Raw genomic sequence first — 143,518 nt, forward strand, 5'->3', positions numbered from 1 at the left:
AGGAGCCGTGAGGAGCCGTGAGGACGCCACGGGGGCCGTACGTGGCGGGGCCGGACTACGGCACGGCGGGAGCCGAGGGGCTGCGGAGGCGAGGCGAGGCGGGAGCGGGAACTTGGGGCACCGACCCGCCCCGTTAGCGGCTCCCAGCTGGCACCGCCACGGCCGAGGAAAGTAACGGAAACTCTGTCGGGCGGAGCGCGCACGCGCCGTCTCGCCGGCTGCGCCCCGCTGTCGGGGGGCGCGCCGGGGGCTGTAGTTCGCCTCCTCGCGCCGCCCCGAGCCGCGGCGGGGTCGCGGGACTACAGCTCCCGGCAGCCCCCGCGCCGCAGCCCGGCCCGGGCTGCTCTGGTGCGTGCGGGGAGCCGCGGGGCTGCGCGGCGGGGGAGATGTGCGCGGGGCGGCTGCGGCCCTCGGGCGGGCGGCGTGCGGCGGAGCGGCAGGTGAGGGCGGGGGGCGCCGGGCGCCGGGGCCGGGAGCGACGGGCGGGCGGGCCGGGAGCTGGGCCGCCGGGCCGGGGAAGGGCGGAGGCGGACTCGGAAAGTTCCTGTCGCCGCGGGAGCGGCGCCGCCGCCGGCACGGCCCTGCCCGGGGGCTGCGGGCGGCCACAGCTGGGACGGCGCTGCGCGGCGTGCGGGACCGAGGCCGCGTCGTCTCCGAGCGGCGGATCGTGCGGCACCTTATCGATGCGGCGCGAAGTACGGCTGCGTTCGCGGCCCGGAGCCGCTCCGTGCTTCGCGTTTACCGAGCGGGCAGCGCCTGTGGGTTTCCTTCCTTAGACGGGTCCATCCCGTCCTGTGCGGTAGCGGAATGAGCTCCGTGGCAGGCTTACGTGCGAGCGTGTGCAGCGTGGAAAGGCTTTCTGCATGCAGATGCATTGCGCCTGTAGTGAATATAGGTAGCGTTCCAGTGAGGCAGGCGTAGCTGAGGTTTGGCTGCACGTTTGCACTAATTTACCGGAGCAGACCCTCTCACATCACGCAGCTTTCCCATCTCCTATGGTATTGGTTAGGTATTGCTCATTTTCGGTTCAACCCTTAAGGCTTGGTGTTTGCTGTCTTCGGTATCCGTGAACGCAAATGAAGTCATCTTCAAGCAAAACTAAAGGCTTTGTTGAGAAAAGTACCTCAGTGTTACAGCTGCTGCCCTTACTCTCTTCCTGTTTATGTCTTCCACGGGTACCCTAGTTAGCGTGCTCCTTAGGGCAGATGTGGCCTTTTGAAGTGTCTTTGCCAACAGCCTGGCAGCTCCCGGGTGTTTGCAGAAATTACTGTGTAGATACCTGTGCTGAAAATCCCAAAGGTATCAGTTTGTTCTCTTTTCTGGAGCCCTGTTAGGAATTTTCATCGTCTTTTCCTTCCAGTGCTGCAGTTGATGTGGCCTCGTTCCTTTATGAACCTTTTAGAACACAGTGGCAGTGAGCTGTGGAGTGGTTCTGTTGCTGGAGAATAGGAGGAGTGCGTAATCTGTTGAATGGAGTCCTTTACCAGTTAGCAGCCACAGCTCTAGTGAGAGTAGAATCACAGAACAGTTTTGAGTAGGAAGGAGCCTCACAGCCCACCCAGCCCCAACCCCAGCTGTGGGCTTCCCCCCCCACCAGCTCAGGCTGCCCAGGGCCCATCCTGTCCAACCCTGAACACCCCCAGGGATGGGGCACCCACAGCTTCTCTGCACAGCTGTGCCAGCAGTGCCTCACTGCCTTCTGAGTCAACAATTTCCCTCTGACATCTAACTACTAAATCTCCCCTCCATCTCGTCCTGTCTCTATCACCCTGTGTAAGAAGTTGGTTTTCCTCCTGTGATAGTTTATATTGCATGTGATAAACTGGCACTCCTCTTCAGAAATTCCATGTAATTCTAGCAATGTCTCGGATTTATTTATTTTTGTTAATTATTTTTTGTACTTCAGGGAATGAAGAATATCTAATAGTTTTTGAGTCCTGTATGGTTCTGTGCTTCTTTAAAACCTGAGTGCTGCATGATGTCTGTGTATGTGGACCATATACAGATAATTCTTTCCCTTAAAGACATTGGATGGGCGATCTGAATCTGTTTATTTTCAAGCATCGTGGTCACATTTGGCTGGAATCAAGTTAATAAGCGTGATTCACAGTCCTGGTTAATTAACCTGTTTTGATTCAACTTGGCCAAAATAAGTGAGAACAGAGAGAGTAGTTAGAAACATATGACATGACCTTGCACTAAAGGGTGAATATGATGGAGTTCTCTGGTGTTTGAACTGTTGATCCTACAGCTAAAAATCAATGCACCGCCAAATGTATTAAAGTGCAAACGTGACTCACTTCATCCTGTAATACAGGAGATCTGCTTGGGTCCAGATACAGTTGCATGCAGATGTTGGAGTGTTTGACTTGCCAGTGCTCGAAGTGCTGAATCAGATGGCACAGCACAGCATCTTGTAGCAAGCAGTTGGTCGTGAGCAATCACAGAAATCCAGGATTCAGTCATAAAGTGATTTACTTTAAAAGGTTGTGGCAGAATTCCATTGTAATCAGACATGTAAGCATTAAGTGTTATTTTTCAGACAAACTGATCTATTGCATGCTATGCAAATTCTCCTGTAGTTAGGGTTTGTGCTGGATGTTTTCAGGTTGTTTTGAATAGAAGTATTAGAATGTATCCTGAGTACATTCTACATACAGGTTTTCCTAGCCTTGGCATTATGTTTTTTGGATGGTTCTGAGCATTTAACAAATTTGCTTCCCTACCCACCAGTAGCACTACATATGCCTACAGAGCAGAGCTGTGGTTTACTCTAATTTAATTTAATTCTTTTCTGCTCTGCTAAATTCCAGTACCTGAAGGGGGCCTACAGAAAAGCTGGGGAGGGACTTTTTATAAGGGCATGTAGTGGTAGAATTAGGGGAAATGGCTTTAAACTGGATGAGGGTAGATTTAGATTGGATATTAGGAAGAAATCCTTTACTGTGAGAGTGATGAGGCACTGGAACAGGCTGCCCAGAGAGGTTGTGGATGCCCCCTCCCTGGAAGCATTCAGAGCCAGGCTGGATGGGACTCTGAGCAATCTGGTTTGGTGGGAGGTGTCCCTGCCTGTAGGTTTGGAACTAGGTGATTTTAAAGGTCCCTTCTAACCCAGACCATTCTATGATTCTAAATTGCTGTTAGTTAAAGATGCGGTAATGTATTGGGCAGCAAGAAATCTGATGTGTTTTGCATATCACACGGTATAAAAAGACTGATTTCAAGTTTTAAGTAGAAAATGTTACTAATTTGAGCAAATGGAACTGGTGATTCTTCTGCTTCAAAGCAGAGTTGAGTTAATGGCAGTGGAACTTGCTGCATTTCATGTGAAATAACTGTATCTTTTTCCCTACAGGCAGAGTACAACGCTTCAAAATGCTGGAGGTTATTTGGGTGAATCTAGACGTGGCATTTAATGTGTTTGCGTCTTCAGGAATTCCGCATTTCATGAGCTAAAATATTTGATGAAGATGAAGTTGGATACCTTTGCTGATCTCCGAGTTAACCACGTCCTGTGAGTTCAGACGTCTTCCAAAGAAGGAGGAGATTCATCAGACACGTGGACTCTTGTTTCCTAGGGATACCCTTCTCTCTCTTTTTTTCTCCCTTTCATTCTCAAAGACTATCTGCATGAAGATGGATTTGCATTTCGCATACAGTCTGTGGAGTTAGATGAGAGAGGACACTGTTCATGAATGACCAACACTTATTTCCATCTGCGTTTCCAGCTTTTTTTTTCTATTTTTTATTTTTAACACAAAAATGAAGGACAAATATAAAACAACAGAGCTGGTGTATTTCTCTGAGGCCTTTATGTAAGCCCCTGTTGTCTGGACCTGGTGCTAAAGGAAGAGCAGTCTGCTTCTGATCAGCTGATTGTGGCTGTGCAAAGAGAGCCTTTAAACTGAAACAACTTCCAGCTTCTGGCTTGCACATAATGAAAGGGAAGATGAATACATTTTACTGGTCAGGGGTGTTTTACTGAACGAAGAAAGGGAAAGTTGGATTATCCTTGTTTTAATTTCAAACCAAGAACTGATCACATTTTTCTTAGACTTTGACTACTAGGGAGATCTCGACAGTTTAAATCAAGTCAGATGTCAGCAAACGACTCTTCTCCCCCATCCTTACAGAAGTTTTCCCCACCCACATGTCATGCTGCTGCACCACAAACACCAAGTTTGTCTTCGAGTCCCCTGTCGGGGCTCTCCAGCCGCCTCTCCAATGGCAGTTTCAGCACACAGAGCCTCACCAACTCCCGGGGCTCTATGCACGGGGTCTCATTTCTTCTGCAGATTGGTCTCACGCGGGAGACTGTCACCATTGAAGCTCAGGACCTGTCCCTATCTGCTGTTAAAGACCTCGTGTGCTCTATAGTTTACCAGAAGGTATGATATAACAGCACCACATTCTGCTGATGGCAATACTTGTTTTGTAATGAACTGCTAGGAGTATCTGTGTGAAATGCACGGCGAGTCTGATACAAAGATTCCTGGTAGATGTTTGCAGTTGCGCACAAAGAGATTTAGCTGACTCCCAAGATAGAAGCTTTCAATTTAAATGGAGTAAACCTTCCTGTTGCATTCTTGCTTGTGAAATCCAATAAAACAAGCATAGTAGTCAACTCCTTTTGAGGATTGCTTTCCACAGTGCAGTGAAGGTGTTTTTTGCATTCAGTGACTGTCATCAGAGTATTGGGTTTTTACTTAAATTTGTCTTTTCTCCTGCTGCTCTGAGGCATTCTTGGTGCAGCATAGCCAGCTGTAATCAGAGGACCAATTGTGGCTACAGAAGTGCGCTGTGAGCCTGCAGACTTACATGATGCTAGCTTTTGTTGTTGTTGTTTTGTCCTTGCTTATGGTAGGTAGCTTAGATACTACTAACCAACCTGAGAAACGCTTAGCATTGTTTCATGCAGTTAATTATGAAATAATTGCTTTTGTCCCTAAAGGAAGTTGCGTGCTTAATTTGTAGGGAATTGCTTTCTCCATGTCTTTTATTGTAGTGGTTGGCATCTTTTGTTGATTAGTCTTATTAGGTGGTTGTTTTTCCATTAATAGTTGGAGAGAAACTGAATGCAAATATTATATGAACTCTTGTTTGCATATGCTTGCATATCTTTTTCCCCATCTCACAACCTATTGCATCTTCCAAATGTTTACAAATTAGTTGGCAGGCAAGTTGATTTCATAATAATTTTATGGCTTACCACAATGTACTTCATCATGTTAGTGCCTTTCTAAACAGACAAGTTATGTGGGTCAACCTATTTTTCTTCTTCTTTTCCTCCCCCATCCTGTACTATATGCATTAGGTGCAATTTTTGCAGCCATTTTAGGGCCTTTTTCTTTCTTTGTGACTTCTTGTGTGTGCGTATATCCTGTCTCCTCTCTTGAAGAAAGATGAAAAGAAATATATTCACACTTACTTTTCCTTTCCGTTCTCTAGCTCAATTTCTTGTTATGGCTTAAGGAGCTTATTACATGCTGAGCCTAATCTACCGCAAAACTGGTAAAGATTTTGGGATCAGAGTTTGCCTTTTCCCATCTGGCTTTGTTTCAGTGCATGCTCTACAGCTGATGCTACCAGTACTCAATGAGTGCATATGTTGGATTCATCTTTCATGAGTAGTTCTGCAACTGGTGCACAAGTGGCAATATTTTCCCTCCACCCTCTCTCTGACAGTAATACGTCCTGCCCGTGTCTTATTCATAGATCTAGTGGCTGTTGCAAGCATACAGAATGTGTTAGTGCTAATATATAAATCTCTGATTTGTGTAAAAAGCTGTAAACAGTGTTCTTCTGCTGTGCATATGGCTGTCTGTTTTTTCCAGTGGCGGACATGAAGCTATTGGGCATGCCTTTGATGTTCAGTGGTGTTTAAGCTTCCCTTTGCTCTGGCATTCTGCAGCTAGCTCAGACTCTTTCAAACTCTTTTCTTGACCAATTCCTGGTTATCAGCTTTAGGATATTGTAGTTGGTTCTTGTGATAATTGTGCAGTTAGCCTGCTATTTACTGCTGCGCTTCTTTAATGGAAAAGGAGAAATATCTTTTATATTTGGAGTTGTTCATAGCTTGTCTTCTTATTTGAATGGTATCTTACTCTACTAGGACTAAATAAAAGTCTCCTTACTCATTTAAATCATATCTCAGACTTGTATTTCTCTGCCTATCTTGATCAAAACTTATTTGAGGGAGCAGTTTGGTTGGAAACTGAGCACTGTGTTTCCCTAATGCATTTTCACAGTGTTTTCTGTCTTGACAGACTCTCTGTGTTGGTGATAATCAGCTGTGCTTCCTGTTTCAGATGCTGCTGTTCTGTGCAGCTTGTTCAGTGTTTGCAAAAGGGTGCTTAAAAGTAGCATCAGCAGAACTGAAACTAAAGAAGCAGCAGACATGTATTTGCAGAAGAGGGTGATGAGCAGTGCGAAGATTTGAGGTGCCTCACAGCTCTGTCAAAAATGTCCTGTACGTCAAGAGAGGAGCAAAACTGCTTTTTCGAGTTGAATTTGAGGATTGCTATGTTAATGGTGTTGCATATTGGAATGGTTCAAAGAAGTCCTCAGCATAGCCTGGGTTTAAACACGATAGGGATGCTTGAGAAGATTATCGATCCTAGTCTTGATCCATCTTTTCTGTTCATTCCTTATGTAGATTGTTGTATATTGAAGTACCAGATGTACAGTTGTCAGGGAGAGTCTGAAGAACCAAAGCAAGAACAAATAGGAATAAGAGGTGTGTTTAAAAGCAGAGAGACGACTGTAAAAGTTGTAGATGGGCAGAATGTGACTTTGCACTGTGATAAAGTATTACAGAGACAAGTTCTTAATCTTGCCTTTAAACACTGTTTGTTCTGGATATGAAGAAGCAGAACATGCTGTTTGCTAGTCTAGAACTAGAAGCTTGCATGTGGTGATGCACCACTGTCTGCAAGCTGAGAATTATGTAAGATGGCATATGGTGTTATGAGTGCTTTATTCCAGTTTACTTATTTCTCCTAGTTAAAGTAAAAGCTGTCATTGAAAAACATTTTATTGTTCTTTTATTACTTGAATAACTTGAGTATTTACAAGACAAGTTTTTCTTAAATGTTTTTACTTTTGTGACTTTGAAACTTATCTACCCTTTTTGTCGATTAACCTGTACTTCATCCTTTTCACTTTCAGTCTCATGCTCCTCTTTTACATACCTTTCTTCCAATGGCCTTGCTATGTTTTGCTCTGAAATAGGCCATTCACTCTTCTATCTCAGGCTGTTTGCGCAAAATTGTCATCACTCTTTTTACCATTGCCTTCTCTTTGACTCGAGTGCTGATACGCTGCCAGCCTCTACAATCTGTTTCTAATCTTCCAATCTAGTTTTTCTTTTTTCCATTTCACTGCACCCACTTACAGTCAAGGGAGGGGGGGGGCACTTCTTCTGTCCTACTGATTAATAAGCCTCCCTCTGTATTTTCATAACATCTTGTGGCGATACTTCCTAATTCAAAAGGAAAAAACAAAACCAAAGCCAACCCAAATTTTCTTTGTCACTCTTTTCCTTATCTTTCCCTGCCTTTATATTTCTAGTTTTCCATTCATCCTTGCTACCCTTGTGTCTTGTCTTTTGTCTTTTTCCTACTGACACTCCACTAACAATATTTGCAGTTCTGCTGTCACCAAATCATCTCTTCTGTATGTTGTTTTTTCACTTACATCTTTGTAGTGGCCTTGAAATTCTCCCCTTTGCTAACGTATAAGTTTGAAATGCGTATTTTGCATCTGTTGCTTTCATCTCGATTCCTGTTACTTCTATGTTTGCTGTCTTTGAGTTGCTGGGAATAACATTTTTGTTGTCCTCATTTTTGGTCATCAAACTTGATCACTCTTTCAGTTGCGTTAGTAATTGTCTATTTCATAGCATTGGATTTTTTTCATAATCTTATGACTACCTAGATTCCTATCTTTCTTTGCACTTCTTTCTACTTTAATCTTTTTCACTATTCTTTTCATGGATTTTTTGGTCATCTTTCTTACTCTATACGTTCTTAAGGTGTCACTGCTTACTTCACATTTCTTCTTATCAATGCTATCTTATTAATGTTAATTCTCTGATTATTTTGTGCTGCAATATGTCATTTTCCCTTGCCTAAATTCAGGCTTTGGATTGTTAATAGCAACTTACCCAGTGCTTAACGTCTACTCTCTTATTCAGTGCTCTGAATTGTATAAGGTGTTGAAAACAGTCACAGCAGGTTTAGTTGCATTCAAAAGGAGTTAAATTCTGCATCTTACATCTGTTTGTGAGTCTTTCTACTTCTGTGGTTTCGTAGTTCAATTGCACTTGTGTCGTGGTCCTGGTACATAGTATTTCTTGGTTGCAAATTTGAAATAACCGAGTTGCATGTGATCCTGTTGGTATGTACGTGCTTCCTTGGTTGTTCTGCCTCTCATTTTAATTAATCTGGGTAAGATTTCATTTTTGATAATTGAGTTATGACTGAAGTCTGTGGATTCTTTGGAAAACCAGTCAGTTTTCTTTGAAGATGAGCTACACTTGGGGGAAGGGGACAAAAGCTGTGGAGATGTATCACAGAATCACAATATCCAAACATTTTGCTTTGAAAATTAGAGAAAAAAAAAACCTGACATGTAAAACACACAGTAATGCTGTAATCATTTCTAGCCAAGTGACAATTAACTTTATGCTTGTATTATTTGTATACCAAAGAACTTCAGTTTTGATGGAACTGAACTACAATGGTTTAGTTAGATAGTGACGTGTGGAATCAGACTCTTTAATGTCTGCTGAAGAGGGTAAAAAATGGTGTGAAAAGACCAAAACATGTGGAATGACTATGAGATGTCTTCTGAAGGTTTGGACACTGTCGTAATAATGGGAAACTATCTAACCCGTTTGTGGTGGAGGTGTTGACTTGAAGCTTAAAATGATTTCTAAACTGTTAACAGATGTTTTACTAATAAAATACCGAGAAGTAAAAAAAATCCTATTGCAAGGATCGTATTACAATTGGTCTACCTTACTCTGAGAGTTACAGAGATCCATTTGTAGTAATTTGGTGTACTAAAAAGGTAGTGATACTGTAACCACCTTTCTTTCCCCCAACCTGCCAAATTAACGTTGTAATGGTTCACAGTGCTTATTTTTGAATGGCTCTAAAATTAATCCAAACCATGCTTTGTACTCATGAGCTGTATTTGAATGTTTTTCCCTGTTGGTCTGCCTTCTTGACTTGCCATCTGCTTTCTTGCATGAGCTAAATAAGGCAGCAGAGTAAGAGAGCTGGGGCACAAGAAGCAAACAGGCCTTCAATAAAATGTGGGGTTAGGGGGCAGAGAGAAGAAGTATATGCGGGGCAGTGGAGCATCTGCAGTGTGTTAATAGGTTTCTGTGCTGGAAAACCTAGCCAAGCAGTAGTCCAAGTATGTCTGTCCTGAGGCATCCGGAGGGGGAAGTATCTCATGCACCATGCCTGAAGCCTCGTTCTCTGTGTGATAATGTGATTTGGCACACGATTTTAGAGAGTGGGAGTGGATAGCTGCAAAAGCATGCAGGAGAATGGATGGGAGTGATTTCAGTGAACCAAGAGACTTTCCAAGGTAATGGGTGTTTTGCACCATTAGACTTGGGGATTAACTTCCAGTGATTTGAAGCATTTGTTTTGAGTTATGATGGGTCATGAGATACTGGATCTTGAAACAATATCCGCCTACGCTTTTCCCCAGTGTGAATTTTTGGCAACTGGTCCAGAACTTCGTAAAGTAAGTCCTGGAACTTGAACTAGGAGGATTTTTCAGTTACTGCCAAGATAGAAAGAAAACCCAGTTGTGTTTTGCTCCAGCAATACTGGCGGTTGTATGTTGCATTCGTCTGGGGAAAAGGAACGGTGTAATGCGCTATCGATTTAAAACTAGACATGTTGTAACACTTACTTTAAGTATTCGAGTGATGCCAGTCATTTTTCCCAGCGTAACCCTAATAATGCACTGGTGATAACAGTGTTAGTTCATCCCCAGTACAAAGGACCACATGTATTCTTCATGCATGTTAATATCGGTGTACCAGAGATGAACTTGGCACAGTCAGTCGCATACGTAGACTTCCCGCGAGTGATTTCCTGTAGTTAGATGCTCTTTTGGAACTGCTAGCACTGGGAACGGTCTCCCTTTTGCTTTTAGGAAACACAGTGATAACTGGGATTAGCAGTTTGTCTTCTGAGTGACTGTGCAGATGGTTTGGGCTTTTAGGCAGGAAAGTAATAGCTACATAATCCTGTAAAATAAAACAGGCTTTAAAAAGATTCTGCTTTGAGTTTTGTCTTCAAGTTTACATTATGAGCTCTTAACGCATCAAAGGAGCTCCATAGTGTTCTTCCTTAACAGCTTCATGTAATTCAGCATAAGGACAGCTATAAAACTGTACTGTGCTGTGCTACAAGAGAGCAAAATCTGGTAGTGTGCAACTTGAGTATAGTTCAAGTTAGTATAAACATTCTGTTAAGAGATGTTACTTGAGGGGGGGAGAAAACACCTCAACAAAAAAATCCCTGTGTTAATCAGTGAGGTTATTCTTGGCCAGCAGTCCACACGCATCCTGGTTTAGGTGCCAGCAAGGAATGCTGTATTCCTGGTGGCGCTGGGGAGCGGAGCAGAGCAGAGTGCTTCAGGGCTGCCAGGAGCCCCAGAGCTTAGCCAGGCATGTTAGATTTGGGCTGTGGTGGGCCACCTGTGCTGCTCAGGGCCGGCTGTGCAGAGGGCAGCCAGTTCGGGGTGCTCAGGCCTGTGTGCGGTCTGACAAGTGTGGTCCGAGCTCAGGCGTAAGGAAGGGAATGCTCAGGGGCTCTGTGCAGTAGGATCTGTTCTTTTCTAACAGGGGAATGCAAGGGAAGAGCAGGACTTGTTTATCAGATGTGAAAGGTGTGGTTAGGGAGGGCTGAGTCTGTCAGCCTGCAGGCAGCTGCAGGCTCAGGCAGCAGTGAGGCCGTGTGCTCCTGGTGGGCACAGGCACAGGGGTGCCACAAACACAGCTGTGTTCCTGCACTGAGCACTTGTGTGTGCACAAGCAGTACTAACAGCCTCATCCTGCTCCCACTGGCAGTTCAGAGTGTAGCTCTGGCAGTGGTATCGTATGCATGTAAATATGCTGGGCTCAGGTGCACAGTCCAGCAGTGGCTTCTGGATCCCAGTTTCCCCAGTTGCTGGCACCTGAATACACAAGCTGCTGAGGCTGCAGACCCACTCTAGTTGTTGAAGCTTGGTTTCACTCACTCTGTTTTTTCTACTCGTATGCAGACATCTTGCAATACCTCTTAGCACAGAATTCTGTTTGTCTTGTTCAGTTTTGGATTGTAATTCTGCTGTTTATCAGTATGGTGTTTGTAAATCGAGGTATTACCTTCTATGGGCTTTGCTGTTATGGTTGTGAAAACAGACAAGTCATTTCATCCACGTGTAGGTGTATTCTTTTTTGAGAGATGAGGGCAGTAAAACATGTAACCGCAGCATCATCTGCACTCCCAACAAACTGCTTAAAAGGTCAATTTAATTAATGTGGGGCTGTTTGAGGATGTTGGTGCCAACTGTGCTAGCAGTCTTTAATGGATGATTTTGCTTTTTCTTTTACAATGCTTTTATTCCATAGAAATAATTTGAGTCTAAGTGTGCAATTTACATGAAACCCAGACCTTAATTACAGGCGTTACAGTGTTGCTTACAAAATTTGGAGTTAATGCTGATGGTCCTTTCTAAGGAATGCAAGAGTAAATTGTGTTTTTAATGACTACACTTGCTGTCACAAAGAGGATTTGAGTATCCATCTGTAGCTTATACAAGACATGCTTTTTTGTATGTGATTGCTGTGTCTAGTTACTGGAGTGGAATACCCTACACCCAGCGTGCAGGGATGCTCTGTCAGCTGCATGATTGATTTATGGACTTGAGGAATGAGAAAAAGAGATGTATCTCTATCAGAAGGAAGAGTCTTAAATCTGTGAAATATCATAGATGGTCCATAGAGTGTGTGGTTTGTAGGTGAGTTTGTGAACTGAGAACAAAGAGGCAATAGTTCAGACCATCTCTGAATCATCAGCTGTCCCTCCTGACAGCTGAAGTTAACTACCAGTGTCAGTAAGAAGTATCAGGTTGATCTGCAGGCAGATAGCTTCTTTTTGTGCTTTCTCTCCCTTTTGTTAGAGTTGTTAGTCAGCAACGTGATGCTGTTGATATGCTATAATTAGAAGCTGTCTTGAGGAGTAAAATTGAATGCAGCATGGACGTGGTAACTTTCTGCTATTGATGCTAATATTAAATGTGATACATGGCTAAACAGTATGCATGAGATCAAGTTGTAATACCTCATAGCATATATTCAAATCCTGTAAATATAACACATTTCCTTAGTAGTTGAGCACAGAAGGCTTTGTAGCTTTACAGAAGGGCCAGATTTACAAATACATATTTCTGCTAGTGGGACTGGAGGAAAATCTGCTGTGATTTGGTAAAAGGGGCCATCACAGTCCAGGCTGTGGACAGCGAGCAACCCCTTTACCTTCTTGTAAGGAACGTAAAATAGCCCCTCAAGGCCTCTGCATCCCACAGAAACCTATTGTGAAAGTCTAAACGTACAGGACGCGCACACCAAAACAGAGAGGGCCACTTTAATATTTTGGATGAAACTGCTGCCGGAAAGAGGAAATTATTTTCTCTCTGAGTGGGAAGGGAGTGTGAAAACAATGGGCAGGACGGATACCTTCATTATGTGTTTGATTTGGTAGAAACAAGTCTTTGGCTACTTTAGCTAAGGACAATTGATATACCACAGGCTTCATGCAGTTTAGACCCTGTTACTGACTATGCAAGTTCTAAATTACCAAACTGTAGTCCGTTTCCTACCTAATCAACTGAAAGTTTGTCGCATGCTGTTCTGTGCTTTCTTTTCATGCTTCCTGTCATCTGTCAAGCACTCGCATGTGTTTCTTCATACCTTGAGTTTGATTGTGTTCTGCATTAAATAAATATTAAATAAATTAAATAAATTTTAGGGAGTGGAGCAAATACAGAATAAGAAGACTATTTTCAGTGCAATGTCATGAAAATGTAGCGTGCTGTGTACTGTATAGAGTCATAGAATGGTTGGGGTTGGAAGAGACCTTTAAGGTTGTCTAGTTTTAACCCTCCTGCTGTAGGTAAGGACATCTCCTGCTAGATCAGGTTGCTCAGAGCCTCATCCAGCCTGGCCTTGAACACCTCCAGAGTGTGACCATCTGTATCTGTTTTCTGTATGCACTTGGAGTATTACTCTCTGTCACTGGGATGAATTGAGTTCTTGCGTCTGCAAATCTGAACTGTTGTGGAATGGCAGCGTGGAGCCTTTTTTGCTTGTCTCTCTAAGAAAATGTGGCAGGTGCTCCTGGGGTGTCTGGAGCAGACTGCTTGGCTGCTCGGAATGTCTGCAAAGTGAGGCTTGCAGATGGTGATAAGCGGAGTTAAAGATCTGTGTTGGTTTTCAGATTGGCCAGACTGATTACGCATGTCAGAGATTAAAAACCCAAAGAAAAACCCCAAATGCTCCATTTCCTCAAAAAACAAGTCAAGAAGATCAGGGGTTTTTTTGTTTTGTTTTTTTGTTGTTTTTTTTTTCTTCCCCCCTGTAGGACACTTAAAACGCAGAAGTTCTATAGCTATTATTAAAAAAGAAAAAAGTTCAGTTTGTGAATAGGATTAGCAAAAACTGTGTGTTAATTTGGAGTTGACTTTCTGTTACAGTTCCCAGAGTGTGGTTTCTTTGGCATGTATGACAAAATTCTCCTCTTCCGGCATGACCTGAACTCTGATAATATTTTGCAACGGATTACGTCAGCAGAAGAAATACATGAGGGTGATCTTGTGGAGGTGGTTCTCTCTGGTAGGTATCATTCTAACAGTGAAACAGCACTTCATTCAATTCCTTAAAAGAACATGGGCCCTTATGGGTTATTAGTATCATGCTTGCCTTGAACTCTTTTGATTAGGTAGTTTCCCACAGGGTCAGTGTTTTTGGGGTAGAGATTTCCAAGAAAATCTGAGTGGTACTGATGCATCAGTACAAAGTTTTGTTGTTGTTTCATTGTCGTGTTTTAATCTTCTTTGAGTTCATTAATTACTGAAGATGAAATGCAGGTAGTATTCAGGATTTGCTTTTCCAGCAGCATTGCTTGGTTTTCTTTTTCTTAGATCTGACAGTTTTTTTCAGTCTATAGCTTTTGCGCTGATGGTTTGTATTGCTAAAAGTTTCATATAAATGCAGTTGCTGAATGATACCCATAACAACACAGTCGTAAGAGTTATTGCAGTGTTTGAAAACGGTTTCTTTGAAATAATGAAGTCTGTAGCCGCGGTGGTGTTGCCATGTGGTACTCTTCAGTAACATCAAAACATACTCTGACTAACCTGGACTGTTTGTGTTTCAGAAATATTCTGTTGAAGTCAGCTAAGAAGTCAGCTGCTACTTGCTAGTTAAATTGCAAATATAAGCTGGATCAGTATTAAGCAGTTCTTCAGGGCTTTGAGGAGTGAGTGCCAGACTGAGGCTGCATTCTAGAAAGACAGAAGTCTTGGCTGTCTTGGGATTAGATTTATTACTCGGGTCAATAAAGTATGATTTTCAGAGTCATAAGGCTGAGTTTCTTGGCTGCAATTCAGGACCCGCTGTTCTAGGCAAGTTTAGGATATTCAGTAATTGATCATCTTGGTTTGAGCTTTTCATTGCTTCTGGTTAATGGCACATTGGGGAAACTTTTGTGTGTCTCTTCATGACAATCTCTGACAGTTTCCTTATAAAGAGAGACAGACCACGAGAAACTGAGGCATTTTGAAGACAAATCTCTTTCAATAGGATTTTTAAAACCGAGACATGGGAATCTGAGTATTAAGTGTTGTTATATGTTGTAATCAAAGAATAATAGCCATTAGGGAACATAATGTTGCCATAAATTCTTTTTTTTTTTTACATTCCAGAGAAAGAGGAAAAAAACTCATTTTAAATGTATTAGTGCTTGTTTAAGAAACAGAAGGAGGTCTAAGTGAAGTTTCCAGTGTTCCATGGAAACTCTATCCATAGTTCTGTTTGGACAAGTTCAATCTAAGAACTTTTTACTGAGAAAGTCCTGTAGAAGATAAAAGTCTAACCTGTCCTTGGTTTGAATATGTTGTAAATTACTGAACAGGTTGAAAATGAAGTTTTTAACAGTTATTTACCTCTAAGCTGGTTTTAGTAAAGCTTGTGTGCATGTATATGTGTGTATATATATATATATATATATATATATATATATACATATACATGCACAAAGCACACAAGCTTTACTATATATATATATATACATACACACACACACACATATATATACACATACAAACAAGCTTTATTATATGTATACATACATACATACATACATATACATATATATATATATATATATATATATAATTCCTTCTTAACTTAATTAGGGAAGTTTCCCTTTCAACATGAAATGGAAAAAAAAACAACAACCCCAACCAACCCTGAAAATTGCGTATTTTATCCCAGCTCAGACTGTTGATTAGTTTTGGCTGTCAGCCTACAAAGCCCGATGGAATTTTTTCCTTAATAAACAAGCTTTCTGAAAATAGTTTTCCACACAACATGTGTATTTAAATGTTATACGGCATAATACCGATATGTAAACAGCTCATTAGCGTTCTTTGAATCTCCCATTTTATAACAAGGGTATGTGGAAATGACGTATTGTTGGTTGTATGACAAGAACCATAACTTTCTGCAATTTCTTAAAAGCTTTGGCTACAGTTGAAGATTTCCAGATTCGTCCTCATGCACTTTATGTGCATTCCTACAAGGCTCCTACTTTTTGTGACTACTGCGGAGAGATGCTGTGGGGTTTGGTACGACAAGGGCTGAAATGTGAAGGTAAGTCTGGGATTTTTTTGTTGTCGTACTTTTGTTGTGGGTATTTGTATCAGATATGGAAGAGGAAAATGCATCTTGTTCAGTATGGAAACACGTAGTATTTAGTAGTGTTGGAAGTCTGCATCTGGAAACCCGAATACTGATCCTGACTTTAATGCAAATTGAGTGTGACCTTGGGCAAACAGTTTAATAATTGTACTTGTTTCTCACTTTGAATAAATATCTAGCTGACAAACGCGTTCCTTGCACAAGGAGCACATTCTTTGGAGAGACTCCTGAAGGGAAATCCCATTGCTTATGGCTTTCATCCAGCTGGCTGCAGAACATTCTGTAGCCTGCTGACAGGTACCAACCCTGCTCCTTGGCTCCTGTTCTCCAGAGCAAAAGAGTGATGAAAGCCTCCCGGTGAGAGGAGAAGAGAGAAGGGAGATCATCTGCTTCAGAGTCTTATACCTTGATTCTAAAGTTGCACTTACTGGAAATCAATAAATAAAGCCAGCAGTGCAAAAAAATAATAATTAAAGAAAGCTGTTTCCATGAATCACATCAAGAACACTAAGATAAGAGAGTTTAACAGAACAGTCTGTTTCTTTACCATTCGATTGGATCCTGTTTTTCAACTACTTCATCAAAATACAGATACTATTTTTGTTATTTTATTTATTTATTTATTTGGTCTGAAAAATCATTTATTTCAGGTTGTGGATTAAACTACCACAAGCGGTGTGCCTTCAAGATTCCAAATAACTGTAGTGGAGTGAGGAAAAGGCGTCTGTCCAATGTGTCTTTACCAGGAGCAGGGCTTTCAGTTCCAAGACCAGCACAAGCTGAATACACATCCTCTGCTTCTGAAGAGGTATGTAATGTGAAAGGGGAAACAATTCCTGGTTTTAAAACCTAATCTTTGGGGAAGTAGCTGGTGTTATATGTGGTTAAAAGTGAGTATGAGAGAGCTGAACCTAACCACTGTGATTGGTTTTAGTTCAATTTTAAATCTCTGTTGAGACCTAGACTGAGACATTTACAGATAACTATTATTATTGTGAGAAATGGAACAAAATGATAAGCCGTGTGTTACTTTGTTTTTATTCTGTTACTAGTGGCTATGTGAGCTATGACAACCTTGAATTTGGGAATGATAAAATACCTTGCTGCCTTTGTAATGCACATTCATTCTGCAATTACTGTATCAGTATAGAATAGTTGTTTGGCTAAATCAGAACAAACTGTTAAGCTTTTATCTGGGGAGAAGCGAGAATGTTCCTGGTATGCTGTTAAAGTTTCTGCAGAAAAAAATCTTAAGAAACCAAGGAGAGTGCAGGGGATGAAGAGTAGATAGTAAAACCATCACCCATACTTGTTATTTGTTATGATGGGCATTACGATTGCTGAGAGTTAATTGGATATGCTCATGAGATAGGGCAGATTGTTGTTAGATGCACTTGTTTCATTGCCAATTTCACTAAAGGGTAAGAGGAGTCTTTCCCACTTACCTAACTTGCATCATGGTGATCAGATGGAGTCCTTGGTGACTGAAGAAAAGGCAGTATAGCACCCATTTTAAAGAAGAGTAAAAAAAGATGACCCAGGGAACTACTAACCTATTAGCCCCCATCTCAGTGCTGGGGAAGGTCATGGAGCAGATTCTCCTGGAAGCTATGCGTGGAAGGTGATAGGGATGCTTGGTTTCCAAGGGCAGGCCCTGTCTGTGCAACCTTGTTGCTTTTTATAATGGTGTGACTGCATCAGTGGACAAGGGGAGAGCTACTGATGCCATCTATCTGGACTTCAGTAAGGCCTTTGACACAGTCCCACATACAATCCTTCTCTCCAAGTTGGAAAGATATAGATTTGATGAGTGGACTGATCAATGGATGAGATACTCATTGTAAGATTGTACCCAGAGAGTGGTGATTAATGGCTGAATGTCTACTTGGAGATCAGTGACAAGTGATGTTCCTAGGGGTCAGTACTTCATCAGTGATACTGACAGTGGGATTGAGTGCACCCTCAGCAAGTTTTTGGATGACACCAAGCTGTGTGATGCAGTCAACACACCAGAGTGACAGGATGCCATTCAGAGAGATCCAGGAAGGATGAACAGTGGGCTCAGGGTGAACCTCATGAGGTTCAACAAATCCAAGTGCGAGGTCCTACACCTGGCTCATAGGAACTGCTGATAACAGTGCAAGCTGGGGGATGTATGGATGGAGTACAGCTCTGCCAAAAAGGACTCGAGGTTACTAGTGGGTGGTAAGCTGTGCATGAGTCAGCAATGTGTCCTTGCAGCTTGGGAAGCCAGCCATATCTGTATCAAAAGAAGCGTGGCCAGCAGGTTGAGGGAGGTAACCCTGCCCCTCTGCTGTGTGCTGGTGAGACCTCATCTGGAATACTTTGTCCAGATGTGAAGTCCTCAGTACAGGAGGACGTAGACCTTTTGGAATGCATCCAGAAAAAGGACACAGACATCATCTAAGGGATGGAACGTCTCCCCTACAAGGACAGACTGAGACCACTGGGGCTATTCAGCTTGAAGAAGAGGATGCTCTGGGGAGTTCTAATAGTGGCCTTTTAGTATCTGCACGGGGTCTATATATGCTGATCTGTCTATGCTGTTTGTGAACCTTACCAGGTTGCTCTTAAAAAAACCCAAAAATTTTAACCTTGTTTGAGATTTTAGTTAATATTCATATATAATAAATATTCATGCAAACTTTCCTGTGCTTCACAAGGCTTTTCTGTCTTTTATTTATTTATTTATGTTAGATATATTGTCAGAGTGTAGCTCTTAAGGCCTTGTGGCCAGATGTTGCTTTCTTATCTGGTCACCATCTACTCTACTTTTTGGAAACTTTTTATAATGACGTGGAATTCTCTTGGTGCAAGTCCTATGTGTTTACCTTCTTTATTCTAGCGCTGCTGCCCAGAGCCTAGTAAAAGGATTCCCTCCTGGAGTGGCCGTCCTATCTGGATGGAAAAGATGGTGCTTTGCAGAGTGAAGGTTCCCCACACCTTTGCTGTTCATTCTTATACTCGTCCCACCATATGTCAGTATTGCAAACGGCTGCTCAAGGGCCTTTTTCGCCAAGGAATGCAATGTAAAGGTATGCGCTTATTCTGTTGCCACAGATATGAATTAAAGCAGTATAATATTTTTTAAAAAATGCACTTTAGGGAAAGGATTGTGGCACCCCTCTTTTCAGTGTGGTAATATTATATATTTTTATGAAAACTGAGATCTAATCACACACGGAATGGGAGCGCCATAATTCAATGATAATTCTAAGCCATTAATAAAAGCAGGAAATCCTCCCATTTGTTAAATGTCTGTCTTCTACACTCATCACTAAAGACTTCAGTATTTTTTGTTACATTATTTTAATACAGGATAGTGACTATTATCTTTTGGAAAAAAGTTATGAAGATGTGTACCTTTCCTGAACTAGATTAGGCTCCATCAGTTGGTTTTTATTCAACATATGTTCACCTGCATGACATAAGCTCACAGATTCCTTCCTGCCTATCCCAGGAGATAACTATGGCATTATGTTTTTCTTCTGGCTCTTCATTACTGGATTGTACAGATCTAATAGCTTTGTTGCAGGGAAGAAAACTGTAGTGGAGAATCCTAAAAGTTAATATGGTAAGGATTTTTTGTTTCTCTCACACAAGTTTGTCAAATGTGAATGCCAAAGATAACACGTTGGAAGAGGTCACTTAGAGCACACAGAAGAAGAGAAGTAGGTATATTAAGAGAGATTTATTTAAGCAGCATGGTGCTGTATGTGTATCAGCAATTGATGTCAAACAATCAACACATTTTCATACTGTTTTTTCCTATGTTTTTTTTTTTACTGTTTCCCACTGGCTTTTTTTGCTCACATTCCCAAAGGTTGGAGTCTTTCAGAAGTTTCATGTTCCTGAGTATCTCAGAGCCTTGGAGTTCTTAATTCCTCCAGACTTGATTTTGAACTCTGAGTTGATCTTTGGGACTAATGCTGTAACTATGTTAATAAATGAAGTCAACTAGGATAAAATGGCCAGTACTCTCACACACATTTTCTTAGCCTCTCAGCCCTGAGTGGCTGTATGCAAACTACTTCTTGGAATGCTCTAATTTATGAACTAGACCTGGGAACTGTTTGAGATTGTTTTTTTACGGACATTATGAATGAGTCCATCCAAATGAATTAGTCTTTTTAATAGTTCCTTAGTAGGATCTGAACCATCTTGTTTGTTCCAGCCCTCTTCAGACTAGTGAAGTAACCATATTCTATAATACAGACTGAAAACACTGCTTATAGAAAGGACAGTTAGGTGGTTTTCTTGAATGCTTTCCTCTTAGGCACTTGGAAATTAAACGAGATTGTATCTGGCCTCGGGGTTTGGCTCCTCAGCTACTTAAAGTGGGGAAGACAATAATTTCTTTGTGTATAAAAGGAAAGCACAGAGCTTCTGATTAGTGAGTCAGATACAGATCCCGTATTTTGTAATTTGATTACTGTGATTTATAACAGATGCCACATCCCAGGGAGTCCTCAAGACCAGGTTGGATGGAACTTTGAGCAAACTGATCTAGTGAGAGATGTCCCTGCTTGTGGTGGGTGGGGTGGTAGAACTGTACAGTCTTTAAAGTTCCTTCTAACCTAAACTGTTCCACGATTTTGTGATAGCAGAGAGGGACTAAATTGTCAGCTTCAAAAAGTGAGGACGGTAGGGAGTTCAGAATTCATGATGCAGATATGTGGTTGGAAATTACAGTGGTGCTACTAAAAAAGGAAATTCCTGTAATGCTGTTAATATGTGCTGGACTGTTGAGTATCAGATACTGCCTACTCAGATGCAGAAATGGCACACATCCAAGTTAATATTCTATCTCCACATTGGGCTTTATGTATCTTACTCTGTCAGCTTGATGTCCAAGGAAATTAGGGCAGGCAAAAATGGAGCTTCATTGTTGTCTGGCCAAATCTATGATCTGAATGATAGGGGGAGCTGAACTTTGAGATTTACTGCAAAGCATTCTTGCTCCGTGATTTAGGATTGTGATCCTAGTGCTGTGATGGCTGCAAATCTTAGGCAGCAGCTGCGGAAAAATGATAGAGATGACACATGTAAAACAAGTAGCAATGGAAAAAAGGGTGTGGAGCAGATTAGAGGATAGGAAAAAATTACATCATAATGGAAAAAATAACTAGAAAGAAAGCTAGAGATTAGAAAACTTTTGTCCTGTAAGGGAAAGTGCTGACATAGTAAACTGGTTTGGCAGATCATCATAAGATATTGTGACAAGATTGTCCATTTCCTTCTGGAGGTGATCTCATCGGTACTGTTTTCTGTTATGTGCAAATGTACGCATCTGGTCTGAAGCCTGTGATGGAAGTTGTGATCAAGTGTGTCTACTTGATTAGGAGTAAAATTCTGGTATCATGGTCTTGTTTGTTTTTGTTTTAGATTGCAGATTCAATTGTCACAAACGCTGTGCATCTAAAGTACCTAAAGACTGTCTTGGAGAAGTGGTTTTCAATGGAGGTAAGATGAGAAACATGCTTTCAAATACTGTCAGGTCTTTGGAGGCTTAAAAAGATTATTTTACTATTTTGCATGTTTTTATTTTACCTTTCCAGTTTCTTCACTTGAGACTGCTGAGAATTAAGATTTCACTGTGAGATTTTGGTGACTTCAGTTTTACTTTGTTAGCATTCATTAGCATAGGCAAGTGTAATGTGGTACAAGAGAGGCAGTAGCATTTAGAAGAAAGTCCAGCTAAGGACTGTGAAGTTGATGAGGGTATTGGAGCATCTCTGTGAAGAAAGGCTGAGAGAGCTGGGATTGCTTGAGCAGGGATACCTGGAACAGGCTGCCTAAGACTGAGTTCAGATGTCCTTTTGAGTATCTCCAGGGTTGGAGACTGCATAACCTCTCTGGGGCAGCCTGTGCCAGTGCTCAGACACCCTCACAGTTAAAAAGTGTTCCCTGATATTCAGGCAGAGCCTCATGTGTTCTGTTTTGTGCCCATTGTTTCTAGTCATGTCACTGGTTACCACTAAAAAGAGCCTGGCTCTGATGTCTTTGCGCCCTCCCTATGTTGATTCCTATCCACTGATGAGATCCTCCCGAGGCTTCTCTTCTCCAGGTTGAACAGTCCTAGTTCTCTCTGGCTTTCCTCACAGGAGAGATGCTCTGGTCTCTTTGTCATTTTCAGGAGCTATGAGATATAGTTTAGTGGTTTGCTGTAGCTATGGTAATGGAGGATGGTTGGACTAGATGATCTTCTAGGTCCTTTCCAACCTCGTGATTCTGTGATTCTATCTGCTTTGCTGAAAAGGAGATAATGTCCCCCTGAGCCCTATTGAGGCCATACGTGAAGTAGTGTCTCCATCTGGGCTCACCAGCAAAAGAGGGATGTGGACATACTGGAGAGAGGCCGGCAAACCAGAAAATAGCTTTTGTCCTTTACATTTTTATTTCAGAAGGAGTAGTATTGATGTACTGATTACTTATGGAGCAGAACTACTTAGTGAAATGCTAATTTAGACCTCGAGTTTTTCACTATGAATCTTTCAGTACGAGTGTTATTTTGGTTGTGTCTCCTTTGGTATTTAACAAAAACAAATTGTTAATGTTGATTAGCACACTCTGAATCATTTAGCAATGTCTTGAGGATTTTTTATATTCTGGTTGCACTGGGATGTTTACTTGCATAAATGTGAAGTAGAAAGCAATTTTTTGCCTTTTTTCTTTTTTAATTGTGCTCTAAAGTAATATCTGCATCCTGTGTTGCTCCCAGAACCTGCTAGCCCGGGCCAGGATTTGGACCTGCCAATGGAGGTTGATAGCAGTGAAATGAATAGTGATGGTAGTCGGGGTCTGGATGATACTGAGGAGTCTTCAACTCCAGAGGACAAAATCTTCTTTATGGATCCATCTGACCTTGATACAGACAAAGATGAAGAAGCTGTCAAAACCATCAGGTAAGTCATAATGTGAATTTTTGTGCTCTGGCTGTACCTTCCACAATATTCTAAAGGAAAATTTCAATTAAAGCGTTTCTGAGTAGCCCAGCTTTAAGTTGTGTGGTAAAGTAAGTAAATTAAAATCATGTGTTCCGTTCTAATTGGGAAGGTACTGTGCTTATGAATGTTATTAAATAAATAAAATGAAAATATCAAACCATGGTTAAACGTATGGCTTAAGGCAAAGATGTGAGAAAGATCTTTGTGACTTCAGCCTAATTTAATTCCTTGTGTACAACTGTTGATCTAAAAATGATTACTCTAAAGACACTCTAATATTTTAGTTTATTCTAGGCAGCCGATTGCTTTAACTAGGATGTGATTCTCACATTTAACTGATGGGTTACCTCTTTCATCAGATAACTGTTCCATAGAAGCCCAAAATGGCTAGAGCTGAAAGGGATGTGTAAACGTCATCTAGTCCCTGCCTTTTGCTGTGGATTGAGACATCTTTCACAATATCAGGTTGCTCAAAGCCCTGCCCAACCTGGCTTTGAACACTTCCAGTGATAGTTCCTTTAATCAAATTTAACCTTTTTAATTTTTGTATTATCATAGAATCCTAGAGCAGACCAGGTTGGAAGAGACCCCGGAGGATCCAGTGTTTGTGGGAAAAGGGAACCTAGATGTGATTATCTTCAATTGCATCTTGAAAGCCTCCACCATGTCCCTGGGGAAATTCTTATTCTGAACAGCGTCATCCTGATTTTCTTAGTATTATTCTTAAAAATAGAAAAGCAATTGTAATAGGTCAAACAAAGGTAATTTTAGCCCAGTGTCTTGTGGCAATATGTAAGGAAGAGTATGAGAACAGGAGGAGCATATAGTTCAGGAAGAGCAACTTTCAATGATTTATGGCTCAAGGACTTCCTAAGTTGGAAGTAGCATCTTTCTGTGTTCTAGTTCTAGGTGGCTTTTTTCCTTTTGTTTCTAATTGCATCTGAAGCAATTCTTTTCTGGCATGTGCAATGTCTTGTGTCAGCTACTTCTGCAGAGTGACTGCATTGTATTAAAGCATCTTTAAGTTTTGATTTGAAATTCTCCTCATGATTTCATGTGATTACGAATTTTTCTGCTAGCACCATGTGCAGGATGTGTTGTACCAAGCAGGTACTGTGGAGTCTCACTCCACACTGAACAGGACTGAAAGCTGTATGTTAAACTAATGACTGTCAAAATGTAAGATGATCAAATCCTTCTCTGCAAGGAAGATAATACATTGATTTGAATTTTAAGGTATCATTTGAATTAACAGTCTTCTGTTTTCATAAATTGAAGGCGTGCTGTATTAGTGTAATATTATGAAATAATGAAGTTGACTTAGGCAAGAGAAAATAGTAACAATGCTGATGTTAATTACTTTTAATGCTGGACTGAGATTCAAGCAGTAAATTGTTTTGAAAGGATGATTTATGTAGATGTCTCATTTCAGTGCATTTCCTTTGCCTTTCTGTGATGTAATACAAGTACTGCAGTACTTGCATTAAAAGAGCTAGTGGGAGCTCAAGTTTCTTATTATCTATCTGTGAAATAAGCTGTATGAAAAGAGTAAGTGCCTGTTCCTGAAAATTGTGGGCTAGATGTACAGTACCATTATCGTTGTAGTACTCTTGTATTTTAGCTTAAATATTAACTGTTTTATCTTTTTTAGTCCCTCAACAAGCAATAATATTCCTCTCATGAGGGTTGTGCAGTCCATCAAGCATACAAAGAGGAAGAGCAGTACGATGGTGAAGGAAGGATGGATGGTCCACTATACTAGTAGAGACAATCTGGTCAGTGACTTAGGTTTCTTCCTACATTAACTTAAATTATTTCTTTAAGCCACTGTATTTTATTTCTCTTATCTAGATATTCTGATTTACAATATCATCTGGAATAACTTAGCAGTAATGTTTGCTAAGGGGAGGTGTGATGCAGTGGAGAAATCTTCCAGGTGGCAATCCAACAGCATTTTTTAATTTAGAAAAAGTAGCATCTCTAATCAGTCTCATATGAATAGCACGTTCAAGATTTCAGCTCTCCCAAGATGAACACTGGACTTACCTTCTTTCCATTTGGAGGTTTTCTTCACCTACCTGAAAATATTAATTCTGTTATAAAATGACGAGTATTGAAATAATTAATGCTATTCCAATGATAGAGATATTTTAGTAAGTTGGTTGCATAGATATGGAAGCCCATTATTCCTCTAGCAGTTTGTTCTATCTCATAGTAAACGCTATTGAACACTATTCCCCCTTCTAAAACCACTGTTTCCCTTCATGTTAGTGGAATAAAGATCTGTGGCTTGGGTTTGTAAGCATTTTCCACAAAGCCGTCATTGTTTGTTTGCAGTTCTACTAGTAAGGATCTCTTACTTAATTGAACCTTCTAAGGCAAGTTCCTTGTGCGGTTTTCTTTTGTTTTTGTCTTGTGAAAGAAGATAAGAATAACCGGATTCCTGAGAACTACCTAATGCAAGAAAGTGAATTGACTTTACTTGATAGATGAAAGAAAAGTATGAAGTTGAAAAGTTCCCAGAGCTCATGCAGCCCAGTTTGTCACAGTGAGACTGTGAATGGCAGCATAAATATTCTTGCATTCTTTGTCCCTGTGAAGGGGTCTGTCAGAAGAGGGACTTTGGGAATTTAGTTTATTTCAGTTATGTTGAAATTATAGTTAGCTCAGGGTAACTCCTGTATTTTCACTTTCTGTGTTTGTCAGCTAAAAAATTGCAAAATACAATTAATACAAAGTACAGCTTTGTATTAATTAGTTATTTACTTCGATTTGTGATAAACATATCTGACATTTCAGGTGTGATTTCAGTCTAGGCTCCTTAACAGGCACAATTATCATCTGCTTGCTGTGAAAAAATTAAAGGCAGATAATAGCTAGAAGATGAGTAGTTCTAAGCAGTGCTCAGGGCAGACCTGCTGCTTGGCTCTACTTTTGTCTTTCAGCACAATGGTACATTTTTCCATGGAATTTTTTCTTTTTCTTTTTTATAAGTTTTATTTTTATCTTTATTTTTCATCTTTTCCCCAAGATAGATCGTCTACTTGTCCCTCATCTGCCTGTTTTTTTTTATTTGCCACTGTGCTCTTCAACCACCTAGAGTCACAGACATGGGGGTGTTGGAAGAGATCATTGCGTCCAACCTCCAGAATTTTCTGTTTACAAAAGAATGGAGGACTTGTTAGACTTGCTCAGTTCTTAAACCAACGACGTGTTGGTGTGAGGGCACAGAAGGAGAAATTGTGGCTCTCACAGTTGTTGCCAAGTGAAAGTAAATCAGATGTTGTGAGGACGTGCACCCAGAGTGAAACTTGTGGAGGTAGTTGTTTCCTGTAGGCGCTGATAACTGTTATCACGGCTGTCACTGCAAGGTCAGTGATGGTTTTCTTCTGGTTTGTGCAAATACTTTTATGAGCTTATTCTTGAATTTAAAAAGGGGGAAAAAAAAAGGAAAAAAAAAAAAAAGGCAAGCAAATAACGGTGTTCCCAAAATGTGTTTTTCACGTATCCAGTCTAAGATGGAACTGTAGAGTAACATCATTTGGTTATCTTTGTTAATTTAAACAATTTCTCATGTAAGTAATTGGCTGCCATAAGTACTCCTAATAATTTATGTGTTTGTATTGTGCATTTTGTAGAGAAAAAGACATTACTGGAGACTGGACAGCAAATGCCTCACACTATTTCAAAATGAATCTGGAACAAAATATTACAAGGTAATTCACGATGAATAATAATTGTGTTGCATTTGATTTACTTAAGGGTTTTTATGTGCTTGAAATTACTGCTTCCGAGTAGCATAATAAATATTGTGTTAATTGCCCATCTTTTTAAGTGAAAATTGTGATAAGCTAACTTTTAGGCAAAGCTTTTAAGTGAAAAAGACCAAGCCTTCTACTCAGAAGCTGCTCACAGCTCCCATTTTTATCTCCTTTAGAGTGTCTTTCCTTATGCTTTATGTGTCCTACTCTCTTGAACTGGCTCACATATTAAGCTTCTTGTTTGTTTTTAAACCTTTACTAGAGAATGTGACTGGCTGCTAGTCCAGATACAGGAGAGGATTTTTGCTCTATGGAGGAAGCAACTGAAATTCACTATTTATTTTTTTGTTCCCAACTGTACAACTGAAAGTTGTGAGCAAGTTTTAGAGGAAAATTTACTGTGTAGCCTGGCATTATATGAAAGAAGCTTGGCAATAAGTATATTATGCTGCAAATATAACAGTGTGTTCAATATTCATAAAATGTCTTCAAATGTATAAACAAGATTTTTCCCTTTCTTGTCTTTCACCTTTAGGTGGGGGTCCAAATCTTGCAGCTTCTTCCTTTATAACATCTCTAAGATCAAGCCTTTTCTCTGTATACCCAGCTAAACTTGCCCAGATCCTTTTCATCCCTATCTTGACCAATACAGTTTCTTCTTCTCAGACCTCCCTGATACTTGTACATTGCCCTGTGCATTCAAAACACAGCTGGTAAAATATGTTCCTTGCTTGTTATTCCATCCTGTCACTGCTTTTAGTCCTTTGACTTGCCCCCTTGCCCCTCCTTTTTTTACTGCTTCAATCTTGGATCGTTTATCTTTGCTATTAGAAACATTCACAGTTGTTATCTCTACATCTATTTGCTTTTCATCTTATTCAGCTACAGCCTGCTAACCTCATAATGTCAGCCCAGTGTTCACCTGCTTGTTCACTAATCTTGCAAGTGATGTGCACCTGTAAGCCCTTCCATATATGTGGAATGTCCTCCTCCAACTAGCTTGAATTTGCAGCTTTTCCTTCCTTCAGATCAGTTCCCTAATACTGCTTTGTAGCATGTTCTTAAACTGACAGGGTAGAGAAATTGATAGAAATTGTTTATATCTGCACAAAAGAAAAAAAATCTTTTCCAGAATTGATTCAGAAATGTGAAGTAATACTTTTTGGCTAGCTTATACATCTGCATCCTCTTCCTAATGTGTCGCTCTTTTTCCCTATCATGTTCTTCTCTAGCTAAGCTGTATAATCTATGGGTGCTGTGGGAAACGTTCATTCTGTAGTTGTTCATCACATGTATGCTGGATGGTGGGCTGTCTCATGCTGAACGTGAATGCACTTTGTGTAGAGATTAGTGGTTTCATAGAGGGAACTGTGGTGGGGCTCTCTAGGCATCTGTAGAGGAATTTGGAGAGCTGTGGGTGGGTAATGGTTTGTCTACATTTTGACAGTATTTATGAAGCTTGGTGCTTTGATATTTTGATATATTTGCTTTGATTCTTCTGCAAACATTTTAAGTTCTGAACAGTTGTGCATTAAAGTATTATGTGTATTTTCATTTTTTAATCTTTAATATTTTTCTTCAGGAGATTCCGCTTTCAGAAATTCTCCAGGTGACTCAGCCTCGAGATTTATCAAACATGGTGCAGGGCAGCAATCCATACTGTTTTGAAATCATCACTGACACGATGGTGTACTTTGTTGGCGAAAACAATGGCAGCAGTCACCACAGTCCTGTTCTTGCTGCCACCGGAGTTGGACTTGACGTAGCTCAGGGCTGGGAGAAAGCCATTCGTCAGGCCTTGATGCCAGTCACTCCTCAAGCTAGCGTTTGCACTGCTGCAGGACAAGGAAAAGATCACAGTAAGCAGGCAGACAAGGCACTGTTACTCATATTCTGAAGCTGTAAATGATAGAGATTCCATTCCAGAAACATCTGTTTGTCTATCCTCTGCTGAATTGGGCCTGTAATCTTCCACAAGATTCTAAGAAGTGGCACTCAAGTATATGGAGGGTGTATGAGCAAATCTCTTCATCTGTTGTAGTGGCAAGTAGTAGTAAAGAATCGGTTTACCCACATAAATTCATATTACGGAACTTTTATTGTATGAGTGTTAACATTTATCATATGAACATCCACGTAGTTGCTGGATGTAAAAAGGGACCATAGTTGAGATATTTCTAATCAACTTTTATAAACATCTATTTCCATCAGGTTATTTATATTCATATGAAAAATCAGATGCTTTTCAACAACAACAACAAAAAGATCTGTAGCTAAGGAGAAAGAGGGCAGTTAGTGATGAGATGTAAATGTTGCTAGTGATGGAAAGAATATTTGCTGAGCTCTGAGTTCTAATACAAAGTACATTTTCTTCCTTTTGTGCCCTTTTTACTCTCCTTTCTCTAGCGTAGGATTTATTATCAAGACTCTACTGGGCACATATTGTGCTCTTTCTCTTCAGATATCTCCTCGTCCTTTGCGGTCCTGCATATTCTGTACCGGCATTTATGCTTTTGTTCTTCAGTTTCCTTTTATCTTCCAAAAATTTTTATCCTTTTATCTTCAAAATATCTCTTTAATCTTCTCTTAGGTGTTTTTTTTTTGTTTGTTTGTTTGTTTGTTTGTTTTCTGTCAGACATCCTGTGATTATTTTCTCTGTCTCTGGTATCTCATCATTCTGCATCAGCAACAGTTGAGAGCGTGGAAATGCTAATCTTAGGTAAAGGCACTTTCTGAACATGCAACGGTGGTCAGAAATGGTAAACTGTAAAATGCAAGTACTCGTATTTCTAATTAATTTTAGTCAAGAAACATAGCTGAAGAAGGTAGCTTGTAACAGGCCTTTTACCTATGTAAAATGCCACTTCTGATATGCAAATATGTGTTCTGAGCACCTGTATGCTGAAGCACTCTCTGTTCTTCAAAATTGAAGGCCTACTGTCCATGACAGACATTTTCTGCAGTTATTTTTTCCAAAACCTTTTTATTTAACCTTTTTTTTTTTTTTTTTTTTTTTTTTTATTTAAATGCAGAATTGTCAGTAGTAGGGAATAGGGCTATGGGCTAGAGACAGAGAAGACATGTTTTAGCATGTTTAGGACTGCAGGAGTACAGGAAACTACGATGAATTTATAGTGGCATTTCCATATTCTTAGACAGTGCAGACAGTTGTTCTCTTAACTCTAAGAAGGCCACAACCTGTATGTTCTTACCTCTTCTTCCTGCTCATTGAGCCATCAAATGTGTCCCAAGAACCATTAAGAAAATTATACTTATATTAAAAAAAATGAAAACAATTTCTTTTATCCTCAGATACGAGTTCTTAAATGAGTAGACCAGAGCAGGAATGGGGCATTGCTAATGCTTGAAATACATAGAATAGCAGGGAATGTGTAGTGTCAGAATGTTCACAAGGCACCAGCTAGTCAGTTAATGCCATGTTTTTGTCAGCAAGTCATTAGTAATGAAGGTACTCCTCCACTCTGACTCACAGGAAGGAATCCTTTTGGACGCTTTGCCTGGTGTTTGGGATGGGATGTTTCTTTGTACGATGGTTCTGAGGTGAATTGGGAAACCGGAGATTAAAAGAAAAGGAAAAGTAGCCACTTGCATAAGCTATTACCTGGTGTAAAGTAGATGTCAAATTCTGACATGAGTGTTTTCTTCATGAATGTCAGCATTTCAGGCCTTGTTCATGTGCGTGTCAGAGGCTTCAGAAAATTAATTGGGAGTAACTCAATCCCTGCCTAGAGAGGGAAAGCATATACTTTGTGTTCTGTAGCTATCTGTGGAGAAAAGTTCAGTGCATTCTCATAAATGGTTTCAAAAACTTTATATTCACTTTTTTTCTAGTTAAACTGTAGTGAGTTTGAAACAATTTGTCCTTAGCTTTTTTTTTTGTATGCCTTCTTTTTGTTTTCCCTTGTGTTGTGTATTACTTCAATGCTGACCTGTCTAACTTCAAGCAGAAGGCCGTAATCAGTAGACATGTGCATAGCTGTGATTCCAATTAGCATTTCAGATGCAGGTTCAGAGTCCTTTGAGAATCATTATTATTTCCTATCTTAAGTCTATACATTCTTTGAGATACGGCACTGGTGACAAAAAGCGGGTATGTGTTCACAGAATTGCAGGGGTTAGAAGGGACCTCAAGAAATTATTGAGTCAGACACCTGTGCTAAAGCCGGTTTCCTATGCTAGATTGCACAGGTTGGCATCCATACGGGTCTTAAATATCTCCATAACAGGAGACTCTACAACCTCTCTGGGCGGCCTGTTCCAGTGTTCTATCACCCTTACCGTAAAGTTCTTCTGCATGTTAGTATGGAACATCCAGTGATCAAGTTTTAGATCATTACTCCTTGTTCTATTGCTTCATACCACTGATAAGAGCCTGGCCTCATCTATTTGCCTCCCACCTCCCCTTAGATATTTATAAACATTAATCAGATCCCCTCTCAGTCTTCTTTTCTCCAGGCTGAGTAGCCCCAGGTTACTTACCCTGTCCTCACATGGGAAATCCTCCAGTCCCTTAGTCATCTTTGTGGCCCTCTGCTGGCTTCCTTTTAGGGGATCCCTGTCTTTTTTGAACAGGAGAGCCCAGAACTGGACACAGTATTGTAAACATAGCTTCATGAGGGCAGAATAGATGGGGAGAATTACTTCCCTCAACTTGCTGACCACGCTCTTTTTACTGAAGCCCAGGATGCCATTGGCCTTCTTGGCTGCCAGGGCACACTGGTAGCTCATGGCCAACCTGTTGTCCGCCAGGATCCCTGGGTCCTTCTCTGCAGAGCTCCTCTCCAGAACATCAGCCCCTAACCTGTACTGAAGTTCCTCCGAAGTGTGTGACTCTACACTTGCTCTCGTGTTCCTCCCTGCCCAACTCTCCAGTCTGTCCATGTCTTGCTGAATGGCAGCACAGCCTTTCGGTGTGCCAGCTACTACTCCCAGCTTTGTATCATCAGTAAGCTTGCTGAAGCACAAGGCTGTTCCGAGGGTGATAAAAGTTCTTTACAAAATCTCTAGTATGTAGTATGTTCTGCATTCACCTCATTGTGAATTTGTGCCCCCTTTTTTAGTGCTTTTACTTGAAAATTACGCTTCCCGGATGTGCTGTTAAATTCTAAAGACTCGTAATGCTTCTTTAGTGCATCTGTGAAACACTTGGAAAACCTTTGTTTATACTATGGATTTTTTTATTTTTTCTATCAGGTCTTGTTAACTTTTTTGCTTGGTTTATTTCCTTTTCTTGTACATTACAGATTTGGTGTAGCATCAAGTATACAAAATTAGTTACACACATTTGACTATAGGGGATCCACCTAATCCTCCTGTCTGTCTTCTTCCCTATGACTACCAGAAATTCTTAGTAGCTGAATGAACTCTGATACAATTGCCACGCTACTATTGCTGTTGGTTCTCCAGTTCTATTGTCCATACTCACATACTGTTCTATCATTCTTATAATCAAGGATGTGACAGAAATGGGCAAATAATCTCAGCGAAACTCCCAGGGTTATTCATCTAATCAGTCTGTGAAGTTTGAGTTCCAGGTCATGATGTTTTTGCAAGACAGCCATAAAAATCATTGATTGGGCTATAGGCAGTCATTTTTTGCTATCGGAAACCTAACTTTTCTATTTTCTTATTCTGTTGTATCTTCTTCTTTATTGCAGAAGATTTATCTCTAAGCATCTCTGTTTCAAATTGCCAAGTCCAGGAGAATGTGGTGAGTCATGTGCATGGTGTTTATTAATCTGATTATTTTAAAGTGATTGATAGTAATAGTTTATGACAGAGAAAGCAGCATTCTGGTATTGCAGCTAGATAAGACCATGTTATTTACCTAAAAGGAGGTAGTCTACTTACTTGATACAGTTGTTAGTTTGTGTTAACATATGTCTCTGTGGACAGTGTGGTTAAGTGGAACCACTACAGGAAAAGTCTCTTCTCTTCCCTTGAGCGCAATGCTATTACTCTTTACATATTTTAATATAAAATGTAAATGCAGCTTAGTTAGTACTAATTCATATGCTGCTGAACATTTTGAGTATGCCTGATACTTATGATTTCTCCTCTTCATGCATTAGGATATCAGCTCTGTGTACCAGATATTTGCTGATGAAGTTCTGGGTTCCGGTCAGTTTGGTATTGTATATGGAGGTAAATAGATTCCATTATGTTTTTAACTAAGGTGAAGTGTAACTAAGCTTGTTATAATTGGCCTTTCCATATTTGCTTAGCTGTATCAAGAATATCTTGACGAAATTGATCTCGTTAAAAGTTTTGTGTGGACAGCTGTGGTATAGCATCTTGGAAAAGTACATGTTTTAGTTTGCGCTTTAACAGTACTTTATTCAGATGATTTCACTACCAATTTTTGTCAGCAGAATAAAATGGAGGAATTCTTTCTGAAGTCTCAGCTTTAGTCTTGAGATGCAGTTATATCACTTTTTTATTTAAAAGCTTCCATTGCAATGTATAACTTATTTATACTATTTAATTACAAAAAGAACTGTTTGAAATACGTCATGAACTGATGCCCTATTATTTTTTTAACTTATTTCTTATAAATCCCATGTAACATATCTCGAATGTTGAGAAAGACATGGACCATAGATCTGGAAAGGAAGAAAAAAGCTATCTAATGATTTAAAATTGGGAACCTTCCTGCTTCTGTCATATTGTCTCTAGTCTGGAAATTCCACAGCTGTCATTCTTCTGTCTGCCAATATTGTGGTTAAATACTTCTCTCTGTTACTTCAGCACCATCTGATGGAATCTTAGTTTGATAATCTGGTTTATATCAATGATGCTTGAGAGGCTCCCTTGTCTCCACCCCAAGATTTCATAAAGCATATCATGAATTGAATTGCGCTTCTTTTCTTATGAACAGAATGTACATAAGTACAGACAGTAGTTATGTTTAGATTTTACTTTTAAATATAATCCCCTAAACTACTAAACTACTTTTTAGCTAAACCTCAGGTGGGTATTTTTTCATTTACATAATAAATGCTTATAAAAGGCTTTGATCGTATCCAGTCTTCTCACCTATTGATGTCTTCAAGCATGTAAGGCATGCATGTGTAGTTTCTTAGGATAAAATCACGAGCTGAATGCACAGAAGTAATGTAATTTTCTTTTGTTGGCTGTGCATGCTGCCTAATTGATGCTGGTGTTTTTCAATGACTTAAGCCCTGGCCAGCAGCACTGACTGCAGAGCAGCAGGTGAGGCTGTCAGGTTCAGTAGTAAGCTGTAGCTGGACTCTGCATAGCCCGGTCTCTAGCTGTGATAGTAAGTAGAATCCTCTGTGTTGCTTTGTGCTATAGCTGCATGTGTCACGCCTGCTTCTAAAATAGCTTCCAGACCTCACATGGAGCAGATAATTACTTTCTTTTTCTTTGGCTTGGACTCACTTTACCTGTATCAGTTTAATATTAAATGTTCTAAATTATCCATGTCTTTCAGTCTGTCCTCCCTCTAACCTCTCTGATTTGAGCGTGAGAGAAAACAGATTTAGAAGTTAGGGGAAACCTGGGTAAGCTGCCCTCTTAGCCCTTGAAATGTCCTGTCTATGCAGGATGCTTCACACAGCTGGTGCAGGCTGCAGCAAGGATTAATACTGGCATCATCAGCACTTTTTTTTCTTTTTTCTTTTTTTTTTCTAAATTAGAAATTTCTGGGCTTTTTGGTGATAGCCATTTACCTCATGGGTGTTAGCCTTTATGGCACATAGTTCTCCCAGTTCTGCAGACTGTTAGATGTAACTTCCTGAGCACATGGAGCCCATAAAAGTGTCTTCTGAAACCTCTAGAGAAGACATCATTTATCTTCCTTCACAGTTGTCTTGAATGTTGTTTTGTTTGTTAGTTTCTCTTTTGTGTTCTTTGTATGTTTTTTATACAAGAATAGAGGCAAGGTTGTGAAGTAGGTAACACATGCTAATGCAGGAGTCCTTTGTACAAGGCACAACTCCATGTAATACTTCCAACATAGAATCACAGAATCATTTGAGTTGGAAGGGGCCCTTATAGGCCATCTAGTCCAACTTTCCTGCAATGAACAGGGATGCCTACAGCTACATCAGGTTGCCCAGAGCCTGCTCCATCCTGATCCTGAATAACTCCAAGGATGAGGCATCCACCACCTCTGGGTAACCTGTGCCAGTGCCTCACCATCCTTACTGTAAAAAACTTCTTCCTTATGTCCAGTCTAAATCTCTCCTCTTTTTGGTTGAAACCATTTCCCCTTGTCCAGTCACATCAGACCCTTCTAGACAGTCTGTCTCCTTCCTTCTTATAGCCCATGTTTAGATATTGAAGGGCCACTGTCAGGTCTCCCTGGAGCCTTCTCATCTCCAGGCTGAACAGCTCCAGCTCTCTCAGCCTGTCCTCATAGTGGAGGTGTTCAATCCCTTGGATCTTTTCTGTGGCTCTCCTCTGGACCTGCTCCAACAGGACCACGTCTCTCCTGTACTGAGGACTTCACATCTGAAGTGCAGAGCAGAGAGGCAGGATCACCTCCATTGACCATACTTCTTTTAATGCAGCCCGGGATATGGTTGGCTTTCTGGGCAGTGAGGGCACTTAGTTGGCTCATGTCCAGCTTCCCATCCACCAGTAGTGGGTCCACAAGTCCTTTTCAGCAGGGCCAATGTCAACATGCATACCTAAGAGCAGTGTAGCAAATGGTTTAAACTTATCTACAACCATCCTATTGAGGTTGGTCACTTCTGGTTACTCATATGCCAGCTGCAGTTTTAAACACAAATAGAGTGATATTGTAGATTTGTATAGAATATAACTGTTTCTCCAAAAAGAGATTTCTGCTGTAGTTTTCTGTAGCTATGAATTGCTTGTGCCTCTTGATATTTGATGTTGATTTTCTGTTCAGGGAAACATAGGAAGACCGGAAGAGATGTAGCTATCAAAGTCATTGACAAGATGAGGTTTCCAACCAAGCAGGAAAGTCAGCTTCGTAATGAAGTTGCCATTCTCCAGGTACAAAGTTATTTTTGTATGGTGTCTGAGTTTTCCTCAATTAAGCCATTGATAACGTTGTAATGTCTGTAAGTGCTCTGGACTGACGTCTAAATCTGTGCATGTGATTTTTTGAATCTTTCTGTAGGAAGGAATCTTGTAAGTAGAATTGCCAAGTGTTTGATAGTGCTGGTAACTTGAGGGTAGTATCTGCTGCAATAGGAGATGCGCTGAGGACCTGTACTTTGGTCACCTGTCTCCTTCAGCCAGCTGGAAATTGTAGTATTTTAGGTTGTCTTTCATTATTGGCTCCCCTGTCTGGATGGTGATTTTGCACGTTCTGTACTCAAGCTACTGAGCATATCAACTGTAAAATAATTATGGATAATTTGTGCTTAAAAAATAGCCTTAATAGTGATAGTTTGTGTATTCCATGGATTATCATGTATGTTTCAAACTAATTTCTTGTCTCTTACATGTTTGTTTTTCATTTCTAACTCTCTGCTTAACTACTCTCTGGTTTGTACTACAACATCTCTGTGTAGTTCGGGATGTTTCATGCTGTTTTATTTTAGAGATGTACTTCTATTGCTTTATTTTAGAATTTGCATCACCCTGGCATTGTGAATCTGGAATGTATGTTTGAAACCCCAGAACGGGTCTTCGTTGTGATGGAAAAGCTGCATGGTGATATGCTAGAGATGATTCTTTCCAGTGAGAAAAGTCGACTTCCAGAACGAATAACCAAGTTCATGGTCACTCAGGTTAGCATTCGGTCTCTCTCCTTGAGAGGAAAGGCTAGAGTTGTCTTTGATAATTAGGTGAGAATGGAGTCTGGAGAAGGGTTTCTTCTGTGTTCTTATGAGAGGCAGCACAAGGAGTTGTGTATCTAATGGCAGTCAAATAGACATAGAAATAATTCTGAATATTTTTCTGATCCTTCTTTCAGAGGACTTAACGTTGTGGATATCCAAAGATGTTACAGCAAAACAATGAATGTTCAAAAAGGTGGAGTTTAAAAAAAGTCCAGGTTTTGGACAGGTCAAACATCATCACAAAAGCGTTGGTTCCAGCCTATGGACTGTAATGCTTGTAATGCTTGTACATTGCATAGGAATTCTTCAAGGCTGCATTGAAACAAATTATTGTTCTGCTTAGTGTGTGGCTTTTGATGCTGTTGATCTATTTAAATAGCTATGAAAATTTTCTTTTGTTCCTGTAGATACTTGTTGCTTTGAGGAATTTACACTTCAAGAATATTGTGCACTGTGATTTAAAACCAGAAAATGTACTACTAGCATCAGCAGAGCCATTCCCTCAAGTAAGTAGAGACTAAGAAATACTCATTATTTCCTCACTTTGTGTTTTTTTTTGTTGGGTTTTTTTTGGGGTGTGTGTGTGTCTGTCTCTCTTTTGGTGCATACAATATTTAAACGATGACAGGAATTGAACCAAGTACCACCCTGGTTTTGAACAGTAGTACACTTGGGAGATCAGCCAGAGATTTCTCAGATTAAAATACATTTCTTTTGCAGGTGAAGCTGTGTGATTTTGGCTTTGCCCGGATCATTGGTGAAAAATCTTTCAGGCGCTCTGTGGTGGGGACACCTGCTTATCTTGCCCCTGAAGTGCTCAGGAGTAAAGGTTACAACCGCTCTCTAGACATGTGGTCAGTTGGAGTTATTGTCTATGTGAGCCTTAGTGGTACATTCCCATTTAACGAAGATGAGGATATAAATGATCAGATTCAAAATGCAGCATTTATGTACCCACCAAATCCTTGGAAGGAAATCTCTAGTGAAGGTAAAGAAACGAACTTTCTTTATTAGAACATCTTTTTGCGTAGATAGTGCATCTAAATGCTTAAACCACAGGGTTCACTGAGAGAGCAGTGCAAAAATCCGGAGTAGTTTGGGTTTTGTAGGCGATGCCAAAATGGCTACATGTGAGGTGGTGTAGACATGGGAAATGTGAAATGTTAAATACGGTGTCCAGGATCACTTTCAGAAAAGAAGGAGCCAGTAGATTTAGTGGGAAAAGTTGATGCAGTGACTTGATTGAATTCATATGGAGTGGGATAGATAACCCCAAACTTCTCAAAAGTCTCAATGAAGTTAGATCTTGTCTAAGCATTTGCTGAATGTCATAAAACGTATATTATCTAAACTATGATATTATAATGATATAATTACATAAATGGTTCAAAGTTGGATATGCAATTTTGTTTTTGTTCATTGGTAAGCAAAGCAAAACCTGGATCTGTATTATTCAGATCCGAACCATCTGGAAATTTATAAGGTTGATCTTCAGAGCTTTCAAATGCCAACTTTGATCATCTAGTCCTGTTTATACAATTAACATACAGACATGATTATAAGATTAACAGACAGGTAGGTGTGAAAGGACACATCAGACGTTACACAAAGAGTGGAAGTACCTTTGTCATGTTGGAATGCAGGATTATGCTCAAGCTTTATTTAAACACTTCTGAAAATTAGTGAAATTTTAACAGATAATAAAGCTTTTTTTTTTTGTTTCTGTCAAAGGAAAAAAAGAAAAAGCAATGATAAAAACAAACTTCGCCATGCCTGTTTTGTAGCCTAATTTAATATAAGCAAAGCTACGTACAAAATTCAGGGGCTTGATTCACTTTAGAAGAGTTCGGTAGTGTACGCACAGTTCGCTTCTGCTGCAGCATGTGAAAGATGTGATTAGTATTTAAACAGTGCTTTTTTTTCTGTTTCTCATTGTTAGCCATTGATTTGATAAACAATTTGCTTCAAGTCAAGATGAGGAAACGTTTCAGCGTTGACAAATCCCTTAGTCACCCGTGGTTACAGGTAAAATGATGTGCCTTCATCCCTATGCTTATAATGGGCAAATAACAATTGTTTGCATGCAATCCTTCAAAAGCTTAGTAAAACTACTACTGGTAATGCTTATGAACAAGCACTCATGGAGTATTTCTGGTTCTGGCTTAATATTTTATGTGCTTCATTACTCTGCCCATTTCTTGACGGCTTTCACTCCACAGGAAAAATTATTCACGCCTCTCCCTTTCCTTCTTATTCACTGCCTGATGCTAACACAGAGTTCCACTTTTCTGTTGCTTCTGGATACAGGCAGCAATGAATGCATGGAGGCTCACTGAAAACAGCACAGGCACACATTGTTCAGTGCTAAAGATGGCTCACAAACTGGTGTGTGCTGTAGTTTGTAGCCATTTTAGAAGAGAATTGTTTGAAATACTTAAAAGACATTGTACAGCTTAGCATGCGTTAAGGGGAAGATTCAATTAAACAAAAGGACAAACAGTTCTGGAAAGAGTGTCACTTTATGTATGTATACATATATATACTAGTACCATTAGTTTTATAATAAAACTCTCTTCTCTGTCTTCTAGCAGTTTTCATGATTTCTAATGCTACGGCCTTGGGAACTAGCCTGCTTAATTTTGAACTCTTCTTTTTGTTGTACTCTGTTTTTAAACAGCTCCTGTTGGTTTTATCTTGTTATTTGTATTAAAAGAGACAAATTGACAACTTTGTCTTCGGAAATACAGGGCTGCTGTTTCTTGAACTGCTTCATTAACTCCTCTTCTCTGTAGGATTATCAGACTTGGCTTGACCTCAGAGAGTTTGAAACACGCATTGGAGAGCGTTACATCACCCATGAGAGTGATGATGCACGCTGGAAGGAACATGCGTATGAACACAACCTTGAATACCCCCAGCATTTTATTATGGCTCCGAATCCAGATGACATGGAAGAGGACCCTTGATTTATTCATATTGCTAAACTGCGGCAAAGCCTGACACTCCAGACAGAAACTGAAGATAAGTTTTGGAACAATTGTCGCTCTTTCTGAATGCTTTACATGTAGTTCAGCGTACAGAGCCTCAGAGGATCCTGTTGTTGATGTGGGGATAGACTGTCACCCGACAAGCTTTTCTCCATCTCTCATCTAAACTATGAATAGTTATTGGACAGTGGGATAAGCCCCATTGGGTAACACTGCACCCAGCTGTATGGCTACAAAGCCATTTCTGAAGTGTGATGTGTACAGATGGAATGCTTTTGCGTTTTTCAAGGTTTCCATTTTTTTTTTTTGTAGCCTACACAGTAAGACTTTTGTTATGGTTTTCTAATCCCTATTTATCCCTATTTACTAGGCCATAGAGGACTGTTTTTTGTTACTTAGATACATCTCCTGTTTCTTAGACTGTGCATTGTGAAAAGAGATTGTAAAAGGCTATCAGTGCAGAATACCTTGGCTAGTAGAAAAAACATGGCGGCTCAAGGTTGAATATGGCTTCATAGATGAAGGAGTAATTTGCTGCTGTTAAGACAGTTGGGTGTGTCTTTCTTTGCCCTAACTGAACTTTTTCCAGATACCAAAAAACAACAAAAAAAAAAAGAGAAAAATGTGCAACTTCTTACATTCCTCTTGAAATGCTGGCTGACAATCTGAAAAGACGACAATCAGAGCTGTGCTCATCCTGTATTCTGTCTGTTAGAACAGAGCAATAAGCCACAGTACTGTGTTGCTATGCAAGGCTGGTGCGTGCCATTGTTACGCCCCAAAGGCACTTTGCCTTAAAACTACATCAGTAGTGCAGAGAGCACACAAGACTTGATGTAGCTTATCCTTTCTCTCTGGAAAAAGTTTATAGCAGAAAGGTTTGGAAAAATAGGGAAAAACATACGCAGCTTTCTTCTGTTGTTTGGAATAACAACATTTTTAAATTTTCTAGTATTTTTCTACTTTTATAAGGTTCCCTCAACTAACATCAGGAATAGTTTGTAGCTTGCTAGCTTGTGTCTTTATTCTGTTCCATACTTGGGTGTGTCAAAATCACCTGTTGCTTCCACCAGGGCAGCTAGACTGGAGGAGAAAGGGCTTTGCCTTCCTTCCAACCTTTACCTGCAGCCTTTCCTGTCCCCGTTGTGCTCAGAACTGTTTTGAGTTGAACGGAGAGTCCAAAACCAACCCGTAATTCAGTTTCTTCTGCAGATGTCTCAGTTGATGGATTCCCAACTATTTACTGGACTTTTGCACAAGAGAGGAAGCAGCAACATTCTTTGGAAATGATTCCCTAGGAGCATAGTTAAAATTCACTGTATTTCAGGGAAGTTGGAGACCTTGAGTGCTAAAGGCAGATGGAAGAGGGTTTTTTCTCCTCACCTATTAAAAAAAGTGGAAGATTTCCTTTTGTGTGGATCAGCTGCGTTGTGCTGCTGGAAGGTGCTGGGTGGCTCTACACATCCCTGATATGCCAACGCAACTTAACATAATACTTAACATAGACTTGAACTGCAGAGGTGGGGGGATGCTTTGAAGTAACTCCTTCTCTCCTACAAAATATTTTTTTCAATGTATATAGAGAGAAATTTTTCTTTTCCTCCTCGTGTTGTTCAGGTAAGGAAACAGGTGAGCAGATGTCTCCTAAGATGATAGATAATCACAGAATTTTGCAGTGACAGTAAACTGGTAATAAGGTCAGTGGCAGCTGCAGAAGTATATATGTGGGCCAGCTTGGGTTCTAAATGTCCCTTTACTTTTCCAGTTGCCCTTAGTGTATCTGCTGTTGTTTTACAGGTGTCTAAGTAAATTAAAGCTGAAGTCTGGCTTCCCTGTTAAAATACACCTAACTTTGCAGAAAAATCATGATTGAATCTGCACGGCTGTTTGCTACAGCCACCAGTAAGGAGAGCATTTCTGCCCTTCCTACTATCTCACATCCTTTCTCCTAGCATGTTATTCTCAGGTTTGCGCAGGGATGTGCCTGATGGGAGTCTGTGCCTCTCCTGCACCAGGGCAGGTCATTCTTTCACTTTTATACTGTCAAAGCAGTGTAATGGAATTTGAGAGGGGCAGAATTTGACCCTTAACCTTGTCCTCCTGCTTAGGTGAGGTTTTGGAACCGATTCTTCTCCAAGAGGCATCCAACTGACCAAGTTTCAATGAAGCTGTTGCCACTTTCCATTCCAGCTGTCATAGTATAAATACAGTCTGGTTTTAAGCTTCAGATTTTAAACTTGAGTTGTCACTGTCTGTTGTTTTTTGTTTTTAAAGGGAGAAAAGAAGTCAGCTCGGTTGCTTGAAAAGCACAACACAAGAGAGAAAAGGGTTACAGTAAGAACTAAGGCCTGACTGCTGCCTCTCCCCATGAGGTCTGCTTTGTGCTGCAACAAAAAGTATTGTATTAGCTATTTATTCTTAACTTGTATTGGAAAGAATGCTATTAGCCTTTGGAGTGGTTTGCCTGATAATGCATGCACATATGCACTTATGGGGTCAGACAGTAGAAGCCACAAGCTGGTAGCTGAGGAACCAAAAAAATCAGACGCGCATTATAAGTAAACTTTTTTCATTGAGTAGCAAAAATAGCTGAATTTCCTTATTCCCTTTTTTCTACCCTTACTGCAAACTTTGACAGCAGTAGGTTATAGTGTTTAATATCCTTACCCCTAGATGAATTAAGTTGCATTCAGTATTGCTATGATGATGCTAGAAAAAAAGCTCATGTAAAATTTTATAGCCTCAAATGGACACTGTCAAGTACTTTTATATTTTTATACATCCAATTGTTTGTAAATATCCTCTGATAAGCTTGAAAATAAAATTTATTTCCCTATCAGACTTGTTCCTTGTATTTACATGAAGTTTTTCTCTTGTAAACTTTTCTTAGAAGCGAATGGTTCTTCATACTTTGTTGTTTGTGGATTGGTGTGGCATTAGATATATTCTGTTGTGGGAATTCTGTTAGCAGTTGCTTTCTGAAAATAACTTCTTTGCATGCTTCCTATTACCATTCTTACAAAAACTACCTTCAGAGATGTTGAGGCATGTTGTTTTCAGTAACTACCTCAGCTGAGCGCAGCTGAAATCTCCCAGATCACATTTGTCACTGACAAGTTTTAACTTGATTTCTCTATACAGTATTCCACTCAGCTCTGTAGTAAGACCCTGGAAACACTGTTCATTCTCAGCTCTGTGTACACTGATTTCTACATGTGTGGTTTAAGTAGGTCAGTTAGTAACAGCACTGCGTTGCACCAGATGTACTCTGAAAGCACTAGGCTTTCATGCCTAGGCTCTGGAATGTAGGTTGGTATGAGAAAGGTTGGTAAGAGGAAAATTGCCTGGAAAAAACGTGACGTTTCATGTTCCTTCAGTTTAAAGGTAAATCAAAATGCTTAGTTGTCACCTTACTGCTTACTATTGCAAGACATTTAGTAGGTGAAAATATAAAATGCACAGGACTTGATGGCTTTAACATTAATTTTTTTTTTATTTAATAGGTTGCTGCTGAAAGTTACCGCTGCTACACATTTTAGTACAGTGATTATTTGTAACCAAGCTTACTTCAGTGAGAGTTCACCAAATCCAGCAACAGGTGGTAGGGGAGACTTGGATTGTGGATTATGTTTCTCAGTAGGACGGACAACTCTGTGATGAGGCAGCAAGGCAAAAAAATGAAAACAGTCTCCCATTTTCTTAGGGTTCATCAACATATCAAAGCTGTGGAGCAATTGCTCACGAGTTGCTGAGTCGCGTGAATTCTGCAAAAGCACCTAAAAAGAAAAAGAAGGTAGGCTGTAGCCTTTCTTGCTTCCCTATCCATTCCCTCGTACCTGTAATCTGCCCTTCCATCCTCTCATCTATCCTAGTGTCACAGTCCCATAATGTTACGTAGAGTGGGTGAGCATTGGTGGAACTCGACAGTAAGTACATACCAAAGTTTTGCATTAAATACTCCTAGAAGGACTATGATGAGTTCGCTTTGAGGGCTCCAAAGTAATAGATATCTAAGGGAGGCAACTCTCTGCTACCTCAAACCAACAAGCAGTTTTTAACCACTTTCAATAAGAACCTGATTGTAAAACAGCTCTCTTGCTGACTGAGAGTGCTGCCTGTGGGTGAGCAGTGCACTGTATACCTGCACACACTATCGTACCTGCAATCGGAGGTCAATACCCATGTTCTTTAAAAACTCCCGTTGTTTGATGGGGCCCAATGTTGCTGTTCTTCCCTCTGCCATCTTTCGAAGATAGCTGAAATCAACATCTGCTGTCAGGTCTGCTGTACCTGGGGCTTTCAGTACATCATGATGTTTGTGATTCCGGAAACCCTGAAAAAGTAAATTGGAAAATTACACTAGGCTGTATTTCTAGTTATCGAAGATGTAAACGTAGCAGGGACTCAGGTTATGCTTCCTATCAGACAGAAAGCCCCAAAGGTACTGATTAACTGAGAAATCAATTACACCGTTTTATAGCTGTGACAGTAGTACAGTTTCCTGCTATAAAGTCCAACTAATTCCTTGTTTGCACCAGAACTTAATGATCCAAGGGAGAAAGAAAAGATAACTGAGTATTTCAGCATAGCACTTCTGGACTTACCCGGAAAGTGTCAGTTTTGGTTCCATCGTGACCATAATCAGCAATCAGTGCAGCCCCACCATCCTTTTCTATACGACAGGCAAGCCTCTGGATGAGGACGCCAGCCTCAGGACATACTTCCACATGATCTCGTGTTTCTTCAGGCTAGTGCAGAGTTCAAAGACCAAAATACCTGTATTAGCAAAAAAGTACAGGGCAAGAGTATTTCACACGTGTCTTTTTGGGACTCATCAATATTCGGGCACAGAGATACAGGGACACAGGCCAGGCTACCTATAGTTTGAGCTACTTTTTGCTATAATGGTCTCTTTCGATTAGAGTTTTCCAAGTTCTTGATTTCTTTCATCTCTTGCACAGCCTAATCCCTGGCATGAGGCTTGATAACAAATGAGAATACCTGCATGGAGTGGAACTGCATTACCGTGGTAATAAAAATTAGAAACAACATTTCAGCCACGCGTACACTTCAGAAAAACCTTTTTGTGTAAAATTTTGCAGTTCATTTTAATCTCAATTACTTTAAGAATCCAGTGAATTTTAGAGAGAAAAAGTCTTAGACACTTGCTATTAAAGGTCAGTATGGCACATGTACCCAGTGACTATGTATGAGGCTGAGAGCCTGGCTTAGGTAAGGCCAGTGTTGAGAGGGTGATGTGACAAACCCGACATAGAACTGTTTGTTGCTTGCTGCATCCATAAAATGTCTAAGCCCTGATTCTGCTAAATTTGATGTAAACATTCATTGTTGTGCTATACTTTCAAAGCACACAAGGTTTAATGCTGGTGGACACTTTGTGAAGTAAGAACTGTGTAAGCTGTGTTCACTCACTGATGGATGGAGGGCCATTATTTTCCTGTCAAAGTAACTTGAGAGGCAGTATGACTTTAAAGAGACAGTAATGACCTAATTAACAAACTCTGACAGTTACTGCCTTACCTGAATAAAGTTTTCTGTTGCAGGGGTCCTGGATGGTGACAGGACAAAGCGCAGCTGGTCAGGGACTTCTGGATCTATATCAACCAACACTTCATGCCAGCCTTTCTCTGTTCTCTGTTTAAGTAACCCAGAGTACGCATTTTACACTCTAATAGGTACGCAGTATCTTGTTTCTTTGACTGAACTATTCTATCAAGCATTTTCTCAAAAGTCTTAATTAAGAACATCATGTGCTATTAATAGTTACTTGTTGCTAATTAATTTCAGTAACTGCCTTTGAAAAAGCATGTGGTAGAAACTGGGCAGTAGATTTAATAAGTACATGTTGAATTAAAAGGAATAAATGGTGCCATTGAGAACAATTCTTTTGACAATTCGCTGTTTAATTTATTATTCTAGCAATCATTTTTCATAAATATTCTGAAATTGAAGTTGAAAGTTTCTTCTGAATCGCATCTATGTTTTTTTGCTATTCTCATTGCCATTAGTGGTACACAAAATAACGCTGAAATAGAAACCTTATTCATGTTGTGTAAGAAACGAGGGGGGGAAATGACTTCTCTAAGCAAAAAAGAAGTCTTTAGATTTCTAAAGCTTCTCTCCATCCAAGAACAATTACTGACTGTCAGATGAATTAACACCTTAATTGTCCAAGCTTAGTTAGAAGCATTTCATCACCACAGTCAATGTCTGTGTCTGGTTTGGTACCATCACTCTGTTCACCGAAAACATCATTAAGCACGTGGTCACGTTTACAATACTCATCTTGCTATACCTGAAATTTATGTATTGGCAGGGCATCCAGAAACTCATGTGCTAAGTAGAAGCTGTAACCTGGAGGAAGGTTAAAAAAATAAATAAATCAAACTTTAAATCCTATTAAATCACTAATGCTTTCATAGCAGTTTCCAATGGAAAATTAAAAATTAAAATGCTTTTCTTCTTTTTTTTTTTAATTCTAAAACATTAAGCTAGTTAATGGCACTGTGAAATAATGATTATTCCCAGCTTGGATACATTAAAGGCAACATTTCTACAGGCTAGCTTATAGCTTCAAGTGCTTTTTAAGATTTGTATCTCATGAAAGGACTGCTATAGTTCTTGTGCCTTTATTCAAGCAAATTAAAATTCAAACTATGTGAAATTGGATAGCTATCCCAAACTGAAGTTATGATTCTCATTAATAAGCTTAAGAGCCTGAGTTGGACTCATGCAACAGTTAGGAGCTAGTATGTATAACTGCTTTTTTTTAACCCACGAGGAAGGTTAGCAGAGCTGTCCTCAGTTACCCTCTAACAGGACACCTAAGCCCCTTACCTTGCGGTACATCCTGAATGTCTCTGTACCAGTAAATGGGAATTCCAGTCTTGCTAATGCCTTTCATGTAAGCAGATTTGTTCTCAGGGTTTGACTGCACTTTTCCTCCTGTCAGCATCTCTGCTTGGATCGCACTGAGTTTAGGACTCACTTCTACCAGATGAACAGAGACATCACATTTACTAAGTAAAGAGGCAAGCTGGTTGAAGACCTGCAAAGGTGGAAAAGTTCTATAAGGTGCAGTCATATACTGTAAACCTTCAAGAGAGAAGAATAAACATGATGTGATAACGGGTTAAAGATAACACCAGGTTAGCTTTCATTCACTAAAACAGTCTCGGTTAAGAGGACTGCATTTTGCTTCTCCGCAAAGTAGGAATTTAAGCTGCAACGCTTCTAACAAAGTTGGAGGACTATAACATACGTTTATAGTAATAAGGACATGAAATGTTAATTAAAAGAGTAGAAGCTTCTAAGCGAGGGCTTAGCACTGAAAGAAAAACGGTTCCATTTTCCCAAACAGCATGAGCAAAACATGGTCAATACTATATATTTCCCTGCGCAGATTTTTATCATTAATGCATAAATCTGAACCTTCTTCTGAGATACTAAACCCCATTATCAACGTGTTTTTGAATTACTATGTTAATTACTTGACAGCTATACTCCAGTATCAGAACAGGGATGGTTAACTTGAACAGTAAGCCCAGCAAGCTTCTGAAACCCAGGGGAACACAACAAGGATTCACTCCTGCACTCTTGTTCTCTCTGCTCCCTGCTGCTGCAGTCACTGAGGCCTCACACTTATGAGAGCCTGGATAATGTATTTTCATAAATAAGCTGTGATGGAATATTCCTGCCCTCCCTGTCAAGCAGTGTTTGTGTGGTTACATGCGTGGTTACATGCGTGCCTGCGCTGTCCAGCTGTCCATATAGAAGCCCGGGCCTTTTTCTAAACAGCACAGACATGCACGTGTTTTAGTTTAGATCCAATGCTGCAAATCTGACTGCAGTGATGTGGTTACTAAAGAACATGAAACCCCAACAGCAGAACCTTATTTCTTCACATCACAGTGCAGCCACTGAATAAGGCCAGAAACAGGGAGTATTACAGTTAGCTTTCACCTACCCGCAATATATCGCCTGTGAGGGTGCCCGTCCCTGGGCCCAGTTCGACCAGCTGGAATGCATTCTGTTTACCCATGGCCATCCATTCACTGATGTACCATATTCCTATTAACTGATAGAAACAACACAAAGAGTTACACTTTAACTCCAGAATCTGTGGAAAGTGACACCTGCCTTCTGCCCGGTAATAGCTAAGAGTGGCGATACGTTCTCTCAGGTGTCCCAAGCTATAAAACCTCACGCCTTCGCTGCCCTCCCCTGGACAAGCTCCCGGCCATCAACGTGCGTTTAGACCTAAAGCTCAGTACTGGAAGTGCAGCCTCAAATCTTCCGGCGAACGCCTTCCAAGGGAAGCTGAGGAACGAGACCTGAGGAACGAGACCTGAGGAACGAGACCTGAGGAACGAGACCTAAGGCTCGCTGAGCGGGACGCGAGTGCAGTGCGTCACCTCTCCAAATATCTGGCTGATCTCCGGCGAGGTGATGAAGTCCTCTCCGACGCCGCCCCGCCGCGTGTAGTAGCCCTGCGGGGGGAGGAGACGAGCGTCAAAGGGCCGCAGCGCTCAGCTCGACCCCCGCCCGGCCCCGCCGCACCTGCCCGGGGTTGGTGAGCGCCTCCCGCATGTACTCCGCCACCGTCACCGGCCCGGTGGCGCGCAGCTTCAGAAGCAGATGCCGCAGCACTCCGCCGGCCTCGCCGCCCCCTGCGGCCTCCACCTCGCCCCCTGCGCTCGAACGGAGACGCGCCGCCAACGGAGCAAGGAGAGAGGAGACGGGCTCGGGGCGGCCCGGCCCGCTGGGACCCGCGTGCCGGCGGTTACCGTGGTGACATGGGAGCCGATGGCGGCCGGCGCGGCTCAGCGCCGTGGCCAGCAGCGCGCGGCACGCCGGCGGCACCGGCATGGTCCGCCGTAACCACCGGCTGCTCCTCCGCGCCGGAAGCGGGCACTGCGCCTGCGTCAGAGAGCCGGCTTCCTGCGCACTGCCATGGCGGCGCTCGGCGAGTTTGGCGTGCGGCAGCGGCCGGAGGAGGAGGCTGGCTATGAACTGGATGAAGATGATGATGATGGTGGCGGAGATGCCGACGGGTTCACGCTGGACGAGGTGCTCCGCCTCGGCGGCACCAAGGTGAGGGGAAGCGGGAGGGAGCGGGAGCGTGTGGGGCCCGCGTGTGAGCCGCGTGTCACCGCCTCGCTGTCTCCCGCAGCAAGACTTCCTCATGCTGTGCGCCGTGGACGAGGCGGAGGAGATGGTGGACGGCGGCAAGAAAGGGGCCATCGACGACCTGAAGGAGGGGGAGCTGGAGGCCTTCATCAGCTCCTTGGGGCTTGGCAAGTATGCAAAGAGCTGCCTGGATGCGGAGGAGGAGGGAGAGAATGAGAAGAAGGGCAGCAAAGAGAAAGAGAAGACTGCAAAGAAGGAGAAAAGCAAGAAGGAGAAAAACAAGGAGAAAAGCAAGAAGGAAACGATTTCTCCTTCATCAGAAAGGAAAAAGGAAAAGAAAGCTGAAGAGCAAGTGAGTAGTAGAAAAGACGGCAAGAAGAAGTTAGCTGGTGGTGATCCACGCCAGCGGCAATCAGCACAGAAGGAGAGGCTGGAAGAGGACTTCACATTTCATGCTAGGGAGGTGATACTGATCAAACCTGGCGGCAAGTGGTACGACTTTGAGTACACTGCTGAGACTTCTGCTGAGCCTCAGGATCCAGCCCTCCTCTCCCAGTACAAGGCCTTGGCCCAAAAGCTGTACCAGCACGAGACAGAGCTGTTCAAGAACAAGACGGAGTATCAGAAGAGGGCCTCGTCAGCGTGGATGAAAACGGTTGTGTCGTCGGGTACCCTTGCTGACAGGATGGCAGCCATGACCCTCCTCATTCAGGACAGCGCTGTCCACAGTCTCCACTTCGTTGAGAACTTGGTGAACCTCGTGAAGAAAAAGGGCAGCAGGCAGCAGAGCCTCATGGCTCTGGATACTTTCAGGGAGCTTCTCCTTTCAGATCTCTTACCAGATACTCGCAAGCTGTGGTCTTTCTCGCAGCGTCCATTTAACAACATAGAGAAAATGTCAAGTGGCAACAGAGACTCAAGGGACAGGCGGCTGATACTATGGTACTTTGAGCACCAGCTGAAGCTGCAGGTGGCGGAGTTTGTGCAGACCTTGGAAGTACTGAGCCACGATTCCCTGACAGCAACAAAAACCCGAGCGCTGGCAGCTGCCCACGAGCTTCTCTGCAACAAGCCCGAGCAGGAGAAATTTCTGCTTGTACAGCTGGTAAATAAACTGGGAGACCCTCATAACAAAATAGCCACCAAAGCCTCTTATCTGCTAGAGACTTTACTTCACAAGCATCCAAATATGAAAGGAGTGGTGTGCGGTGAGGTGGAGAGACTTTTGTACCGCACAAACATCAGTGCAAAGACTCAGTATTATGCCATGTGCTTTTTAAATCAGATGGTCCTCAGTCACGAAGAAACTGCATTGGCCAACAAGCTGATAACGTTGTATTTCTGCTTTTTTCGGAACTGCATCAAGAAAAAAGATGTTGAATCCAAAATGCTCAGCGCTCTTCTTAGCGGGGTAAACAGAGCTTACCCTTACGCTGAGATCGGTGATGAGAAAGTGAAAGAACAAATGAACACCTTGTTTAAAGTTCTGCACCTTGTGAACTTCAACACCAGCGTCCAGGCCCTGATGTTGTTGTTCCAGGTTATGGACTCCCAGCAGACCGTATCCGATAGGTACTACGCAGCGCTGTATAGGTAAGTGACAGGTTTGGTTCTTTGTTAAAGGATCCTTACAGGTTTCTGTTTAGCTGATGCTGACTTTATAAATGGAACTTAGTTTCCCCCAGACCATGCAATGCATTTAGAGGCCTTCCAGGTATTGTTGGAAAAAAAGTGAATAGGAAGTGGACTTGCCAACACAGATACCTGGCCTGATTGTGAAGCCTGACAGTTGCCAACCATTTTCTTTCTACTTTTTTGATTATCTGAATAGTTCAGATTAGTTTCTCAATTTGTGTGACCTCAATGTTTAAACTTCTACATTGAACTCAGTTTTTAAACATGTGTATTTTCTTACCTTTATTTCATTTACTGATACAATGTTTTTTAAAGTTAATTGTTTGTTAAGGACTTGCAGGTATCATAATGGTTTGTTCTATTGGAGAACAAGCTGTGACTGTACTTCTGGATACCTGTCTGAAACATGTATATAGTACTTTTTGATAGCAGTTATTCTCCAGTGTGCATTACGATGATTAATTCTCCTTTGTTTTCTACAGGAAGCTTCTAGATCCTGGTTTAGCAACCTGCTCAAAGCCATCCATGTTTCTTAATCTTGTCTATAAATCTCTGAAGGCAGACGTGGTGTTACGGCGAGTGAAGGCCTTCGTGAAGAGGCTGCTTCAGGTCACTGCTGGACAGGCACCATCCTTCATTTGTGGAACCCTGTACCTTCTGTCTGAGATTCTAAAAGTAAAACCAGGCCTGAGGGTCCAGTTACAGGATCACGTGGTATGACTTCTTTATTCCATAGGGCTAAGAGAGATGTTCACCTTTCCCTAACCTATTTCTTTTTGTGAATAATTCTTCGTACCTGAAAAAGGCTACCTTTTTAAATGTGATTCTTGGGAGATTTTGTTAATATCTGATTGTTCTGTGGCAAAAAGTACTTGAACAATTATAACTGCATTAAAAATCTGCAAAGATGTTGTCCACTTTCTAGCAGGTCCTACAGCCTTCATTCATGGAGAGAGTTGTTTTGCTAAATGCTGTATAAGTAAGCAGGTAAATGCTCCAATCCAAAAAGCTTTGTCAGAACATGGCTGCCTTCTTTTTGCAGTCTCTGAAGTATAACCAGGCAGTATGGAAATAATATATTATTTTCTTTCATCAGATGAGGAAAGACCATTGCACTTGTGTAATGACTTCTGTATGACTGTGAAGTTCAACTGTAGACTTGCTTTTTGGTCAAAAATACGTGTTGCCTAAACACTGTGTTTTTGTGTGCTGATTCTTCAGAAATACGTGGATTTTTCTAACGAGTTGTAATAAAACTGAAAAAGAAAAGCTGTTCACAAATGTTTTCTTTGTTGTTTAGGAGTCTGATGAAGAAGAGTGCTTTAAGGATCAAGAAGAGACTGAAGAGAATGAGGAAACTTTCTTGGATGCAGACAAAGTAGAAATGGAAGAGAGGAGCACAACAGAAAATTCTACTAAAACAAATAATCCGAGTTCAGCAGCCTCATGGGTTCATCATCAGAATTTGGGAGGTAAATTAGCAAGAAAACATAATGCATTCAATTCCTAACATTCAGTAACAGGGACCTGTTGACCAAGAATGGTAAAATTAATTAGAACATAATTATAGTTTTTCAAATTGAAGTTTGATTCAAAGCAATCAGAATCGGTTTTTTTTCCTCTTTCTGTTAGCTCAGCAATAGTGAAGAGGCTGTATTAATCTGCTGCCTGTTTTCTCTAGTAGGTTAATGTGTTTGAGCCTAACTAATAAACAAACTGAGGTTTTTTCTTCCAACTTGGAAGGCATTCAGAGTAATGTAGCCATTGTCAGGGTGTGTTTAGCTGCGTATTCAGTTGAACCTTGCTGGAACAACTTGTCCAACTCTGAGCCCGCTTCTGGCTTTGCTCTTTCCTGATGACCTTTACACAGAGTCATAGAATCATCAGTCTGGAAAAGATGTTCAAGGTCATTAAGTTCCAACTATCCATCTGACCCACCAAGTCCCATCACTAAACCATATACTTTAGTGCCACATCCACGTGTCTCTTAAATACCTTCAGGGATGGGGACTCTACCTCCTCTGGGCAGCCCATTCCAGCACATTACCACCCTCTCTGAAGAAATTATTTCTGATGTCCAGTCTAAACCTCTGACACAATGCAAGGCCGTTTCCTCATGGGCCATCACTTTTCACCTGAGAAAAGAAACCAGCATCCTTCTATCTGCAAACTCCTTTTAGGCAGTGGTGAGGTCTCCCTTCAACCTCTTTTTCTCCAGGCTCAGCAGCCCCAGTTCCCTCAGCCACTCCTTGTAACACTTATTTTCTAGTCCCTTCACCAACTGTGTTGCTCTTCTCTGCAAACTCTTGAGCAACTCAGTATCTTGATAGTGAGGGTCCCAAAACAGATCACAGTATTTACATAAGAAAGAACTTTTTCTCTCAGATAGTGGTGGTCAGGCACTGCAATGGCTGCCCAGGGAGGTGGTGGAGTCGCTGTCCCTGGCAGTGTTCAAGAGGCATCTGGATGAGGAGCTACAAGAGATGCTTTAGTGGCTTGTGGTAGTGGACAGTTGGACAGTTGGATCCTGTGGGTCCTTTCCAACCTTGTGATTCTATGATTCTGTGGTTCTCTGATTCAAGGTGTGGTCTCACCAGTGTTGTGTACCAGGGGACAATATTTCCCTTCCGGAACAGAGCAGGGATCTTCAAGGTCTTTCTTGGAAGCGAGTAGGAACTCACTTGTACCACCTGATCTTACTGTGGGCTTCTGGATATAATCTTTGTCTGCTACTGTATGAATCTGTGGCCTGTCTGGAGAAGAATGATGAACAGCATTGCTGTCACAATGAAATGAAGATGATACTCTCTCTTGAGTTTGCTTGAGGAAATGTAAAAGTCATTTTCTATCTCTTCTGTCCCCCAGGGAGGAAGAATGGATCCTATGATCCTTTTCACCGAAGTCCTTTGTACTGTGGTGCTGAAAGTACAAGCCTTTGGGAACTGAAGAAGGTAAAGCATTCTCATATTACTGCATGCTGTGTTTCTTAGTGTGATCCTTGTATCAAGAAAAGGAAATCAACTTGGTTATTTCTGGAGTAGTTACCTCAGTCACATGACAGAGAGGTTGGAAGACATATTGTTCAGGTCTACACTGTATGTGCTGTGTTTGGTGCTGTTATTCCAGAGAAGGAATAATAGTTTTGTAACAGAAATTTGATCTATGATCTTTTTTAGGCTTTCGAATCTTTGCTTTTATTAATGAAGCCTTTTAGTCTTTAGTTAGATAAAATTGTAGTTGAGGATACTTTTGGTTAATGATAACACAAGATCAGAACTTGATGTTCCTTGGCTGTTCAAGGACAGAGCCTCAGTACCTGCCTGTGTGTTGTATGGTGAGTTGTAGAGTGATCTTAAAATACAGCGTTGTCAGAAGTCTACGACAACCTGTAAAAACCATGGCATTTATTTTTGGTGTAGAAATAAACAAATGTTTTGTGTTTTTCAGCTTTCCGAACATTTCCATCCATCTGTGGCTCTCTTTGCAAAAACAATTCTAGAGGTAAGTGCTTTTACCTGTCTGTAGCTTCAAACTGTGATTTTTATCTTAGCTGTCTTTTGCCATTGAAGAAAGGTATAAAACCTTATTGCACTCTGCAGATTGCTAGAAGTTCTGCAACACTGCGAGTAGCATGCACTCAAATACAAAGCTTTTCATTGAATTAGTGTTTCATCTAAACAAGACTGCTTGCAGAAGGAAATAACTTGGTTGAAAAGTGCATATTATGTGACCCTTAGAGCTGTTTTAGGTTTTGATCTGTCTGCTTAAAATGTTCCGGGTTTTTTTTTTATGTGAGAGGCTCCATTTTTGAAAGAAAACTGTTATTTATTTAGTTCTTAAAATACTGTTGTGATATTATGCACAAGCACCCACTTACGATTTTTATTTTCTTTTATATATATGGTCTTCAAGTTGCGCTATTAAGTTTTAGCAGTTGCAAACTGTGAATCTCTGTCAGTAAAAACGTTCCTTTAGCACAATACATTGCAAGGCAGCTCATCACTGAAACAAAGCAAGGGAGATGCTTTCGAAGAAAATCGTGACATTCCAGGAAGAAAGGCATGTAACAGAACTGGGTGAACTTGTTGGGCTTAAATGATGAGATATCCCCAAATTTTTATTGTTTAATTTTGTTCTCAGACTATTTGAACCCTCTGACTACATGTTTTTCTTTCTGGAAATGAAGAGCACAAACATTTTCTTATTTCAGGGGAATCCCATTCAGTACTCAGGTGACCCTTTGCAAGATTTCACGTTGATGAGATTCTTGGATCGCTTTGTGTACAGAAATCCCAAACTCCACAAAGGCAAAGGTAAACTTTCTTTGCATTTGGTTTTGATTATTGATAGTGAAACTCTCAGATTGTTAACGATCTATGCTTGTCAAATGTTCTGAGTGCATGTGGTGCACCAGAGGAGTGGCATCAGTCTGCAGGGCTGTGTGAAAGGACTGCTTCATAACCAGAGTTTCAGCAACTGCCAAGCTAGCAGGAATAAATGTAGGGGAATGTAAGGACTGAGTGCAGAGTATTTGAGATTGGAAAGCATCCATGGAGATCATTTAGTCCAGGACCATATCCAGCTGGCTTTTGAAGATGGCATCTTCAGAGAGAGACTGCACAGCCCCTATGGGCAGCCAATGTCAGTGCTCAGCCAGTCTCACAGTAAAAAGTGCTTCCTGGTGTTCAGATGAGTATAAACCCCATTTCCTCACCTTATCCCTGGGCCCTCTAGAAATAGCCTGACTTTATCTTCTTTACACATTCCCTTTAGATATTTGTACACATTGATGAGATTCTCTCTCAGGTCTGTTCCAGGATGAGTAGTCCCATCCCTCATGGCCGTTCTTCACAGGAGAGATGCTCTCTTCCTTTCATCTGTGTGGTACTTTCCTGGGCTGCCTGTAGTATGCACATCTCTTGTACTGGGTGCCCAGAACTGGGCACAGCCCTCCAGGTGTATAACTTCACCAGAACTGAACAGAGGGAAAGGATACCTTGCCTCGTCATGCTGATAACACTCCTCCTAATACAGTCCAGGTTAACATTGATTGTCTTTGTGGCAAGGGCACGTTGCAGCCTGTCAGGGCCCGTCTGGATGGCAGCCATTCCTCTCAGCTTTGTGTAAGTTCTAATAAAGTAATTTGTTTCTGATTTATGTTCTGCTGCAGAGAACACCAGCAGTGTGGTAATGCAGCGGAAGAAGAAGCAGTTTATGACGAGTACACAAAATCTGGCAGGTAGGCTGGACTCTTTTCTTTTAACATTATGATTAAGAAACTGTTTTTTTGAAGTTAAAAGAAAAACATCTTGGCTGATGATTGTGAACATCCATCCGCTGTGCTGTGCTGTTTCTGTTGTCTCAGTCATTGTCTACTTGAGTAGAAAAACAGTTTATCTTCTGCTATGCTACTACTCAGCTTTACTCATCAAATCTTTTATACCTTTCCTCCTTATATTTTCCTTCTAGTTGTCAATTGTTTTCTGTTAGTAATTCCTTTATCTTAGGCAGTGCATCATCAGCCTCATACCTTCTCCTTCGCCGTTAGGAAATGTATAACAGCAAAGGACAGAGTGCTTGAAAACAGTGTGCCTTTGTGCCTTTTTGTCTACGGTGCTATTTTTACTTCCACCCTCATGTATTTTCTATGTTTTCTCATGCTAACTTTCCATTTTTTTTTCCTGCATCTCATACAAGGTGATACATTCACTGGGTAGAGGGTAAATTTTGCAGTCCTGTATAAAAAGTTTAGGGCATTGTTACAAATAGGCTTGTAGCTGGCAGTGTGACACCTTGGGGGCAAAAATACTGCTAAAAAACAGAAACAGCCCTGGAGTTTCTTCTGGCTAACGTTAGTTTTAGTTAGAAGAGCAATCTTTCAGGGTATTAACTTTAGAAACTTACAAGACAGTAAGTTTCCTGCTCACAGATATGCTGCTTTTATGTCTCACATCCTAGTTTTTTTTGCTTCTTGAAATTTCATAACAATATGCCTAGAATTATATGAAAATATTTAAAATGTAAGCTGGTCTAGTACCAGCTATTGCAATAGTAGTATGCAGTTAATGCATTCGTTTCCAAACTGTTGTATAACCTCATTAATTCTGCTTAATATAATTGAAAAGTGATTTATAATCTCAGAAAATGGGCTTATATAACAGTGTAAAACGTACTAAGCTCTTTCCTTAGATTATGTGGATTACTTCAAACAATACCACAGCTGTGGCTTTTAGGATTTGTGTTCAGCATCTCTTCTATTCTTGCTTTGTTGGGTGACTACCTGCCTACAGAAAAAAGCTGGGTTTTGTCCCCTCCCAGTCTTTACAGTGATTATGGGCACGGTTTGATGGTAAGAACCAGTAATTAAAAGCAGGATAAAACTTCAGACTTGTTCCTTGAGGACAAAAGAGGTACCACAATGTGTGGTGAAGCCTTTAACGTTCCCACCAATGTACTTCCTGTAACTTTAGAACTGATGTGTTAAGCAGAAGCTTTATTAATACAGATTAACTGATGTGTGTTTTTCTGGCTACGAAAGCTTAAAGAATTCTTATCTAGAATACATTTGAGGATGTAATTTGTTTTTGCATTCTTTAGTTTATTCTTACTTGAAGTAACAAACTGAACACTTACCGCAAGTTGAGGAAGTTAAGTATTTTACAAGTAAAATGTCCAATATTGTATTTATGTATTATCGTTAGGCACTGCTGAGACATGAAGACCTGAGATTGCAAATCCTCTGATACCTTCTGCTGTTCATTTGAACAGTCCTTTTGTATGCTGATCTCTTTTCAGAGGCTTGAACCTTTGTCACTTAGGAAATAGTACCATGTATGTCCACTGAGATAAGCGGTAGCACTTTCTTCTGAGGTGAGGGAGGGAAGTGGAAGACACGAGAAGGAAAGCTTCTTCACAGGGCCAACCATTGATACCCTAGTTGGTCTGTTGCTGTGGATGTCATACTTTGTCCTGTTTCCTCAGTAATGGTGGTAGAGTGGGGCTGGATCCATTCTTCAGCATGCTTGATTGGCTTCTGGTACATGGCTCTTATTTCAGCTGCATTGCTCCTTACTGCTAGGGATGATGGGCAGAAGCAGTTCTACTTTGTCAGTGGATGAGAGCTGGCTTATATTTTTTCCTACCTTATTTTTAAAATAAGAATAAAAAATAAAAGTAACCCTGGGGTGGGTGACTGCACAACCTCACTTGTTGGTGTGTAAATTAGAGCCCGACGGAGTTTGTCCAAGGAGCCTGCTCACAGCTAGTTATCAACATATAGCAAGAACTGTTGAAGTTTTGTGATGAACTCACTGTGTGTAACAGATGGCACTGAGTATTGGTGTGCTTCTGTCTGTAATGCTGTTTAACTATTTGTGACACCGCTGAGAAGAATAACAGTCATTTCAACCTGAAGTAAAATCAGTTCTTTTTGCCTTTTGCAGTCAATAGCAAGGAGTTCCTTGCCAAAGATGAAAGCAAAATCCCAGTGGATGAAATATTTTTTCACAGGTAATGAAATATTTATGCACATTCATTTTAAGAGTCTTTTAATGCAATGCATTCATAAAAAACTTATATCTAATGAGCATTTGCCAGTGCTTGCAAATCTTGATTAATTTGAATGACTTGTGATGGCACTTTCCATGGAATGTAATTTCAGGATTTATCAAAAGGAAAGAAAAGCATGAATGAAAGCAGTCAGTGCTTGGAGACTGCACATCAAATAATATTGTGATGATAAGTACACCCTAAACACTGCCTGATAATGAATGGCTCGTGGGTTGTCATTCTTAAGTATTAGAAGTAGATTTATTATAACTTAATTGGTAGATTGCAGGTTTTTTTTTTACTCTGGGAAAGAGGAAGCCGAGGGGAGACCTTATTGCTCTCTTCAGGTGTCTGGAAGGTGATTGCAGTTCAGTGTGGGGTTGGTCTCTCCTCACAGGTGACAGGATGAGGGGAAATGGCCTCGAGTTGCACCAGGGTAGTTTAGGTTGGATATCAAGAAATACTTCTTTACAGAAGGGTTGTGAAGCACTGGCATAGGCTCCCCAGGGAGGTGGTTGAGTCACCATCCTTGGATATGTTTAAAAGCTGTTTGGATGTGGTGCTCAGGGGCATGATTTAGCGGAGGGTTGTTAGTTTGGGTACTATGGTTAGGTCGTGGTTGGATTCGATGATCTTTAAGGTCTTTTCCAACCTGAGCATTTCTATGATTCTAAGTTGAACTTGTCACTTTCCAGATCTGCACATTTTCCTTTTGCCCCTTTATAAATTCACCATGTTCAAAATGATTTCTAGAACCTCTGTAAAATTGTGTTGTTTTAATCTTACAGTAGGGACTTACAGTTCAAAAAAGAAAGAAAATCTCTGTCCTGGGATGTATTTGAAATAGTTGACGTACTCTTTTCAACTGGAAAAATACACTATTGAATCAATCAGCTCTGATATTTTTTAGGGTTTTTTTTGTGTTTTTGTTTATTTTTGTTTTTTATCTTATAAAGAATTACTTTATTTCTAAAGAATTAGCTTTGTGTCTGAGAGTAATGTGCTGTTCCAGATTTTATACAAAGTTTGATAAGATGAAAGAGAAACGCAGGCGCCAGGATGACGAAGAAAGTGTGGAAGATGTGGACGATGATGAGTTTGAAAGAGCATTGGGTAAAGTTGCCTTTTTCCTTGCAGTAACTATTCTGGTATTTCCTGCTATTACAAATTACTGATTTATCCTTTTTGTATGAAATAATCTGATACATGAATGTGGAAGCGGAAGAAAACTGACTTTTCAGTTCTTGTTCTGTGCTACTAAATACGGCTTGTTTAACTCCGGTAGGAAATCATGGGTGTTTGAGTGTAAACAGACTGGAACAATCAGTTGATGTCCCTTTGATCTTTACCTTATGTAGCCTGAGAATGAAATAACCTTTACTAGACTGTTCATTTTTACTGCCTGATCTTTTTAAACCTACCTCAAAATTAGCCATCAGATTAGCTGTCAGGACACTTGTCTGAAGTATCCTGAGTTTTCATCTGATTTGGAATAAGGGTTTGAGAACAGAGGTGTCTGCTTCTGTCATCATCTGGTCCTGGCCAGAAATCACATTCTGGATAAAGTAAACTCTCATAATTATTTAGAGAGAAATCTGTCATCTGTCTGCTTTCATTTTGTATAATTCATTTTTCCTCAGAAAAAAATCCAGTTATTTTAAAGTAACTGTTTTGTGGAGTATTTTTCTGTGGGAGTATGAACCCTTTAATATCAGATCCCTTTGCTATTGATGCAGATCATGTAAGTTGTTCGGGGAAAACAATGTTTAACATTTTACATCAACTTTGTTTTGACACTTTGTAGTAAAAAGTATTTTTGTTCCCCAGATGCATTTGAAGCTGATGAGAGTGTTGTTGGTGTTGACCAGGATGATCTTGATTTTGCTGGGTAAGACTTTAAATCAGTTCTTTCATCTTTCAGCTTATCATTATTACAGGAATAAAAAAAGGCAATAGCAGTTGAATGCTGGATAGTGCTGCTTTTCGCATCCCTCAGAATGGAGCATTGTGATTCAGTGATGCTTACAGTACCTTGGCTTGAAGCGTGAGACCTGCAGTATTTTATCTGTACAGTGCAGTAACCCAGTAAACAAGGTGTAATCTTACTTGTTTTATATTGTCTCATCTTTCTGTTTGGGAATTACCACGTACAGGAGGAAGCAGAATGAGGCATAGTTGTGCTGCTGCTGTCAGGACTGGTTGTAACTGGACCTGACTTAGGGAATAAACTGTGGAGTCCAGAATCACAGAGCTCAGTTTTCAGGAAGTCAGCAGTTCATTAGTGATTGATTAACTGCTTTTTTTAGTTAAAATATCTCCATCATACCCTTAAAATCAGCATGGAAAATTCTTTTTAAGAACTGAAATGAGAATTTAAGTTTAAACTCCTACTGAAGTGTTTCTGTAACCCTGATTGGTGGGAGTGAAAAACAAGAGGAGACATAAAACAACAACTAAGCACCTACTGTCTAGGGAGCCACATTTATTTTCTGTGGGGGAAAAGAAAAGCAAGAGATTTCTTCCTCATATGGAGATCCAACATATGATGTGGCTTTTACAGAAAAGACTTTCCACGTGTCTTTCCACCTTTTCAGAAAGACTCAGTTTGTTTTAGAATAGGACTATCTCCGAAACTTCTTAAAGTTGCTTAGTTTTTAACTAAGAGTTTTTAACTAATAGAGTTCCATACCTGCGTGCATTATATCTTTATTATTACTGTATTTACAGAATTTGCAGTGACGTTTTACTTTTCTACCATAGCGTTTATGGGTAGATGGATGTTATCTGGCAAACTGTATTCTAACAGATGATGTGCTAAACCTGTTACGTGTTTTTTTTAGTAATATAAAAAAGAAAAGCGATGGGAATAAGAAAAGCAAGAGAAGTGAGGATTCCGGTGCTGACTGGGATGATTCTGATGATGAAGAATTCAGTGACCTGGATGATGAGGAAGTCTCCCTAGGAAGCATGGAAGAAGGTGACTTTGAAGAGGATATGGATGAAGAAGGAGGTGTATTTATGGATGTGTCTGGTGATGATAACAGCCCAGGTAAGGTAAAAACAACAACAGTAAAAACCAACCAGAATAAATGTTCAAAAATAGATCATTTAATTTGCAATTACATTTTTAAATTAATATTTGGTTATCTAGGTGAGAGGTTTGGATTTCAACTGAAGAACAAACATGGTTTCTGCACAGTCTCTGAGATGAAAGTGGGAGTTACGCATCAGGGTTTAACAGTTTGCATACAAGATGATTCTTGATTCTGAAAGCATTGGCAGAACAACAGTAGCTTTATAAATATATGACTACAGTACACACACGTATTTCAAAGAGGAAAAAACATCTGTTACTTTCTAACTTTTTTTATTTCTTTAGGTTAGTTAACGTTAATTATTAGATGGGGTAACTTTCTGTGTTACTGGCTTGTATGTAACAGCTGACTCTTCTGATGCAGCTGTGCGCCCCTATTTTTATTGCCTCTGTAGCGGTAACTGATTGCTGCACCTTTATGGTTTTACTGTCTTTTCAACTGAAAAGGATGAGTTGCTCAGAATGCACTTTCTGTACCTGGCAAAGCACAAATTAATGGATTATTTCATTAATAAGCAGTTAAAGATAGAGCAGTTAAATTATTCATACAGCTGTTAACACGTGAGTCTTTCATAAGACTGTTATTTCATCATACTTAAGCATGACGATCAAAGTTTACATCATGTCCTAGCCTTTGTATGTTATATGTCTTAGTTTCTTACTTCATTCATATTTGGTGCTTTGGAAAAAAAGCTTAAAGGCAGATCACTGAACAGTTTTTATGGCTTTAAGAAATTGAGGTTCAGTTGCGTCCACTGTAATTTAAACTTACTTTTGAAGTAAAGACTCAGATCATTGAGATAGATTGATGTCTAAACAGATATTTGTATCGGCTAGTGCGCTTTAAATACATACATAAGGTGTGAGAATGAGGAACTGATTTATTATTTTCTTTTTTCTGACAGAATTTAACAATGACAATCAATTGAAATCTGTCAGTAAAAAGACCAAGAGAAAGAAAGATATGAATTTTCTGGCATCACGAGAAGGTAAGGAAGCATTATTTCCATTTGAGAAGGCCTGATACTCATGAGAAGAGTCCACTACAGTGGATTTGTGGATCAGATTTCAATGAACCATAGAAATAAAAAGGAATTGGTTTTAGCTTTGTCCTCTAAACAGCGTGGCCTAATTCAGAATGATGATCTGCTCTTGAAGGGCTGGGGATCAAAGGAGGTGTATTTGAAGGATGGAGTTGTACTGGCAGAGTAGCTTGTAGGTTTGCATCTGCTACCAATTGCATGGATTTATGCTATTTAGTTCCTGCTGGGTAACTTTTTTCCCCCCTTTTTTTAGGGGAGGTGGTGAATAAAGCTTGTTAACAGTTATTTTAGGTGGTCTTACTAAATTTAGAAAAAAGAACAGCAAAACACCTTCTGTTCTAGCATTAGTGTGAATCTGAATTTCTGTCTCATCATCATCATACTTCTTGTTTGAAGGATCCAGCCAAGGAAAGAAGAGAAAACTCAAAGATGCCAAAATACTGGCAGCTGCTGAAGAGGTAAGTTAGATCAATCCTTAGGAAAAGAAGAAAGTTCAATCATTTTACATGTTTCTTGTAGTAAAATAAGAAAAATTCTCTTTTTAAAGATTGGCGCTCTGCTGGATGAAAATGCTGGGTCCAAGTTTGACAATATTGGGATGAATGCCATGGCTAACAGAGATAATGCAAGTAAGTACATGCTATGGAGAGCAGGTAGCTGTAGTGCTCTTCTGCTTCTTTCTCTTTAGATTTTATACTTAAGTGATGTACTTTAAGTGTGGCACACATAAGGTTAGAGAGAACGCAGGAGTGAAAGTAGCTCAACGTAATTAAGAGATGATGTAGTATTTTTCAGTTAAAAGATGCATGGTGCTAATATTAACTGTGACAACTGGACTTCATAAGGCTTCAGAAAAGAGGAGGCTTTTGTGTTCTCCTTTTACACTGTAAATAAGAACTGACAGTGTGCCGTCTGTCAGGCTTTCATATGAATTTTGCTCTGATCAAGAGTACCCTGGATCCTTGTGAAGACAGCATGGCTGTCTTTATCTACCCACTGGAAATATTTCCTCCTGATATTGATGAAGCAAAAGTAATTTCTCAGGTATAACACCGATGAATTAAATGTGTATTTCTTAAAATCGTCAGTCTTTTGTAGAACCTTTACAAATCTTTCTGCTGTCACCTGAGAAAATTAGTAACATGCTGCATGTGTGTACAGGAGAGCATGTGGCATTAAAAAAAACCACAAAAATCAATGTCAAGAGCAGTCCTAAACCCCGAGATTCTGAGATAGGGTGTGTACTGTGGAGAAAAATGTTCTCTGGTGTTAATAAAATCAGCAGTTTGCATTTTATTACTGTTTGTGAATAAATAAGTTTAAACTTTTACATGATTTATCTGTATCCCACATGATGTTCAGAAGTATCCGTCAGCTCCTGACTTTATCTTCTGTCTTTCCTCTTTGCAGATATCAAACAGATCAAGTGGGAAATAGAGCGTGACAGGTGGCTTCACAACAGGGATACGAAAAGCATCATCAAAAGGAAAAAACAGTTCAGGCACGCGGGGCTGAAAAAGAAGTATGGAGGCAAGAAATCAAAAAGATGAGCTGGGCATCATAACGTAGATATTTTTATAATAACTGCTGCAAAATGATTGTTCTCTTTGTCAGCTTATCTTACTTTAATTCCTGCTGCTTAACCATGCCATTTGGTCATTCTCCCTTATGCCGTGAATTCCAGACCACTCGTTGGATTTGTAATAAACTGAAAAACAGGAAAATCTGTCAGCTGTAACTTAAGTGATTTTAGGGCTACTTTGTTTGGACGTAGAGCCCTCCACTCCTCAGGTCTCCATCCAACGCTCCACCCGCACCTACATGTAACAACAAACACTTCTACAGTCTCTCCTGGTGTAGCCGTAAGCAATAATAAATACAATCTCTTTTATACGTACGATGCAAGAGAAGCTTCAGCCATCATTCTGAAGCCAGCAAATACAAACCTACCTTCCAGAACTGACGGAAACCTCTTCTGCATTGTGTATCTGAAGTCTGACAAGAAATATAAGGCACAGTTACTTGGCATATTTTAAGAGAAATAATTAAATACACTATTTTTTCTAATTACTTTTGCATAAGTTTGACCTAACTCTTTGTTACAAATGTTGCTGAGTGCGGTGATCCGCATTTATTAAATTGTATCAGCAATATACTGAGGCTCCTCCTGTGTGCAGCTCTATCAGCTGAGTGTTTCCTGAGCTCCCTCACACTAATGGTAACCGCATACAAGCTGCACACTCAAACAAAGCTGGATGAAGCACAGCAGACTGACATGCAAAGGACTTATCGGGAAACCGATTTCCTGACACGGCCTTAGGTGTTCACAGAACCCTCCCTTAGGCAGCTTGACTTAAGCCAGCAGAAAGTCACGAAATACCAGTTTGATGCCGCTGTAATGCTTTGCAGCGGTCTGTCAGCCTTCTAAGCGCTTGCGTTAGTGCAGTGATGAAAGCCTCGCTCCGAGCACAGCGAGACACTGCCTGAGCTCACCCCTCCCCGCCCGGCCGCCCCGCCGCACCTTGGCTGCGGTCCATGGCGCGGTACAGCAGCAGAGCGCCGGCCAGCCCCGCCGCCTCCAGCGCCACCAGCCCCGCTACCAGCCGCCTCCTCATGGCCGCCGCAGCCTCCGGTCCCCGCTTCCGGTAGCGCCGGTACAGGCTGCGCACGCGCAGTCTGCACTCCCTGCCCGTTGGGGCTGCCTGTTAGCGTGTAGTGCTGCCGCTTGCGGCTGGTCGCACGGGATGTGTGGCGGAGGTAGTCGGCGTGGCAGCGGTGTGTTCGAACATCGTCCATCAGAAGGCACCCACAGCGATCATGGTGTCCAATCCCCGTCTTAACGCCGCACTGCACCAAATCCAAACGCTGGGTCTGAGAGCGTTGTGCAAACACTCCTTGAACTGAGGCAGCTCGGGGCTGTGCCCGCTGCCCTGTGCAGCCCGTTCCATGCCCTGTGGTGCAGACCCTGTCCCTCACCCCCAGCCGCCCCTCCCTGGCACATGGAGCTCCATGCCGTTCCCTCGGGCCCTGTCGCTGTCACACAGAGCAGAGCTCAGCGCTGCCCTCCGCTCCCTGCAGCCGCCACGAGGTCTCCTCTCGGCTGCTCTGCTGTGCGCTGAGCACACCCAGGGACCTCAGCTGCTCTCAGTGCCCCAGTTTGGTGTCATCTTCAAACTACCTGCAAGTCCTGTATCCAAAATCATCGATGGAAACATTGAACTGCCCCTAAAAAGAAGTCCTGTGAAGCCCCACCAGTGCCTCTCAGCCCAACGTATCTACAAGGTAGAGTTGATTGCCAAAATCTCACTTTTTTTAACATTTGTTTTTAAATGTTTATTAGGATCTTTTTCTGAGGCTTTTTTCCTCTTAATGTTATGTACGATTGGATTTAATATCTTGCTGCTTTTTCTTACAGAGCAATTCTTTCCCATTTCAGTATTCTCTGGTGGCTGAGCTCGCTAGTATTACTTGCTCTCCCTGGGATTTGTTCCTGAAGTAATTCCTCCTCTGCAGATTATGGATAGGCAAGATCAACCCAGTTTTTATTTCCAGAAAGGTGGGAAGGGAGGAGAGAAAGAAATGTCTCAAATTCTTAGGTTTGTTTTTTGTTTTTGAGGTGGGGGGAGAAGCAGAAATAATGCCAACAATTTCTGCTCCACCCCTTACAAATGTGTATATATAAAGGCACATACTGGCGTTAGATCAGCGGTTTCATGTCCCAGCAAAAGTTGGTAAGCATGGCTGAAGAGAATAAAGCCTTTGTAGATGAAATAAATAAAGCAGTGGCAAAGGCTGAAGGGTTTACCCTGAAGGAGCTGCTGTTCTCCTACCGGGGGACTCCTTATCCGGTCACAGTGTGCAGTGCAGAGACGTTCCAAGCCCTGGAGAACATGGAAGCCAGAAGAGATGACATGGTGCTGGTGTCTTACCCCAAATGCGGTGAATACACTATAAATTACTTGCTGTTGTCTGTGGTACTGTAACTAATTATCTGATACAATAAGAAGGGAAATAACAAATTAATTACGGTTTTACGTTGTGTGAGGATAAGGGGCATTTCTGTTAGAAGCAGTGGCATCAGGTTTTTCTCCTGCGTTATCTTAATTATACAATCTGTTCCTCTGGTTTTTAACATGATTTATACTTCTGAAAGGACAAAATGTTTTAGCATTCAAAACTATTTTTGGCTGTAGACGTGAGAGTAAAGACTGTAGTTTTATTTATCAGTGGAACAAGATACCTTTGCCAGGGTGATAAACTGCATTCTGAAAAGAATATTAGTAATATAATGTATTGTAATGTGCAGAAGCAATACAATTATGCATTAGACCCTAAGGAGTAGAATGTGGCATGTGCAGTATCTTTACTTGCAAGATAATAAGCATTTTCTTGGCATTATATTTAGTATCGTTGTTGTGTTTTGTTTTGTAATTGCAACGTGATAGATTATAGCATATAGGAATTAAAAATCTTGTGGTCAGAGGTCAGCAGAATGGGAGAGAGGTGCAATAGGAGTGGTGAGGGGAAAAAACGCTCTGCAACCAACCAGCATACCAGCTAGTTGATTTTGATCAGCGTTATGTCTTGTGTAGCATGTTTGCTTACAAGGAAGGACCTGGTTTTGATAATGAAGGAAATGCTTTCTAAGCATGTGTTTCTACTTCGAGACCTAAGCAGCAGTGGCTAAGAGCTGCTGAGAAAGTGTAGGTCTAGAGGAGGAACTCAGTGCACTAACACAGCTGATGTGCTCACATTGACCTCTAGTAGGAAAGCCCTTAGCCAAGATCTCGTCCAGCAAAGTGAAGAGCATGGTCAGTTCCTATGGTTTTGTTTTGGTCAGTTCTGGTCTGAACTCAGTCTGTCTCACCAGCTGTCACTGGGGCATCCATAGAGTTCTGGGAAACCTGAGGGCAACACAAAGCAGCTACAGGAGGGCATAGAGCATGGAGTGAAGGTGTGCTGCTCCAGCAGGCCTGGCACCCAGCCCATCATGCATGGCAGGGCTTCAATGCAAGGTCTTTTCCAATGGGAAAGATGCAGGTGTCTGGTGGGGTGCAGGTCTTCTGGCCCTTCTTCTGTCAGTCCCTTTGTGGAGAAAGCAACATACACAGGTTGGGACAAGCACTGCTGGTAATGCTGAATAGGCAGCTGTTTCATCCTCAACCCAGTGCATGGAGAGGGGCAGAGAATTCTGACAGATGAATGAAACTCCTTACTCGTTCCTCCATTCTTCTACCTGGACACTTCCCAAGTGTTTCTCTGTAAACAACAGGAAAGCTGCCTTCATTGTCTGTCACTGTTTTATGACTATACTAAAATATATGTTAAATGTATTGTTGTGTCAGTTCTACTCCTGATGCTTTCCACATATCAGCTGTAAGTGAGCCAAGAGGGTCGCAGTTAAGAAGCTGTTGAGGATCTTGTTAACAGAAAACATTATTTTGTCTGTAGTCACTTGAGAGCTTTAATCACATTTGAATCTGTAATTTGATGACTGTTATTGTCTATGATGCTGAATTAAGCCATGTAATGAGAAGGATCTGAGATTTTATATATATAAACCTCTCATATATTGTGTTTTGTTCTCTGGGTTTCTTGATCCAGGTGTGAACTGGCTTATCCAGATTTTAAATGATTTGATATTTACAACTATTCAGCGTAAACTTGTAAGCACAGAGCTACCATTTATTGAATGTGGAGATCCGGATAAATATCAGGTTAGTGAAGAGAACCTACTTCATTCAGTTTTCTGTCCTGCGCCCCCGCACGCAAGTTATTAAAATGAAGTCATGTCGCAAGTAAAGATATCTCTCCTGAGAGGGTAAAAAAGGATAATCTTGGATGAGTAATGCCTTTTGATTAGGAGCTGCTTCACGCAGGCAACTAAAGCTTGCAGATTGTTGCTGCACCCGTGTAATAAACCTGTTCTCACTTATTGTTCTGTTTATTTCTAAAGAGAATGAAGCAGATTCCATCTCCAAGGATTTTGGCAACGCATCTGAATTATGATTTCCTCCCCAAGTCTATTTTCAAGAACAAAGCCAAGGTGGGCTTTTTTTTTTTTCCTTTTTTTTTTTTTTTTCCTTTTTTTTTTTCCATGCCCGATCATTATCTGGGGCTACATCCTTTTCTTGCACCCAAGCAACTGTCATTGAGGGAAAGGAACTTGGAGGGAATGGGAATCTCGTGACCTCTGGACTGCCTTAGCACAAAAGCACTAGTGGTACATAAACAAAGAGCTGATCTAGAGGCTGTCACAGTGCTCAAAAAATATTTGAGGTGTTATGTTTTGTTCTTTTACGTTACTCTTGTCTACGTACAGCCATGGTGGGAATGAATGTGACAGCAGTACCCCTTGAGACACCGACTGTCTCCATGCAGAGTCACATTTTTAAAACTTCAATATTTCTAGTTCCAAGCCACCGAACAATGAAAGGTACATAGCAGTTAGGAAATGTACCGCATATGAAGGGAGGAATTGGTTAAGGAATGGGGGTTTTAGCTATGTTCCATGAGTATTTTTTCCTGTTTTACATATAGCTTGTTTACAGAAGTGTTTACACTCTCCAAGGATTGCAGTCTCTTAGGATTTCAAATACATCCTTGCCGTGCTTTGAATAATGGGAGATGATTGTAGCAGCTGTGGTTTCCCGAAGGAGAATCAAGTGGAGCTTTTCCTATCAGTGGGCTGGTGAATGGTTCTTACACGTTTCCCAGGTCTTAGGTAGTTATGAGATAGCTTTCCATGACAGTATTACAGTTTTTCCAACTGCTCCTTTCTACATTTGCTTCAGGACCATAGGCAACTCTTAGGAGTGGTAACAAGGCCATTACTATGACTGTGTTATAAACTTATTCTCTATGCCTTACATAATAATGAAAATATTTTGTGGTCCCTGGTAAGTTATTGATTGCAGAATGTTTGGTTTTACTGTCATTTTGGTTGCCAGGGGAAATAAGCGATCTGCCATTGTTGATTTCTTTCTCCCACTCCAGATACTAGTGTTGTTTCGAAACCCTAAAGATACAGCTGTTTCATTTTTCCATTTCCACAAGAATGTGCCAAGTGTCCCCAGTTACAGCTCCTGGGATGAGTTCTTCTCAGAGTTCATGAATGGGAAAGGTATGGTTATAGTTACTGAATGTAGCTGAAGAAACAACAGAAGAAAATACTTGAAAACAACTCAATGGGACTAGTGGGAAAACAGCTGTGTCATAATTAGTTTACTGGTGGCCATACCTCGTGATAAAGGGGACAGCTGAATGTGAAAATGGGGAGAAAGCTCAACAGATACTTTTCTTCTGTATATTTTGCTCTTCTAAGCAAAGGGAGTTGCCTGGCAGCTTGACAGTGGCACAGTGGAGGCAATGCTACAACTCTGAAATGGTGGTAATGGAATGACTGCTGTCTTTACCTCACGCATTCCCATATGTGATGCCAAAAACTGTAAGGAACTTAGATTTTAGATTTAGACTGATGTCTAGCTTTGGCTTTTAAGATGTATCTTTAATGACAGTGTAGAAATGGAGGGGAAGCACATAGGAAGTACATGTTTCTATGTGGAAGCCACCTTCCTACAAAAGTCCAATGGAAGTCTCTACTGTTCTGACAGACAGTATGGTACCACCTTAGTGGTACCAGAACAGTCTGTTCTGTTTTTCTTCATGGACGTAACTGGTGGGTCACAGAGAGCAATCCTTCAGAGAGAAATAAGTATGCAGTAGAAAAAAGGGACCACACTGATGCTTTTTTCTCTTCACAGTTAGCTGGGGATCTTATTTTGACCATGCAGTCACCTGGAACAAACATATTGAGGATGAGAACACTATGATTGTAATATATGAAGACCTGAAAGAGGTAAAGCAGCTGCTGTGTACTGATGGTCAAGACACATCTGAGCCCATTTACTGAAAACTACTGAAATTAGAAGCAAATAGTACAGGTTTCTGAATGCAAAGTCAAGTATCCATTTAGGAACAAGTTGAGTCTGGCTATATGAAAACTGAGCTCCTGTGTAACATACAAAATGTATCGTGAAGGAAGATAGTGTTAGTAGGTGATGGCCATATGTGTTCTGAGTGGGTAGGTCCTTTTTTAGAGGAAGCATACAGTATGACCCCCTCTCACTGCATTGTTTTCAGAATCTGACTTCTGGTGTAAAGCAAATAGCAGAATTCTTTGGATTCTCCCCAACAGCGGAGCAGATCCAGTCCATTGCAGACAGGGCTACTTTCCAGGCAGTGAAGAACAAGGCTCAGGAGACTCATGGTCCTGTTGGCACAGTTCTTTTCCGCAAAGGTAAATTTGTTTACAGCAAACAAGCAGCATATTTTGCAAGGTTCGTGAATGGTTGCACTGCATCTTGGACAAATGGATTTGGATGAGTGATTAATTTTTATGTATAATTTTCAGGGTTGGAACTTAAGAAACACTGATGGTGCGGCTGATTTCATCATAAATGCCAGTATCATTCAGTAAAGCCCCTTATAATATGGTTAGCAGAAGTGCCTTTTAGGTAGCACACCCTTCATTTGTAGTATGCAGCAGGCATCAACTGAAGCAAAAAGTGAATTATTTTGACTACTGGGGTTAGCCTGGCACTAGATGTACAAAGTACCTTCAAAGATTTTTCTTCTTCTTGGATTTCCTAAATAACCTTTGTGGTTGCCTAGGAACCTCACTCAGTTTGTTGAATCCAGACACTCTACAGGTTAAGCCATGCCTTTTGGCCACAGATCATTCTAGAGCTGCAGACCCAGAATACCTCAGGCAGTAAACTCTCCAAAATACAGATCAGAAGTAGACTGCAGCTTGGAGTAGTATCTGGTTGTGGCGCACTACTCTCTTGCTGTTAAAAGCCACATCTTTGAAGTTTTTGAGTTCTTTTCATAGCTGCTGATCATCTCTTATAGACTTCTGCAACTGTGTATGGCACAAGGCAGACCAGTAGCTTCCTACGTCCCACTTGTTTTCACATTCTCTTAAGGACACTGAAAGTAAAGCAGCAGAGTGTATTCTTTAGTCAGATTATTATTATTATTATTTTAAAGTGGGTTATCCTGAAATATGACAAGGGGTGTGATTTTGTTTGTTTCAAACCATACTCCCTTCTCCTTACAGTCCAGGCTATTATTTTACTTTTCTTTATATTCCAGGTGTTGTTGGGGACTGGAAAAATCTTTTCACTGAAGCTCAGAATCAGGAAATGGATGCCAAATTCAAAGTATGCTTAGAAGGAACCAAGCTGGGAGCAAAGCTAAAATACGATGTGTACTGCAAGGCCTGAGCTTCCGCTATGGAGAAGTCTAACATTTAGGCTGCTTTTTGTTCACTTTCATGTAATCAAAGAGAAATTAGAACAATACTTGATCTGAAGGTTTTGAAAATCTGTGTAATTTGCAAATGTGTTTGTGCTGTCTTGCACAAGCAATCCACATTTATACAGTTATAGTATCATTGACTTTACTGGTTTCTCTTGTTTTTTAAAACTGATTTTTAACCATGATTCTGTGTGAAATTGATATGCAGTGGTTGAACCTGCTGAAACCACTGGAGATGTGTTCAGTAGGTTGGAAGTGATCTTCCAAGAGATTTTTTTTAAACCAATCATGAGATGTCTTCTTGATTTGCAGATTTGGAAATGTGTTACAGTTTAAAACGAAATTTCAAAAGTGTTTTTGTTGTTGCTGTTGTTGCCACTTCAGGGATATGATTTAGTGGAAGGTTTTTAGAGTTAGGGTACTGGTTAGGCTGCCATTGGACTTGATGATCTTCAAGGTCTTTTCCAACCTGGGTAATTCTATGATTCTATGATTCCTCTGTAAGGTAGAAAGTTTCTACCCCTTTTGGCATGAGTATTCTTCATTCTTTTGTTAGCGGAAGTTCTAATCCTGAGCAATTGAAGAAATTGCCTGGAGAAGTTGCTCGTGGATGTTGGAGTGAGGATTGAAGAGCAAAGTAGAACATGTAAAACCAAACCAAATCAGAATGAATTATTTTAATCCCAAACAAGAGAAGTTGATGAAGCTTTTCAAACTAATCCCAAGATCCTTATAAGTGGAAAATACAGCTGTTTTCCTCAAGTATTTGCCTCAGCTGTAATAGGCAATTCTGGAACAGTAGGTTAGTGTCATTGCTGAGAAATATATGAAAGGAAATTCAAAAAGCTCTGATTGAGGATGGTATTGTAAAAGGTGTACTAATCTGTGGTAAAGTAGGTTGCATGAATTACATGACCAATAATAGCCAGTCTATCTGCTTAAGCTGCCATCTTTCTCCATTTAAGATTTTAGATTGAAGTATTCCAGGACAGTTCAAGAGAAAATCATGTATCAAGATGCTAAATAGAATACTCTTACATTTTTACACCTTTAGATAGCAAGGTTACTTAAGCTAAGGTTGCTTAGCCATATGAAATAGTATTTTATAAATGACATTCTTACATTCTTAATCTGCAGACACTCCTGAGTACATACACGCACAGTCAGTGATTACAAGCTAAGAATGAGCATTAGAGCGTGCTGAATGTAAGACTGTTGAGTGTGAGGGGCAGCTGATTGCTTTACAGCTCTCTGTGTGTTTAAGTTTCTGTTCTGTTAAAAATGAAAGCATCGACGAAAGCTAAATGTAATGTCACTAGAGAAAGGGAGAATTTTTACCTTCCCCAAACACATTCAGAATGGAAAAATACTGTGAAATGTTTTCAGATTGTGGCATTGAAGGTCAAACCCAATAGCCCATAGTGTTTATGGCTTTTGTCAGCAGTTAAACGTAAAAAATCAAACCCAACAGAAAAATTAAACTCCTCATTGTGGAAAATCACCAGTCATATATTCTCTCAGACATACGTGTAGACGACAGTTTTGGTTTTACATTTTCCATTTATATTTTGTGTTTTATATCCCTATTACACTTACTATTATGGAACTTAGTAGTAAAACTTAAAGTGGTATTTTTTAACACGTTAAATGTGTTAAAATGTTGCATCATTGTTAATGTTGCATCATTTGCCTTTCAAAGAAGAAAATTTTCACTGTAGGCTTTGATTTTATTTGATTTTTTTTATTTTTATTTTTTATTGGTGACTTGTTTTGCACTTAAATTCTCTAGCAGTTTTAAGTATTTATGGTATCTATATTTTGTTAGCTGGTAAATGCTGCTCTATTAGTACTTTTGTCATCTCCATTTCCCTTATGAGCTGCTCAGTAACAATCATAAAGCAGGAAAGTATATTAAAATGATCTTGAAAAAGAGAAGTTGGAGGTCTTCTTGGAAAAGAGAAGCATAAGTGCATCTTTCTAATGCAAGAGATAGCTCCCTTGTGTGTGTTCAGGGTGTCAATAGCCCAACGGAAAAGGAAAAGAATTCTGGTACTGAATTGTAATAAAGGTACGATGGGATCAAAGCAGACAGAACTGAGCTCAATTTTCTCATTTACAAAATGCACACATTTTATATTGCAGCATTATGCACTACATTAATTGGAAAGATAATTAACATTGAAATACAATAGAAGTGCTCTAAAAGTACAAGGCACATATGACATCCACAGGAACATCAAATAACTCTTTTCTGAGGGTATGCTGGTTATTAGAATGGATGCCAAATGGATTTATAATGAAGGGGGGTGTGAAACACAATCATACCAATCTCATAATAGCAAATGCCTGGGCTTGTATTCTAATGTTGTTTCTTTAGGAAAAGCCCTAACGCTGATCTCTGTTTTGGCTGAAAGATCACCTTTGGTGGGGAATAACACCTTCTGTTCTATTCTTAACATCCTGCAGAGCTTGGCAACATACACAAAAGGTGCTGAAATGAGACTGGTCAGTGATTGTTCTGAATGTTAATGTTGTCAGGATTGATGCAAAGGATAGAAAACAACATAATGAATGACAGCATACTCTATCAGTGCTATGTCTAATAGCACCTTGCAGAAGTGCTCTGGTAAAATGTTGTTTACATTCAGATGCTTATGGAAATGGATACAATTATGATGAATTGCAGTCACACTTTATATTTGTAGATTGGATAATATGAAGCAACTGCCAGTGTAGTAATATTTAGATGGTTAGTACTGATGCAGTCTAGGTTGTGCCTAATTACTTAAATCAGCCAGAATTGAGGTTTTTGATATGGTATTGGGACTGGAGAACAGCTGGTGAGAAAGCAAGACTTGGTTTGGGAGTCCTGGGTATGAATGATGGCAAAAGGTATTGCTGCCAACAGTACCACGTGGGGGGAGGGTGCTGTGGCACAGCCACCTGTGAAAGCAATAAGGTCTGCCCCGGAACTCTTCTCTCTTTCATGTGTCTCTTCTCCTTGCCACTATCAGTGAAAACAGTATCTTTTGTCCAAATTGAGCCAGAGCTATGAAGTGACATTCTGGACTCTCTGCCTTTTCTCCTTTCTTTACAAAGCTGTAAAGATATTAGAAGAAAAATATGGTAGGATGTCAGGACAAGGGCCTGCTGTGGTGTGTGTTTGATCTTCTTTTGCTGGGTGCTTGGCACTGTCTGGCTTTGCAGCCAAATTAGGTTCAGCTGGTGCTGGGAGCGGGCTGAGTATCAACTTGTCCCTTCTCCCAGCTGTGAGAAAATGTAATCAGTAGAAATGTGTAGGTGTCCTGCTTAGTCTTACAAGCATTCAGTTTACATCTGAATGGAAAGTTTTCCGTAAGATCATTTGGCTTCTGCAAAACCTTTAGAAGCTTGAGGAAGAAAATTTTTCTTTGACTTGGCTCAAAACGTGGAGCAGGCAGGAAATGAAAGAAGGTTCTGAAAGTAGTGTCTTGGGAGGCTTGTGTACTTGTGAATAATGTAAGCTTATTGGCATATGCATGTTGGGTCTCCAGTGAGTTCCCTGCTGTTTTGCATTTACGAGCCAATGAAGCTGTTTTTGTTACTACAACGCTCATTAGCATTCCCCCAGCAGGTAAATAAGTCATAGATTCATTATTGTGTATTTCTGCTGTATCCGTAGGCAAAATATTTATATTCAGAGGAAAAAAAAAATAAATTACAAGATAATCTACATTAACCACGTGCCCTGAAAAAGTAACAAAACCACCACCAACAAAAAACCCTACCAAAAACAACCAGCCCCCCAGAAGGAGCACTCACAAAGCAAAAGGAAGGATGTATCTTTCCACAAAGCACAGAGAGGGACTGGAATAGTTGCTGCAGATTTCCAGGCTACTCTTTTCTTTTGTTCTTTATACAAATACTTAATGCTGTGTATGTGTTTCCTAACACAATCCACTATCTTTTTCCTATCAGCATGGAATTATTTTTGTTTTCTGTTAGTTGGTTAGAGAGCTGTTTCCTTTTCTACCCTCTAGTGGCTTTGGCACCTGATGCGGTGTCACTGTGGACAATTTACCTCAGTGTTGCTTAGCTGGTGTATTGCTTGGTGGATCCCACCTCAGTCAAGGTGGCATTTAACAGCCATCCAGACCTCTACATGAAAGGGGTTCAAGAGGATGGGAGGTTATCTGGAGTAGGAAAAAAGGGCAGTGACAGAGATTGGGCTTCCATGTGCTCAACTGCCCTGAGGTGGAGTTGAGGCCTAGACTCCCAGCAGTGCCACCTCGGTCCTGAGCCCTGTGACCCTCGCTGCCCCCAGGGGAAGGTCGTGGAAGGGAAAAAAGTTCAGTTGTCTTCAGGATAAGTGAAAAAGCAGGGTGAAGGAGCAGAGGAGTGCAATTGCAGCCCAGGTGTGCATGCAGGGCAGCTGCAACTGAAGGCTGGCGGCACATGTTGGCTGGGGAAGGGAAGGATTGTGCTCTCAGGTGGATACTGCATGGTTTGCTCTTAAAGGTAAGATAAACTGTTCTCTATTATTTGAAAAATATTGTTCAGCTTTCAGACTGTACTGGGGCAAATATGTGGGGGAATCAGTTCCTTGTGACTTAGTCTTGTCATGCGAGCTCTGTTGTCTGTAATCACAATGTGGTGATGGAACTGGGCCTCCTACCTGCTGTACATATGTGATGGGTGTATTCCAGAGGTGACCATGCAGAGCAAAAAGCATTTTGAATGCTGCCTTTAACGCGCGTGTGTTACAGAACCTCTGCAGAGAAACAAATGTGTTTGAGCGCTGTGGTTTGTTTAGTCTTCCATATACCAGAGAATAATGCTCAGGGTGGAGGAGTAAACAAGGCAATAAACAATCTTCTGCAGTTATCAAATGTGAATTTCTCTGTGGCATATAGTTGTTTTGCAAGCAATTTAAGCCTCTGTGGCCCCTGTGCCCTGTCTGCTGTCATTTTAAATACGCATTCTGAAGCACAGGAGACAGAGTGCATATTTTGTTCGTGAATGATTTCAAAGTTTCAGTGCAATGCAAGATGGGCCCTCTAGGGCTCTCTCTTGTTGCATTTTTCACTGACAGTGTTTTGAATAGTTTACAGAATAGGGCCATACAAGTGCTTTGTCCATAAATGAATTGTGTGCTGAAAGCCCAAGGGCACAGAAAGAGAAGAAAAATGCATTAATACAAAAAGACAACTATGTAATGCAGTAGACTAGGTATCATTATTAACTGCTGTAAATACAAAGCTATTTGCCATCATGACATGCTCTCCAGAGTAGCAATAATGGAAGCAACTCAAATTTGTTTCAGAAGGAAACCTGTTCAAAGTTCAGAATTCAGTCAAAGCTATTGAGGGTAGAAGTAAGAAAAGAGACAGTGTTAACTAGGGTACAGTGATGCAGTTGCTGCTGTTTTGTAGTACAAAAGTGAGGATGAATGCTGATGTCCCAAGGAAGAATGTATATCAAAAGAATCAATATGGCAAATTGCATTCATTGAGTAGGAAATGGTTCAGCTTGAATAAAAAAAGGAGAAATCAAACCAAATGTGGCATCTGATTACAAAAGAATGAACATAAATATGGAATGAATTGAAACAAAAAAAACCCCAAAGTTAGGCTATGATCCCTTTGGGCCAATTGAGTTCCTCTTGCCTACCTGCCCACGGATTAAATTTGCATTAAATTTGCATTCATTTACATAAATGAACAAGAAATTCTGTTTTATGATACAGAGGCTTCCAGCATGTCTCCCTCAGTATTGAGAGGGACAAGGACACAAGCAGTAATGAATTCTGCCTTCTGTGATAGGCTGCATCCTGCTCTTTGCCTCTGTAACCCACATATGGCAGCACAGCTCTTTGCTACTGCATCCTCTGCATGTTGTATGGCCAGCCCACTGTCTCTTGAACCAGTGATGGGGATTGCTTCCTGCGCACAGAAACTACTGAGGCACTAAAGCAGTTTAGAAATGAGCCTAAAGGGAGGAAAGGAACTTAAAAAGAAACATATCAATTTTCCCCCCCTCTTCAAATAAGGTAATAGCCTTTGACACCTGGTGGTTACAGTTCTGTAGAAGTGACGCTTTCTTCTTTTGCACCTCTGGAGCCCAAAGAGAGAGGTGGATGCCAAAACCCAAGTAGTGCTGTCAGGCTGTGTGTTCCAGCTTCCCATCTGTGCCTGTCTCTAGGAAGGTGGTTTTGCAGATATGCTGTTTTGCAGACTTTTCCAATAGTTAGCTGAAACTACGTCTGCTCTCCCTCTGCCTCTCCCATTCAGTGTACTGGATAATATGAACCTCGTTCTTGGGTATTTACTTCTCATTCTCTGCATGCGAAGATCCAGCTTGCCATACTGGTCTGTTTGGTCTGTAGGTTGATTGCTCTGAACTTCCAGTTGCTCACCTTGAGGAGTCTATCAGAGCACATGCATGCTTGGTTTAGACCTTTGGTTTGGGTAAATAGCTTTGTATAATCTTGCAAAGGCAAACAGCTCTCATGCATTAACTCAGGGGTGCTGTAGTTATGGCCCTTTGTAGAGGAGCTGTCCTGATTTGTTCTGGGGCAGGGCAAGTACATTGGTTTGCACTGAAAAGCCAGTGCCTTATTCTGTGAGCTCTGGGGGGAGCACAACAGCTCTGTCTTCTCATTGCCACTTTTCCACGTTGTCACAGGCCTTCCACAGTGCATTCATCTATTGCTGGTGATGAGTGGTGTCCCCTATGGGGTCCAACCTGGGGTTGGTGCTCTTTAACATCTTTATCAGTGACTTAGTGGGACGGAGTGCGCCCTCAGCAAATTTGCTGATGTCAGTAAGCTGAGTGTTGCAGTGGATACAACAGAAAGAAGGGATGTCATTCAGAGAGACCTAGCCAGGCTTGAAAACTGGGCCCATGTGAACCTAATGAGATTCAACCTTGCACTTGAGTGGTGGCAATCCTAGATACCTGTGTAGACTGGGAGAAGAATTAATTGAGAGCAGCCCTGTGGTGGAGATGTGGCAGTAATAAATAAGATGCAGGAACGGGCTGGATGTGGCTCTGGGCAGCCTGGTCTAGCAGTTGGTGACGCTGCCCATGGCAGGAAGGTTGAAACTAGATGATCTTTTGAGGTCCTTTTCAACCCAGGCCATTCTATGATTCATTCTATGATTCTATGATTCTGTGACAGTCTTTGGCCTGGGGACAGTGCTGGGGGGAGCTGCCCTTGCTTTATGTAGTGGAACCCTGATTCCAGTCTGGACCAGAGCCCAGGTGTAGCTCCTCTGGGTGACACCAGAGCTGATCAGTGTGACCTGATCAGTGATCAGGGGAAAGCTAGGGTAACTCAGGTGAATAGCCTCAAGCCAAAACATGGCATCCTAAGGGCAAACGTTGGGTGTGCATATGTTGCAGTGGGCCTACTGCTGGGCACACTGGAAAAGCAAAGTGGCAAACGGGTCTGATTTTGAGAGGGTCTGGAAGGTGGTGGTTGTTATTTGTGGATTTCAATATTGGTACATGCAGTCACTAATCTTTTTAAAAGGAAATCTGAATCTAATTTGATTGTATTCTGGGGTGATTATATATAAATTGCTTTCTTTTTAGAAATGTTTTGGGTTTTTTTTTTTGTTTTTTTTTTTTTTTAGAATCAAATGAAATATTACACTGCTGAGTTTTGCGGACTTTTGCTAACTTTATAAGAACATAATGGTTAGTTGGTATTTAATTATGCATGTAGCTAATCCAAAGCAATACTGGGTTTTGTAAAGATAATTGGTAAGTTGTCATGTAGGTGGTTTCTCTAAACAGCTTCATAGCATTTAGAGGACAAAAGAAATTGCACATAAATAATAGGTTATTAGAAATAAATTGGTACACATTTATTCATAGCATCAGAAATGGCCAATTCAGCTCACAATGGAATTCTTCGGAAAACTACAGCCACGTTATTTGCATAAAATAACATCTGAAATTTACAATTGGCTTTATTTCCCATCTGTAATGTCTTACGTAATTACTGCAGCAGTCCGCTTTTGAAGAAATCCATTACAATTTGAATGGTGTTCATTCCAATGCTGTGAGTAATTGGCCATATATTCAGTAAAGTGAATTGGTTGTTTTGACCCCTTAAATCTGAGTGAGCCATCCCAAGGGGATAGACTCTTGACATCTTTGTAGCCATCTTCTTTCTATAAAACTTTCATCCCATAAAACCCTTTGCAGGAGAATGGCGCACAATTTATCTTCTAATTAGGAGCTATTTGGGAATGGGGAGAAATTTTAGACCTGTATTTTCCTTTAGAGAGTGTAGCTGAACAGCATGGATTGTTCCCCTCACCCCCCTTCTTTGGACTGTAAATGTTAACTGAAATTAAATATAGGAGCAGAGCTGTGCCACATTCTGCTGTTGGGTGAATGCTCTCCTTAGAAACAGTATCAATCTTCTGAGATGAGTTTGGCCTTTTTAGTGCTCTGTTCTGTGTTGAAACATGCTCCCAGCCCTTCTCATCAAAGGGAGCAGGCAGGAATTTATGTTGGTCTCCTTTTTCTGTGTGTGTGTGTTATGGAACAGTCAGATCATTGAGGGGCTGGCACCGCTCTAGTCATTAGGTATTACTTTCATTCTATCTGTCTGATTATGAAGTTCAGCCAGAATTAATATCTGAGAAGATCTATCAGACCTATGAGTGGTGGGGCACTGGAACAGGCTGCCCAGAGAGGCTGTGGAGTCTCCTTTTCTGGAGATATTCAATACCCACTTGCATGCCTTCCTCTGGGACCTGCTCTAAGGAACTGCTTTAGCAAGGGGTCAGACTCTATGATCTCCAGTGGTCAGTTCCATCTCCTATGATTCTGATTCTGTGAAAATGCCCTTGAGCAAAACATAACATGATGTGCTGTGTAAGCATTAAGGCATGCGTGACGCTGTTTGTATGACAGAGTGAAAAGAAAATATGATATGATATGAAAAAGCCCAATATATCTTAACACTGTTTCAGGGCAGAGATGCTGAATTAAAGGGGAAATCCTGAAGGACAACAAATTGTCTTTAGTTGTGCATAATTCTGTCACTTTTCACCTGAGAGCAGTAGTCCTGGGAATGAAACCTTTCAACATTTAGCTATTATCAGTGGTTACAAGGTACTGGGATGGATGGGATGTACTAGACTTCTCAGTTGTTCTTTTTATACTGCTTTCCCTAAAATGCGGATGCAGATTCTCAGGGATTTAGGTGGTGCCCTGAAGCCAGGTGTTTTTTCATTCCCACCTCTGCTGTTCAACCCACAAACTGGAAATGAAGCAGAGTCTTTATCCTTCTGCTTGTTTAACTGGAGTGATTATATTAGTTTCCCTCTCTTCTCTTTCTGGGTCACCCCATGGAAGATTATATCCTGAATTTTAATTCCTTCATTGGAGGTCAAACCCATATCTCCCAAGAGAGAATGAAATGCCAGGTTGTAGGTGCCTGTGATATAAGGGAACTTAGCGACTCACCAACTGAAGCTCTTGTACTTAGCTAAAACAATTAAAATTAATTGGGTAAGACAGTGGGAACATGACATTGTCTGTGCCAATTTACATGCTTTTGGGAGATGTGAGGTGAGGGGCTGAAACATTAGGAGAGGAGTGGAAAATTACTGTGTCTCTTGTATTCTGCATAGTACATTAATCACCGATCTCTACATTGTGCTGTGCTGTGCCTGGTATGCAGAACAGTCCAATGGGTGCAGGCAGCCTAGTGCATGCCTATCAGGCAGGCATGCGATCTCAGAGGTCCTCAGGGAGGCTGAGGAATGTCCTCATGCTAATCTTTGCAGATTTAGACATGGGAGAATGGAAATACATGGGCATGTGGGCATGAAAACAATACGAATCCTCAGTTAAATGGAAATTTATACTCACAGAGTAAAGCTTATCTGGACAAGCTCATCTGCCTCTATCTGGATGTGACAGCAGTACCCCGTCTCTGTCACCTTGATGTCCCTCAGGACCAGCAACAGGACTGCTGGAAAACAGACGGCAAAGAAGAGAGGCTGGATCAGTTTGAGGAAACAAAAACTGTGACAGAGGAGTGGTAGGAAAATGTAGCTGAGGGTTGCTAAAAACAATTCTGTACAATGCACTGTTCTGCTTGCACCTTTTTGTCCATCTGTCCTGGAACTTTCAGCCTCTGGCATGACTTGCTTACAAAACCATGACACATATCTCACCTTATCTGAAGAATCCCATTCTCTCATGTATGTGACAGCACAGCATAGTGTTACTGCTGCTTTGTCCCCTGGTTCCTTTTCAACTTCAGTACACATAAAGCAGCATGTAAAATACAGGAAAATAGGTGGTTTGTTTGCTAGCACTTTGCCACTGGTGCCTAGCAGGAGAGTGTAAGGGTGATCTCTGTTTCACAGTATAACTTCTAGCATATGCTGTCCCTACAGTGTGTTCTGGACTGAAGAGCTCCAGGACATGCCAGCGTCTCTCAGCATGCAACATCCCTGGCAAAACCAATATCCCAGTTCCCAGTTTCTAAACCATTTTCTTGTTCTTTCTGTTGTTTACACAGAAGTACATTCAGAAACAATTTGTGCAGAACTATTACTCGTGTAAACTTGTAAACTTCTCATCATCAGTCCGACTAATACCCACATAAAAGCTGGAACTGCTGTGGAACTGCTTATTGACCAGCTAAATAACAGTTTATCTCCAGCATTGAGTTCACTGATTTTTGGGCTTTACCTCTTATGAAGTTTGACAACATTTTAGTTGTGGGGGGGTTTTAGGATTTATACTGGTGTTGCAAGATCAATGCTAAGAACTAGCTAATTATATCACACAACTTTCTGATACACATTTGTTTGAAATTCTGTTTGCATAGAAGGTAATGCTCTGAACCTAGTTTGTCCCCAGTGTACATTTGGAATCAAAAGTAACTGATTTTAACTTTTTATGGATAAAACACTTCCATTGATTTCTCTAGTACCTAAAGCCCTGCTTTAAGAAAAAAGCACTTAAACACTTGTTTGAATCAATCCCTATTCAGAAGAACATGTGAGAACAGGCTTAGTTTAAGGTCCCCTGTAGACCACATGGATTTCTTACTGCATTATGAAGTCTTTAAGTCTATTAGTCATGGTCTCTATTATCCTTCATCCACCACTCCCCTTGGTCTCTGATTATCTCTTCAGATAAGTTTCTGTTTCAGAGGTTGGCTAACCCCAAAATCCTCCAATAGCTTGTTGTCTAGACTGCTCTCCTTGAAGATAAGTGTGCCTCCTCACTTTCTTTGCTTTGGGTTCCCTTGTCTCAAGGGCTGCAGATTTCTGGTGGGTCCTGGATGCTGCTCATCATCTGGTGATACCTTCCAAAGCACTATAAGGACCAAAGGTTTACTGCCAAAGAATGCCTCTTGTTTCTCGCAGCATTCTGTAAAGATACTGTATGTTCTACACATGAGTATTGAACTGGAGTCATACAATTAGTTTTCAAAAATGCATTCCATCTGCGATGTAATGTTACCTGAATTGTGATGTAGCAAATCCCTACTTAGGAAAGAAGTCCAAATGCTGGATTCCCTAAGATTTAGTAAAATATCAATAGAAGCATTTTTCACGTGGAGCATCACAGAACATTAAGGAGAGTAAATGGAGAGTGGGGGAAAAACGTTTTACAGGCTGAGGCATTTCCACAGCAGCAGAGAGCTTGGTACAGTGGGTATCAGCTTTCTTCTGTAGGTGAAACCACAGTGTAACTGGGAAGGATCAAAGAAGATCGTTAATTCTTGCATCTTTCTTCTACTGGATTATTATAAAAGCTTGCCCTCCAGCCTGTTGTACAAAATGCTAACATCCACCTTCTGTGAGGTTTTCTGTACTTACACATGTGTCACAGTGGGAAGCAATAACTTCTGTGTTCTCTCATCTCTATGTCAGCTACTCAGAATAAGTTAGACCTGTACTGATCCTTTTTTATTTTTATTACTACTATTTTTACTAAACACCCTACGTAACAAAGATGTAACATATGGTGTATTTCAGGCTGACATTTAGGACCAAATTCTCATCTCACTGCAGATCTAATGAAAGTCTTTTCCGCCAATTGAACTCTAATGCCACATGAGACAATTTTCATGGAGGCAGAAACTTCTACTTCTGTTGCTTGTCTTCAGAAGGTATTTCTTTCAGTATTTCAGGAATATAGGAATTACCCCTTCAGGATTACTCCTGTGGTCAGGATACTTTAGGGTTTGGGGAGTTCATAAAACCTGCAGGAGGGAGTTCTATTAAAAGTTTCAGCCTAACCCCTAATAGTGTAATGAAAATCGACTTTGTAGCACTGAAACAGTTCAGATGTTGTTGCATTTGTTTCTATCAGTTTATAAAGTTTGAATCCTCTTTCATTAGGACATATATAAATGGGTTTCACTTCGGAATGCTTATCTAAGTGCTTTGTAACTCTGTAAAAGTATGAGCTATGCCTGTGACACGGAGAATCAGTGGTCATCCAGGTCTCCAATGTAGCTTTGATACAGTCATTGTGTAACTGCAAAAGGTCAAGGATTGCAGCATGCGTACAGAATGATATGAGTTATTGTGATCAAGATAAAGATCTCAAGAACAATTCATTTACTGGTGCGATCTTTTGAAACTGAATGCAATTGAACTCCAGTATTCATTGAAACTTCTAAATACCTCAGTGTTTTGGGAAGTACACTTATCTTCTGGCATTGTGTGGTATATTAAGCAATAGCAAGCATTTTGGTTATGTATTTAAAAATATCTGTGAATGTGGAATGTATATTGATACATTCCTCTGGATTTTTGTGGGATACTATGAACGCCCTGAGAGTAGCTATGTCAGGCTGCAAACGTCCTTCTGATTGCAGACTCAGTCTTTGTCTTTCTCCCCTCTGTGTCCTTGATCCAAGTAGCTTGTAACACTTTTTATGAATGTTTTCTTGAGTGTATCTTGAGGACCCATTTACTCTCTGCCAGTGTTCTGTGGAAAAGCTGCTGTGTGGCACACTGCCTGAGATCTTGAAACCAGTGACTGGCCCTCTCATTCATGCTGTTGGCTTGTGGATGCTCCTTACAACTCTGCCACATGTCTTAGTTTCAGCTGGGTAGGAACTGTATTCTTCAGAGTGTCTTGGATGGTGCTGCTTTTTGGTTCTAGAACAAAAACAGTGGTGATAACCACGCATTTACCTTAATGTTTAAATTAGTAGCAAAATATGAAGTAGATTCTGAAAAGTATCTTTTAGCAGGGTTTTTTTTCTTATATATGTCAAAATCTAAAATACTAGGGCCTGAGCCTTATTTAACTCAGGTCTTTATTCCTTTGGTTAACATAAGTCATGTGCTTTGTCCTTAGCTGCCGTATGATTCTGAGTCACCTTCTTTTGCTGTTTCTTTGCTTTGATGTTTTGGGATGCCCGCAAGCTGTTCTGGCTCCTTTGCCCATAGAGAAGGTTTATGAAGAAACTGAATAGAGACAGGTACTAGGGAACGCTGTGTACTAACTGCTGATATTTGGAACCAATGTTAGAAGGTTATTTCCCTTTTGGAGGTGTATATTGTAATTATTTGTCACATATAACTTTCATTAGATCTCAAAGATGGCAAAGGCATTGTTTCCCTTTTAAACCTTTTTGAACAGTAACCTTAATATGGGCTGTTACTATTCTGAATTCCCTGGCAGATGTTTAGGCTGACAAATGCCTCAAAAGGCATTTTTTTAATTACTGGCGTGCTGGCATTTGATCCACGATTAAGTAAATCAGTGGATGCTTAACAAACCAACGTGAGCAGATTTTACCTCACCGATTTGCATGGGCAAGCACAGCCCATTTTCTCAATTTTTATGGGTATATTTTTTCTTAAACAATCTGACTAATAGCATGGGATAGCCCTTAGGATGCAAGTGGCCTTTTATCTGCTCAGGAGAGCTGCCAGGATCACCTTTAATTCCTTGTAAAGTGTGAGTTGCATAGGTGTTACCTGGAGATGCTGGGTGAAGTACAAAAAGCTCCAATGCAAGAGGCAGATAGTCTGGGTTAGGAAATGAGCCGTGAGAAGTGGATTTGTGCAACATATATAGTAATCCTGATTTTGTTATGTGCCTCAAACAAATGGTTTCTTCTTTTGTACTTTAATTTTCTTGGAGCTGCAAGCAGACTGTTTCCTGTTCAGAGGCACAACAGGTCCAGCTTTATTCAAGCTCTCATCCCCTGAGCAAAGCCTGTATACGGGCTCCTGGAAGCTCATCTAACTCACTGGGTAAGCTAATCTGTGGCTCCTGAGATGCTTCTGTCAAGCCAGGGCAGCTCTGTCTTGTCAAACATTTTATGCCTGCAGGGTTTCAGGTTTGATCCAAAACCGTATGGGTCTCTTTTCACTAATTCCACTGAGCTTTGGATCAGGAATTTAATGCTCTGTGGGATGTTTTCAGCATGGAAAGCTTGGAGCCATTTCTGGTGTTTCAGCGTACTTTTAAACTTCAGACAGATTCCTGTTTACAGGTTTTGCATTCTAATGATTTATAAATTTGTAAAATGGAAGCACAGTTATTTAAGTTTCCTGGGGATGCAGTCTTAGACACACCTGGTCTAATTAGAGGTTTAATTTCTCTCCCAAGTTTAAGTATAAAATCCTTTTAACTCTCTGGGGCGATAGAACAAAAATGGTTGTGAAGTATTGAGCAGAGCCAATTACAGAAAGGAAAGAGTATTGTTGGATGGCTGTAAAATCTGCAAAGCACTGCTGTGGATACAGAATAAGATGGTTCAGAGAGAGGTTGTGTATCAGTCTGTGTCCATAGCAGGCTTGTTAGATCATGCAAAGCAATTTTGAGGCACGCAGTTTTGCAGACTTAGCTGTAGACAAATAACTTCTGCATGTGAGTTGTATTGTTTCTGTCTTTGTTGCAGGTTTGCTCCAGTTAATCTCTGAGTGATTCTACTGCAACGCTTGGCTGTGGTTACTGTATTAGTGGGCCTACAAGTCTGGGGACCTCCCTTACAGCTCAAGGCTCATTGTATGGAAAGGTAGTAGAGACAAGGCATGGTGCAAGTCGGAATTTGTGCTTCAGGTTGGGCTTCTAGGATTCAAGGAGCTGAATTTAACCAATTATTCAGAGCAAAATCCAAAATATGGGCTTTGTCTGAAAAATCAGCTACAAGAACTGAAAAGAAAGTCAATTGTGAGTAAAGCACAGTTGAGAACTCTTTGTGTTTTCACAAACATTAAGCCATAAGAAACAATTTAGACTTTGTCGTATATTTCGTATTAGGCCCTGAGCCAATAACACTTGTTATTTTTCTGAATCTTTCTCTTACAGTACCAAAATGCATCAGAAAATTGAACTCAAAATGGCAACAATAGGGGGGTGTTCAGAGAAGCAGAAAAATAAAAAGAAGGGAATATGAAGTTCAGTTAGTTTAAATTAATTTGTTTTTCCAGGTCAATGAAATACATTCACCACCTCATAGTCTTTGATTAAAATTATTGTTGAGAAGTTTTTCTATTTAAGATGGGGGGAGGGAGTAACCTAAGTATCTACAGCTGTTGCTGTTGGCTTTGTGGGCACCATGAATATTCTCAGGGAATAATCATAGATTCTTTCAGTACTTTTTGTTGAAAAGGCAGACAGGTGATCATTTTTTCCCCCATGTATTATTTTACTTTTGCTCTGCACTTATTTATTTCTGAAGAATACAGTGCTCCCACTGAAGTGCCCAAATTATGGGAAGCTAGGATAGCAAACTAGAAACTTGTATGGTGTGACGTGCGGAAGTCAGATTCTATAACCACAGAGTAGTTATAAAGCAGGCATGTTTAATCAGGATTGCATACACGCTGGATGCAGGAGGGATATTCCCACCTAGCCTGGATACCAGAGGGCAAGAAAGGCTCATACTTAAAAAGCAAGCTGCTTACATATGCATTAGATGCCCAAGAAAAGGCTGGGTTATTACAATGAGTCCCCAAAATGATTGACGTCCCTCCCTCTGCCCCAAGTCTCAGCTCTTTTACACAGGCGTATCTCTTGGTGGTCTTTCAGATGAAGATCATCATGTTATTTTCTTGGGCTTGGGTTAGGATGGAGGATACTTGGCTGGCTCTGGTTGATCGTTTCATCGGCCACAACTCCATTCACCAATCTGCTGCTTCTTTGTTAATTTGTGGTCTTACTGTCTGAGCCTGCTACCTTGCATTCCACAGATAGGACAGCTAACAATGTTATTGAATAAACAGGAGACGCACTGTCTGCACTAACTGTCTAAGTCTGTAGAAAAGCATCTGTTATCAGCGAGAACCTGGTTTAGCAATGGCAAATCTGCAGCTGCCAATTCAACACATCACAAAGGCACATAACTTTTAACCTAACTTTCCTTAATTCAACTGAATGAGCTGTATGTGTTCATAACTGACCCTTTAAACTAATTTTCTGCCGAGTGCTTACAAAAAGCTCATTAGTTATTCTTGACATTTTGGTGTGATGAGCTTCCTCGAATGAATTTAAATAGACCTCATTGCCTGTAAGACGTGGGAGAGTGTTAAATGTTGACAGTAATTGCCCTGTCAAATAGTCAAGAATAAGAAGATATTAGATAAACAACTTTTTGTTGTTGCATCATTGTTATTGTGTTACTATACTCACCTACTGCCTTTCATTTTGAGCCTTTTCAGTGTGATGACTCGACTCTACTTTTGATGATTTACCCTAATTCTGACTCTATATATTTTAAACCATGTCAGAAGCAAAAACCCTACTACCTAACTTTCCCTCACCTGAATTTTTGAATGACATTACAGCTTCAGCAGTGGAGTGTGGCAGCTTTCACTCAGTTTGGTCTTCCCTGCGTTCTGGTCAGCATGTGAGTTAAAATAATATTCCCTAGCCATCATGTGTCCCTGTCATTGAGATTTGTTTCTGAGAGTGAATTGGTTTTGAGAAAAATGTCATGTTTTTTTTCTTCTTTTTTTCTAATTCTTCTTTAACAAAACTACTGTGTGCCTGCAACCTAGGGTTTGGCAAAGATGCAGTATATAGGTCAGTGGTCCCTTTTGTTTTCTCCCCTTGAATCTAGTCATGCTTGCTGTCTACCCATACACAGCAGAGTTTTAGATCGGCAGTGCATTTTCGAAGGGGCCTGTGTGGAGTGTCCCAACCTCCCACCATCTGTGACAAACACAGGCAGACTGCAGGATAAATACTGTCATTCTATGGCTCTCATGGTATCCTGTGACTCGGTATATAGCCAGCAGCACACAAATGCAGCCACTCTGACTTCCCAGTGCTGACATTGCTGGATGATTCATAACTCTCCTCATTGAGTGGATTCTGGTGTGCTTTAAACTTAAAGGTTTTTTCCTGGCTCTTTTTTTCTTCCCTTGGTGATTTTTTTCCCCCCACTGTTGCCCACCATTCTCTCCCTGCAATGTCTTGCATAGCTGTATTATTGGAAAATTACAGCCGTATAAAAATGCTCTTTAGCATTAGTGATAGTGAATGTTTATCTGCTGAGTCTTCAAATCTGAATATGTTTGCTTGAAAATCTAATGTTTTCTGGTAGTTGCACTTGCTGTTGACTTCCAGGTAATTTCTTTAATTATCCCTCTCTTTATAGAGCACCATTAACTTCAGTATAATAATCAGTCTGTTAAGATCAACATAATTGAAGACAACATTTGGTTTTTATCTGTTTGCTCTGAACATATATATATGTATATACACATATATGAAGATATAGAAATTATGTCTCTCCAACACTGTCTGTTACAAATTGGTTTGACTTTTGCCATCCAGGATGGAACTACAGGTATGAGTTTTGCTGGTGAATCAGAATGGGGCTGGGAGATTGAAGCAGGACCAGGTGGGTGCCCTTGTGCGTTCTATCTAAAGATGATCACTAGATGGCAACGTTACATAGCTGAAAGGACCTGTAAACTCCTGTTCCAAATGCAGTTATCATCTGCAGACGAAATGGTTCCATTCACTCAGGTTGTTCAGCCAGGAGGGAAGATTTCCATGAGCCTGCTGTAGCTTACACAGCCTATCTCAGGAATTAGGTGACTGTGTAGAGACCTCCAGTTAATCGTTCTCGGGTAGCTTAAGGACATGCCATTCTGCACTAACATAATCCAGTGACAAACTCAGCTGTACGTAGTGTTCACTGGGTAATGGCTTGCATTTTGGATAAACATCCTTTTAAAATGCCATTTAAAAAATAAAACAGTCTGTTCATGCTTTCTTTCCTAATTACGCTATGCTTCGAAAGTTGTAATGATATCTGACAACTCTAAGCATAGTTTTAGGTAGAGGGCTTACCCACGGATGCAGTTTTGCCCGCTCTGTGGTTGTAAAACAGAATATGATTTCTCATGTAACCCTTTAAGAGGATGACATGAACAAAGTGCTTTCTAGGTTCTGCAAGTAAACAAATTGAAGATGAATAGCGTGTAAGACTGATTCTTAAACTCTGATGTGATAATGTAACAAATTGTATGTGCCAGAAGAAGTGAACATAATCTTCCAGCAGAAGCCTTGTGCTGAAAGCAGCGCAACATGGATTTCTTGGGAAGTGTGTGTTGAAAGGATTAGAGGCCAAGTATGCACCAAGATCTCTTTGTCATGGAATTTCTGGGAGCTTTTGGTCAGAAGTGCTGGTGAGCATCACAAGTTGTACCAAGCAGAAACATACTGGGGCCAGAAGTCTGTTCCTGAGGCTTCTCAGTGTACTAGGTATCTTCAGCTCCTGCACTGGTGTTTTCCAGAGATGAGGACACACAATCTCTTTGAAGTGCTTAAATACAGAATTAAAGAAACAGTCTACAGACATTACTAGTGAAATCAAGGGAAAAAACTATACCAGATCAAAATGAGATAGTTCATTTGTGGGTTAAGTATAGTATGGAGGCTGAAGAATCACCAGTAGTGAATGAACATTGTAAAATAGGGATTTTGATAAATTTCATGGGGACAGTGATCCCAAAGACACAAAGTTCACGTTGCTGCTTGTTCCAGATTCACCATATTACATAGGCTTTTTTTGTTTTGTTTTCCCTGCAAATTGGAAATAAACAGACTGGAAGAAGCCCACGTATATGCATTAGGTTGTAAGGTGCTCATGTATATGCATTAGGTTGTAAGGTGCCATGGGATCCTGGTATCCAAAGTAAGTGCAGGATGTTTCTCCTAAGCTATTCCAGATATAGACAGAAAAAGGTTAGTACTCTGTAGATGCTCTTCTCTGATACTTGCATACATTCTGATCATGCCATCTTCAATGAAGATAAACTCAGAACAGGTTGGTACAGCCCCAGAAGGTTCAAGAAGAGACTACAACATCTGTTGTTGTTTAACCGGAAAAATGAAGGCTGAGAAACTGAGTGTTTGGGGGACATGGTGGCAGGGGGAGAAGGGGAGAGAGAAGCTAAAGGATCATGTTAGTAAAAGAGCAAGTGAATGCAAGCTAGAGGAACATTCTGGCTATAAAGTAATTTTTGCTGTTGGGGCAGAGATGTCTAAATTAACTTCTGATTGTCATGTGACAGGTGAGAGAAATCTGGCTGATGTTTTTCTTGAGTGGGTTATGGGCCTGTTTGTTTGAGAAAACTGATCTTGTCAGTTCCTTTTTACTTGCTTGTGTTTGAGGAATGAATATTTGATGCTCTGGTGAATAATCATGCAATAGCAGATTATGCTCTGGCTCTGTATGAGTCTGTTTTGGAAAGGTTTGTGCGCTGGATAGCTCAGAGCGCTGCTGTGCTCAAGACACCTGTTGTTTGCAGGACTGCTGGGGGAATATTTATTAATAGCAGTATTGACTAAGTCTTGATATGGGGATTTCAAAAGCTGAACTCCACCTATCTCCTGATGATCCTACTGGCACGGACTTAATCTTTCCTCTTATCTCTGCAAAGCTGAAGGCCTCCTGTCAGCAATGGAAGCTGCCTGTTTTAGAAATGAAGATTAAAAGGGCAAGATTTAAATCTCCATTCATTTTCATGCTACTCCAGTGGTATGGGGCAGAAAGAAACTGTTCTGAAACTTGCCAGGTGGAATGGAGAACACCAAGACTCCTGTATTTCATACCCATGCTTAGCAGCTCTCCTTGTGTTGTCTGACTTGTACACCTGAAAGGGCAAGGTTGGATGTCCACTTCACATCCTAACACAAGATGATAACCTCAGATTGTTGCTGCTGTGTTACCTTTCTATTGCTCTGATCCCAAATTCCACAGTAAGGAAAAACTCCTCACCTTGTGTGAGGAGGGAGATGAGAAAGGAGGGGAGGAATTTTACATTCCCATATTTTTAGTGTATCTATCTCATCCAGGTAGTGGAAATTCCAGGCACGTAGGCACAAGACTTCAGTTTTTGTCCGTTCGTGGGAATCCATGTGGTTTTGCATAGACGTCCGCTGGGAGGAGCCCCGCGCCCGCAAAAGGCCCAGCCGTGCGATGCTGTCACTGCGGCACCGCTCAGGGCCGCCTCGGTTTGAAGCATAATTAGTTTTGAGGAAGAGTGTTATCAGCCTACTCTTTGGGGAGCAGTAGCATGTAAACACTTATTAAAATATTATTTTGGGGTCATAATTCTGTCACGAGTAAAACTTGACAGATGCAGATAGAAGAAGAGGTTATCTCTCCATGGGGACTGTTTGTGTTTCCTTCAGATTTACATCAAATGATGCATTTCCCTTCAGTCTGTGAGATGGTGGGAAGATAGAGGACACTTTTGTACACTAAGGAAGTGCATTGCCTTTTACACTGGATAGGATGTAGGCAGCACAGATTCTTATAACCAAGATTTTCCTTTTGATAGCTTCAGAAAGAAGAGTAATAGGCATTAATTGACAAGGACATCAGGTCTTTTTTATTTTTTTCCTCTGCTCTCTTTGAAAACTGCTGCTCAGCAGCTTTTAAGTTAATGTATCAGAAAGGACAAAGGAAATGTGTTTTCAGCTCTGTGATGTTCCAGAGGTTTGCTGTTGTCACAAAACCATGACAGCTGTGAAACTGGATGGATTGCTTCATGCCCGTCCCTTGCTTTCCTTTTGGCAGGGAAAGGGTACAACAGTCACTGTCTTCTGTTCCAAAGCCGACCTCTTTCTGTGGAAAGATCTCCCATGTACTGACCTATATGAGAGGAGTGTGGCTACCTATGTGTTAAGAGAATATCCTGGGATGCATTAGCTACCTCTGAGTTTTGTAACTGTGGAATGACTCTACTGGCACTGCTGACACAAGCCTACCCAGAGTGAAGGCAGATTGGTGGTTGTTTTGGGGCTGCCCACCACTGACTCTGGTGGGTGCAACCTGCCAAAGGGGGCTCTGCTTGACACTGTTCTGCTGGGTTTTGCAGAACGATGTGCTCCCTTGGACAGCGTGGCTTGGAAAGATGGCAAGGTCATGGCCATATAACTTCCTGTTTTCCCCTCTCCTGTTTTATCTGTTCTGTCATGTTAGTGGCAAAAATCCCACACATATCAACAGCAGTGAGATCAAAATCTTTGAGCCTTTTAATTTTTCCTTTTCTGATTGAATCACATTTAGAACGTGTGTGGGAATTGAAGCACAACCTTCTAAATTCACCTACCGCTCCTGCTGCCAGATGAATGCACAAATACACTTCAGAAGAAGGGAACCAACGTGTTCTTAAATCCTTACTTTTATCTTTCTGTTGCACACTGCTGAACCAAATGTCCTGAGGTAGTTGACTTCACTTAGAAGCCTAATTCTCATCTCACTAAACTTTTATTCTGGGGTGGTGCTGGTAGCCGCTATTTGATCTTGCTCATGTATGTTTTACAATAACGTGTCTGCACTGGCAACAGCAATGCTTCTGCTGATTTGGAGGGGTGGCCGAGCTGGCTCCAGGAGATCCCAATGTTCACAGGACCTGCTGATATCAGTGTTGCTGTTCCTGGACTCAGATGCCTCTGGGGAAAGGATATGCAGCTGTTCATCACTGCTAACTGAACACATGCAGAGTATAGCATTTTCATTTATACCTACTTAAAACTGCGCTCTGTTTCTCACTGCTCATTAGCAGTGATAACATCATCTGATTGTACCAGCATGATCTGGTCTTCTGTGATTGATTAAATGCAGAGGTAAATTTGAGCGATTAAATTAGTTGAAGTACTTTCTTACAAGTGGACCATGGAAAGTAGAAATAATTGCTATCATGCAGAACACCACAGGGATCTTTACCCTTTACCTCTGTTGAGGCTTAAATGTGTTGTGGCATTTTGTTTTCTCCATGGCTCTGTAATAAAGAAGGATTAGTTTGTGGTGGTTATGGAAAGGAGCAACGTGTGGGTTTGTGTCAAGAGATTTGCGTTGAGCCTTGGCTGCTTCTATCAGACTCCCTGCTTGTGTTGAGATAAGCATCTTTGCCTCTGCTCTCCATCTGTAAAATGAAGCTAATGTGACTTTGTGGTTGCCTGGGGACACCGAGAGGTTCAGTACAATGTTAAAAGCCAATAATGACCACCAGCAAGGAGCCTCTGGAGAGGGATTATACCAAACAGTTCAGCTCAGTAGAAAAAAACCTAAGCCCCTCTATATTCTTAAAAACTACTAGGAGCTTGTGCTGCAGGGATTGTGGAGGGTTTTGAGTGTTGAAGAAATGCAAGGCCAGATTTGGAGGCGGTTTCCCTTTGCACATCCAGAAATGAAGAGTTTTTGGCGGCCCAAGGGTTAGAGAGAGAGCACAGGCACTTCTGCAGGGTATTGACTCAAAAATCAGTCTTTGATTCCTCTCAAGAGTTTACAGAGATGTCTGGCTCGGGATTTTCTTGAGAGAGCAGCCTGTGTGTTTCTGTTGAATTTAGGAGAAGGATATTTACTCCTGTTTTTTCTTAGTGTAGACTTATTCATTTACAAACTTAGTTCTCTTTGAATTTCCCTGCCTTGCTGGAACAAGTCTCCAAGCCCTGGCCACTCACAATCTTTCCAGCTGCAGTGTAAGAATTACTAAGCGCTTTTTGGATACTCATACTGATGTGCCATATAAAACCAGAGACCCTCACTGTGCGGAGACTGATGGACAGGCTCACACCTGTAGTTGGTGCACATTAAAAAAGCCACTAAGATTAAGTGTTGCATGAGTGGCTCAAGGATGCCTTTTTGTAACTAGTGGAAAAAGAATTATTTGGAGTCTATGAGAGAGCTCTTTTATGAACAGATAAAGAACTTCAATTGTACTTGTCATTAATGAATTTATTTTTTTTAGATTTGTGGAAAACTGTCAGTCTGTGAGGGTGAGGCGTCCCCCTTCCCCTGCCAAGTCCCCTGCCATCAGCCAGGCAAGTGTAGTATTTGGGATGCATTTTAATACCTAGGATGCTGTGGTGGAAATGAGTTTAACTTCCCTCTTCCTCCTCACCAGTGTCTTGCTCCAGTAATATTGGTATTTCCTTCAATCCTGATTCTGCTTTTCAAAGACATCTGAAATGTCTGCTCGCTGAGCTATGCAAAGTCTGTTCCAAATTGAAGTGCTTATGTTCTTTGCAAGTACAATTCATAGAATCATTGAATGGCCTGGGTTGAAAGAAACCACAATGATCATCTAGTTTCAACCCTCTTGCTATGTGCAGGGTTGCCAGCCACCAGACCAGGCTGCCCAGAGCCATATCCAGCCTGGCCTTGAATGCCTCCAGGGATGGGGCATCCAAAACCTCTTTAGACAACCTGTTCCAGTGCATCACCACCCTCTGAGTGAAAAACTTCCTCCTAATATCTATCTTAAACCTCCCCATCTCAGTTTAAAACCATTCCCCTTTGTTCTTTCACTGTCCACCCCTGTAAACAACTGTTCTCCCTCCTGTTTCTATGCTCCCTTCAAGTACTGGAAGGCCACAATGAGATCTGCCCAGATCTTTCTCTTCTCCAAGCTAAACAATCCCAGTTCCCGAGATGCACCCTTGTCTATGTCATTGATGAAAATATTGAAGAGTACTGGTCCCAAGACCAACCCCTGGGGGACACTGCTTGTTACTGGCCTCTACCCTGACACAGAACCACTAATAAAAACCCTTTGACTGTGAGAGAGCAGATGTTCTCCCACTGCTTGAGGAACTTCTCCCCCACACCCTTCTTGTAGGGATGGCAGAGTGCAACTCTACCACAGTCTTCCCACAGTACCAGATGCTCCTCAGCCTTTCTACTTCCTTCTTTAGCTCTACCACTATGCTGGGCAGATCACCTACTTGCTCATGCTGCACACAGGTGGTATCCCTGCTGCCCTTCTGTAGCAGTAACAGGGCCAGGCATTCTCTGTAGCCTGAGACCTGAACTGTGACATGGACGTTTATGATTTCAGTCTGAGTCTCCATCTCCCTTTCAGCAGCAGCTCACCGTGGTGTGGTGACCAGGGTTGCACCTTGGTGTGCCCAGAGGACAACAACCTGTTAAGTGTTAAATGCTAAGTGTTAAGCCTCCTCCTGTATGGCAAGGTGTCCTGCCCTGCCTGATCCACTCAGAATTTGCCCTGAAAATCACTCGCTTCACAGTGAGATAACAACCCTCCTCTTCTGTGTAGTCATGTGAATAGGTGGCTTACAGTTTCTCCTCTTTTGAATGGCCCGCATGATTCACACACCCTTAATCCTCCTCTCCATCCCTGTGGCTTTTTCTATGCAGGAGGCATAGATGCAGAGCTGTCGCTCTGGCAATGCCCACTCCATGTCAGCCGCTCTCTTGAGAGCTGCTGGTTGCTCTGTTACCTCGGGGTTCCCTGGATGAAGGAACTGACTGAAACCCCCCTGTACCTCAGGATCAGTCACTGTGGTTCTGGCTGGGACAGCTCTGAACCAAGGAACCTCAGCAATCAATTCATTTCAGTTCCTTCCAGAAAATCTCAGTGGGATAAGACAGCATCATGCAGTGTTCAGTCAGATTTCCTTAGTGATGTCTCTTTCATCTTGCCCAGATGAATAACAAAATCAGTCTTGTGGTTTAGTCTTGAAAGGCAATAAAAATGAACTCCAGCCATCTTAGTTCTGCTGTGTGAATTGTTAGCCTTCTTGTTTGTTCCAGAATCAGATTGTTTCTCTTTTCTGGTCATTGATGGTGCTGACGCATGGGAGAAATGCAGTAACTTGGATTTTGTAAACAATGTTGATAGTGTGGAACAGTGGCTAAAACAAAGATGGCTATTCAAGTGTATAATAAATTAGGCAGTGCTGACATGGATATTATGATACAAATAGGTAACATGGAGTTGTGCTTACTAGGGCAGTTTCTCCAGAAGCATGATCAGGTAGCTGATTCTCATGCCAGTTCATTCATCTTTCCCTTCCTCCTGTGTACTTTTCTGTCTTCTCTCCAGCTAAATTTCCATGTGTGCTTCCTTCTTTCCCAGCAGCCTTGAATCCTAAAGGGTCTTTTGGGGAGGGGTAATTATTTCTTTAAAATGAAGGGATAACTCTGGAAATTGGGCTTGATTTACTGTTCTCTGAATGCAGAGCCAAAGGAGCCATTCTGACTAATACCTGCTAAGGACCTTGTGCTGAAAATCTCATCTCAAGTTTCTGAGTTTACCTGAGCTACTTCTGCAGACACTTCTCTCAAAAGGTGCTGATATGAAGCATGCCACTGGAACAAGAGATTGTGGACAATGAAGTACACTTAGAAGATGTTTATTTGAAACCCGTGACTATTTAAAACATTCATTTGAAGCAAGGGAGGTGGAGTGCAGGGGTGTATGGGAACTGTTGAGTCATGGAAACACTGATTGAACAGCTGGGGAAAGGACCCGGTCAGCCCTGGGAGCACAGGTGAAGGCAATTCAGCTGTGTGAACAGAAGGGGTGGAGCCCAGCTGCACCTCTCTTAGACCTCATTTAAGAGCTGACTGCTGCTGGAGAAGAATTTCTGGTTGGAGATCCTTTTCTTGTGGTGTGTTTCCTGTGAGCCTAGATTTTTTCAAAGGTAGGTGAGTGCATTTCCTTTGTAACTCCATTCTATTCATGCTGATTATTTTGCTGCCATGCTTTTCTATTGCCTTTCCACTGTGTGAGTCTTTCTCATTGTAACAAGAAGCGAGACTTGTGCTGACCTTCAGCTGAGTCCCCACTGGCAGCTACCATGTGCTTGGGGTGGAGCAAGAGCACAAAATGCTTCTTACTTCAGGGCAGGGCTTGATGGGGAAGTCTCTGTATGTCTCTGCGTGCTTCTTGAGCCTTTATGAGTGTAATGCTAGATCTGTGAGGCATACAGTATTACCCCTGAGGCTATGAGGAAAAAGGAGGCACAGCATGACTTCTGTTTCATTACAGGTTTCTGGCTTTGTAAGGCTCTTAACATTTGTTGTTTCGTGTGTATGTTAGGGTTGCAGTACAGTGGAGGTCACCCACCTGTGATTACAGCTTTGCTGCTTAATTGTGACACTCCCCTCTTACCCTCTTTTTTTTTTTTTTTTTTTTTTTTTCCTTCTCTCTTTTAAGAGAAAAGTCAGGTCTTCCCTCTAAGGAAATGCCTTGAAAACTAACATTTACTGGTGTGCCAAACTAGTTCCTTTGAAACAGCAAGGTGAGGAAGGTTGTTAAGTCAAAGGCTCGAAGAGGATTTCTTCAGCTCAATGAAATACCTGCGTGGCTAGCAGAGCTCCCCCTCCCCTTCCAGGTAGCTCTGAGGGCAAGATCAGCATTTTGCTTTGTATTGATCACTTCTTCCTGCTCACCAGATTTATTCTGTACTGATTTATGGTCCTGAATGCCAGTATTAAAATGAAGCCTAGGAAGGTTTGAATGGACTAATAGTGGAAGAAAGTTTCAACATGGTGTGCAGAGGCTGGGCCAAATGTTGGTGCTTCAAGCCTTGGTGTTGCTGCTTCAAAGTTTCACACCCAAATACAGAGTGCAATCTAGTGTGCATCTTTGCATATCAGTGTGTGTTTGTTTGAATGTGGTCTTTTCTAAACAAGAAATACCTCGCCACTAGATGTGTTTATTCCAGCTCGGCTGTTGATTTCCTAGGGAAGGTTTGGGGCTCTGGGAAATGATTTAGACTTCAGATCTTGTGCTGCGGAGCTCCTGGATATATCTTAACACATCTGTTTGGTATTCATGGCTCTTACTCAGGAACCACAAGCGGGAGATAAATAAGGAGGAGGCAACTTTTGCAGTTATGTCGTGTCAACCCCTCAGCACATTGCCTTGAGTAATTACAGTTGATGTTTTAATGGAACGCAAACCACTCTTGCAAGCTTTTGTATTCTGTACTGGGAGATGAGGGAGAGCCTGGAACAAGAGGCTATAACATTAATCTACAGAGCTACCAACACTCAATTTACTTTTTGTCTGATTTAAGATTTATACAAATAAACAAAATGGAACCTTCTTGACAAGAAATATGATTTGTATTAAGCAGGTCATTAAGCAAGGCAGCTGCCTAGTGCTGAAGTCCCAATAATGATTTTGTATAAAGATTTGCCATGCTCTGCTCTTCTGATGCGATTATAATTTTGCATATTTTAGAAGGCAAGATGGTGTACTGATTATGTCTGTTCTGCTACATCTTTTACCCATTAAGTATAACCTAGTGAGCTTGGTAAGAAAACATATAGTTCAATAAGAATGCTATCTTTGGTGCCCTTTTAATATTTTAATATTTTAGGAGGAATTAGAGGTGTTAAATGCTTGACTTTGATGGGGTCTGTAAGCATCTACACTGCCCCATAATGGAAAATTTATATTCATTGATTTCCTGGAACTTTGTATCTAGGATTTTCAGCCCTTAGTTTTGCATCTGGCATTCCAGTGTGATACAGGGCAGTTTGTAGTGGTTTGACTGCAAAAGATGTTTGTAGCTCATGTGTCATCCTTTTTCATGGAAGGAAGTTTACTAATCTGAAACTGCCAGGTTGGGGAAAAGGTTCTATATTCATTTTTTTTAGTATTTCTTATTTCGATTTCTTTTTATTATTGGAGGAGAAGAGAGCCCTGTAGCATTTGAGATGTGACATAAATGTCAGCTTTCTTCTAATGAAGAGCCCTATAGGATGAGGGCTTTCTGTACTTAAACCCAAGGCAGAGATAAGCCTCAGGAAAAAGAATAGTGCATTTTCTAACTGTCCTATAATGTCTCACAGCCACCCATGGAGAAACTAGTAGGCAGACTCTCTTGATCGTGGAAGATGGATGAGCTTGTGGCAAGACTTCAGTTACCAGATTTCAAATTCACTATCAGTTTCTGTCTCTGTCTTTGAACTATTTGCAATGGGTCTAATTGAACTAACAAATGACGATTGTAGGAAAATACAACACTTTTTCTATTGAAAGAAGAATATCAGGAAGTTTTATGAGATACGTTCTCTCCTCATCACTGAAGAAGGTGGACCAAACAATCCTGTTGGTTATTCAAACACTGGACACTTAACAGAGTGTCAGTGGCAGAGGAGACTGGGAGGCTGTGTTCTGTGGTTCTTCATTAACAAAAGACGAGTGAAGCTCCGAGTCTTACTACTCTGAATATGTTTCTTCAAATTAAAGAAATTAATCTCACTACCTGCTGTCAGACCTATTAATTCAAGGAGACTATATGCGTCCTCAGAAAGTGAGGGAAAAACCTTTGGTAGAAGGAAACTTGTTTTGGATTTCCAGATGTTATTTTTGATGGTCATTGGATCACTTTCTGCTTATCTTGATTTGTTGCATTAGAAAATAACTAAAGCATCTGGAAGTGCTTCTAAGGCTGAATCCCTCTGATTTCTGACAATTACTGCAGGAGTGGTAAAACTGCTAGAATGGGCTTTTTGTTAATATAAAGTAAAGTTGCACAAGAAGAAGGCACAATGTAAGGTAAGAAGTTCTGCTGTGCAGCTTGAGAATAAGCTGCTACTCGGATCAGGATGAAGACAAGATGTGGCTTCATTGTGCTAGAGGGGCTCCTGTGTCCTGTTGTGGGCGTACTGGAAATACACATTCTGGAAGTGAGCATCAGTACAGTATTACAGTATATTGTTTTATTAAATGCAGTTACTTAGTGTTATATGGAATGGTTAGTGATGCTACAACTTATTGAGGTCAGATTGCTGCTGCCTCCATGTGAGTTAGTTCCTTACATAGCTTAAGTCTATGGCCATCTCTGTTACTTGCCTGCTTACTCTTGCCCAGTAGCAGTGTGGCTGAGTGAGGCTGTTCAGATGCTCAGTGGTGCTGACTGCCTGGGATTTGTGCACTGGCCACCAGCCTAGTGGCGCTCCTACAGAGTAGACCTCTCTAAGCCTCAGATAGGTCTGCAGTGTGAGTGATATGGGGTGATTTTTGAGTTGCCGGCTTTCAGGAAAAAACAGCTGGACTTTTTTTTTTTTTAATTATACTTGTCTGACTTGCTGTCTCTATCCTTTGAATGCTGGTACTCTGACACACAGAGGAATTTCTATTTGTCTGTTTGGCCGTGGCTGTTGTCTGCACTTTGTACAAGAGGCTGCAGATATGAGTGTCCTCTGAGCCATGTTTACTCTTGTCTTTTGTTATTAGCCTGATAGTTGGTTCCTTGTCCTGGAAAGCTGTAACTGAGTCGACTGTAAAATGTGGAAACTGTATACTCTGCTTGTGTATTGTTCATCCAGAAGTAGATGCTGCCATCCCTTAGTAACAAATCCACATCTGTATTTCTGGTCTTAGGCAGGGCTTCAGTGTGACTGACTGGTGAAACCGAGAGGAAGGTACCTAGTGGGAGCAGGAGGCTTGCCAATGAAAACAAGAGAAAACTGAGGAAAACACTTTATGTCACCAGCATGGAGTTAGAGGGCACAAATTAGGTGATCCCCCAAATGGGCGAAGTTGCAAATAAAACAGTTATGGCAGGAAAAAGAAAAGTAATAAGCTTGGTCTGGAAAACCAAGTGTGTCAATTTAGTTGATGTAAGATGGATTTTAAAGGCTAGGAGCAGGCATGTGTTTTTGAAAGTCCTTTCCTTGGACTTCATCTCTTCTTCAGGCCTCTCTTGTGACTCTATGTTTTCTGTGGATTTAGCTGAGGAATGGATCTTCTATCTTTTGGTTCATGTGCCTTCCTGTCTGGACTGCTCTATCTGGAATCAACCATTTTCCAGCCCACATGGGAGGATTTGGCTAATGAGGGCTCTGCATGCAACTCTTTTCTTTCAGGGCAGTCTGAAATATTAAATAGACAGTGTTGTGCAACAGAAAGCAAATAAAATGTCTGTCTTGAGCTCTTGGTGTTGGTCAGCTGACTGGTGTGTTCTGCTGCTAAAGGTGGTCCTGACTGGTGCTTTGGCAGCTTGCGTCCTTATGAGTTTATATTCCTTTCATATACTGATCTTCCCTGTATAGTGAAAGGAGCTCAAGGCTCACTGGCCTCTCGTACGCTGTATTTTATTTTCAGGTGGCCTTTGGGGGTGCTCAGCAACTGACCAGACTGCTGGCCTGTTAGGGCACATGCAGGCAGGTTTTATGGCAGCTCAGGTAGTAGTTTACGGATGGAAAGCTGATGTCTGTCTGCATGCATTGGATGGCACTTGGAAACATGCTTGCTCTTTCTAGTAATGTTCTATTGCTCTACCTAGCTCCCAGATCACCCCAAAAGAAGGGAAAGTTTCTCACAGCAAATACTGACGCATCACTTTACTTGTGGTGTTGAGATTATATGTGCTGGGGAGAGAGATGGGGCTTTAAGGCTGCTCTTCTGCCTGGCTTCAATGCAGACACTGCCTGTGTCTGAGTGATTAAAGTCCCAGGTATTCTGCAGGAGTTGGGTATGAAGGAAGGCTGCCTGCAAAGGCAGGGGCTGGCAGGCACATCTGTCCATCTGTGCCATCCCAGGTTGCAAGAGAAGCAAAACCAGCATGTGCTTGATCTCTCTAGCTCTACAGGAGCACAAGGAAAGGCCTAAGAAAATACACATATAGGATAATTCTTTATTGTTGTATTTACTGACACTGTATGATACATCACAATTGGTACTTACTGGACTTGAACTTCAGAGCAGATATATGCTGTTACCTTACATGTGTGCTGAGAATAAATAACCATAATCCTGCATTGCAGATCTCTCCTGAGGTGCCTCTGGAGAAGTTCAAAATGGGACTGTCTTTTGTTAAGGACACAACCTAGCCCCTGAACTAGAAATTATATATTGTAGTCTTGTTCCACTTTTCAGTGGCTTTATGCAGTAAATGAGAATGTGTGAGTGCTAAACAGGTGCTTGTGAAGACAAACAGGAAGGTTTGGAATAAAAAACCAAACAGCCTAACTGATAAAAGCTCAGGAACAATCCAAACAATACCGACTGATAACAAAATTAAGTATTTCTGAAGTGAAATAGCTTTGGAAGTATATCTGAGAAATATTTTGGAAAGCACTTTAAAGTATTCATTGTGTTTCCCAAGACAGACTGAGAAGAAATAGAATTATTTTTAATGAAACAAATTGATCTCTCATTGCTAGACATTTTCTTCCTCCAGAAACTGATGAATTTAACATTGCGTTAGCTTGTGCAAATGTCACATGAAATAAATGGGAAGAACGACTTGGGAGAAAAGCTGTAATCAATCACAGGGTACCACAGTTTTCTCTCTTCTGTTGCTCATCTTCCCAGAAAGCAATTTGAGGAGTGGAAGATTGTAAGCACAGAGAAAATAAAAACAAAACCCCTCCTCTTTGAGAAGGTCTGTTCAATTGGTCAATAACAGTCTTCTTCCTGCAAAAGAGAATTCAAAGGCTACAGAGTGGTTTGAATTTTTCTAGAAACATCTTCCAACTTATTTGAATAAGCGGGATTAGGAGTAGTGTTTAAATGGCCCTTTCTGTGAGCTGTTACTTTTCTTCTGCTTTAGAAGTTAACTAATGGGGAAAGAAGCAAAATAAGAGCGTTCTCTGAAAAGAAGCCAACATTTAAGATGACAACTTGAGGTCAGACTAGATGATCAAAATAACCTTAAATCCAACAGAAATCTTTTGTACTATGAAACTGTGCTCTCGCATCTTCCGGGAATGGTTCCATTGACTGTCAGGATCTGTACCTTAGTTGTGTAACTCTACAGTTTGTTATTCTTCTGTCATTTCTATTAAACTGTTACTGCCTTTTCATATTGTTCCATAGGTGGTTCCTTTCTCTCCCTGTTTCACATCTGCCTGCCAAAGGCAAGGGTTTGCAGGGCTCTGCAGCAAATGCTGTCAGCACAGATGTGTCAGCTAGATGCCCTTTTGCAGACTGTATGGTCTGTCCTCTGAAGGCAATCTGGAGGAGAAATAATGGTGCTTCACTGCAGATAGCCTTATTTTAGACATAGCCTATAGAGAGCTTTTCAGCTTGACATTTCAAGAATAAAGCAGTAAACTTGTTTAAAGATTTGGTAAAAGATGATATGTGGACTTTATTCGAGTTGCATCAGCCACTACAGAGCATGTTTGTTTTGCTTGTGCGAGTGTGGAGTGGGCCATTACCTAAAGTGCTGGTGAATGCCAGGCAGCTCCTCCACTAGTTGGTATTTCAGGTCATTGACTTCCCTTGAGGAGATTTACCTTCTCCCAAGAGAGAATTATATTATGAGCAGGCACTGAAAATGCTCCTTTTTAGCATGGGAACTTCACTGACATGCATTTTGCAGTCAGAAGTTGTGTGCCAAATGCTATGAAAATGAAGGGAATATCTTTTAAGTTCTTGGTTTCAAGAGAAGAAAGATTTCGTGTTCTTTTATCATTTTAGTGGTTAAAATTTTAAACTTTTAGGTTATAAGTTCTAGAAACTCTCAAAGAAAATAAAAAAAAATCATTCATTACAGCATGCAGCTACTTGTGCTTGCAGTCCTGTATCCTTCGCTGTAGTAGAAAGTTACCTTCTGACCTGTGGGTCAAGCCAGCAGTGTACCTGTGGAAGTGTTGCTCCAGACTGTCCCTTTTCCTCTTTCCAGTGCATCTTGGCAGTGGTGCCCAGGTATCTATTCCTTGTGGCCAAGTCTCATTTTTATAGCTCCTATTTCCATGTGAGGGCTGATATATGCACATCTTTCCAGTGGTCATCGTAGAATCAGCAAGGTTGGAAAAGATCTTGAAGATCATCCAGTCCAACCATCCACTTACCACTAATATTTCCCCACTGAACCGTGTTCCTTATTACAACATCTAAACATTTCTTGAACACTTTCAGGGACAATGACTCAACCACCTCCCTGGGCAGCCTGTTCCAGTACCTGACCACTCCTTTAGACAAGAAATTTTCTCGAATATCCAACCTGAACCTCTCCTCATGCGATTATACATGGGAGAAGAGGCTAACACCTACCTCAACACAACCTCCCTTCAGGGAGTTGCAGAGAGTGGTAAAGTCTCCTCTGAACCTCCTTTTCTTCAGACTAAACAATCTCACTTCCCTCAGCTGCTTCTCATGAGAACTGTGCTCTTAGACCCATCGTCAGCTCTGTTGCCCTTCCCTGGATGGCCTCAATGTCTTTCTTATAGAGAGGGGCCCAAAACCGAATGCAGTACTTTTGGTGTGGTATCACCCAAACTGAGTACATGCAGATGATTGTTTCCCTACTCCTATTGACAACACTATTTCTGATAAGCCAGGGTGCCATTGGTCACCTGGGCATACTGCTGGCTCATGTTTAGCCATATGTCAGCCAGCGCTTCTAGGTCTGTTTCTTGCACACAGTCTTCCAGGCACTCTGCCCCAAGACACTTGGTCTTGTTGAACTTCATCCCATTGACCTTAGTCTGGTGATACAGCCTTTCTTTCTATATGGCCTTCCTGCTCCCAGGCAGATCAACACTTCATCTTTACTTCACTTTTAGGCCAGGGTGTAGAGTACTCTTAAGTCAACTGGTCTGACTTTTAAAGATGAATGTAAAAACGACATTGAGAACTTCAGTCTTTTCATTATCCTTGGTGGTCGCATTTCCTACCAAATCCAGTAAAGGCTGGAGATTCTCCTTAGCACTCCTCTTACTGCTAATATGTTTGTAAAGAAGTTTTTTGTTCTCTTTTACTATGGTAGTCAGATTGAGTTCAAGGTGGGCTTTTGCCTTTCTAATTTTTTTCCCTGCATATCTTAGTAATTTCTGTATATTCTCCCTAAGTTGCTCATTCTTCCACTTTCCTTTTTCTTCTTTTTTTCATCTTTGTTGTCTTTTCATCAACTGCAGTATCCTGAGCCTACAGAAGTCTGCTCTTTGATAGAGAGATGGGAAGGGTTCTGCCATTAGGATAGCAGCCATCTGCATTTGTATGCAGTCTGCAATGTTGACTTTACTATCAGTGTGGTTCATTAGATGATCTTTTCCCAGTGTTTCTGCATCAATCACTAGGGCTGTTGTAATATCTCTTTGACTGCTTTAAACATACCAGAGTACTGGGTCAATAAAGAAGTCAGAAAACATCTGTAAGCAAGAAAAATTCCAGTGAATGTTATTTTCTTAGCTCTGGCTGTTGACAGTGTTGTTGGGGGCTTGCTCTGTGTTCTGCTGTCACTTGCAATATGCTCAGATATGTAAGGATCTTCATGTTCTGTAATGATCCAAGACCTTCTGTATCACTCTCCACTGATCTGAAAAATAAGCAATTTCAGAGGAGTTGTCATCAAAGCTAGGAAAAGCTTGTGAACAGTGGAGTTTTTTTTAAAGTTCCTGCATAACCCTTCTGTCTGAAGCGCTGGGAGAGCTCAGTGAGTTCAGTAGACAGCTTCAAATGATATTGCACCACAACGCTGAGTTCTTCTGCCGTGACCTTTCTTTTTCAGAAAGTTTTTCTTTTATTTTCTGGTTCAGATCACAACATGGGCACATGAAAGCACCAAGGGTAATGGCCAGCAAGGCTTCTAGATTGTAGATTCATAGAAAGAGTAAGAGTGCAGGACTTGCACTGAAACTGTCAGATGAGATGAAATGGATATGTGGATAAATCTTTTTCCCAAGAAACTATGAAACAATCTTTATTTGCATGCCAGATCTTCAACTACCCTTACTGAGCCTGGTGACAAAGATGACCAGAGAGCACATACTAGAGATTACACATCTTAATGTTTTTCCACACATGATCTCCTCTAAGTTGTAGGAAACAATATCAGGAGTTTAAAACTTCTTGTATGCTTGATGTCAATATACCATTTCACCTACAGGCTTTGTATCAGCACTGATCTGGGAAACTGTCCTGGGTCAGCATGGCCCAAGAAACCAGGTGTTTTCTATGAGGCATATCTGTGAGATATGAAGGCAGACAAGTTTGAACTGTAAATTAAAATCAAGAAGAGCATTCTGCAGGCATCAGGATAAATGGCTTCTGTTTATGTGCAGATGTGCTTGTGTTCACTTGGGTTCATTTTGGAAGCATTAAATACATTTTAGAACTCAAAAGACTGGGCTGATAGGGCAGATGCTGAGAAAGAATTCTGTCTGGGAGAAGTCAGTCATGAAGACCATTAACAAGCTGTCTTCTGACCTTATACGAGGTCTGGCATTGCTTCCTTCTTACTTGTGTTTTTGTTTATAGTAACTTGTGTTACTACAGCTGTGATTTTCTTTTAACACTTTAGAAATTTTGTATTCTTGTTCAGATTACTCTGAACAAATATACTTCCTGACTGATGTTTAGATGAATTTCATGTACTTCCACTTATATATTGGGGATAGTGTCTGCATATTTTTGACCTTTTTCTTCCTTGTTATCTGATTAACTCTTTTGTGTGTTCCAGTACTGATCTACCTTTTCAAGGAGTCACAGACATGAACAGTACTTTTTCTTAGGGTGCATATTTCCACAATTGCTTTTGTTCATGTCTGTACTTCCCATTTTGAAGTCCTATGTTATCCAAATGTCTTAGCATTTCCAAATCTGTTGCCTGTATTCCCCTCTAAGTCTTAAGTACAGCTTACTGCTCTAAACAAGGTCCCTTAGGTATTACTTTTCCTGCTGTTATCCTACTCTAATTTTTCTTTACAATTCCACCCCCCCCCCCCCCCCCCACCTAGAATCATAGAATGGCCTGGGTTGAAAAGGACCACAATGACCATCTGGTTTCAACCCCCCTGCTATGTGCAGGGTCACCAGCCACCAGACCAGGCTGTCCAGAGCCATATCCAGCCTGGCCTTGAGTGCCTTCAGGATCCACAGCATCTTTGGGCAACCTGTTCCAGTGCTTCTCTGTGTGGGGAAAACTTCCTTCTTAAAAAACAAACACACCACTCTCTTGTTCCTAGTGTCATTGCAATCTGCTTACCTGTGGACCATCCTTTGATTATATGAGGAAGGCAGTTTTACTACTTGGAAATATGTAACACAAATATGCGTGTATACGTGTGTAGCATAACCTGCGCAGAACTGCTTCCTCAAGGCTATTCCTCTTCTCTGAGCATCTGCCAGGCATCTCTTTCCACTGAAGACTTGTTACCTCGAGTTCCTTTCCAGTTTCCCCCCCTCCCCCCCTCCCTTCTTCTCTCCGTTGAGAGAGTTACCAATATTCCTTCTTTTCCTTTTCACATCTTCATTCTGAATTCCTGTGTGTCTTGTTCATCTTCTTATCTCTTGCTGTTCAGTTCAGCTTCTAGAGATTTGTTATCTTTCCAGTTACTACCTAATGCTGTACGTGCTCTTTTATTATTGATACTCTCTTTCTGTAGTCATGGTTTTACCTGCAAAGGCTCCGATGGTTATGTTTGCCTGCTTTTCTATTTTATGCATTTACCATCGACAAAATGACTTCATCTCTCTGCTCTTTAACGCACTGATTGTTGTTATCAAGTAACCTCAGCAGTGCAGCAACAAGAACTATCTCTTATTTGGAGTTTCAGCAACTGGGAACTGCCTTTCGGAACTGCCTTTCTGTAGTTCCAGGTCATTTGTTTGTGCCTTATCTGTATTTTCCTTTATGTCTTTTCTTCCTCTCTTAGCCTATGATCTTTCTCTAACCAGTTTTTAATCTTGTAAATCCATTTGAGACTAAAGCTGTTAGATTGTACTTGCATCTCACCTCAAATATGTTACAATATAACATCTTTATCCCTGCAATACAGTGAAGTGCCACATATACACATGCACTCTTTCCAAACATTGTGTCATTCTATGACTATCAAACATCATACAACTATCCTGCATGAAATAACAGTATGTGTGAGTGCAGTGTGTAATGCTGAACACTGGAGAGGGAATTCTAGTGGAAAGTATGTATCTACAGAGTGTGGAGCTGCTAAATTCCTCAAATGCACTGAAGTACACAATAGAGACCCAGCCTGTGCCTATTACTCAATTTGTAGGGATAGTATTTCCTGTTATGAGTATTGGGGGATAAAACCTTTGAACTCTTAAGATGAGAAAAATAGATATGATGAAAGGTTAAACATAGGTATATAAGATACTTCTTGAGTTAAATTATATGCAAAACATAAAGCTACACTTTAATGGTGCTTCTTCATGTGCTAATCAGTCCCGCAATGGTTGCTTGATGATGCTGAAGAAGAGAGGAATTAGAGTTATTTAGAAGAGCATAAGCATTAAAGTAGGAAACCGTGTATCACTGAAATATTAGGCCCTGGTCCTTTGAAGTGTTACTCATTATTATAACTACATAGTGTGTGAGTTACTTGCAGCACTAAAAATTAAACATGTGTGAAAGCCTTTGCATGTCCAGGGCTGATTGAAATATGGTGTGAGGATTTAGTTTTAGGCAGAACACAGAATGAGCAAAGGGCAATCAGGCATCCTGAAATACAACATATGTATAAATTCTACACTTCTGTCCTTGTTATAACACCTTAGATTAGACTCTATTAACCAGTGTTGAAGTCTTTCTACTAACACAGTGCTGCCGAGTTCTGCCCTGATAGGTTTTAATTTCTTTTTATTTAATTTAAGGTAAAATGATCACAATAGGCAAATAGGATGATGGACATGGTAGGTTAAATAAGCTTAAAACCTCAGAACAGTGCAGACCAAAAACAAAGGTGCTGCTGGTTCTGTAATACTCAGCAGGGACTTAACCTCTGACAAGACAAACTGGAGAGTGTGAGTGGAGAAGAAACAGAGACTTCATGAGACCAATAAAGACCAATATTGAAGTCATGGTACAGGCTCCAGTGTTCAGGTAGTAATTAAACTATGTTGGCTCTCTAGAAGTGTAAAACAAACAACAACAAGGAGGAAAACAAAAACCAAACCAAAACAACCACAAAACAAAAGAAACAAAACAAAACAACAACAACAACAAAAGAGGGAAAAAAAGCACAGAAAATCCCCAAAACAAAAATAATGGGGGGACATAGTAAGTTTTGGCTTTCTAAAATGACTGAACTTCAAAGTGATCTTCCTCCCTCTGGGATGCTGTTTCTGCTTTTTGTTTTGTTTTTTCCTGGGCGTTTCTGTTTTGCAGAAGGTAAGTCTTCTCATTCGGAGAGGTCCAGTGTATGCTTTGTTAAGACAGTTGGTAGTGTACTCTTACTTATTTAAGATAAAGTGAACGTTTCTTCTTAAAAACAAGCTATTGACAGTTCAGGGAAATGTTATGCCATTTAAATTCATGTATTTGGAAAACAAAATCCTTGAAAATCTGAGCAAGCATAGAGAACAGCTGAGATGGGAAGCAGCCCAGGGTTGCAAAAAATTCACCCAAAGGGATCTAAATTGTAAGCATTCAATAAACAACAAATGAAGTGAGACACAGTAAATAGAAACAGCACCTGGAGGACTACATACCTAAGTAATCACAAATAACCAAAAACCCAACACAAAACAACAAAACAGGCTACATGATGAATTTTAACAGCAATGTCTGGATCATTGGATTTTTTTTTTCCCCCACCTATTTGATTATCTTGTTTTCATATTGCAAGCTATATCTTGGTTGATGATGCTCAGATTTTGTAGGATTATACTTTTCCAGGTGTGCATTTAAAATACCACTGATAGGGATCTTATTTAAAGCCATAATTATCTGAAATCCTTAGCTGCTGAATTGCTCATTTCTTACTGAAGCAAACAGGAACTGTAAGTTTTCAGCACCTGTTTGTGAATAAATTCTAAGATTATGCTTGATTTTTTTTCTTTGATCTTAATGTGGAAAAATTCCCCAAGAAATTGAGTCTATTAGAATCAGTGGCTGGGGCAGGCTGTTAAGGAAACACAAAAAGCAAAATGCAAAACTGACATGTATAAGAGCTTAGGTGGAGAGGAGACACAGGAAGTGGTGGAGAAGAAATTATACCAAATATGATAAAAGCAGGAAACTAAGAAGTAGGAAAGTTGAGGGAATGGTGAGACAGGAAGTTTGGGAGATGTTTAAGAAGCAAGAAGGTTATAGGAACAGAAAAGCATGAAGAAACAGAGGCTATAGCTCAGCTCAGATACCTGTCCTTAGAACTTACTGAGTAGGGAAAGCAAATAACTTGTGGCACGCTAGAATAGAGAAATGGAATTTTAATGCTAAATATTCTTTCTTGTTAAAATCAATGGAGTTTGTCAAATGTGGAAGTAAAATAATTGGCATTATCGTTTGAAAGAATAACCTAAGCTGAACTTCTTGAAAGGTTTTATGTTCTTGCTACTGCCTTGAGTTGCTTCAGGAGATACCCTTCTGGATCTGAGACGTTTCAATTCAAGATCATGAACGCTACTCAGTGCTTTAGTTTATTTATTCATTTGTTTTTGGGTGGGCTGTAGCTACTAGCTGCTTCTTACAGGACAACTAATCTTCTCAAAGGCACATCTTCAACTGCTTAGCAGCCTTTAGGTTTTCTCTCTCCAGTGCTCTTCTGTCCTGATTGCTTACGTGTCACAAATTTTGACTTATGCTTTAGGTTTTAGGTATGTCTTATAAATGCAGATGTTTAGGAATGACTAGAGAAAAAGTCACCAAGAGTCAGCAGTCTCAAGTAGGATAGAATGGAGTGCTGTGCCAGAAAGGTCTGCTCTCTACAGTGTTGATTTTTGTACTTCACGCAGGGGAACAAACAAACAGACTCTTTTTCATTTGCAGGCTTGGATTTACAAGCCCTGAAATTGCTGAAAGTGAAGGGAAGTTTGCAGAAATCTGTGGCAGATAGGCTTATACTTCTTTGGATAAGCAGCCTAATGGAGATGTTTTCATGCTGTGCTTTCATCTAAAGGCTGCTTTAATATTGGCAAAGCAGGAACAAATCTTCTTGTCCATGATATTACACTTGAATCTGATGCAGTGCAGGCTTTGGCTGATGTAAGAAGAAAATACCTTATTTAAAAGAAAGAAGATTGAACTTATAACTAATTATTTGCATTTTAAAAAACGAAATGGTTCCGGATGAAATGCTTTCCATGTTTTTTCTCTCTCATTAGAAAAAAAACAAAAACAGCCACAGAACAGAACTCAAATACTTTTCATTCTGAGATTGATTTCTCCTTCAGCTCTCTGATAGCCTGAGGCAATGTATTTAGGCTTTGGGCTGCTGGGAACAAAAGCAACTTTGTTTTTTGATAATAAGTTGAACTTCTGTGTGGATCAGTTTGATGGAAGTAGTTTCTGTCCTCATCCTTGTGGAAGTTTCTGTGCTGTAAACCACTCAAGAATTTTCTGGCCTCCTCTGTGACTATCGGTGGTATTGGAGCATGTAGTCCTGGACTCTCATGGGAGGGAGAAATGCAGGTAATGATGGTATTCTACTGCTTTCACAGAATCCTAAAAGTATTTAGCCAAGCTCTCATCAAGTGTAAACTTCCATAGACTCAGTTGGTTGTGTCTAACCATAAGAAATGTATTGGTGGAAAATCATGCACTGCTGCATTCTTTTATTAAAGTGGCACATTACTGAATCAGAAGTAGCATCATTTTGCCAATTCCAGACTTTTTTCTTTTTTTTTGGTATTGTTTTTAACTTGATTTATTTATTTATTTATTTAAATATGTCTGAACTTTTCCCATGGTGGTTCTTATGTTTTCTTGTGGCGGTGTCTAACTTGTTTAATTCTCTGCTTAATTCCTGTCACAGAATGACGGAAAGCACGCACCTTCTAGCTAGAAAGCAGTGCCCTGTGTATTTAAACAGGGGACATGTTGAGACTGTAGTAACTTGCCATCTATGCTGTTCTGTTAACAACTGAGGATTTTCCAGTTTGCAAGGGTACGATTGTCCTCATTGCTAACTGGTGGTATAAACACATGATGCATGAGATACAGAGTCGATTATCTTTATGTTAGAATAAAATAGAAAAATATTTCTGCTGGTGAGATGGAGACTTACTCATTTAGAATCTCCAGGATAGCAGTTAGCAAGGTGCTTTCTCCACATAACCCAAAATAGCTTTGCTTAGAATCAACTTTCTTCTTCTCAGCTTTTTCAAGCTGCCATCACTTTATTAGGATGCCTCTCTTACAAGAGTGTAATCCCTCAAGCTTTTCAAATGGTTTTGGGAGTTGAAAATTATGAGTCCTTCTCAATGATTTACTGAATTAGATGCAGGATGCATAAAATGGACATAAAGCACCTGCAGTCCCCTTTGAGAATGCCAGATTTCAGGGTTTTGGGAGACTTACATTCAGCAAATTAAGTCCATTATCAAAAGTAGCATGTGGAAGTGTTGTCCTTTCTTAAAAGTGGAAAAAAAAAAAAAAAAAAAAAAAGGAACTTATTTACAGGCATAATAGGTAAGCCTTGTAATTGCTGCAAATTTATTCATCAGAACTACCCTTGACATGCATGAAAGTGTTAGCAGATAAATTAGTTGGAGAACAGAGGGAAAACATCTGGGGAAGAACTACTAGATTCAGATCCACTTGTAGTGCCATGGGATTACAAGAGTGTTAAGGGAATAGTTGCTGAATCTTTCATAATTGTAATTGGGAGCTGGGGAGGCCCCCTCCCCTGCGTGCCATTAAATGTTCAGTACTGTCATACTCTGTATCAGAAACATAAAAGCTGTGAGGAAAACACTTCATTTAGTGGAATCACTTCTCATAGCAATTTTCCTGGCTTTTCAATTCAAATGAATAATTATACCATGTAGCTGATAACGTTTCCACAGGCTGTTCTGGAAAAAAAAACAAAACACAACCTTGTTTGAGTGATATGTTTTCTACAGACACCTGAGTAAGGTAGAGATTCAGTGAAGCAAAGAAAAGGGAAAAGCAACCAAACATGGAACTGAGTAGTCCTCCCTCAATTAAGTACTTCACAAACTTCCAGGACAAGTCTGCTCCTGTTTGCTTCTTGACAGTAGAAAAAGAATTGGCAACATAAACACAAGAGTCAACGTAAATGTTTGGAACTGATTGACAGGGGAAGCCATTGCTTACCTAGAAAGTTCAATGCAGTAGAAATAGTGAAAGTAAACTCTGTGGGCTGTAGTCTTTGTACTTACATTCTTGAGCTGCTTTTATCTGAAAATGTCATTTTTGATAAATAGTGCCCATTGTATATTGGGAACAATCATGGTAGTTGTGGAAATTGAAGACAGTGAGCATTGAAGAAGGGAAAAATATTGAAAAGAAACTTTAATTATTTTGGATTCAGTTTTAGGGATGGAAAATAGTGCCATTATCCATCAACTAGTCGACCATCCATCATTCCTTTTCATCCACCCTCGCCAATAGAACACTTGAAGTTCATGGTCGAAGTGCCAAAGAGACACAGTTAAAAATATCCCTAGGAACATTTAGGAAATAAAAAGAGTGGGTTATGTATCTTAAACTCACTTCTTCTAAGATCTGCTAAAGCAAATGGTTTCTTATTAGATACAGTTGGTATTATACTAGTACTTTTAAGTTGTCCAAACTTTGTGTCTCAAAGTACAACTAGTACAACTTCCACTTCAGGTAGACAAATCCTGTGTAATAAAAGGTTTAGATCTTCATAGGTTTTAGATGTGATTAATTGTACCTGGATCTGAAAACTTGCCCAACGCTGCTCAGTGATTTAGTTAGTGTTAATAAATTTTTTTTAAATAGCTGTGGTTTAGCTTTAGGTTGATTGTTGTTAAGACAGATTCCAATTCCAAGAATACATTCCTAGTCTTTTGCATTTAATTTTAATTTTTATTTTTTTTCTTCCAAAACCATGGGTATGTCCTGTTTGGCCAACCTGGTGGCCTTCTGTGATGATGCAATTGTGTCAGTGACCAAGGGAAGAGCCACTGATGCCATTTATCTGGACTTCAGTAAGGCCTTTGACATGATCCCACATAACATCCTTCTCTCTAAATTGCAAAAACATGGATTTGATGGGTAGACCATTCAGTGCATGAAGAACTGGTTATATGATTATATCCAGAGAATAGGGATCAGTGTTGGAAGCCAGCTTTCCTCGGTTTTCATAAACACTAGGATGTATTTCATGCACTGTGCAGAGATGAACACAAAAATCTTTTGTGGACATCACTGAGTATTATAAACAGAATACTGACTATCCTGGGAATATTCTGATTTGAATCATTAATTGGCCCATAGAGGATGTGGAAAGAAGAAAACGCCTTCTCCTAGGAAATACAGGATAATCTGGATCTGTGTCTAAAATGTTTTATCAGAGTATTTGAAAAGAGAATGTTTGGTTTTAAAAATAAATAAATAACTGAGCAGTCAGCCCAGCTTAAATGTGGCTCTGGTGAATTATTAAAAACATTGCTCTAAACTACAACATTTTTAATAGCCATGGTGTTGCTACTATGGATATACTGATAATTGCTGTTCTGTAAAACTGTCAGACAGGAACAGAAATGAAAAACAAGAGAGTGATATTGAGTGGCACAAACAACCCACTTAGATCTCACCTGGTTAATAACCTTGAAAAAGTTGTTGGAAACAAAATTGAGATTCAATTATATTTAATGAGTAAGAAATGATTATGGACATCCATTGTTCTTCTGCTCTAGAGAGTGGAGAGATTTATAGACTGTGAAAATAAATAATTCTGTGATTAGCATGAGTGTTGTGTGCGGTACCTCAGTGTACGGTTGTCAATCTTTGGACTGTGACAAAGCGTTGGTGTTTTAGCTTTGAGTAAATCCTTCTATAAACATTCATGTTTCTATGGGTGATGAAAAAGGATTTTTTTTTTTAATTTATTTCATTATCGTAAGTAAACAGACAATTTGCTGCTCAGAAATCTTTGGAGGTCACGTAAAAGCAAGGTCAGATGCAGGTGACTCATAATTGTGCAGCTTTGTTGGGTTTTATTGAATCATAGTGAAGAAAGACTTTTTTAAAAAAATCACTGTTAAATGGAAGCTTCTGCAAGCATGTAGCATCAGGAATCAGTCTGGTGGCCTCCTTGGCCTTAGCTGTGCTGTTTTGGCACTTGTAGTCAAGCAGAAGTTCACAATATGACTTATATGACTTTTTTGATCTTTGATTCTGCTAAGTTACTACTGTATGACTCATAAATCTGGGGCACCCTTAAACTTGAAGCAAATACACTGAACATTACTTAATTACAAATACCTTGCATATAAATACAAATTCTAATGTCCACAGTTGTGCTTTTCTGGTAAAGGTATTGGCAAATAAGGAACACAGGAAATTTATTCTGGTTAGACTGTATTTCATGAATTCAAGATGAAAAGCATGTTAAGCAGTGGCCAGTCTCCCCTTGTTCATTGAGTCAGTCACTTTATTATAGATGTCAGGTTGGTGAAGTTCCATGCTGGACTTTATCTCAATCATCTTGTTGTTTCTGTGCTCAGGAATGGCTTTCAAAAAGACTTGTTCCACAATTTCTCTGTGGACTGAGGTGAGGCTGATCACTTTATAATTCATCAGATCTTCTGGCTCTTTCATAGTTGATTTTTTTAAAAAAATATTACTATTACTATTATTATTTGTTTCATATGTTTGGTGTGACTTTCCTTGCAAGATCTCCTGGGAAACATATTGATAGATATCAATTGGTATCAAAGATATTTTGTTCTGTGTTTCGTGGCAGTGTAGGTTACAGCACTAAGATGTGGTTTTGAGAGCTTGGATTAATTCTTGATTTGAACTTCATTTAACTCCTTATTTGAATGATGTCACTGGGCAAGACCCAGAAAACATCATCTTATAATTAGTCCAAAGATGAGAAAGCCACAGAGAGATGGAGAACACTTGAATACTGTGAAAACGTTACTTGTCTTTTCATTTTTTCATTCCTCATGAGTAAGATGCAGTTATTCTTTGATGTAGTTTGCAAATCATTAACCTCTGGCCCCACACATTTAATTTTATTCTCTGCCAAAATGTTGATAACCTCATTTTAACTACTTTTATTTCAGAACGTGTGCCTTACTTTTTATGAATATTTTCCAGTATATAGTTCTCTTGTCTACTGTGAACCACTGACTTTATGATGATACCTGTTATCATTACATCAGAGATTTAAAGCAATAATGATGAAATACTAGCCTTATGGGGCCTGCCAGAGCTAAGTCTAATTACATCATTAAAATTGCTGACTGTTGCTAGAAACTTACAGACAAATATTTTCCAATAGAGCATTAAAGAGGTTGTCTCTAAATAAGAGCTTACCATTTTATAGCTTACAATGGTACAGTGCCCTGTGATCTTTACACGCTGTTTAGAGATGTAATAAGTATAACACATAAGAAACAAACAAACAAAAAATTTTTTTGCTAATTCCTTCTTGTTTAAGCAGCAAATGTACCTTCCTTGAGAACCTGTGAGACTTCCTTTCTTAGAGCAACCCCCGATAATTTCCAGTCATTTTATGGTTAAATTTGGCTTAGTTATGGTTTAGCACATATTAACAGGTTTCTCGTGTAACGTTCACACCTAAAATGTTTCTGTTGGATCAGGTTAGTCTCATTAGAAGGTAATTGGTTTTGTGGCTCTTCTTTTCAGACACTGGCACAATACAATATTTTTTTCTCCTTTCTTCATGTTTCTGTCTTCCTTAGTTCCATGTGAATTTTCATCATGCTCTAATTTTGATGCTTCATCACAGACTATCCTGAGGCAAATATCAACAAAGTGTAGGTACTATAGACAATTTAATGAACCTGACAGATAAAAACCTCATGATTCTTAAATGAAGTGGTAGAGAAGGACTTCCAAAGTAGTTTCAGAAAGTAAAGTTACTATTCCTGGATTCCTTGAGAACGGGTAAAAGAAGTGATCAGTGAGAGTTTTGAGAGCCCTGTGAGGGATTTATCACTGGTCTGAGAAATGGCTAGGGGTGAGAGGAAAAAGTATCTCAGAGTTAGGTCAAGTAGGATGGATAAAAAGTCACGAGATGAAAAGAGAGCAGGCAGTATCCTAAAGTTCCCAGTGACAACGTTTGGAAATAGCTTACCACTGTGTCCGTTCCCTTTCTGGCTGAGAGAACCAGGAGCTGTAATGCAGATTTTTCTGTTGTAACCACAGAAACTCCTGGCCACATCTACTTCTTCCATCCAAAAAAGTTTCAGCCTCCCTAGAATTATGTGATTAATGACTGAGCGTGTTGGTTAGAAGACCTATGTTTCTTCTTAATATCATGATACAAAGAGCAATGAGATGCTAGAAAACATATTTTCTATACTAAATCTGTCTTTTTGTTGGGCCACTGGGCAAAAGTGATCAAAAACTGAGATAAGTGTAATGTACTATTCTGTGAGGACAGGACACTTCTAGATTGTTTCTCACAGCGATCTGAGGTAGCCCATCAAACTATGATACTGGTGGGAAAGTTGGCTAAGCAAACTGGAGCCCAGCAAACCTAGCAGACCAGAAGTCTGATAGACTGCTGGGCTGTAGGAACAGGAAAGCAAGAAGTCTGCATGCTGACTCTTAGGCTACTTGCCTTGCCTGCCCGAAAACATTATCAACTACATTAATATATCCTTGCAGAGCTTTTTGGTTCTGTAAAATGATGTTTCCTAGAGGTGAAATACTGTCAGAAACATTTCTGCCAGTTCTATACCTTTCAAGCGATAGATCAGTCATAGAGAAATCACACAGCTGTTTTTTTGTTGTGTTTTTTTTTTTGTTTGTTTGTTTGTTTGTTTTTTCCCTTGGACTCTGGTACTTGTTTTGCTACTGAGATAAAGGATGATGTATCATGTTGCAGTTAGCAGTTAAATCTGGCTAGCGTGGCTGTTAGCTTTAATCAACTTCTCAATCGATTCAGTCAGAAGTATACAAAATATGATCAGCTTCTTCTTCCAAATATCAATTTGTACTCACTCAAGGAAACAGACAAAAACTATGGAAAATGCTTTCTAATCATCAATAATTGTAAATGCATCCAGAAAGATCCTGAACAAGCAAATATTCAGCACCAACAATGGTGACAGCAAATCAGAAATTGACAGTGCTTTTTGAGCAGACAAGTCTCCACAGAGAAACTCTCTACCCAGTCCAATAACTAGGAAAGTGTTTGCTTTTGTGTGTGTGTGTTTTTTGTTTTAAAAAAAGGCAGGTTAAAAAAAAAAAAAAAAAAAAAAAAAAAAAAAAAGGAAATTGGGCACTTCAGGGGGTCTCCACACCCCTGCCTTGGTATTTGGGACCATCTCTCCAAGAGTTGGTAAACCCAGGATACTGTAAAGGACCCAGGAGAAACCATGATCCTACTGTGCTCTGCACACCTGGATCTGCTATGGTAATATTCTTCTCTTTTCTGGACCACATTATTTTTTTCTGTTGTGGAGAAGGGCTGTGTAAAGATGCATGATGCCACCCCACCCAGCTTCTCTTACTTCCTCCACTTTTTCTTCCCCACGACACAGGGAAATCATCTGATTGGCTAGCTGCATACATCTGAGATAAAAGTGCTTCAAAATCCAAATCTGCTTAGTTTACACAATGTCAGTTGGTTTTAAACCATGAATATTAGGTAAAGTAATCAGGTGGCTTGTAGAAAAAGGAAATGGGAGATAATCTTATGAGATAATAACAGATCATTCAGCATGCTAGCTATTGGCACACAACCTTACATCAACATGTGCATTTCTGTGTATTGCATTGAGTGGGAGAGAGCTTGAACAAAAACATTCTGCTAGAGTCTCTTCATGATACATGACTGAGTGCTGCTTCCAAACTGTACTGCAAATAAATGTTTCTTCGCACATTTTACTAGGTACTGCAGTTAACAGCTGTGTATCCCCATTTCTCTCTCTACTTGTATGGAATAGTCCAGTGAGTATATAATCGCCAGCAATACCTGACAGATGTCTGAACTTTGCTAGTGCAATAAAAACAGAAGCATGCATAATGGACTTCTGGGCTGCCCCCTCTCAATTGCAGCTATGAGACGCTCTATAAAAGGACCAGCTGCCAGTCTGCCAGAGAAGGAAAGCTTTAACATGGAGCACATCAGAAAAATGCTACTACAATTCCCTTGCTAGCTTGTAACTGGATCCCAGATGTACTTCAGGAAAACCCAGACTTGAATTGTAGCCAGGAGTGTAGGTTAATGGAAGGAAAGCCAAGGTATACATAGCCAGGGACAGGAAGGTCTGTTTTCTATGCCTTGCAGTCCCATATACCACAGCAATTAAAAAAAAAAAAAAGAGGATGACTCATTTGACTGGCTGGTAACATGAAGATCTCCCAGTCAGGCAGTGCACCTGAATTTTTAACAACATATAAACACTCGCTGACCATTAAAAAAAAAAATAGAGATGTATGTATACATATGCAGTAAGCTTTCAGATCTGCTTTCTAGACAAGAGAAGGAAATAATGACATTTTTTTTTCTTTTTGTTTTTAATCATAAAGACAGTGTCTGCAAACACTGAAATGAAAACAGCACTGACTGTGTTCTGTAAAAAGAAAGGCTTAAATCAAAATTTAAGTCCTAAAACCTGAAAGCGAGGAAGAATTTTATTTGAAAAACCAATCTGATCTATCCTTATAGTTTGGATTTGTAGCTAATTGAAACAATAGTTAATTAAATCTTTGGCTAGCAGTGCAGAAGAAAAAGATGATGGTAAAGCCACTATGATAAATTTTAAGAAAAGATGACTGAAATCCAGTGGCAAGCAACCTTAACCTTCAGAGAGTTAGTGTGGATACTATTGTAAAGGTAGACATTTTCATTTTTAGAATGGACACAGCTGGAAAGGCTTAAAGCTGGGGAACACTTTCTCTATACTAAGAAACAACTTAGAAGCACAACAGTGTTTAGTACATTGCTAGGAGGTACTTGACATTGATGTCAAGAAGTGAATGAGCTCAAAGGGCTGTGGGGGGCAATTAATCTGAAAAGGCTGAAATTTTGTGTGACTCTCCATGGTGGAGTGCTTCTGTAGGAAGAGGGTAGGAAGAAACATTTCAATATAGGTAGAGATTTGTTATCCTTGAATCCTTTGAGCATCTGCATGTCTCTCTGTCCTGGACAAGGCAGATGTTTGGCTATTGCTGTTGGCATGCCTACTCTTGAAAATGTCTTTTGATTTGTGGTTCAGTAAATAGCTTATCAGTGTGTGGTTCAGAATTTTTATCTCATTGTGAATGTGTGCCCCATCAAAGCTAAATGGACATTTCAAATCAGTGAGTACTGATTTGACAAAACAAACTGAAGGTGGCATTATTACTAGCAAAGACATAATCGCGTTAGTCACCTTCTTCTGATGTTTTAGTGTCACTTTCAATGACAGGTAATGAGGAATGGGAGAAAATAACACACTGCTGCCAACATAGTTCAGTGGTTACTCCATCCCAATATTAACAACTGTGCTCAGACCATTAATATCAGTATTTTTCCACAGCTCCATGGTTGTAAGGCAGCTGAGACACTGCCAGTTCTTTTTTCAGTGACAACTGCAGCTAAATGCAGCTTCTCAGGTCCTCCTGTGGATGTGTCAAAGATAACTGATGTAGCATGAACTGCCCCCTTTATTTTGTACAATTGTTTTGTTCTTTTCAGCAGTAATATATTTTAGGAAACTGAAGCTATAATTTATTTATTTATTTATTTATTTGGATTTGCATTTCATGACATTAAGCTCTTTTAAGTTTGAAGGCTCATAGGAGCTTTCTCATAAGTTGATTTGTTAGAGTCTAATTTAATATGTTACCTAATATTTTCTTTTCCTGGCATGATAGTCAGTTGCTGTCTGCCTAGTTGCCTGGTTTCACAAGCTTGCAAGAGTTTGTCTTTGATACATCTCTACCTATCTCAAATGTACTTGAAAATTGTTATGGGGAGGAGACTAGGCAAAAACCCAGGTTACGTCTCTCTATTTTCTCGACATTTTCTTTTAAAGAGAATATTGCAAATGCTTATCTAATTCTGACTAATTAGAATTTGCTAGTGTGGCTAAGAGTGTAGCCAAAATAAAGTATGAAGAACAGTCTTCAAAATGTATACTTGTGTGAGCAATAAAATGCAGTAGGGGATGACTGTGGCAGCAGGCCTGAAAGTTTCCAGCTATCTGCAGAGGGAAGACAGCATGCCAAGCATGTAAACAGCACATTCCTACTGCATGGCTATGTATGCTCCAGTTCTTGAAAGATGGTGCCTATTGCAATGCCAAAGAAACTATGAAGTATTAGCTTCATTATCCTTCTGTCTCAGAAGGAACAACCCACGAGGAAGTCCCGAATTTAGGAACAAGCTGATTAAAAAGAAAATGAAATTTTAAATCTAAACTTTTAGCTCTATTCTCCAGTATTTAGCTGCATGCAGATTATTTGATAGCATTTGCCCTTCATTTCTTGCTGCTTTTCTTGTTTGGAAATTGTTAACAGCTGATAACCTGGGCTTCATGTATTAGTTAGGGAGAAACATTCTGATCTGCCTTGTTATATAGTTTGGAGGTGTACAATGTTTTCCTTTTCCCTTTTTGGGCAGTTTTGCAGAGCAATATGAACTTTGATTCTACCCTTTAAAGAAATCAGAGTTTGTATATTCTCACAGGTGAGATACATGGAGATTCTTAGCACCATGAGATAACTTCTAGTCATTTTGTGTTTTTCTACTGCATCCGTTTTATCTTATATTCACTTGCACTTCTTTTTCAGAATAGGTTATCTATAGATGCAGTAACATTTAGCTTTTTAATTCTCTTTCATATATGGCCATTTGGGAAATGTCTCCTGTGTTATACTTTTGGAAGTATGTTCTGTTGTGATTTTGTGGGAAGCCTTCCATGCAGCAATCACTACACCTTCTTCCAAAGTTTAATTCAAGTATTTGATCTTCTACATATGATGTTTTACTTCCCCAGAAAAGTTTCAGACTTTGCAAGGGTGAATTGTGGTCCATTATTGGATACTAAGTCTTCTGGGCTTCACTCTGTGGGAAACAGTGGGCAGGAAAGTAATTACAGTAGCAGGTGTGACTTGTGACGTAAATGCCATTTATTGAAGCAATCTCTCAGGATGATGGCACAGCAGAAGTCAATGGTGCATGAACAAATAGGTCTTTGATATTAGTAGCAAACCTTCCCCATGATGAATCAAGTAAAGGCACAGGCTGCAATGGTAATGCATAAGTCCCCACTCTCTTGCCAAATACTTTGCCTTATACACAGTCTATAAGCACTGTTTTGTTCTGACAATCCATTGATATGACTCACAATTCAGACACAAAAATGATCATAATGTGTTTGTAAATTCTCTAGAGTAATAAGTCACTGACTAACTTGTATCATAGCTTTGTGGAAGAGAAAGATGTAGTAGAAACAGTAAGTAGGGCTTGGCAGTGAGGATGGAACGAGCAGGTTTTGGGGTCAAGATGTCATGCCGTTTTTGTTGAACAGTGCAAAAGCAAAAAATATTTCTTTCTTAGGTGCCAATGAATAAGTTTCTCCTTTGTTCAACTTTTTATTTCTGGATATACAGTAAAGGAAAAGCACAAGTGATAAACACTGAGTAATTACACTTACAATCCAAAGTCTATAATGCATATTGTACATAGAGAAATATAATCTTGTGCACTATGGGATGACTTGCACTAGTAATGCTTTGAATCGGTATTTGTTGTCTCAGTACAGCATTAAACCCTAAATCTGTATCCCTAAATTAGGCTCGCTATTGTAGCTACACAGAACATGTGTTTTTGTTCTGTTCTTCTGTACTTGCTAGGCTGCAGAACTGTATCGATCACAAATCTTTATTCCGTAGTCCTTACTCGGTAGAAAACAAAATATGTAAGTTAGAATTGGTTGATTTTTCTAATCAAATCCTTCGGAGAGCTTCCCACGTAAATTCCCTGTGCTGCCCTTCCCTAACCCATTCAGAAACTGATAGATTTTGTATTGTTGACTTGCATTTTCTGGTTGTGCTCTTGAGCTTTCTGATTATTATTTATTTTGTATGTGTGTGCTTTGGAGCAGCAATACAAAAGAAGTAAGATAGCCATGCTTATAGCTATGCATGCACCACAGACCCATCTACTTCTTTCATGTGCAGAATTTCAGTATGGTTGGAAATACGAGAAACATTCATAAAGTGAGTTTTCTGGTAAGTGGCGTAATACTGTCCAGTTTTTGATACAATAAGTGTACCTGACAGGATTCCAGTAAAAACAATGAAAAAATTACCAGTTAAAGTACTGCAATTTCCAAGTGCATTTATAGATTTCTCAGTTTCAACATGCAGTAGCGGGACTGGAAGACTTTGCAATTGCAGAATTTAAAGCTAAGGTATCTTATGTTTGAAGAACAGCAAATGGAAGTGCTCAGAAGAGAATACTGCATTTGTAACGTACATGGCAGCTTACAGTAAAATGATTATCAGTAAAAATAAAAATAGGGGTAGAATGCTAAACTTTTTTGAACTTAATTTGCAAAGCTGTCAGATTTCAAACCAACACAATGACCCCAGGTGTTAAAATGCCAGTAAAACAGGAAAACATGCTTTAAAACTAAAGTGCAAATTATTATCAATGCCAAGTCCAGTTCACGCTCTGCTCATTTTTTCTTTTCAAACTTGTGCCTCCTGACAGTATGGTATGCAAGGATGGAAATTTGTTGCATCATAACCTAGGAATGAACTTTCCCATCTCCTCCTCCTTCCCAGAAGCACTCTGCCTAAGGAGTGATCACGTGAAAATCAGTAGGATTTCTCACCAACTGAGGTAGGACTCAGCATGAGCACTGAGGGCAGAGCTGGACTCTAAATTAAACTGACATCGTCATTCTTCTGCCCATTTCCTCTCCTGGTGTTCCACTACACAGTAATAGCATCGAACCTGCATACCTGCTACAAATTCTAGTTCTGATATTATTGGAAGGATGAAAAACAAATCTTTAAAACCCACAGAGTCTTTCCCCCATCCCTTAGGAAGCCACAATTAAATACATTTGCAAAAAAGGAAAAATCTATTGCCACATCATAAAAAAATAAATGGGGAAATGAGATGTAGGTCTGGAATATATCTGTTGTATAACCAGTGACTTCATTAGTCTGTGATCTCTTCATCCTTACTAGTTCTATTCTTGCTAGTAGGATAATATGAAAACCATACTGCACAGCAGTAATTACAAACCATATGACATTTTTGTTCAGTTCTAAACTGATTTTGGCTGTGATTACATGTTTGTTGTTGTCTTGGGCATGGAAATAGTTTAGAAAGAAAAGGATCATGCTAGCTATCTAGTAATCCCTCCCTCGTGCTAGGCAGTAACTGAACTGCTAGCAGAACTGTGTGCTACTCTATGAGTCTGTTGTGTATTTCTTGCATTTCTAAATACAAAATTACTGAACTATGTGTGAGAAAAATCACCTTTCTGGTGTTTGAGTAGTAGCACGGAGAGCTCTATATTGTCCAGGCTTAATGGGTAAACACTACCTGTTTGGATTTGTCCTCAACTCCATTTATCTGATGGGAATTGTTTGCAGGACTGAGTTCTTCCTTGTATCTACCCTGCATTATTGTGCTTCAAGAATTCTGAAGGAGCTGAATCTCATAGGGTGTAGCTACTGGACTAGATATTTTACAATATGGATTAGTGGAAATTTGTAGAGAGATGAGCGTTGCTGGATTAGGTGGAAACCACTGACACTTTTGATCTGGCTGAAATCTGTTCCCTTGATCTTTAAAGCCCACAGTGCCAAACGCACAATAAGATCTGACAAACTGTGTTTCTGGTAGAGAGGTGAGCTTTGCTCCAGTGCTGGTACTTCTGAGGTTCCTCACCAGGAGCCAAACAAAACACTAATTAACAATTAATATTGCCAACATCAATGTAAATACATTTGGAAAGCAAAGGCTGTTTAGCAATTTGTTGTCTTTGCAAACTTAGCTGCATTTTGGTTGCTGGTTAGAATATATATTTCAAGAGATATGTTTTACTTATTTCTAGAAACCACAGTCATTGTTTTGTTTCCACAATGCTTTAGGGGGGTCTATTCAGTTGATTAAACTTTGTTAAAAAAAAAAAAGTTAAACTTGATTAAACATTTACATTTATATCACTTCCGCAGTAACAGCTTAATCATGGTTATAGTGTCATTATTACAATTCAACCTTATGTTAGAAAAGAATCTCATAACTATATTCCTTTCTACCTAATATATCCAGTGATCAGAGCTTTATATTTTCTACTTCAGCTACTACAAAGCCAGTCCCTACAGTTTATACTGACTGGGATAACCCTTCTGAGTCAAAAGTGAGCTACCTCATGGATTCTCCTGCCCATGATTATTTTTTCAATGCCAAGGGGCAAAACTCCCAATTAAATGGGGCACTTCACATTTATGTTTTTCTGCCTGCAGTGTACAGAGCATTAATAAAGTCAGTATTTTTTACCATGAAGAATCTGGCCTTGCTGCAGTATCTAAAAAAGAGCTTCTCTTGTTCAGAAGTGAGGGAAGATCTGAACACAAATGAGTTTACATCCTGCTCAGAGGAATTGTATGGACAGGCTGCTTTCCAGTTAATCAATTCAGAACAACAAGTGTTTACTGGCTCCTGTGTTAGGTTCTAGGCATCCTCAGTGCATACATCAGGTGTTTATAATGGTTTTCTTTTCATATACAAGCCTTTTCAAATAAGAAATCTCTGGTCCTACATAAGTGCAATGCTTTGAAATAAATGTTCTAACTGAAAACTACTCAGTCCTGGAAAGCTAGTGATGCAGAACCTGAGTGTCCTTCACCTTGGCTTTTAAGAATGCTCTTTAAATAGTTAGGTACTTAGCTATACAGGCTTGAATGTCTTACCTTTGGAGGGATATTGCTACTCCTGAAATCTATTAGGCTTTTCCCACAGGTTTCACTGAAAAGGCTTCTGGTTCACAAAGTTGTCAAATCAACAAGAAAAAGGATTAGCATTTACATGCTAATTGCATACAGTATTTTACTAAAAAGCAGTGAAAAGTAAATGAATGGGTCTTGCAAAAATTAGACAAGTAGCTGCTAAATGTAGCTAATCTGTCAAAGAGGCTGGAAAAAGTGAAAATAATTACTGATTAACAGTTTCTTTCTGAAATGTTAAATGTTAATTTGGAGCTTCCTAATATAGCAAACCATGTAATTGGTGAGGTCTCCTGATGTTGCTTGCATGTCTGTAAATAAAGGCACTCTCTACTGAGACAAAAAAAAAAAAAAAAAAGCCAAATCAGGATCAGACTCCTAACAGGTAGAAGACTCCTCTATCAACCACTGACTTCCCCAGAATGAATGAATGTAGAATTTGTCCAGGAGTTATCTTGGTCAATATCTCACTATATGTTTACAGGTACTGCATTTCATTTGTATGTTCTCCACACTGAACCTTTTCTTGAAGCATGACATTCACAGGCATGTAAGGAATGGTTGGACCTCAGTGGACTGAATAACAATATGAATTCTAATCTGCTCACAAATTCCAAACAGAGTGGGACAATGTTGAACATATACAGATGGTGAGAGGATTTGCCCTGAATATTATGGGTTCAGAGAAAAACTGTGAAGCTCCAGTGATCTTCACAACTAGAAAACATAAAGAACACAACATTTTAATTTATATAAAATGTCAAAAGATGGAATTAACCTTGGTTTACATCGCTTGAGTGCCTAGTCTAAAAGATTTATAGTTAATATGATACTATTGCAGAATTGATGAAATATCGATCATCTAAGGAGTACAATTTAGAATCATCTGCCAGACTATTCTTCTGTTAAACCCTTTTTGATCTGTGCTGTAAATATTGCTATGTAATTACTTACTGTTAAAAGAAAATACTCAGAGAATAAACAATGTACATTCAGAAGTAGGCGAAATGATAAGACTAATTCATACGTATTGTTTTATTGCCAAAGCTAGCTATTCTTGAACAAGTCAGTATTTGGTGCTAGAAAACCTGGAGGGTAGAGCTGTTCCAGAGAAGTGAGAAACAGATCCACTTTCTAAAGAGTGACTTTGAGCCAAATTTATGATATTCTGCTGATGGGCAATTCTCGTGCAGGTCTGCTGTCTCCGCAGTTCCTTTGTGATCCTTGTGTTGGCCTTCTGTGATAGTGAGCCCCAGAGTACGCTCACTGCAGGCTTGTTTGAACTTAGTGTATTTTTGCAGTAGTGAATCTATAATGTGAAAAACAGAAGCAGTCTGCAGTGTTACTTCCTCTGGTAGATGCTATTGTTTGCTTTCAGTTATTGAGGATAGTGCAGGTGTTCAGAAACACCAGCTTCAGGATGGTCAAAGTCTGTGAATTTGTAATAGCCCTGTTTGTTTGTTGTTGTTTTTTTTTGTTCTTTCTGCATCCTCATAGGCAGCTTCCTCTAGTAATTATCCATCTTCCACTCCCCTCTTTCTTACTTTATTTTGTCCTGCCCTCAAGCAGAACTAAATCAATACATAGAGCTGAAGTTTATTAATTCACTACAGCATAATTCTCTATTTGTGATATTCTGCCAGAGCATGGTAGAAGGCCTTACACTTTTGAGACCTTATAATGCTTCAAAATCATCTTTAGAAATCCCTCTGTTGTGTAAAATAGTTAAAAGTGAACTGTGGTAAAAATGATCAAAATACTTATTCCACAGTCTCGAAATAAAAAAATTGTGGAACTATTTATTTATTTATTTATTAGTCAATTTGCTTTTTTACTACCTTGAATATTCAATAAATTTTACTGGGTATTTTTTAATGAAATCTTTTCAAACATTTGTATGCATTCCAGTGAGAAGTTTAGAATTTTATTTTGCACTAAATACATGGAAAAACTTTTAAGGTGGAATTTTAACTACTTGACAGTATCACACATATTCTGGTACTGCTGGAGAAGTTGTAGAATCATAGAATGGTTTGGATTGGAAGGGATCCCAAAGACCATCTAGTTCCAACAGCCCTGCCATGGGCAGGGCTACCCCAAACAAGCTCAGGCTACCCAGGGCTCCATCCAACCCAGCATTAAACAATTCCAGGGAGGGGGCACTTGAAGCTTCTCTGGGCAGCCTGTGTCGGTACCTCACCGTCCTCCCAGTGAAGAATTTCTTCTTGACATCTAATCTTTTCTTTTTTATTTTAAAACCATTTCCCTTATCCTATTGCTATCATATGGTGTAAAAAGTCAGTCTTCCTCCTGCTTATAAGAGCCCCTCATATACTGGAAGGCCATAATGAGATCTCTGCAGAGACATCTCTTTTCCAAGCTAAACAACCTCAGCTCTCTCAACCTTTCTTTGTAAGAGAAGTGCTCCAGCCCTTTGATAATCTTTGTGGTCCTTCTTTTCACCCATGCCAACAGCTCTGCATCTTTTTTTGTGCTGGGAGCCTCAGACCTGGATGTGTGTGTAGATGAGTCCTCACGAGGGTAGAGTAGAGGGGGTCAGTCTCCTCCCTCACCCTGGTGGCTATCCGTCTTTTAATGCAGCCTGGAATTTGGTTGGTCACCTGGGTTGCCAGCATATACTGTTGGCTTGCATCAAACTTTTCATCCACCAGGACACCCAAGTCCTTCTCCACAGGGCTGCTCTCAAGAAGTTCTTCTCCTAGCCTGAACACATATCTGGGATTGCCCTAAACTAATTGCATCACCTTGTTCTTGGCCTTGTTGAATCTCACTATGTTCACGTGGGCCCACTTTTCAAGCCTGTTTGGGTCCCTCTACGTGGCTTCCCTTCTTTCTTTTGTGTCAGCTGCACAATTTGGCTTGGTGTCATCAGCAAACTTGCTGAGGGTGCACTCGATCCCACTGTCTATGTTATCTAAACATGGAGCTGTTGACCACAGTGCTATATCTAACCGATTGCTTATCCACCAGATAGTCCATCCTTCAAGTCCATTTCTCCACAGTTTAGAGGTGAAGATGTGGTGTGGAAACATGAAATGAAAAATAATAGAGTGGTAACTCTCATTAATCATAGAAAACTATGATTTTATTGTTGTAATAGGAACCAGAAGCATGTTAATAGTCTATTAGTATTACAGTTCACTTTTTATTAATATGTAAACTTTTCAAGTTTTATGACAAGAAATGCCAGGCATTTATTTTGATCCAGGAATTGCAATAAGTCCATACATTTTTTTTTTTTTTTTTTTTTTTTTTTTTTTTTACAAACTGAGTCTGAGCATCTGAGAAGGAAATGCCTGCTTCTGCAGTTGGAAAATGGGTGTAATGGTTTATGCAGAATAAAGTATAGGCTTTCCTGTTGTGCTGTTAAATCCTTGTCTAAGAAACCCCACAAGCCTATTTTGGCATTAGTACAACCATGAGGGCCTGGTGTAGGTAAAACATTATGCACTGCTCTATTGCTTCTCATTCAGCATGGTTGTTATATGAGGCACTTCTATTTTGTGACACAGTACTTCTCCCACAGCACTGCAGTATTTTTTTATTTAGTGTAGTTAGTGTAGCTCACACATTCCAAGAAATAATTCTTTAAAATTCAGCACAGCTTGCTGTTGTACAGTGAAATTGGTTCCCAGATAGTCTTAAGCACCATTTGATTTTGGGATTGGTATAGGCCTGCCATTGTATAACATACTTTTAACTACATCTGGAAAGGTTTTAGGTGTTGATGCTGCCTATTGTGATAGAACTAAAAAACCTCTCAACATTCAACAAGAAGAAAAACAACGAAAGCTTACAATGAGTTATTTTATTTTTTTGTGTGTGTGAAGAGAAACAGAGGATTTTATGTTGAATTAAAATATGTTTGAAGGGCAAAAATACGAAATAGTGCTTCACTGAAGCATTGTTTCCAAGGTCACAGCTTGTTTTTAATGAAACATCTGCAAAAAGGAAATATTTCCTCTTTCTGCTTTTCTCTTCTGTAAAAATAAGAAGAAAGTTTTAATTTTCTAAAATATGCTTTTCAAAATATACATAATGCAAGGGAATCATATATTTTTATTCTTTTTAATAATCTACAATGAATACTGACTGATGTTCAAGTCAAGTGTATGGAAGAAAAATGCATTGTTTCACCGAAGTAATAAATTACACTATAATGAGATTATTTTTCTTCTTTTATATTTATAGAATAGAAAAAGAGCACCTAGCTATCCTCCATTTCAGGGTTTTTTAACGTCAATGTAAAAGATATGTATGACATTACTCTTATAATCATAAAAAGAGAGACTATTAAAATGAAATTAGAAATGCTGATGAATAGTGTTTGGATAGAATGAGAAACTCTTCTAATGGATTTGTGTAAAATTTTAATGAGTTAAACATTTTATAGAGATAGTTCTTTTATAAAAGTCAAAAGTTGAAATAAGATAGAATTACATTCATGTACTTGATTTCAAATACTGTATGATGGAATGCATATATATTGTATTTGGTATATTAAAAGAAGTACCATTATCAATTGGGAATGTGATTTCATTTGTCATTAAAAGGGTAAAATGGAAATTGCTTAAACTTTGATTTTAAACATGTGGGTAAGATGATACTGTGATGAAGTAGAGACTCAAAATCATTTAAAAAAAGCAAAGCAATGAATAATTGACCTGACCAATAAAGGAATACACTTTCCTGGAAAGTTAAAACCAAACTTTAAATATAGATTAACTATTATAAAATATAGTGCAGCTTAATGCACAAAAAATATTAATTTTCTTCAATATTGGTCAGCTTTGTATGGATTAATTCTTTTACATTAACAAAATTTTACTGAAGTCTGGGTATGCTTGCAAACATAATACTTAAGGAATATTAGGAACTAATGAACAAATATGATCCCTTAGAGAACTCAGTATGGAAGGCTACTCATCCATTCTTCCTGGAATAGCAAGTTGATCTACCACTTATAGCCTACCAGAAGTTTCTGGCTATTAACAGAGAGGTGGTCTCACTACTCACAATCTCCAGCAAAAAAAGCATTTACATGGTCTCTCCTCACTGCTACAGCTAAAGATCCTGAACAAGAAGTATCTTAAATCTGAGATACTTCAATTTCCAAATAAATGTGTAGATACTACCTGAGCAATGATGCAGGTTTGGACAAGACATGATACAGATGCATGTTCTGTCCTCACTGGTAAATCAGTATCTGTCAGGGAAGAAGGAAGATAAATTGATTAAGTTCTATCAGCATGATCTTCAGTTTCAGGATACTTCCATGGTATTGGGAAAAATACCAGTGGTCTTTTTATCCTATGATAACACTGATCGCTTACAAACAAATGCAAAAAAAGGAAGCTTTCTAATGAATGTGAAGTATACTCTTGATATCTGTATGTTTACACTGATCATCTGAACAGACAGGAGAAGTTTGTTCAAGTGGAATTATGTAGTGTTTGGCATACAAAGAACTGAGCAGAGGTATGCAGTGCCTCAGTAAGTCAAAGAATTTGTAAGAAGTATCTGGAATAAGGAATAACAAACTAGCAGTCACACTGTCTTTATGGTTGGACCAACACAATGTATGTGTTACTATGACTTTTCTTCATCATAAAGCCTTTATGTCCTTATCTAGGTTACATTTACATTAACTCGTGTTGTATTTTTTGAAGGCTAAGTACATCTAAATATTTATAAATACATCCATATAAATGTATATTCTGACAGGTGTACCTCAGCTTGAGATTCCTACTTTATAAATGCAGAGCTAGAAAGTCATACTAACTTTTGTTCATGCTGTCAGGAATGCTAAGCGAATCACTAATGTTTCTGTCACGGATTAAGACATTGTTATCACCATAAGATAGAATCTGTTGTAAGAAAATTTAGCATGCCCTATATGTGAGCAGAAGCTAAGGTGAAATGCAATTGAAGATGTATACTATGTCTGGTACTGGCTGTGCGTACAAAGGAACCTGTTGTGCAAAGAAGACTTAGAGTTTTACAGGTGTGTTGGACTGTACCCTGTGCATAGGACTGAAGAGATGGGCTTTGCTGTTTTTGTCTGCTCAAATAGATATTCTTTAGAATTGGAGCACAACAACAACTAGGCACTCAGTATTTTATCTAATAGGTTTCAACGAATACTCTATCCACTACATAATTCCAGAAAAGTGATTCTTCATTACCCCCCACTGTCATGGTTTTGTAATGTTGCTGTCAATATTCCACATCATAACATCATGTGCAGTATGGATCATTAAAAGGTTCATACTCCAGTTCCATGGAATAACAATGTCTCAAATACTCATCTCTCAGAAGAAAACTACATATCCCAGAGGACTTCACGGCCAGAGATGTCTTTTAATGATCCATACTGCACATGATGTTATGACGTGGAATATTGACAGCAACATTACAAAACCATGACACCCACGTACAATTTATTCTGTTTTTCAATTTGTCTTTTGTTTTTAAAGTTCTTCCAAATGAAAGTACCCCACACAGATCATAACCTGTTCCATTTGAATAAGAGACAGGAGCTCCCCAGTATTATTTTTTTCTCGTGTATGATATTTTTAGTATCTGTAAGTTTCAGAGTATAAACAGTCCTCTTAGAGTCACTTTGCTCAAAGAAACCCCTTCACTATGAAGACATGGTGACAGTAGTATATGCATTAGGTGTTCTCTTCTGTAGTTACTGATCATGCAAAGGGAAAAGAGGCTTTGTGACTGGGACAGGGCCGTGTTCAGAGCCATGTTAGGTTTCCAGCTAGATATTCATTTCCCATGTGGTCCCAACCTGGCTTCCATGTCATAATGTTTCCTGATGGGTAAAATAGGATTATGCTTCATTTCTCTCTCTCTCTTTCTCTCTCTCTCTTTCTTTCCTTTATGTTATTCTTACTTAAATGCAAGTGCTTTTGCCTCTTGCAGTATGATGTTTCAGTGTGTAGGATATTGAGCTGTTAGGAAGAGCAGTATGATAGTGTTTGTCTGAGACCATCAGAACTGTATTCTTAAGTACACATTTGCTGTGTCGGGTCCAGATTTTATGACACTGTTCATTACAGGGGGACTTCAAGAGTCACACATCTTAAAATACTCTACTGTACATGACTTTATGCCATTGTTATTGGTGTTATTGGTGTTGACAATATCTTTTTATGGCACTTTTTTTTTTTTTTTTTGACATTTTTACTGAGAATATGTAGATGTCATAGTGAGGGCCTTCCGCAGTGTTCTAGCATTTGCCTTGCTGAGCAAAGTAATTATAATGTAGTGTAGCAGTTAAAAACTTCAAATAGTTTAGCAAGTTCATTAGGGAAATAATTTCTTAGTGAAAGGGCAGATGGAAAGAAAGACTGGAAAAAATTACTGGGAGGACAAACATAATTAAAGAAAAAGTGTGAGGAGATAAGCTGAAACATGTCAAAAAGAGATGAATTCCTCTTTATGGCTTTTTTTTTTTTTCTTTTTTGTTCTATCCCTCCATCGTCCCTTCTTATTTTCCCACCTTCTCAGTTTATTCCTCATTTCTCTTCTGCGCTGTGACCTTTAATTTTTTCCATGTTCCCTTATCAATTGAGATTCTCAGTGCAGAATCTTTCTAGCATTTAAGAAAAAAATGTAATGCTATTTTAAAGCCAGTATTGCTAAATTGCACTTTCCTCCCCACACCTCTTGTGCTGCCTTCCTTTATCAAAGCCAATTCCTTCTGGAACGTGCTCAGAAGCAAAGAATAACTGGGGGATACTTCTTAAAATTGCTTAAACTTAGTAGGAAACTAGGTGAAGAAAGACATTAGAAACAGCATCAGGAGGAAGGTTTAAGAAGGGCAGAAGCTGACCATCAGACTGCAGAATAGCATATCATGCCCGCCTGACTTTTACAGTATTCCAAACAGCTAGGTGCACCAGGGAAGGGCTTTTCACAAGTAGTTCAGTTCAGATGCTATTGGAGACAAGCAGAAATGCTTATCTATTCCAGGGTAAAATTTCCAATGTTCCATGAAGGGTTGCTATGAAAAGACATACTGTGTTGTCTCTTCTGCTGGTTGCTAGCTGTTTAAAATCAAGAAATGCTTTCAGGCTGTTCCTGAATGCTGATAAGGACACGAGTCCAGATCACCAGGATTCTAATCCTGTCCTCCCTGATAGTGACAGAAAAAACAAAAGTTTTACCCAAAATCGCGTTGATCCCAGGTTTGTGACTGTAACCAAAATGCACACTGACAAGATAAGATAATAAATGATCAAATGATCTGTCTCGGGGGCACAAACCAGAACATTTAACTGGCTATCTGAGAAAAGTGGTCATTGTAGTGAAGTAGGCAAGTACAGAAGAGTAAATGTCGATTGAGTAATATGCTACATAAATACTATCACCTCACAGCTTCATTCCTATCTGTGCTAAAGGGTTTTTTATTTTTCTGTACCAGTAAGACCAATGAAGCCAGCAGGTTTTCTCCAGCCATAAGGTGCTAATTGAAGTTAGTGATCCAGGGACAGATTCTGTGAACAATGTGGCTTTCATTCAATTGCTGTTTTTATACCATCATAAATCTGTTGTTTCCTTTGGGTTACCAAAATAAGTGAGATGAAATCCATTTTTCCTACTTCTTGATATACGTTAAAAACTATTTCCTTTAATATCATAGCAAGTTAAAGCACTGTAAATTTTAATTAGATTCTATTTCACTACTTTTTTAGGCATTACTATGCCTGGAATTAGAAGTCAGCAAGAAGAGCAGCATTTTGCAGGGAACAGAAAAATCTATTTGTGCCCTGAGTGCTTTCATCAATACAAATCAGAATCGCAAACAGTGAAAGAATACTATCAGATTACTTCTCCATGTAAAAAAACAATATAATTACTACTCTGCATGAATTTTTATATACTTTTGTATATTAGACATTGCAATGCAAGTACTGCTTTGGTAAATGCCTTGCTGTAATAGGATTTTGAAGATAGAGAATCTCTTCTCAAAGAGGATTTATGGCTGTGTCTCCAGAGTTAGTAGATAGATTTTGAATGCTCACCCTAAGAAACAATTTGATTTCCTCTAAACCAATACACTAAATTATCAAAAAACACTTTGTAACATTGATTTTGAACTTATTTTAAAGAAGCGCTTAGCTGTGCTCTAGCTATTGAATTTCTGAGCGTAACACAGCAGTGAGAGAGTATCTCATGAGCACATGGTATTATCTCACCTTGTGACAGCAATTGAAACAACATACAGCGACAAGGCATAATATAGATAAATAGAGATAAGTGGAAATGAACATCAGGAACTAGAGTAAATCATGCAGAGGTGTCCCTTCCATGGAGTGTTTTTCAGCTGACAGTATAAAAACAGTCCTCTCAAGCTCAGGTTTACTGCTTTCTTCTATAGAGACTTCTGATGGTTTCCTGCTTTTTTCCCCATCTGCCCTTCCTACCTGCATTGAAGTTCTTCTGTAATTTAAAAAAATATGTATGTATGTATTTATTTATTTCATTATTTTGGTGAGAAGGGACAACTATGGCAATTGCCGCGAGTCCACTGAGAGAAAGTAAGAAGTGGTTCCAGTCTTATCCTTTGCCCTCTCTCTGGTGATCTGTCATAGAAGTTGAGGGAATGGCAAGGAACTGCTATTGGATAGGCTGAGCTTGGATATCAGGAAAAGGTTCTTCACCAGAGGGTGTTCAGGGACTGTAACTGCCTCCCCAGGTATGTGGTCATGGCACCAAGCTTGCTGGATTTCAAGAAACGTCTGGACAATACTCTTAGACACACGGTCTGATTTTTGAGTGTTTCTATGCAGAGACAGAGGTTGGATATGGTGATCCTAATGGTTCCCTTCCAGCATGGGATATTCTATGATTCTATGAAGGCCTAAGCCTAGTGGTTGTGAGGGCTTTACTGGACACATCTCATCTTCCAATCCAAAATTATGCAGAGATGGACTATAAGGACATTTTAAATTGGTGTAAGATTTAAGAATGTCTTCCAGTTCAGCCAAGCCAGGTACTAGTCCAGCATGCTGCACTTCTAGAAATGACCAAAGCGTGTGTGTCTGTGTGTGTGACATACTGCAGCCAAATCTCACACACTTTTGCGCAGATGACTTGGCCCACTACATGCTATTAGGAAGTGCTGCACTTACTGCATGTGTGCTGCCCACACATTCTAAACTTTGCAGTAAATTAATTGCCTCTGCTCATGTCCCCTTTCCCTTCCCCCTGCACTTTGGATTTATGTCATGAATGAAGAACACATTCCTGTATCTGAAATTTCCTGGGGATGTGGGATTTGCTGTGCTCAAAGCAAGCAGTCCACATACGCATACTTCTGACTGGCAATTATGGACAGAAGCACATGAGGGTCCTCTCCTTCTGCTGTGGTGCCTTGTAAATTGGAGACCTACTTGCTCATCACCTTGTCTGAAACTAATCTCTTTGTCTTCCAGATTTTCCAGTAAGTTCAGTCTTCTTAGTTTTGCTTTTAGTAATTAGGGTTATCTATTACCCAGCTACTTAGAGGAAGGCTCTGGCTAGATGACTCCCTAGGAGGTGATCTTGAAGAAATTAATATTCCTTGTTTCATATATTTAGGAGCAGCAATAGGATCCTGCGAACAAAGTTTTCTTTAATTACTAGTTACGAGAACAGTCTGATAAAGAGCAGAAATATGTTGGATATTCATGGGTAATTTTTTTTTATTCTCAGAAATGAGCTTTGATTTCTGAATACAGAGTGAAGAGGCAAAGCGATAAATGGAATAGATAATTTGTTTGCTGCTAATAATTTATCAGCTCTAATCAGAGTGAAACATATCCATTAAAATGTATGCGGAAATGTGATGATAGTATTAGGAGTGCCTCACTATTGTTAATTCATGCGGTGCTCAGTATAATAGCACTAATCATAATTAACTCCTCTGGTATTAATATGGTTGTCATACAATATGTACAGTATTTGCATGAGAATTCCACTCTAGTTTCTCATTAATTAAAACACCATAAAAATGTCGGTGCTTTAATTTGCCTTATGTTAAATGCTATAAGGCTTCCAATTTTTTCCTCTTAGAATTTATCAGAATACTGCTGCTACATTAATTTTAGCCAGAAATAATAGTTTGTAACCACCTATTTATCGTCTTATTACTTTAATATTTAAAGCTCTTCCATTTTTCAGAGGATTGCATTTGCTAATGGACAGAGAAGGAACATTAGCTTAACATAGTGATGTCTGAGGTTTTATTAGGCCAAATGTCATCAATTTTCTGAATAGGCTTCTCCACCATTCTTCACAAAATGCCTGCTTTCAGAGCTTCCTCCACCAGGGACAGTGGCTCCCTGAGAGACCAACGGTGGTGGATGCTTCCCAGGGTCCATCAGTGTCCCACCACCCTGGCCAAAGGTAGGCCACCAGGGGCACTGAGCATCAGGGACCTCCTTGGGGATGGGGATGGGCCTAGGCTGGGATGTGGACTCTTCACTGACAGGGTGGGATCAAGCTTCATGAGGAGAACCTGAGCCAGGCACAGCACAGGGATGGCTGGGCAGGGCCATGGTGATGGACTGGGGTTCAGGCCAGTCCTGGATGTTCACCTTTGAGTCAGGATCCTGGTGTGTGTCAGTGGGGCCCATGGCTGGCACCAACACAGCTCTGGCACAGCAGAGGCTGTAAGCACCAATGTGGCTGAGGGGTGGAGGTTTCAGTTAAAAGCAATACTGTGGGCCTGAGATCTCCTGGCAGTGCTTTCAGAGCCACCAGGAGCAAGAGGCAGCCCTTGGCTGCACTGTCCTCAGGTTGGCTCTGATCTCTGGCAGCCCACCCTGCAGGAGGAAACATGGTCTGAGGCCAGGTGTTTTTGGAAGTGAAGTAAAAAGGCAACTGGTTGTTGTATCAGTGGCTTTAGTGCTCTGTTCAACTAGACCTCTGCAGAAAGTTATTATGAGCTCTCTGAAGGTCTTTTCACTGCTCCCTGGTTTCTCCCAAGCCTACACACCTTGCCATATAGCTTTAATGAAATTGACTTTCCGTTGGCTTATGAAAATCTATTATCAGAGCAACAACACTGAGAAATTCTGAATTTCCTTAGTCCTTGGTAGCAGCAAAAACTGGTGGCTACAAAATGAAAATGATGCTATTCACAGGTTTACATATGCTTTGCATATGGTTGTGTGCTTTTACGTTCACAGCAGTGTCCATCAGATCTTCTGTTCAGCTATGAGCAGTCTGTGGGTCTGACACAATGTACTCCTCTGGAAGTCTCCTAGGTGTAGAGAGAAGCTCTGATTCAGCTCTTGTCCACAGGAGTTTTGCTGTCAGTCTGAATAAAGCATGATGTTACTCACTGCCTCTGGCTATGGCAGCATGAGCAAAGGACACATAAGATGAAGTAGTCCAAGAGTAGTAACACTTTGGTGTCTAAACAGTAAATCTATATTGTGCATTGCCTCACTTGTTAGAAACTTTGAGCCTTGGCCAGCTGGAGGCTTGCCCTCTTACAAGGGTCACATTTAGTTTCCTTGTTCTTGTATTTGTAGCTCTTTGACAGCTGAAGAAGACAGAGAGTTTTCCTGAAGGGTAACTAGGAGGTGCAAAGTGTCCTTGCATCTTTGGTGACATTAAGATTCATAATATGATTCCCTATCTGGGGTAATTTAGTTTATTCTGCTCACTGCATAGAGACTTTAACTATAGGAATTACCAAGTTAGATGGTGTGAAAGTGGTGTTAAAACAATGATCTTGCTGGTGTGTGTGGGGAAGGCTGTGCAAGCATGGTCCTTGTATGGCACATCTGAAAATTAGTTTGTGGGCTGCTAAAGGAGTCAAAGTGATAAGAGTCAATGTTAGTTAATGTTAGTGTTCCTACAGTTCAAGCCTGTGACAAGGATATCTTATTATTGGAGACTTTAAAAAGTCACTAGTTGAATCTTAATTCTTCAGCCCAAATGCAAGTTTCTTAAAAAAATCTCAAGGCATAGCAGAAATGCTAAGTCAGGGCTTGAACCAGGGCGTGAGCACCTGATGGGAAGGCAGGGGCAACTCAGATCCTCAGATCCTGTTATGCTGTCTTAATAGATCCAACACTTCTTGCTATAGAAGGGTGTAAACTGTAAACAGAAAACTGTGAATAGAATCTAGCAGCTCTTTATTTTCAGACTGAGCAATACAGGATCTGCAAACCATCACAGGGTTAATTAAAATTCATGTTTCTTTTATTTTCATCCTTCCTTATTTGTATTCAGAACATGTCCTAGGCAGGTTTATTTTGATAGATTGTTATCCACGATAAATTGAAATACCTTTCACAGTGCTTCCTGTAAGATAAGAAAAAATTACTCTAGTTATATTCGTAAATCCTAGGTGAATATACCAGTAGATTGATTTGTGCTGTAGGTTTCCACCTTAATTTAAGCATGCTGAAATGAGCCCGAAGCTTAATCGTTTTTATCAGCTCTCTAAGAAAATATTGGAAATCATTAATTGATCATGTATATTTAAATACCACAGTAAAAGAATCATTCTTATACACACTGTGGTCTAACATCCATCCATCAGTTCAGGCATTTGTTATTCTCTTTGTTTTCTTTTCCCACAGGGCAGTTTGTGACATGATTATAGTATGTCTGTGGTATAGTATTACACAAAGAATACTGGTTTGATGCCAGTGCTATTAAAGTAGCTGTATATTTGCGTTGACACTTCTATCAGACCAGAGGACTGAATGAATGGCAGATCCCACAAAAAGGTCCCAAGTCTTGTACGATGAAATGTAAGAGATCTAGTGGACCTTGTCCAAGGAAGAGTTATCTTTCTGAAGGAGAAAATCTTAGAGTCATGGCATCCTTAGAGTTGGAAGGGATCTCTGAAGGCTGACAAATCCAACTCTCTTGCAATGAACAGGGACACTTCAGCTAGATCAGGTTGCCCGGAGGCTGATCCAGCCTCCACTTGAAAGTCTCCGGGGGCATCAACCACATCATAATTCTGTGATTCTGTGATTCTGTGATTCTGTGATCACTGGGCAACCTGTTCCAGTGCCTCACTACTCTCCTTGTAAAATATTTTTTTCCATATATCTAACCTAAATCCACCTGTCTTTGAACTTGTAACAGTTTCCCCTTGTTCTATTACCACAGACCCTGATAAAGAGTCTGATCTTGATCTCATTCACTGTGTTCCCATTATTCCTCTTCAATTAGGTTCTTGTGGTATTTTTTCCTAAGAAGTTACAGTTTGCAAAGGCAAAAAAAAAAAAAAAAAAAAAAAAAAAAAAAAAAAAAGGAAAAAAAAATGTAGCCAGAATTTAAGTATATGTTTAAATATATAAAATCTTTGAGTTCTCTTTTTGTATTCTTTTATACAAGATGCATTTTTACATGCTTCAGGGTGATTTTTTTTAGGGGGCAATGGAAAATGTGAGAATCAGCTGTGCTTATCCTATCCTGTAATTACTTGATATTGTGGAGGCAGAAATACAACCAATCACTGGCATCTGAATTCCTAGCAAAACTTGATAATATGTCTTCCCTAGTGTGAAAAGCTCCTCAGGGACTGATAGCAATCTGAACTGGTTTAGGTCACCTAAGATATGAACGGTCTCCTAGAAGATCCCTTCTCCCTCTGTAGGCTACTGGAGTGCCCAAACAGTTGTCCCAACATGAAGGTATTTAAGTATCTGATAAGATGACATGTGACTCGGCCTACATCTGCAAAATGTAAAGATAACCTTTAAAGACTTGTAAAAAAAGTTTTGAAGCTTATGAAGGATAGATCATTCTAGTGGCTGGTGAGCCAGATAAGGAGTCAGGTCAAGACATGGCTGGACCAGATTATCCTCACTTGCTGGGTGAAATCTGAACAATTCTTTTTTTCCCTCGGGTCTTCCTCAAAGAATTGTCTCTTCTCAACTCTGTGCAGTATCTAGCACAATGGGATTTGAAGCATGAGGTAGACTTTTGTATGCTGTCATAGAAACACTAATAATTTCACATTTAGAGTTCAGTTTATTTGCAAAGCTGTTGTATTTTGAAGCTGTCTTCTCTTTGTGGTAGGGAGGCTGGGCTATGCAATTTTTACACACTCCCTTATCAAGGAGGAGCTTGTAACACATAAGCTGGAGAAAGCTGAAATGCTGGAAGAGTTTGTAAGAGTCCTGACAGAAAAATGATGTATTTAGAATTCTTCCTACAGTTTTTACTGGCAGACAAGTTACATTCATTTGTGAAAACTCTGTTTTCTAAATTGGAATAAGGCTAGTGATTGGCAGAGATTGGCTGCTTGCTTAAAATCTCTGTCAATGAGGAAGAGGCCTTTTGATATCTTATGCTGAGCAGGGATTTTCATATTCTGAGTGTCAAAAGTGTGAAACTTGAAAGCGTGGCTTGTATTCAAATAAGTATTTCTCACAGTGTGACACATTTTTATACTCTGTACTCTAATGTGTTTTCTGAGTTCCTATCTGCTTAGAGCTATTGCTGAGAAGACAGGGTTTTGCTGCTGCAGAGCTCACATAGTGGCAGAAGGGCAAAAGATATTGTGCTTTGCCTTTTGTGGTGTCAGTACAACTATAACAAAGCCCAGAAATATGCAGTTAATGAAACTTGTTTTGTCTTCCTTTTTCTCTGTGCCTCAGTAACGAAATGATCTTGGCTGCCTAGCAGGTTCCTACCTGCCTATTTGAATTCATCAGATCTGATGGGATTGATAGTGATAGAAAGTAGCATAACTAGGATACTGTATTTCCTTTCTGATGCTGTTTGCAGTTTTTTAAGAGATGCTACCAAGTTTGGTAGGTCTGACTCACTGTCTTTATATATTTTTCCCATTTATAAGTTTTATACAGTCCTTTATGTACTTTTTTTCATTGTGTTCTCAAACCCAAAGGCGGGCCTGTGCGACTGATGGTTTATTTATTTCTCTCCTATCAGCAGGCCTAAGGGAGATATAACATCTGCCCATCAGCCTTGCCTATATTCTTATAGTGTCATGGATAAATGGCAAATCTTGCAAGATTTTTTTTGCCATTAAAAACTGCTGTGTGTACTAAAAAATATTTATGATGTGATCTATGTCTTATGTACTGCTCTTGTCAATTTTAAAAAGTATTTGTGTTGCTGCTTGGACACATCTAAATGATTTACTTAGCTGAGATGGCCAATTCTTAGTAAGAGCAAAGTGATGTTGGTAGATAGCATTTAGTATTTCACAATATAGCTGTTAAAATAAATTGTGAACCTTTTACCCTTTCGAGTACTTCAAAGCTTGACTGTCTGTATCCTCACTCTCTCTACTCTTTCTTTTCTGAGTATTTTGATATTTCTTGTGTATCATGAAGTAGAAAGCAGGATCTTCTTCAAGCTCCTTTCTGGTATGGTCTACTTTTATAGGTGTCTTCTGCAGAGCTCTGCATACTACTGCCGTACTTCACTACAGCCCTGTGTAGTGAAATCCTCCTGCAGTGTTGTCCAGGGAGTTAGTCTCTGACATCCAACAGCAAATATGGAACAAATGATTTTAAGAGAAGGACTGCAGTACTGCTATACAAATAGGCCTGGAAAATGCAAGCTGAGTAGTGATATGGTAGCAATCTATAATGATGTAGATTGCTCCAAAAGTGCAGCTTTCTCTTTATTTCCATGATTATCTATGCATTTTCACCAGCAATGACCAGTAACTTCCATGCAACACTTTAAAAAAAGAAACAAAGAAACCCAAAACAACAAAACAACAACAACAAAACTGCACCAGTGGAGGTGACCCTCTGTTTCACAGCAACTTTGCTAGGAAAATGTTGCCCTTACAGTCCACCTTTCATTGGCACAAACAGATAGTCAGAAGGTGCCAAATCTGGATTATTTGGTGGGTATGGGTAGGACAGTCAAGCCAAGATCAGCAATGAGCTCCTTGGTTTTCAAACTCGTATGGAGTCTGGTGTTAACATGTTGCATGTGGAAGGTTGCTGTCTCCTTTGGTCTGACTGTGAATTCAAGCTTTCAGTTTAGTCAGTGTCACAATGTAGCAGTCAGAGTTGATGGTTTGTCCTGGCTCCAAGAGAACCATAAGAATCACCCCTTTCCTATCCCAAAAGACACTCCACATCACTTTATCTGCTGAGGCCTGTGTCTTGAACTTCTTTGATGTTCACATGTTGCCATTCCATGGACTGCTGTTTATACTCCAGCTTGTAGT

The 143,518-nt window shown here is 40.2% G+C and overlaps 4 protein-coding genes and 1 long non-coding RNA gene across 6 annotated transcripts; 3 read left to right on the plus strand and 2 right to left on the minus strand.

Annotated features, from left to right (window-relative positions):
• Positions 1–310: 310 nt before the first annotated feature.
• On the plus strand, positions 311–40,101 carry PRKD3 (protein kinase D3). Its single transcript, XM_072332982.1, has 19 exons — positions 311–440; positions 3,356–4,388; positions 13,765–13,903; positions 15,812–15,943; positions 16,642–16,799; positions 18,858–19,047; positions 21,398–21,475; positions 22,734–22,917; positions 24,611–24,734; positions 26,598–26,675; positions 28,303–28,579; positions 32,399–32,451; positions 32,813–32,885; positions 35,620–35,726; positions 36,308–36,469; positions 36,928–37,026; positions 37,241–37,508; positions 38,460–38,545; positions 39,313–40,101. The coding sequence occupies exons 2-19, from the start codon at positions 4,098–4,100 to the stop codon at positions 39,484–39,486; spliced, it is 2,673 nt and encodes an 890-aa protein (XP_072189083.1). The 5' UTR covers positions 311–440; positions 3,356–4,097; the 3' UTR covers positions 39,487–40,101.
• A 2,861-nt stretch (positions 40,102–42,962) lies between these two features.
• Positions 42,963–48,421, minus strand: NDUFAF7 (NADH:ubiquinone oxidoreductase complex assembly factor 7). 2 transcript variants are annotated; one of them, XM_072331614.1, is made up of 9 exons: positions 48,315–48,420; positions 47,890–48,017; positions 47,495–47,605; positions 46,366–46,576; positions 45,824–45,882; positions 45,049–45,162; positions 44,112–44,255; positions 43,667–43,840; positions 42,963–43,283 (listed from the first exon to the last, which is right to left on the minus strand). In XM_072331614.1, exons 1-9 carry the CDS (start codon positions 48,394–48,396, stop codon positions 43,071–43,073), a joined length of 1,236 nt encoding a protein of 411 aa, XP_072187715.1. In that variant the 5' UTR covers positions 48,397–48,420; the 3' UTR covers positions 42,963–43,070. The 2 variants fall into 2 exon arrangements, with proteins under 2 accessions (XP_072187715.1, XP_072187714.1); XM_072331613.1 differs by having other exon boundaries at positions 42,964–43,283; positions 47,943–48,017; positions 48,088–48,421.
• Positions 48,422–48,451: 30 nt separating this feature from the next.
• On the plus strand, positions 48,452–64,131 carry CEBPZ (CCAAT enhancer binding protein zeta). The gene is made up of 16 exons (XM_072331612.1): positions 48,452–48,621; positions 48,701–50,250; positions 50,775–51,006; positions 51,593–51,764; positions 53,158–53,243; positions 53,740–53,793; positions 54,503–54,605; positions 55,463–55,531; positions 57,735–57,801; positions 58,853–58,953; positions 59,668–59,728; positions 60,681–60,889; positions 61,840–61,923; positions 62,374–62,435; positions 62,525–62,606; positions 63,388–64,131. Exons 1-16 carry the CDS (start codon positions 48,481–48,483, stop codon positions 63,525–63,527), a joined length of 3,213 nt encoding a protein of 1,070 aa, XP_072187713.1. The 5' UTR covers positions 48,452–48,480; the 3' UTR covers positions 63,528–64,131.
• Positions 61,904–64,638, minus strand: LOC140249641 (uncharacterized). Its single transcript, XR_011903050.1, has 4 exons — positions 64,499–64,638; positions 63,928–63,972; positions 63,602–63,685; positions 61,904–63,488 (listed from the first exon to the last, which is right to left on the minus strand). It is a non-coding gene; the product is annotated as an uncharacterized lncRNA (long non-coding RNA).
• Positions 64,639–64,718: 80 nt separating this feature from the next.
• SULT6B1 (sulfotransferase family 6B member 1) lies at positions 64,719–72,225 on the plus strand. The gene is made up of 7 exons (XM_072333033.1): positions 64,719–65,259; positions 67,582–67,694; positions 67,934–68,023; positions 68,974–69,100; positions 69,741–69,835; positions 70,120–70,276; positions 71,134–72,225. Exons 3-7 carry the CDS (start codon positions 67,937–67,939, stop codon positions 71,262–71,264), a joined length of 597 nt encoding a protein of 198 aa, XP_072189134.1. The 5' UTR covers positions 64,719–65,259; positions 67,582–67,694; positions 67,934–67,936; the 3' UTR covers positions 71,265–72,225.
• The last annotated feature ends 71,293 nt before the right edge of the window (positions 72,226–143,518 follow it).

Source organism: Excalfactoria chinensis, chromosome 3, assembly GCF_039878825.1.
Source record: "Excalfactoria chinensis isolate bCotChi1 chromosome 3, bCotChi1.hap2, whole genome shotgun sequence".
NCBI classification, from domain to species: domain Eukaryota; kingdom Metazoa; phylum Chordata; class Aves; order Galliformes; family Phasianidae; genus Excalfactoria; species Excalfactoria chinensis.

Excerpts from the sequence above, each read along its gene's own strand:
- PRKD3 (XM_072332982.1), top strand. The coding sequence starts at position 4,098 with ATGTCAGCAAACGACTCTTCTCCCCCATCCTTACAGAAGTTTTCCCCA. Across the intron at positions 4,389-13,764 it reads GCTCTATAGTTTACCAGAAG|TTCCCAGAGTGTGGTTTCTT; the intron begins GTATGATATAAC and ends TTTCTGTTACAG. Across the intron at positions 37,027-37,240 it reads CAGCAGAGCCATTCCCTCAA|GTGAAGCTGTGTGATTTTGG; the intron begins GTAAGTAGAGAC and ends TTTCTTTTGCAG.
- NDUFAF7 (XM_072331613.1), bottom strand. The coding sequence starts at position 48,396 with ATGCCGGTGCCGCCGGCGTGCCGCGCGCTGCTGGCCACGGCGCTGAGC. Across the intron at positions 46,577-47,494 it reads TCACAGGCGATATATTGCGG|GTCTTCAACCAGCTTGCCTC; the intron begins GTAGGTGAAAGC and ends CCACCTTTGCAG. Across the intron at positions 43,841-44,111 it reads CCAAAACTGACACTTTCCGG|GGTTTCCGGAATCACAAACA; the intron begins GTAAGTCCAGAA and ends TTACTTTTTCAG.
- CEBPZ (XM_072331612.1), top strand. The coding sequence starts at position 48,481 with ATGGCGGCGCTCGGCGAGTTTGGCGTGCGGCAGCGGCCGGAGGAGGAG. Across the intron at positions 53,244-53,739 it reads GCCTTTGGGAACTGAAGAAG|CTTTCCGAACATTTCCATCC; the intron begins GTAAAGCATTCT and ends TGTGTTTTTCAG. Across the intron at positions 53,794-54,502 it reads TTGCAAAAACAATTCTAGAG|GGGAATCCCATTCAGTACTC; the intron begins GTAAGTGCTTTT and ends TTCTTATTTCAG.
- SULT6B1 (XM_072333033.1), top strand. The coding sequence starts at position 67,937 with ATGAAGCAGATTCCATCTCCAAGGATTTTGGCAACGCATCTGAATTAT. Across the intron at positions 69,101-69,740 it reads AGAGTTCATGAATGGGAAAG|TTAGCTGGGGATCTTATTTT; the intron begins GTATGGTTATAG and ends TTCTCTTCACAG. Across the intron at positions 69,836-70,119 it reads TATATGAAGACCTGAAAGAG|AATCTGACTTCTGGTGTAAA; the intron begins GTAAAGCAGCTG and ends CATTGTTTTCAG.